Source organism: Aaosphaeria arxii (genome assembly GCF_010015735.1).
Source record: "Aaosphaeria arxii CBS 175.79 unplaced genomic scaffold BU24scaffold_1, whole genome shotgun sequence".
Classification (NCBI taxonomy): Eukaryota; Fungi; Ascomycota; class Dothideomycetes; order Pleosporales; genus Aaosphaeria; species Aaosphaeria arxii.
The window spans coordinates 913,263-1,017,962 of NW_022983474.1; the positions used below are offsets into that span (position 1 = coordinate 913,263).

General features: G+C 50.0%; 36 protein-coding genes across 36 annotated transcripts in view; 19 read left to right on the forward strand and 17 right to left on the reverse strand.

Moving 5' to 3' along the window:
• The window catches only part of BU24DRAFT_403768 (uncharacterized protein), a gene marked incomplete at both ends in the record, with an annotated part of 1,493 nt that extends 101 nt beyond the window's left edge, over positions 1–1,392 (forward strand). The window contains 3 exons of the mRNA XM_033525599.1: positions 1–326; positions 389–528; positions 583–1,392. The exon at positions 1–326 is cut by the window's left edge and continues 101 nt beyond it. Of these exons, the coding sequence (XP_033389015.1) occupies positions 1–326; positions 389–528; positions 583–1,392 (1,276 nt within the window). The remainder of the gene's footprint in view (positions 327–388; positions 529–582) is intronic.
• Positions 1,393–3,012: 1,620 nt separating this feature from the next.
• Positions 3,013–4,952, forward strand: BU24DRAFT_339156 (ENTH-domain-containing protein; the record flags this gene model as incomplete). The annotated part of the gene is made up of 4 exons (XM_033523166.1): positions 3,013–3,085; positions 3,136–3,205; positions 3,267–3,487; positions 3,535–4,952. The coding sequence occupies 4 exons, from the start codon at positions 3,013–3,015 to the stop codon at positions 4,950–4,952; spliced, it is 1,782 nt and encodes a 593-aa protein (XP_033389016.1).
• Positions 4,953–8,085: 3,133 nt separating this feature from the next.
• On the reverse strand, positions 8,086–8,444 carry BU24DRAFT_456726 (uncharacterized protein; the record flags this gene model as incomplete). The annotated part of the gene is made up of 2 exons (XM_033531469.1): positions 8,086–8,359; positions 8,434–8,444. The coding sequence occupies 2 exons, from the start codon at positions 8,442–8,444 to the stop codon at positions 8,086–8,088; spliced, it is 285 nt and encodes a 94-aa protein (XP_033389017.1).
• A 1,447-nt stretch (positions 8,445–9,891) lies between these two features.
• BU24DRAFT_429713 (uncharacterized protein) lies at positions 9,892–12,035 on the forward strand (the record flags this gene model as incomplete). The annotated part of the gene is made up of 3 exons (XM_033529762.1): positions 9,892–10,089; positions 10,194–10,794; positions 10,825–12,035. 3 exons carry the CDS (start codon positions 9,892–9,894, stop codon positions 12,033–12,035), a joined length of 2,010 nt encoding a protein of 669 aa, XP_033389018.1.
• A 923-nt stretch (positions 12,036–12,958) lies between these two features.
• Positions 12,959–14,904, forward strand: BU24DRAFT_6490 (uncharacterized protein). Its single transcript, XM_033534498.1, has 3 exons — positions 12,959–13,037; positions 13,095–13,280; positions 13,361–14,904. The coding sequence occupies exons 2-3, from the start codon at positions 13,127–13,129 to the stop codon at positions 14,725–14,727; spliced, it is 1,521 nt and encodes a 506-aa protein (XP_033389019.1). The 5' UTR covers positions 12,959–13,037; positions 13,095–13,126; the 3' UTR covers positions 14,728–14,904.
• Positions 14,905–16,648, reverse strand: BU24DRAFT_6486 (uncharacterized protein). The gene has a single exon (XM_033534497.1). The coding sequence runs from the start codon at positions 16,452–16,454 to the stop codon at positions 15,081–15,083; it is 1,374 nt and encodes a 457-aa protein (XP_033389020.1). The 5' UTR covers positions 16,455–16,648; the 3' UTR covers positions 14,905–15,080.
• Positions 16,649–17,503: 855 nt separating this feature from the next.
• Positions 17,504–19,412, reverse strand: BU24DRAFT_416371 (mannose-1-phosphate guanyltransferase). Its single transcript, XM_033526436.1, has 4 exons — positions 19,325–19,412; positions 18,956–19,272; positions 18,020–18,896; positions 17,504–17,964 (listed from the first exon to the last, which is right to left on the reverse strand). The coding sequence occupies exons 2-4, from the start codon at positions 19,055–19,057 to the stop codon at positions 17,945–17,947; spliced, it is 999 nt and encodes a 332-aa protein (XP_033389021.1). The 5' UTR covers positions 19,058–19,272; positions 19,325–19,412; the 3' UTR covers positions 17,504–17,944.
• A 4,292-nt stretch (positions 19,413–23,704) lies between these two features.
• On the reverse strand, positions 23,705–24,544 carry BU24DRAFT_456731 (uncharacterized protein; the record flags this gene model as incomplete). The annotated part of the gene is made up of 1 exon (XM_033531470.1): positions 23,705–24,544. The coding sequence occupies one exon, from the start codon at positions 24,542–24,544 to the stop codon at positions 23,705–23,707; it is 840 nt and encodes a 279-aa protein (XP_033389022.1).
• Positions 24,545–26,237: 1,693 nt separating this feature from the next.
• BU24DRAFT_6522 (uncharacterized protein) lies at positions 26,238–27,446 on the reverse strand. Its single transcript, XM_033534500.1, has 2 exons — positions 27,066–27,446; positions 26,238–26,809 (listed from the first exon to the last, which is right to left on the reverse strand). Exons 1-2 carry the CDS (start codon positions 27,088–27,090, stop codon positions 26,328–26,330), a joined length of 507 nt encoding a protein of 168 aa, XP_033389023.1. The 5' UTR covers positions 27,091–27,446; the 3' UTR covers positions 26,238–26,327.
• Positions 27,447–30,178: 2,732 nt separating this feature from the next.
• BU24DRAFT_416374 (uncharacterized protein) lies at positions 30,179–30,986 on the reverse strand. The gene has a single exon (XM_033526437.1). It carries the CDS (start codon positions 30,747–30,749, stop codon positions 30,504–30,506), a length of 246 nt encoding a protein of 81 aa, XP_033389024.1. The 5' UTR covers positions 30,750–30,986; the 3' UTR covers positions 30,179–30,503.
• An 80-nt stretch (positions 30,987–31,066) lies between these two features.
• Positions 31,067–32,288, forward strand: BU24DRAFT_416375 (uncharacterized protein). Its single transcript, XM_033526438.1, has 2 exons — positions 31,067–31,476; positions 31,976–32,288. Exons 1-2 carry the CDS (start codon positions 31,375–31,377, stop codon positions 32,186–32,188), a joined length of 315 nt encoding a protein of 104 aa, XP_033389025.1. The 5' UTR covers positions 31,067–31,374; the 3' UTR covers positions 32,189–32,288.
• Position 32,289: 1 nt separating this feature from the next.
• On the reverse strand, positions 32,290–34,191 carry BU24DRAFT_6653 (terpenoid cyclases/Protein prenyltransferase). Its single transcript, XM_033534513.1, has 2 exons — positions 33,474–34,191; positions 32,290–33,372 (listed from the first exon to the last, which is right to left on the reverse strand). The coding sequence occupies exons 1-2, from the start codon at positions 33,920–33,922 to the stop codon at positions 32,391–32,393; spliced, it is 1,431 nt and encodes a 476-aa protein (XP_033389026.1). The 5' UTR covers positions 33,923–34,191; the 3' UTR covers positions 32,290–32,390.
• A 1-nt stretch (position 34,192) lies between these two features.
• On the reverse strand, positions 34,193–35,142 carry BU24DRAFT_6690 (uncharacterized protein). The gene has a single exon (XM_033534516.1). The coding sequence runs from the start codon at positions 34,921–34,923 to the stop codon at positions 34,375–34,377; it is 549 nt and encodes a 182-aa protein (XP_033389027.1). The 5' UTR covers positions 34,924–35,142; the 3' UTR covers positions 34,193–34,374.
• A 4,946-nt stretch (positions 35,143–40,088) lies between these two features.
• Positions 40,089–40,489, forward strand: BU24DRAFT_416380 (uncharacterized protein). The gene has a single exon (XM_033526439.1). It carries the CDS (start codon positions 40,191–40,193, stop codon positions 40,416–40,418), a length of 228 nt encoding a protein of 75 aa, XP_033389028.1. The 5' UTR covers positions 40,089–40,190; the 3' UTR covers positions 40,419–40,489.
• A 2,060-nt stretch (positions 40,490–42,549) lies between these two features.
• BU24DRAFT_6719 (uncharacterized protein) lies at positions 42,550–45,528 on the forward strand. Its single transcript, XM_033534520.1, has 2 exons — positions 42,550–45,172; positions 45,228–45,528. Exons 1-2 carry the CDS (start codon positions 42,775–42,777, stop codon positions 45,326–45,328), a joined length of 2,499 nt encoding a protein of 832 aa, XP_033389029.1. The 5' UTR covers positions 42,550–42,774; the 3' UTR covers positions 45,329–45,528.
• A 642-nt stretch (positions 45,529–46,170) lies between these two features.
• On the forward strand, positions 46,171–47,103 carry BU24DRAFT_6721 (uncharacterized protein). Its single transcript, XM_033534521.1, has one exon. The coding sequence runs from the start codon at positions 46,428–46,430 to the stop codon at positions 46,911–46,913; it is 486 nt and encodes a 161-aa protein (XP_033389030.1). The 5' UTR covers positions 46,171–46,427; the 3' UTR covers positions 46,914–47,103.
• A 773-nt stretch (positions 47,104–47,876) lies between these two features.
• BU24DRAFT_416384 (uncharacterized protein) lies at positions 47,877–49,103 on the reverse strand. The gene is made up of 4 exons (XM_033526440.1): positions 49,063–49,103; positions 48,918–49,006; positions 48,473–48,805; positions 47,877–48,419 (listed from the first exon to the last, which is right to left on the reverse strand). The coding sequence occupies exons 2-4, from the start codon at positions 48,975–48,977 to the stop codon at positions 48,267–48,269; spliced, it is 546 nt and encodes a 181-aa protein (XP_033389031.1). The 5' UTR covers positions 48,978–49,006; positions 49,063–49,103; the 3' UTR covers positions 47,877–48,266.
• A 522-nt stretch (positions 49,104–49,625) lies between these two features.
• BU24DRAFT_469464 (heme peroxidase) lies at positions 49,626–53,633 on the forward strand. The gene is made up of 8 exons (XM_033532608.1): positions 49,626–49,998; positions 50,054–50,186; positions 50,234–50,634; positions 50,683–51,451; positions 51,499–51,792; positions 51,843–52,687; positions 52,760–53,279; positions 53,335–53,633. Exons 1-8 carry the CDS (start codon positions 49,807–49,809, stop codon positions 53,400–53,402), a joined length of 3,222 nt encoding a protein of 1,073 aa, XP_033389032.1. The 5' UTR covers positions 49,626–49,806; the 3' UTR covers positions 53,403–53,633.
• A 1,669-nt stretch (positions 53,634–55,302) lies between these two features.
• Positions 55,303–58,200, forward strand: BU24DRAFT_416387 (nucleoside transporter). The gene is made up of 6 exons (XM_033526441.1): positions 55,303–55,779; positions 55,844–55,934; positions 55,996–56,230; positions 56,307–56,409; positions 56,530–57,037; positions 57,089–58,200. The coding sequence occupies exons 1-6, from the start codon at positions 55,699–55,701 to the stop codon at positions 57,814–57,816; spliced, it is 1,746 nt and encodes a 581-aa protein (XP_033389033.1). The 5' UTR covers positions 55,303–55,698; the 3' UTR covers positions 57,817–58,200.
• A 2,030-nt stretch (positions 58,201–60,230) lies between these two features.
• BU24DRAFT_403781 (3,4-dihydroxy-2-butanone 4-phosphate synthase) lies at positions 60,231–61,099 on the forward strand (the record flags this gene model as incomplete). Its single annotated transcript, XM_033525600.1, has 2 exons — positions 60,231–60,354; positions 60,462–61,099. The coding sequence occupies 2 exons, from the start codon at positions 60,231–60,233 to the stop codon at positions 61,097–61,099; spliced, it is 762 nt and encodes a 253-aa protein (XP_033389034.1).
• A 94-nt stretch (positions 61,100–61,193) lies between these two features.
• Positions 61,194–61,733, forward strand: BU24DRAFT_6840 (uncharacterized protein). The gene has a single exon (XM_033534535.1). It carries the CDS (start codon positions 61,289–61,291, stop codon positions 61,595–61,597), a length of 309 nt encoding a protein of 102 aa, XP_033389035.1. The 5' UTR covers positions 61,194–61,288; the 3' UTR covers positions 61,598–61,733.
• Positions 61,734–64,535, reverse strand: BU24DRAFT_6858 (multicopper oxidase). The gene is made up of 3 exons (XM_033534536.1): positions 63,468–64,535; positions 62,161–63,409; positions 61,734–62,068 (listed from the first exon to the last, which is right to left on the reverse strand). Exons 1-3 carry the CDS (start codon positions 64,045–64,047, stop codon positions 61,870–61,872), a joined length of 2,028 nt encoding a protein of 675 aa, XP_033389036.1. The 5' UTR covers positions 64,048–64,535; the 3' UTR covers positions 61,734–61,869.
• Positions 64,536–66,803: 2,268 nt separating this feature from the next.
• On the forward strand, positions 66,804–68,322 carry BU24DRAFT_445873 (uncharacterized protein). The gene is made up of 5 exons (XM_033530731.1): positions 66,804–67,019; positions 67,068–67,176; positions 67,227–67,864; positions 67,928–68,087; positions 68,138–68,322. The coding sequence occupies exons 1-5, from the start codon at positions 66,854–66,856 to the stop codon at positions 68,211–68,213; spliced, it is 1,149 nt and encodes a 382-aa protein (XP_033389037.1). The 5' UTR covers positions 66,804–66,853; the 3' UTR covers positions 68,214–68,322.
• A 168-nt stretch (positions 68,323–68,490) lies between these two features.
• BU24DRAFT_382653 (ARM repeat-containing protein) lies at positions 68,491–72,279 on the reverse strand. The gene is made up of 4 exons (XM_033524775.1): positions 72,118–72,279; positions 71,623–71,932; positions 69,197–71,561; positions 68,491–68,998 (listed from the first exon to the last, which is right to left on the reverse strand). Exons 2-4 carry the CDS (start codon positions 71,889–71,891, stop codon positions 68,966–68,968), a joined length of 2,667 nt encoding a protein of 888 aa, XP_033389038.1. The 5' UTR covers positions 71,892–71,932; positions 72,118–72,279; the 3' UTR covers positions 68,491–68,965.
• An 85-nt stretch (positions 72,280–72,364) lies between these two features.
• BU24DRAFT_361218 (nuclear distribution protein PAC1) lies at positions 72,365–74,505 on the forward strand. Its single transcript, XM_033524136.1, has 3 exons — positions 72,365–72,767; positions 72,829–72,994; positions 73,045–74,505. Exons 1-3 carry the CDS (start codon positions 72,730–72,732, stop codon positions 74,227–74,229), a joined length of 1,389 nt encoding a protein of 462 aa, XP_033389039.1. The 5' UTR covers positions 72,365–72,729; the 3' UTR covers positions 74,230–74,505.
• A 284-nt stretch (positions 74,506–74,789) lies between these two features.
• On the forward strand, positions 74,790–76,469 carry BU24DRAFT_416395 (uncharacterized protein). The gene is made up of 2 exons (XM_033526442.1): positions 74,790–75,995; positions 76,048–76,469. The coding sequence occupies exons 1-2, from the start codon at positions 75,060–75,062 to the stop codon at positions 76,090–76,092; spliced, it is 981 nt and encodes a 326-aa protein (XP_033389040.1). The 5' UTR covers positions 74,790–75,059; the 3' UTR covers positions 76,093–76,469.
• A 642-nt stretch (positions 76,470–77,111) lies between these two features.
• BU24DRAFT_487266 (uncharacterized protein) lies at positions 77,112–80,065 on the reverse strand (the record flags this gene model as incomplete). The annotated part of the gene is made up of 2 exons (XM_033533440.1): positions 77,112–77,814; positions 77,866–80,065. 2 exons carry the CDS (start codon positions 80,063–80,065, stop codon positions 77,282–77,284), a joined length of 2,733 nt encoding a protein of 910 aa, XP_033389041.1. The 3' UTR covers positions 77,112–77,281.
• Positions 80,066–80,655: 590 nt separating this feature from the next.
• BU24DRAFT_469468 (uncharacterized protein) lies at positions 80,656–83,218 on the forward strand (the record flags this gene model as incomplete). The annotated part of the gene is made up of 8 exons (XM_033532609.1): positions 80,656–81,396; positions 81,457–81,650; positions 81,705–81,819; positions 81,867–82,131; positions 82,178–82,271; positions 82,323–82,697; positions 82,752–82,905; positions 82,959–83,218. The coding sequence occupies exons 1-8, from the start codon at positions 80,697–80,699 to the stop codon at positions 83,216–83,218; spliced, it is 2,157 nt and encodes a 718-aa protein (XP_033389042.1). The 5' UTR covers positions 80,656–80,696.
• A 245-nt stretch (positions 83,219–83,463) lies between these two features.
• BU24DRAFT_487268 (guanine nucleotide-binding protein-like protein alpha-3 subunit) lies at positions 83,464–86,019 on the reverse strand. The gene is made up of 2 exons (XM_033533441.1): positions 85,417–86,019; positions 83,464–85,365 (listed from the first exon to the last, which is right to left on the reverse strand). The coding sequence occupies exons 1-2, from the start codon at positions 85,848–85,850 to the stop codon at positions 83,964–83,966; spliced, it is 1,836 nt and encodes a 611-aa protein (XP_033389043.1). The 5' UTR covers positions 85,851–86,019; the 3' UTR covers positions 83,464–83,963.
• A 967-nt stretch (positions 86,020–86,986) lies between these two features.
• BU24DRAFT_416397 (uncharacterized protein) lies at positions 86,987–89,367 on the forward strand. Its single transcript, XM_033526443.1, has one exon. It carries the CDS (start codon positions 87,158–87,160, stop codon positions 89,174–89,176), a length of 2,019 nt encoding a protein of 672 aa, XP_033389044.1. The 5' UTR covers positions 86,987–87,157; the 3' UTR covers positions 89,177–89,367.
• A 940-nt stretch (positions 89,368–90,307) lies between these two features.
• Positions 90,308–91,590, reverse strand: BU24DRAFT_7094 (uncharacterized protein). Its single transcript, XM_033534553.1, has 3 exons — positions 91,106–91,590; positions 90,489–91,051; positions 90,308–90,404 (listed from the first exon to the last, which is right to left on the reverse strand). The coding sequence occupies exons 1-3, from the start codon at positions 91,236–91,238 to the stop codon at positions 90,363–90,365; spliced, it is 738 nt and encodes a 245-aa protein (XP_033389045.1). The 5' UTR covers positions 91,239–91,590; the 3' UTR covers positions 90,308–90,362.
• Positions 91,591–94,921: 3,331 nt separating this feature from the next.
• Positions 94,922–95,611, reverse strand: BU24DRAFT_456751 (uncharacterized protein; the record flags this gene model as incomplete). Its single annotated transcript, XM_033531471.1, has 1 exon — positions 94,922–95,611. One exon carries the CDS (start codon positions 95,609–95,611, stop codon positions 94,922–94,924), a length of 690 nt encoding a protein of 229 aa, XP_033389046.1.
• A 612-nt stretch (positions 95,612–96,223) lies between these two features.
• BU24DRAFT_7105 (carbonic anhydrase) lies at positions 96,224–97,629 on the forward strand. The gene is made up of 3 exons (XM_033534554.1): positions 96,224–96,340; positions 96,684–97,056; positions 97,149–97,629. Exons 1-3 carry the CDS (start codon positions 96,328–96,330, stop codon positions 97,396–97,398), a joined length of 636 nt encoding a protein of 211 aa, XP_033389047.1. The 5' UTR covers positions 96,224–96,327; the 3' UTR covers positions 97,399–97,629.
• Positions 97,630–98,018: 389 nt separating this feature from the next.
• On the reverse strand, positions 98,019–98,862 carry BU24DRAFT_7114 (uncharacterized protein). The gene has a single exon (XM_033534555.1). The coding sequence runs from the start codon at positions 98,684–98,686 to the stop codon at positions 98,186–98,188; it is 501 nt and encodes a 166-aa protein (XP_033389048.1). The 5' UTR covers positions 98,687–98,862; the 3' UTR covers positions 98,019–98,185.
• Position 98,863: 1 nt separating this feature from the next.
• Positions 98,864–99,861, forward strand: BU24DRAFT_7135 (uncharacterized protein). The gene has a single exon (XM_033534559.1). The coding sequence runs from the start codon at positions 98,972–98,974 to the stop codon at positions 99,494–99,496; it is 525 nt and encodes a 174-aa protein (XP_033389049.1). The 5' UTR covers positions 98,864–98,971; the 3' UTR covers positions 99,497–99,861.
• On the reverse strand, positions 99,862–103,863 carry BU24DRAFT_7134 (uncharacterized protein). The gene is made up of 5 exons (XM_033534558.1): positions 102,866–103,863; positions 102,262–102,816; positions 101,955–102,212; positions 101,720–101,897; positions 99,862–101,663 (listed from the first exon to the last, which is right to left on the reverse strand). The coding sequence occupies exons 1-5, from the start codon at positions 103,514–103,516 to the stop codon at positions 100,228–100,230; spliced, it is 3,078 nt and encodes a 1,025-aa protein (XP_033389050.1). The 5' UTR covers positions 103,517–103,863; the 3' UTR covers positions 99,862–100,227.
• Positions 103,864–104,700: the final 837 nt, after the last annotated feature.

A 104,700-nucleotide genomic window follows, 5' to 3' on the forward strand; every position in this document is an offset into this window, starting at 1 on the left:
CTCCCCTCATCCCTCGGATTCGTCGCGTTACTCGTCCCAGCAGCCTCAACAACTCCCCTCGTACCCTCCCATGCCAGGTCACAACATGAACGGTGCCAACATGCGATACCCTTCTCCGACGCAGATGCAGACCCCGATGCCCCTGCTCAACAACAACAACTACATCCCCAACCCGCCAGACCACACATACGGACAACAGCAGATGCCCGACCAGCAGACCCAACAGCCTGGTGGTCGCCCCACGTCCGACACGGGCCCGCCCAAGGCATTTGCGTGCTCAACTTGTGGGAAGGGCTTCGCGCGCCGCAGTGACCTCGCGCGTCACGGTAAGGAGCTTGGGCCCTCGACCCCAAATGTTCCCCCAACATCTCACTAACATCATCGACAGAGCGTATCCACAGTGGCATTCGTCCTCACGTCTGCGAGTACCCCAACTGCGGCAAGCAGTTCATCCAGCGTTCAGCCCTGACCGTGCATCAACGTGTCCACACTGGCGAGAAGCCTCACATGTGTGAGCGTTGCGGAAAGGTATGTGCTCTCGACATAAACTCGTTGCAATCATCGACCTAACCCAGACTCCAGCCTTTCAGCGATTCAAGCTCTCTCGCTCGTCACCGTCGTATCCATTCTGGAAAGCGTCCATACAAGTGCCCTTATGCCGATTGCCAAAAGACTTTCACGCGTCGCACTACCCTCACCCGCCATCAAAATCACCACACCGGCACCGTCGAGGAGGCTGCTGCTGCCACTGCCGCTGCTTTGGCTTCCCGCGCTGCTGCTCCTGGAAGGCCACCCCGATCTGATGCTGATGAATTCTCTGAGACAGCCTCCCCCTTGGGCACACCTTCTCCCAATGAGCGACCATTGTCACTGTCTCCCGCTGCCGGCATGCCCGCTGGTGTCGTCCCCGGCATGCATCGCCAGAACTCCGATTATGCGTACATGGGTGGCATGAACGTCCCCCCTCACCTTCGCAACGAGATGCCACAGCCCAGCCCGCGTGCTTCCCCCTCCTTGACCACACAGTCCTACCAGCCCGTTGGCAACCAGCGCCCCACGATCACTTCTCACCCCACCGGCTATGGCCCGCCTCAGATCCTTGAGCCCCCAGCATCTGCCAATCACAACCAGTCTGGTGGCACCACCAGTGCCAATGGAAGCCCTCACATGGGCGCCATGGGCTGGCAATCTCCCTCGCAACATGCTCTGCCCTCCCCCGGTTCTGGTGACAATGGCTATGTCTACCCTGAGCCTCAGTACGGACAGCCCAACAACAGCATCTACTATTCCAACCCCAACATCCGCCGCCCTCACAGCACCGAGCCCGAGCAATACAACCCCAACCAGCAGAGAATGGGAAATGAGCCGATGTGGGCCCCCGCTGTGCAGTAGGCGTGTTGCTCACCATCTGTATCACTACTTCATAAGTTACAAGTCTCCGGGTCTTTACATTGGTGTTTGGTCGGCAGTGGTTATACCCCTGTTTTTCACAGAAAAATTTCCTTCCTGTAAGCTCGGTTCTAGTCTGTTTTGCCGGAGGGCTTTGTATGGGGTTGAAAAGGCACCCTGTAACATGACACCCTCTGCTCTCTTTTTCTTTCTCTCCCTATCTCCCTGTTTCCTTGTGGTTTTATTAGATTCAGTCACTACTGAAGGGTTTCCTTTGTCACTTTTGGATGGGCACATTTCGATGTCGCATTCCTTCCTCATCTATCTTCCCTTTTGGTTCGGGATGGTCAGCATGTGCTATTAAGGGTTTGTTTGGTTTGATGTTTGTTCCCTATTCCCCTCACACTGTCACACACACATATCTGGGTGGATCGGAGTCGGGCGTCCCGAAGAGGACCAAAGGGCGTCCATGACTTTTTAGATCTGAACTATTGCTGTCTTCTTTGCTTTCCGTGCGGACAGAATACCTAGACTGGAAACTTAATCAAGGATGATCATCATCCGTCCCTAGACTATACAAATAATGTGCAAACAATGCAAAATCTCATTAGAAAAAATTCACATAAAAGCTACCAATCTATTGGAGTGTTCGTGCCACTGAGACGAAGGGTTCTGCTGTGCTAAATGCGTAGGGAGCATGAGCAGTGGTTGGTGATGTAGGATGATTATTTCAGGCCGAATTGTCACATAATAATCATGACATTGTTTAGCGATGTATAAGCAGGAAAATCACAGGGAAGATGACTTCTCGATGCTGTGGATATGCTGGCTGCAGGCAAAGAATTTTGACGTATGTGCACCTGCAGTGAACTTCTCCATCCCATCCGTATTGGTTTCTTCTAAGAATGCGATCATATATGCAAACAACAACGAGAGTATGAACGAATAGATATATTATTGATCGTGGAGAGACAGGAAGATAACTCGAAGAAGATAGCCTGAGAGAGTGCATGGGCCTCCGGCGTGTCGGTTCGTTCGTATGTGGTGGTGGTGGGTGGTGGTGCCGAGCTCTCCCAGCCTCGTTCGCTGGGGTTGGTGACGAAGCCAGCCAAGTTCCTGACCACTGACCAGTACCAGCGTTAGGTACCAGTTACCACTGCCAGTCTCAGTGCCAGTGCCAGTACCTGTTACTACCAGTACCGAGATCCATCCATACCTGCTAATCACCTGCGCCCTCAACACCCTTTCTCTACCCTACTTACTATCTACTAATTGACCCAACCGCCACATCCTCTCACTTTTTTTTCCATCATTACGACCGTGGCTGACGCTTATCCCAACGTTGCGCCGTGAAGATCCATCATCCGGCGCGCCCGCCGACTCTGAAGACTACGTACCTCGTACCTTATAACCAGTGGCTCCCGCCTCTCCACCACTGCCAAGCGGGTATTCGTGGACGACTGCTTGCATCATACCTCAACGCCCGCCACTACGGAAAAGCTCGACACCTCCGCACACCTGCGCGCATCTGCTCTGCGACCTCTCGCGCCCAGTTAGCCATCACGTAGACGCCTGTGCGCTACACCATCGAAGCTCCCTGTTTCGACCTTCCTCGTATACATCATGTCTAAGGTCGTTCGAAGCGTCAAGAACGTCACCAAGGGGTACTCCGCCGTGGAGGTCAAGGTCCGCAATGGTGAGCATCGTCCTTGCATCTCTCTACCGCCCCGTCACTGACCATATCAGCGACCAGCAACGATCCATGGGGCCCTGTAGGTTCCGATATGGCCGAAATCGCCCAAATCACCTTCAACAAGTACGCAGACACCGCCATTCCCCTCCCCGCAAGCCTCCTCGCATCTACTTATACAATATAGCTCTACCGATTTTTACCAGGTCATGGACATGCTGGACAAGCGCCTGAATGACAAGGGAAGGAATTGGCGTCACGTTCTCAAATCCTTAAAGGTGCTGGACTACTGCCTGCACGAGGGTTCAGAATTGGTCGTGACCTGGGCCCGGAAAAACATCTACATCATCAAGACGCTCCGCGAGTTCCAGCATATTGACGAGGATGGCCGTGACGTTGGGCAGAATGGTAAGTTTTGCCGACTGGTGCACAGAAAGCCCACTCACATGATGCAGTGCGTATCTCCGCGAAGGAGCTTACTTCGTTGATCCTTGACGAGGAGCGATTGCGCGCCGAGCGAGCGGACCGGAAGTCCTGGAAGTCGCGAGTCACCGGCATCGAAGAGTACGGCGGTGGCCAGGCTGGCGGCAGCCATGCTGGCGGTAGTGGCGGAGAACACTCAAGTAGGCGCCAACGTGAGCATCGCGGTAACAAGAGGAACGAAGAGGAGGACCTTGAGTTCCGACTCGCCCTCGAAGCAAGCAAGAACGAGGCCGAAGAGGACCGCAAACGCCGTGAGCGCAACTCTGGGGTTGGAGCCGCGGGCGGAGACGATGATGATGATCTTGCAAAAGCAATCAAGTTGAGCAAAGAGGAAGAAGAACTCAGGCGCAAAGAGCTGGAACAGAGCAATGCAGACCTTCTGTTCGGCGACGCCCCTGCCCAGTCAGCCGCATACCAACCGACCGGCAATAACCAGGGCTACCAGCAGCAAGGCGCGGTGGACTGGTTTGGAAATCTAGTCGATCAGCAGCAACCGCAGAGTACAGGATTCCTAAACAATGCGTACTCCCAGCCAACAGGAATGCAGACACAGCAGACAGGGTTCCAGAACGGCTATGGTGGATACAATGGTTTCCCACAGCAGCAGCAACAGCAACAGCCACAAGCAACCGGTTTTGACCAATTCGGCGGGCAACAAGCATCATACCTGCAGCCACAGCAGACGTCTTTCAATGTCAACAACCCTTACGGCCAACAGATGGGCGGATTTGATAACCTAGGCCAGCAGCAGCAGCAACAGCAGCCCCTGCAAGCGCAAAGCACATTGCAGCCCGGAAGTCATAACCCTTGGGCGGCGAACAAACCCCAGGAGTCTATTATGCCCCAGCCTACTGGCTCGAACAATCCGTTCGCGTCTTCATTCAACAGGTCACAGACCGCACCTACGAATACCCAGCCAACCTTGAATACCCTACACGAGCAGAAGACTCAAACACAATTCAACAACACCAGCTTCAATCCTCCCGTTTCATTCAACCCGCAACAATCTTTCCAGCCCCAGCAAACAGCACAACCGGCAAAGGAGATGGACCCCAACGCGGCAAAGCTCAACGCTCTGCTCGCGGCCGGCGAGGGCCAAGATACTTTTGGAAACACGGGCAATCTACGCATTCCCGCTCAGCATACGGCACCTGGTACTTTTGTCAACTCGGCAGGAGCTGGTGCCCAAAGAATCACTGCCAACGCTACTGGCAACAACCCCTTCTTGAACTCTCAGTTCACCGGCTTGCCGCAGCAAAACCGCATGGTCCCAGCACAAACTGGACCCGCGGGAGGATTTGGTGCAAACCCATACGCCAGTGGAAACCCATTCGGCGGAGCCCAGAACAACCGACAGCAGTCCGGTGGCAATAATTTGATAGACCTATAGTCGAGGGGACGAAGGATGTAGGGGCGTTTCTTTTGTCTGAGTTCAGAGCGCACTGCTGCTGTGACGATTTGCCTTTCCCCCCGTTTTTTCCAGTGACATCCCTTCACCAAGGTCAGAGTTCCGGGAAGTCCAGCAAAGAAGAAGAAGAAGAAGCGCAGGACTTGTCTCCAGAAGCTCGGCTTGTCTATATAGGTAAAGGGCTCATTACTTTTTGTTCGTCCGCAAAGATTCCCTCATGGCTCGGCTGGAATTTACTCGCGTGTGCATTGGTTGGTAGGGGGGTGATTTAGGAGGTAGTGATTATATTTCCGTCTAAAAATCTTATACTTCTTTAAATGCTGTTTGGAATCGTGTGTCTGCATATCACTCATGGGAGCTTGAGTGGTCCTGTGTAGTTTATTTCAAGGGGCTGTATCCTTTCAACTATAGAATATCTTAATTTTGATTTATGGTCCATTGGATGATATGAATTTTGACACCTGAACTCGGACGCAACAGATTTTTGTTCAAACCAAAATGTCATCTTTTCAAATGCGCACGCGTCGCGTCAACGTCTTTGGAAGCTCGTGGCTGTCGCTGGCTGTTGTTAGGGTTAGTCATCGCCAAGACCCACTTCCCGGAAAAATAGCTCCATGCTCCGACCTCCAACTTTTCTTCAGTTCTCTGCTCAACCGTTCTTCCTTCCCTTTCTTTCTTACAACAACATTCCCAACTCCCCAAGTAGCAATGGTGTGAACAATTTTCCACTGCTGAGGCAACTCACGTTCGCCGTCCAGCATGACTACCAAATCCATGCGATGAAAAGCTCAGTCTCAGGTATGCGATGATTTTTTCCACTTTGCACATCATCCTATGTGATGACAAACAACGCTTTTTACAAACTAGAGTCTTTGACCTCAAGGGGAATGAAACTTCAGCTTTGCACGTCAGTCTGAAACGACTATGTTCCTATCAATGTTTTCTGTCGACGCATTGTGACCTGTTGACTGACTTGGAACTAGGTTTTCATCATGAAGCTTGACGCTTGATCATCCGCCAACTTAGATGCTGCAGCATGCGTGTCGCATTCGCTTGAATAGGTAAGCTACTCTCGACACTCCCCAATGGCATCCAATGATGAACACTTTGTGCTTCGGCACGCTGGAAATTACCGACTGAGATACCGTCAATGTCGATAAAAACTAGGCTGTTTTCTGATCTGCCAATCTTCACCGAACTCATGTTTCGATCTTCCTGTGTTGAACATTGTCGCTAATGAAGACCTAGTATCAAGCTTCTGCCACTCGTTGACACGGACGCTCTTGTAAACTCCGGTATGCCTTGGATCTCGTTCCACTACCTCGAATACTTTCATGATGAATGGCACTGGGCTCCGACAATTACATGACGGATATGCCCCATTGCGGCAGGCCTAGAAAACCTCGCCCACTGATCGCCTCTTATATTCATGTGTTCTCTCATGGCGCTGTCAAAGAATTGCGCTGACGGAAAACACTTCCAGAAAGGATCACTAGGTTGACCTTGGATTGGTATGTACATGATTCCCTTTGAAGTTTCCTTTCTTCACTCAATCCACCCTTGGAAATGATGTAACTAGATGACGAGTCTTATTCGGGTTACCCGATGACGAAACATAAATCTTTTATTCCATTCATGCTTCACTGATCCACCTCATTATCATTAGCTTGCTGAACGTGTTTGGAAGTTCCTTGCTAATTGAAATCACAGACTTATCTCTCTCTAAGAGGTTTAGCCATCCTGGCCACTGTGTACGATCGCTCTAATGGTAAGCACAGTCTGTTCTTCTTTCCCCAAACCCCATCGAGTGATGATACGACATACAAATAGACAAGCATATGTCCAAGCTGCTTTTGTAGCGAAGACGAGAACAGTCATGTCTGATCGTTGCATCTGCATTAAGGATTTTTTTCTACCTGCAAGACGCTAACTAATCTCCTGAACAGACATTAACTTGAATCTTTGCTCGTACACTCATCAACCATCTTCCTTCACCCAATGACCTTGCTGTAAGTTATCTCTACTTTTTTCTTCTACTCCCCTGCACCTTGAAAGATGAACATTTAATTTTATCACGACGGTCTTCCGAGCTTCGGCAATGGTGATAAACGCCAGTGACATGGCAAGTGTCTGACACCCTCAACTACATTCGATGTTTTAATCGTACTTCATTGTGTTGCTTAAGCTGACATCAAATAAGATTATAGATACAATGTGACAACCCCATCATGACTGCACTTGCAGTCTTCTTATCGGTGGTTCCCTCATTCTATATATATGGTTGCAGTCGTCTACCACGGGCAGGCTGATGTATGGAAGACACGCCATGACCTCCTCCAGGAGGAAAAAAAATTCTTCTGCTGGCCGCGCGAGGCTTGCTATTCAAATGGGGAAGGAGGTCTAATAATAGCCAAATTAAAATCATTGTGACACTTCCACACTTGAGATCCTTCGTGTTGCCTCTTCCTCTGTGATTACTTCTTCGCTTCTAGACATGTCGTCCTCTCGTAGTCCTTGTGCACCTTGAACACTGCAATGATCGAAGTAATAGGGATGTGGTTCGTACATGAGATATACATTGTATATCTTGTGTTGACTACTCACCGCTCATGTACCAACAACCTATTGAACATCATTACAAGACCCTGCCTTGCATCACATCGCCTCGCCTTACCACCACGTTGTCATCCGTCTCACAAGAAACCCAAAGACATAACCATAAGCACAAGAGAAGAACAATGAGTAATAGCAGACGGGAAACACGTATATTCAATAGCTTTGCCTATGTATCCGGCCGGGAAAATATCGCCGCCATCATACATATATATATACTCTGTGATCACAATGTGTCCCCCCCTCACTCTTTCTAAGCTTCAACCCACATGATTTGTCTTTCTAACCCCCACCACAGGGAGTCGTTTTTGCTTTTCAAAAACTGACCTTTGTCCTCCTGTTCCCTCGTATCTACATCCTCTTCCCCGCCCCAAGCCCTATCCTTCGCAATGCGAGGAAGGGAAGAGGGGAAAGAGGGGGTATTTCATTTCGTACATTCCCACCCCCCCATACATAAGACCAAACACAAACAAAACAAAAAACGCTCAAATGCCCGGTCTAACTAGTACAGTCCGATGGTGATGTCACCGCGGATCCTCGCCGTGAGGTGGATCTCGGCCTCGAGGTCGAGCTTGATGCCCAGCAGGAGCGCGGCGTCTTTCAGCTTGCCGTCGTCGTCGACGGGGCCCTTGACGATGTTGCCCGCGGGCCGGTTGAGGTTGGCGGACGAGGGCGGGAGGTTCGAGCCAGCGGTGCTGGTGACTTTGCGGCCGCCTGTGGACTGGTGGCCGTCGTCAGAGTCGGACATGTAGCCGGTGGGGCGTTTGGCGGTGTCGCTGGGGGAAAGTGTTAGTTGGTTGTTTAAAGGGATGAAGTCGTTCGTGATGTTGGTGGTGGGGATTAGACGTACACAGCAGACATATTTGGAAGATTGGGTTGTTGGTTTTGGTTTGGTGTGTTTGAAGGGATTGAGAGATCTCTCGGAAATGGATTAATGAATAGTAGATAGTAGAATAGTAGGACTGGAGAGGCTAGCTCGTCGAGTCGGTTTTTGGTGTTGGAAGGTCGGTGGTGGTGGTTGCAAGTGGATGAAGGAGAATCAGCTCAGCTGTCTGGCCTTTCTAGACATGTCGAATGTCTGCCTTATATACCATTGTGCATTCTTCATGGCCTGTGGTCCCTTCGTTTTCGAGCATCTAGGTTTATCGAAAGACCCGCATTGTCACCCAAAGCGGTCGTCGTTTGTGGTCGGTCGTCGTCCTCCTACAGGCGACTGGGCGAGTCGAGCATGTTCCTCCGAAACGCATGCAGTAGCGATGACAACCCCCGACTCAAGCGGTGTCGAGGCACATGGAAGTGATGGTTCGATACTCGCACTATCAATCCCATTCTCTCTGCCAAAACCGCTTCCCCCGTCGATCGCTTAGTGTGTTCTAGATGCGAGATTCCCGAATGTTGTTGCCGTTATGGTCAATGGGTGATGGGCAGTGGTCAATGCGTTCGTCACATATATGCCGGGACTATCTTAACGGGTACCTACATAGGCAGCATTTTGAAACGCCCAAGGGGGTGTCCACCACGAGTATTACCAATGATACCATGTTCGTCGAGGACGTTTTGGGTGTTAGGCCTGTCTTTCTCTCTTCCCTTTCCTCCCTTCAAGGGATCGAATGATCATCAGCCCATGCAACCAAAACCCCCTTCTTGCGAATCTGGGGGTTTCTTTACTATTGGGATCGCCTCGGGGCTCACTGTACTTACTACTCAGGGTCCAATATTCCAATTCAACATTCACCGACACTAAGTGGCTATCATCAATATGGGCACAGATACCATAGCGCGTGCGTGCTGCATGTTGGGAATCCTTTCAGTTTCTTCGACACAATCCGTTGCATTTCCCTCTGATATCGAACGATAATCCATCTGTCCATCTTGAATCAGACCCCATCTTCGAGTCTCAGGTTTTTGTGGATCCACGACAATGGATATTCTCTTCCTTTCCTTGCTGGCTATGGCTGCAGGGAACGACGATGCATATCAACATTTGGCTTGAAAGAATCCCGTTGACGTCGGTTTCAAAGCCCTGCTTTTTTGGGAGAATCTTTGTGTTTCCCCGTCTAGCATCTTACTCGTGAACTGCGCAACGTTGTCCGAAAAGTGTAATCTTCGAATTAGGACATATCTCTCGCCATCGTCATCATATCCCTGACTCTGCGTTTCCCTTACCTAGAGCCGAAGACACTGTAACAGGCAAGTTGTCGTATCCTGGTTGCTCAATGTAGCTCTCGTCGACGGTGCTTCCCTGTTTGCTCTGAAATGACCATCTCTCACCGCCTCACCATATTGGACCTTGGACTGGATAGAAACAATGGTACTCTCCGTCCTCGTTGCAATCATCTCAGCACCCGCTCTTCTCGGAACACAAGAGGCAATCCGACAATCGCAGGCCAAAGAGAAGAGAGAGGAACATCGAGCCCGGCGATGCAATCTCATCGCAACTTGCGTCAAGTCGTCACTGCGAAGTCGCGAAATCAATGGTCGTCCGCTTGTCCTGCGGAACGGTAAGGTACGTATGTACGGCTGAGTAAATGTATTGGCCTGGCTTCATTATGCATGATTTTTGCCTTCATTGCCTTCCTTTGAACCGCTTTTACTCATTTCGATAACCAGATCTACATCGACACCGGCACCAGCGATGGCAGTCCGTTCGGCCATGCCTACGCGGGATACTACCTTCCCTACCCGGACACCAAATACGAAGGCCTGGTGACGACGATAACCGACGAAGCACCCATAATGAACTGGGTGTACGTCGACCGGGAGACGTGCGAGCTCAAGTACGGCGTGCGCGCGAATGCGCAACCCAACCTTACTGGGCCCTTTGATTGCACTCGACAGGACAGGCGCCTGACGTTCGATGGCTGGGAAGGTTTCTGCGCAGTGGAAGAGTTCCCAACGTTGTGGGCCGTTTACTTCGACTTGGACGATGATGGGCTGCGTGGGAAGGTGCCAGAGGGGACTCGCGTTCTCGACATCGAACTCTCGCGAAAAGAGAAGAGATGGAAGAAGGAATCGGAGAGTAGACAGCAGGACCAGACGACAAAAAGGGAGGTCGATACGAAGACTGACGCACCTCACGATAAACCTATTACAGTAACGCCGCAGTTGAATCCCCCTGGTGCAGGTGCAGAAGTCAATGTAGAACCTCCAGCGCCTTTCCCATTGCCAAAGACCATATTTCCGGATTCTGCTCCGCTGCCCATGCCAGTGCGTCCGGACACGCCGCCGCCAGCATATACAGCAGACTCGGAGGATGCTGCACAAGCTCGGCCCGTAGCTCGAACCCCTTCGCCAGGTGCAACCAAACAGCAATCGCCTCCCTCTGCGGAAAGAAAAAGCAGATCTTCTTCCACCACCACCACCCCAAAGCTGAATCGAAGCAGTGGCTCGAGAGCCCTCGCGCAAGCCCAGAAATTTGAAGCCATGAGCCAGGCAGAGCCGCCTCCGCTCCTCCGGACCGCGAAATCATTCAACAGGCGCGAGAGCAGCAACAACTCTGACTCTGCGTCCAACTACTCAGAAAGCGGGACGACAGACATCATCGGTGCGTATGCTCGACCTTACTCTGCCGTCGTACCCGCAGCAGCGGCAACGCTGGACAAACCGATCAAAGCGTCGGACCCAGCGATATTTGGAGCATCGACAGGCAAATCTCCTCCGAGAGCTTCGGTGGCAAAGGAGGTGTCATCATCTACAAGAGACAAGAAGGCCGTGGTGGCGGATGAGACGATGCGAAAACGGCCCACTCCCTCTGTTCAGACCTCCAGACCGCGAAAAGAGTCGCTGCCACCAGTACCCAACCCTACCAGCAGAAGTTCGTCCCGAAACACGTCATCGCCCGTTGACCGTCGAACAGCATCCATGGACCGTACCCGTCCCCTAGAAAGACGCCCCACAGTCTCGAGAGAAGCACTTGCTCGCAGTTCGCCCAGGCCAGTACGCGATACATCGAGTTCAAGAAGGGTTCCTCCAGCATCGTCATCACCGTCACCGTCAGCATCGTTGACACGAGAACGAGGTGCCTCGACCTCTTCAACAAGAAGCAATGATGCGAGATCGTTGCCAAAGCCTCTCAGTCGCACAAATACGACTCCTGTTCCAGGAAAGAGATCCATGGCAGGTATGACAATGACGTCGGGATCTATGACATCCATGTCTAGACAGATGGCCCCGCCGATAGTGCCAGGTCGTGATCGCACCAACTCGAGTTTGTACCGCGAGATTGATGATATTTTGAAGCCTGGATCTATTGGCGATGGAGGTAGCAGGAGTTCACAGCGCGAGGAGCGGAAGGATAGCAGAGGAAACGAGCGGGATCGGCCGCAACCTTTGCTACGTAGGGCACAGACTTCGAAGGCGCTGCCGCCAACGACGAGAGGGAGGGGGAGTGTGGGTGAAAGGGACGGGAGGTCTAGAAGGTCGGTGGAGAAGAAACCACCGGGGGTGTTTTGATCAGAACAGATAGGAGGTTGCTGATGCTGTTATGTGGAGATTGTGGTGTCGTTCCTACCTAGTTTTGCTGGTAAGGAGAAAGGATGGTCTGCTACGATGTTGATTATGATACCCGTCTATAGTTCTTTCAGCTTAAAAATACAGTACAATGATAAGTGGATTATTGCAATATTCTGCAACTGGGCAAGAGGTAGTAGTCTCTCGTATATGCTTCATTCCATCTATTCACAGAATGATAACCACATCTCGAACTCGTACACTAAACTACACTACACCCATCTTGCTCTTGAAAACAAGCCCATAGAAGGGCAAGAAGAGCTTCGGATCTAGATCCGAAAGTGTCTTTGTTCTTTCGCCCGTCCAAGGTCTTGCCTGTTGCCTCCCCACACTGTCTGTAGGGCAGGCACGAGCCAACCAGGAAGACCTTCCCCTGATCTGAAACTCGAACCACCACGCACTGCACCACACAACACTTTACTACACGGAGATGCGACCAACACGCTAACTTCTGTAACAAGCCTCAGCGAGGTATCAAGTTGTTTCCCTCGGTGGACGAGATGGCTCGCTCACGCGATCATTTCATATCGAGGGCGCATTGTTTTCCAATCCTAGCCTGTCATGTCTGCCCCTAAGCCTTTTCGTCCTCCCTTCTGTCGCAGTTTGCGTGTTCGTCATAGCAGGTGCGCTGATAATACCTATTCATTCTCGTGGCATTTCTCTTTAAGCGAACTTGAGATCGTTCCTTCCTACCCGCTGTGATGTTGCGTTGGAACGACGCAATGACCTGCTGAATCAAGGACGATTCATCCATTGCTGTCCTTGGCTTCTGATTCCCCTTTCTCTTTGCATTCTTTCTTTTTCTCCCCTTCTCTCGTTCTATTTTATTTTTACAAGTGTCGTTGAAGCTGGGCTTCTTGTTGTGTCAATCTTTATATCTTCATAATTTCAAATTTCTTGAACCTTCTTTGACTGATGACCATACGTACACAATCTCGAAATCTAGTACGGACTCGACATATTCTCCATATGCTCTCGTTCCCTCGCTCACTATCCCCGCAGATATCACTAGTGGTCGATAGAATAACAAGCCCATGGACTCTACAAGCCGGCTCTACGAGCGCCTCGGCCAGATCCCCCAGGACCCCTCCGACCCCGAGAGCCTAGAAGACCTCATCGTATGTGCATTCGGAGCTTTCGAGCGGTACTACGTATGTTGGAAGACTCGGGGCGGTGAATTCAGACAAGGTATGTTCTTCAAAATCCCACTCCGTAAAATCGTGCCCCCCTGGATGACATGTACGTTGCTTGATAGCTGACATTATCAGATGGGTACGATCTACCAATTCAATTGCAGCAATGGCTCTACCCAGAAGATGGAACGACAAGGGACTTCCCATCGTTGCAGGTGGTGTTCGGTCGGGGTAATGAGTACTTCGCATCTGATAAGAACGGGAAGATGGAGTACAAGGAGCCGCCGGAGGCAGCTAAGAAATCTTCTACTTCAATCAATTCTTCTACTTTGGGTGACGTCGAGAAACCGATGCCGCTGAGGAGATCCCGCACAATATCGTATGTGCGTCCGTTGTCGATATCAGAGTCCATTACTCGGCCGTTCGATTACGATACTGCTGGAATGGATACACCAACCGGCACCAGAGACTCATCGAATAAACGTACATCCTCAGCTACGTCTTCGGCTTCGTCATCGCGACCACCAAGTCAGGTGTTCTCAAGACCGACGTCGGATCCCATTTCCCGGCCGTATAGCCCTTCCCTCGCCGATACGAACAGTACCCAGGCATCGAGTCGCCGATCGTCGTATATATCGCTTTCGACACCATCAGCGACCAATACGTCCTTCTCATCACGCCCAAGAGCAGAGTCAAGTCCCACCACTACTATGGCTGCCATTGAAACAGCATCACCAAAGGACTACACCCCTACCACCATAACGACAACAACTTCAGACCCGTCTTTTCCATCATCCTTGTCATCTCAGAGCCGTCTAGTACGCAGAGCGCGCCCCTTAAGCATATCCTTCAACCCGAGTCCCTTCCCCAAAATCGTCGAGGGCAAAAGACTCTCAGCTGCCCGTTCCACCGCTGATGGAGGCCAACCACAAGACCAAAAGCAAGATAAAGACCACATCCCCTGTCATTGTGATAGCTGCATTACACACAGGAAATCACCAAATAATAATGAAAGTGACTTCAATGACCAGACCACGGCCATGAATGTAAGGAAAGTTGCTTACGCTTCCACGGGCACACAGACGGATCCAGAACCACCCCGTCGCTACGTCAACACTTCGGTATCGACAGCTTCTTTCTCCGGTTCGCCATCGTTGTGGAACGACGACAGCAACAGCACTAACCACTCAAATGCACCTCCATACTACGACGAAGACAACTACTCTGACATGAGCACACTTCACCCACAGCCACCACCACCAAACCCAGTATTCATGGGTCGCATGTTCGATTACTTCAGTAGGCCCGGATATCAGCTTGGTGACTCGCTTGTCTCTAGTTATGAATACCACCCCGAGCCTGAATATCAGCAGGAGCCCGTTATCTACTATAACGAAGAAGACGTCATCGAATACCAGCGAAGAGACGAGAATGATTGGACGACGATGACGATGATAGATGGGAGCGGCCAGCAGGGAAAGGGGGGATATGTCGAGTCTTGAAAAACAAACAAGGAAGAATACAAGAGACGAAAAGAGGCTGTACTTATCATCAAGGTTTGTTGTCATTTTTAATGATTCGAAACTGATAGGCCAAAGGGAGAAGAGAAGAAGAAGATCTCCTTCTCTTCCGGACCCTGAAACCTTCTTCAGTACTATGGAATTGTACAATTGCGCTCGCCCGCGCACATAAAACCCCGTCAATACAACCAACAACGCCGCAGACATATATGAACAGCCAAAGTTAACAAGGACAATACCTACCCACCTATCGCCATATTATACAGAATTCAAAGCAGCAGGGAAACAAGGAAGTCGATGAAGCAATGGAAAACCGCCTGACAGCGCCATCGCCTTCAGCGCCTTCCAAACTGGTCACGTTTGGCGTGCCATCCGGACGTCAACTCGCCCAAAGACGCAGCATACGTCTCCAAACCTTTTACCTCGAACTGGTCCAAGGATGAAAATGGCAGCGAAGTCGGCGGGCGTTGGAATTGGCCCATAATCTCCCTCCGCAACGCCAACCTCCTCGCCTCCGCGTTTGACATTTCGCGATTGGGCGGGGCCCTGTTTCCACCCTCATGCCCGCCCATGATATCCCTCCGCACCGCCATCCTCTTCGAAAGACTCTCGACGGCACGGAAGAATGGCATGAACTCATCCACTAGATCAGTCCATTCCTCCGCGGTGCCCACTCTTACATCCGCGTCTTGGCCATTATACGGGTGGTCGTAGTGGCGTGCCGCCAGTCCGAGTAGAAATCTCGTGAGGCCGCTCTCAAAATACCGATGCAATTCCTTGCCCGGGAGGAGCGAGGAAGAGAAGTCATAGCGATGTTGTTCGAGGACGTAACGCATAGAGGCAGCGGACATACAATGGGGAATAGGCAACGCGTGCTGGTCGGCGTAGATGTGGCGCATGCAGATGTCTCGCAGGACGGTCGTGGGACCTCCAAGGCGGTCGGCGAGAGCCCAAATCTTGATGATGATCGGAACAGCGTAGGGGTCTTTCGAGTGCATTGCCTGGCTACCCGGGAAGCCGTCATCGTAACGATGACACAATTCAGGGCGGAGGCGGTGATGCTGCCAGAAGTAGAGGACATGCCTGAAGGCGTCGTCGTCGGTGTGCAGGACGTTGATCGAGGCGACGTCCGTGAAGTCGCCGTCATGGTCCATCATGGCGTCCATCTGCTCCTCCATCATGTTTCGCAGTGGCGGTGCCCAGAAGTCCACCGTCGCCTTGGAGATTCGATATCTCTTGGGAGGAAACGCGTCCCTGAGCACGAGGATCACGGTGGGGGCAGCAAGACCGTGATGGTCTAAGTCTAGAGGGTTAGGAGGCGAAATTACAACGGGATTGTGTATAGGGGTGGCAGTGGTGATGGCAGTGGCAGTGGTGATGGCAGTGGCAGTGGTGGTGAGGTTTGGCTGGCAAGGCCCTCTATCTTCGTCTATTTCTTCATTCTTACCTCGAACTTCCTCAATTTCATCCTCGTAATTCATGGGAGGCTGAAGTGCAGGTGCATGAAGCACCGGCGGGAGATTTTGACCTCGATAACCCTCCATGGTTCGTTGCGTTGTTGGTAGTAGTGGTGGTTGTGGAGGTCGAAGTGATTGTGGGTGTGGGTGTGGGTGTGGTGGTTGTGTTTTGGGTGAGAGTAAGAGGGTGACGATGGAGGTGATTTTGTTGACGAAGGAAATCATCGTGTTGTTGTTGTCATTGTCTTCCATTTTTCTCTCTCTCGCGCGCGCTCTCTCTCCTTCACCTGCTAGCCAGCCAGCCAACAAAACAATCCAACCAGCCAGCTGCCTAGAGACGGTCGCGTAGGAGGCAGACGTCAACACAGAAGCGAAATACGTGAATTCGAAACTCCTTTTTCTTTTCTAAAAGTGATTGCGATGGCTTGTGTGTATCGTAGTGTGGAGTTATAAGTCACTGTTCTCAATGTCTTGTAGTGCCGTACTCAAGTGAAGTGATGAACAAAGTAAGAGATAGATAGAGTATCTTGTAGGAATTTTACGGTTTGCCAGCGCACAAACGCACGCACACGGATTACTTGTACATTTATATATTATATATACACCCCACTTACAGGATTCACCTTACTCCATTGTTGGTCTAGCAAGCTCTTTCAGTGTTAGATCGACGACCCTCGTTCACAATGACGGAGTGGGAAAGGTCCGGGGGAGTCGGAGTGAGAGTCTCGTTGCACTGTCTGTCTGTCTATCGTGCGTGTACAATGAATGCCAGTAAGTATCGGGTTGGATGTTGGATGTTGGATGTATGCGCGATTTTGGACATCTTTTCACAGCCTCCTCTGCAGTGTTTTGGAAAATGGCTCACCGAGGACCAGTGATCGGCACTGCAAGAGAGAGAGAGAGAGAGAGAGATAGTCTTATCTGGGGTTTCCTGCTTGTGATAATCACCGAGGGTGAGGGCTTGACGGATTCGAAGACTAGATGGAGTGTATAGTTGCACAAGGTGTTTCTCGAGTATACAATGTGTTTGTTGTTAGGTACCTAGGTGGGTATATGGATGAGAAGTGGTAGGGCTCCGCCAATGGCAATGGAGGGTGGTGATGCGAGCTAGGCTGTCTTGGAATGTCATTGTGCAGATTCCAGCCACAGGCAATCAGGGTCTGCTAGGAAAGTATCAAATTCGGCTTCAAGTGATCGTCATTCTCAAACCCCCCAATAAGAGGAGGGGAGAGATGATTATCACGCACCAGGGATATTCCGTACGAATTGAAATGTTAAACGTGCAATAGATTCTACCCTTCCTGTGTGGTATATCTACGATGAATGATTTTGTCTTCCCCATGCAAAGCCAAAAGACCAGCCAAAACCATCTGAAAACCCAAAGCAGAGAGCTAGACCCCTCGGGGTACGCTTGCAAACATGTAAACCATAAACACACCAGCCTACAAGGCCACTCGTGGAAGCATACTCGCCCACTCGATAGCCCATCCGTTGACCGAGAGACGGGCCTTTGCCGCCACAATCCCCAACAGATTTTCATGAACCCAATAATCAGAGCTGAGAGGTAAAGAAGACTCCGTGATAAACTCCAGAATTCACACAAACGCATCATGCGTTGTAGAGATGCAAGACCGCAATGCAGAACGTACGAACAAAGAGCAAGAAGATTACAATGTCTAATGAACCGGCTCTTCTGCAGTTCGGAGAGTCTGAACGTAAGGTCTAGGGGAGAATTCGAACGATTACATGATAATGGAGGGAGCTAAGTGGTGTCAGATTTGAAATTCTTAAAATGCATAGAATACGGAGGAACTTACTGTCGACATTCTGCTTGATCGACTTGTGGGGGAGGACGGAACCACCGTTGACGTAGACCTCGTCACCGACGGAGACATCGTCACCCAAGACGGTGATGTTCTCGAGGCGAGCCCACTTTCCTATGCTGCTGTTCCAGCCAACAATGGAAGACTTGACCCAAGCGTGGTCCTTGACCTTGCTGTTCTTGAGGATGACGCATCGCTGCAGCCTGACACCGTCGCCGATGACAACGTTGGGGCCAACGACGACGTTGGGGCCGATGCGGCAGCCCTTTCCGATCTTGGCGGAGGGGTCGATGAGAACGTTGCCCTGGTGGACGTAGGGTTCGGAGGCGGGGGTGAGCAACTTGGAGCCCTGGCGGGTCAACGAGGAGAGGTACAGACAGGTACCGGAGATGAAGTCCTTGGGCTGACCGACGTCCATCCAGAAGCCCTCGAGGTCGAAGGAGTGCAATTGACCATCCCTGACGAGGGCGGGGAAAGTCTCCTGCTCGATGGAGGTGGGGCGGAGCTCGATGCGGTCGAGGACGCTGGGGTTCAGGATGTAGATACCGGCGTTGATACGGTTGCCGACGAACTCGACGGGCTTCTCAACGAAGCGGTCGATCCTGGAGGCGTGGTTGGGCTTGTGGACAACGACACCGTACTTGGAAGGCTCCTCGACCTTTGTGACGACGATGGTTCCCTCCTCACCGTGCGACTTGTGGAACTCGGCGAGCTTCTTGAATGGGTATTCGCAGGTGACATCGGCGTTGAGGACGAAGAAGGGGCTGTCGTCCTTTCCGAGGATCTTCTCGGCGAGCTTGAGGGGGCCGGCGGTGCCCAGGGGTTCGGTCTCGACGGAGAACTCGATCTTGACGTTGTATTGTTGCTCGTACTGTGCGGGGCGGCGTTAGCTTGGAGGATTGGAGGGTGCCTTTGGAGCAAGGTACTCACGGTCTTCAAGGCTTCGGCCATGATCTCAGGCCTGTAGTTGACGGCGAGGACAATGTCGGTGACACCAGCCGAGGCGAGGGCCTCGATCTGGTGCTGGATCATGGGCTTGTTGGCGAACTCGACGAGAGGCTTGGGGAGAGTGAGGGTCTTTTTGTAGGGTCAGCGAGGATTGAGCAGAGGCGCTGTGGTATGCAGTGCATAGACCGCGGATTGCTGATTGCGGGGGTGGGAAAGCTCTGATGATTGAAATGAGCATGGATGAGGGGAGCGTACGAGAGGTCGTAGACGGGTTCCAAACCCTCCGACGAGAATGATGGCTGTGGCATTGTGAGACGAGGTCAATTGATTTGGGATGGTAAAGATGCGGACCTTTCATATTTGCAGTTGTGTGGTGGTGATGTAGGGGGGGAAAGTTGACGGTGGTAGGTAGTACGAGGGTAGCTACTCGGTGGGGATAGCTAGTGACAGTGGTGGTGGTGTTTGGTAGAAACAGTAAGAGCGAGAGTCGGGGAGTGAGCAGGTCGGGAGATTGGCGATAGATAAGACAAACCAAAGTCCGGGGTAATGTGGATTGGTAGGAATTGAAGAAGTGTGAGAGAGTCAAAGAGCAAAGAAAGAAAAAGGCAAAAAGATGAAGGAGAGGACAGGTTGTTATATAAGGTGTTCTTTTCCTACTTAGTTTACAAGAAAGGAGGGAGAGCAGGTGGTTAGTGGTTACTGGTTACTGGTTAGTTAGGGCAAAGCGCAAGGAGAAGGAGGGAAGGAGGGAAGGAGGGATGGGTGGATGGGTGGATGGGGTGGTGGTCCCTTCCTTCCCGCTCTAGTCCCAATAGCAATAGCTTAAGCCGATTGTGGTAGTGGCGGTGGACACTTGACACTTCTGACTTGGGGGACCTGCTGGCCCGCTGGATCATGGTCGGATGGTGGACAGACACACAAAACACCACAGTTACAGTATTAACAGTACAAGAGCAAGGACAAGGATTGGACACACATCATTAGATCACGGAATCACAGGTTACGAGACACTCCCATCTTCACTTCCCTCGACATTCGAGTACTGTACCATGCACTTGGGGCATGTACTCGTAATAGGACACTCGGAGGCGGACACGACGGACATTCAGCGACACTCCATCTCGTCTCATCCCAATTCTCCTATATTATTCATCTATGGGAATTCAACATTTCAAAACAAATGAAATGCTTCAAATAAAGTTAATAATCATGACTTGGGCGTACCTCTTTGTCCACACAGAACATGTAAGAGGGATGATACTTTTACACTATCAAGTGTACTCGTAATGAGCGACGACCTTCTACACGACCAATACCTGATACATGTAACAATGCTCCGAAGCTACAATTAATGAATGAATCATATTATGATTATTGTTTCCAACCAGTGATATCAAGAATGTATCTAGTCGTAGGAAATGGACTCCTCTCTCTATATCCCTACTCCGTACTCCGTACTACTACGAGGCTACTATTACCACTACTAAGAACTAACCTTGGATCGACCTCCCTATCCGATCCCGTTTCCATACCAAACATGAATTAATTAGTTCGGTTCATTTGGTTGCGTGTAATGCAAGAATAGAATCAAAGCCTACCACCCCGCCAAGTGTGTATTGTTCTTTTATTTCCTTAGATTTCGCCATCATCATAGTAAAGGAGTAGTATACGGTACTATAGTATGATCACCCACCGCCCTCCACGCAGTACATACACTCACAGGATGTACACCTGACCTCTTTCCCTTTCTTTTTTATCCTTCCTCTCAGGTACTCCGTACAAGAACGCGCAAATCATCATCCACGATTTCATCCATCCCTCGCCACCCCTAACATTGACATTACATTACATCCCACCTCCCCCTTGCGACTCTCCTCTCCGACATCCTAATTTTAAAAACGATCTCGCCTCTGTTCTGTCTCTTCGATCCTGCACTGCTGGCCTGTCCTTCCAGCCCTGGGGTGACATCGTATTGCCATCCGTTCATCCACCCACCTCTACTTCACTCCCTCATTGGCCAATGTCCCATATCCTCTTAGTATTTCTCCGAACATCACGCGCTGTATCGTCCATAATATCCCGCATTACATTGCTTGTACACGGTAACTACTTGCTACTTGCTACTGTGGTCACGGATCTCGGTTTCACCAAGTCCATAATTCTAAATTTCCTTCCTCTTCTCCCTTCAAGCATTAAACCCCGCGACTCGATTCACCGCCTCGTCTCGCCTACCATATTAACTACCCTGCCATACCTGTATACACCCTGGCCTCGTCGCCTTTCCCGTCCACGTGGGGATGCAATTCTGCATGGTACTCGTATACACCGGACTTGACTCCTCTCCTACCACCACCACCACCACTACTCCGTATGCCCTAGTTATTAATGATACTAATAATAATAATAATGATGCTACTCCATACTACATCTCTTTAGTCTTTACAGACAAAATACACACTTGCACTTGCACTTGCACTGAGAATCACAAGCGACCGAACAATTCGGTTCCCCCTTCCCGTAGCCGCATGCGCGTGCCCGTTCGGTAACGTGGGGGAACGCCGTCACATGATGGCCGCCTACCAAATCCCCATCACAGCGCACATGCAGTACAGCATTCACTAATGTTCACTATTCATCTCAAGTACAGCCTTATCTCATTTAACTTTTCTATATGGCAAGCAATGACGTGGCTGGTCGTGGCTTGCCCGTGGCTGTCTACTCACCCACAATTCTTTTTAATTTTTGTCTCTTCTACTTGATAGTTAGCTTTTTCTACCCACTATTTAGATCGAAGATTACCCCTTTTCGGAGAAGAAGACTATCAAGGAGAATCATCACTTCTATTCTCTCCTTAGCGATATGCCGAATCGCCCATCGAATGCTTAATGAATTAGAACTTTATGCCATCTCCTCCAGAAACAGACAATGCGATCCGCGATCTCATGTTCACGATACCACTGCTCGTGCTTGGTGTTTCACAATAGTCCTAGTCCTACCGCTTCTGCTAATTAGACGAACGACAAGAATAATGCCGGATCCACCCGGCGAATTGATTTAGACGGACGTCAACTCAGTATCCTCGCCTCGTTGTCGTAGTCGTATGTAACAGTGCCTCCATCAATGGTTTGTTCCAAATAAAGAACGCGCGTCACCTTTCCCTTCTCACTACGGTGGCGATCTTGCCATCCTTCCAGAAATCAATAATCAACTACAAGGTACATACATTTTACGGACCTGCGATACAGACAACACAATCATGCTACGGACTGGACCTGACCTGATCCTCATCCGACGTGATTTTTCAGCCTTACCAAATGCCCCGAAGAAGATTATCGGAACCGTAAATCCATCAATCGACTTGTCAGCGTACGTCTGCAATCCTGATGGAAGCTGGGAATTGATGGTACAGCGTCACCACCATCACCATCGGCCTTGTCTCATGCCACAGTTGCATTCGCGACACGTAGGAATTTACACATTTTGTGACCACCACCACAACCAACGTTAACACCCTCTTTCTCCAATATCTCTGACAATCAATGTACCTTCCACCTCTCGGACACAACCATCAACCCCGATAATCCTCACCTCTCTAACTTCTAAACCCCTACAACAACTCCCTCCAAGAACACCCCATCCCATCGTGCCATCCTCCGCCACCAAACCCAACACCATCGTATATCCAATCCGTCCACCATGTAACAACAACCACATCATCATCCCCACACCTCTCCCCAGCATCCCAGGTGCGTACCGCGCATCTGTCCTCCCGCCTCCGCCTCACCTCACCTCACCTCGCTTCGCCTCAGCCCTATAGCCTTAACTCCCATCCTCGTACGAAAACCCCAATAGTCGTAACACCCCATGACCCATGACCCATGACCCAAGCCCCATTAAACATCCTCAATGAGGCAACAAACACAGGCAGGGGAGAAAAAGTGTCGAAGGTAGTGGCGCTAAACCGTGTTCTGCACTGCTGCTGTTCTTCTTAATAGCCCCTTGTATGCTTTTGTACGTATTGTCCTCCCCTACCTCGGACTGTATAGTGGGGATTTTTTTGGGGAGTTGTAAGGAGAGGTGTGTGTGTGTGTCTTAGCGGAGTATGCGAATTTGTGCTTCTTTTCATGGGGGGAATTGAGATGTAGGGTAGGGTTTCGTGATGTTGGGTTACGTGGGTGTCTGGGTATGTACTTGACTGCGTGTGTTTAGGTTAGGGGAGGTGGAGGGGAGGGTGAGGTTCAGTACGAGGTTTTGATGTGATCAAGAGGGAGATGTATATAGCGGTCTACCGCTTGCTTATACTCTGATTTATTAATAGGGACATGCGTGTGAGAGGGTGTGTATGTATGTATGTATGTATGTATGTATGTATGTACACAACAACGCTCTTCTGGTTAAATTATCGATATCTATCATCTCTATATGTTCATTGTACTTCTTTCCTTCTATTTCCAGCTCCGTCCTTTTTTCTTAGAGATGATCTTCCTTTGAAGTTCGCTTTCTAAAACCAAACTCTCTCCCCCTCCCATGAGAGAATTGAGTAATTGAGGACGGAATACGAATTCAGGTATTGGTCTTGTCTTTTCGATAGTTGCTCTGCGGTATATGCTCCGTTATACAGCTCGTGATACTCTCATGTTTAGACGGATGTCTTATCATCCCTGCGATATGGAGACACTTTCGCGATCTTTGCACAAAGCAGACACTTTCCACCTCCTTCAACCCCATCACTTACTCCCCCCGAAACTCAAACTCCGCTCTCCAAACCCACCTTCCACGATCGTACCTCCAGACCTCCAACCCCGTCGCCATCCCCCTGACCTCCTCCCTCCCAAGAGCCTCCTTCGTCCCCTCCAACCCCTCCTGTACCCTCTCCTCCCCATCAACCTTATTCATGACCGTCCAATGCGGGACCCAACCCCCCCTATCCTGCTCGCTGAGCCAGCCCTCCCACTCGCGCTTCAACGCCCCGCGCAACGTCCTAGCCTGGCCTATCCCGTCGCCCAGCCTCACGCCCACGCCGCGGCGCATGCGGAACACTGCGCCGGCGGAGACGGGGAATGCGGGCGTGGAGTCGCCCACGGCGCGAAGCGTGGATTCTATTGAGTCGATGTGGGAGTCCGGGAGGGCGTGGAAGATGGTCAGGTGCGCTGGCGTGCGGTTCAGGTGGGCTGGGAAGTAGGTGGTGCGGAGGGAGGACATGGGGTCGGAGATGCTCGGGGTTAGGCGGAGGGTGAGGACGTAGACGTGGGGTTCTGGGTTGGCGGTGTTGGGCCTGTGGAAGGAATTGGTCGTTGAGGGTTTGTTCGTTTGGTCGGGGTGTTGTCGTGGTTGTGGGTTTTGGTGGTGGTGGTGGTGGTGGTGTTGGTTACGATGGTGATGGTGAGTTCGCGTTTTTGATGCGTGATTTGGTCCATCGCTACGTTGTCTGCTTGGGTAATTCGGTGCGTGGGTGCTCTTATAGTATCTTATTTTCTCCTTCTTCGTCGAAACGTTATGCTCATTCTCGTTTTCTCTTTGTGGTCCACTGCTCCCACTCGTATCACCAACAGCAGCAGAGGCATACGACATCCTCCCCCCGCTTGCCCCGTTCTTGACAACAGACGACGACCCCATATCGAAACACCACTTCCGGGCTCCTCTTATCATCTATCTCTTTCTCGTAATATGAATAAAATAATCAAGGCTTCAAGGTACTCGTCCAACGTGAGTGGAAGACCGCAATGCAGTTTTTCTTCGCACGCTCCCCTCGAATGCGTCCTGTTTTATCTTGTCTATCCTCGTATTTAGCAGATAGTGAAAAATGCGAGATGCCAGGTGGTGTTGAAAGGCAAGGTCAAGTATATTTCTTCGTTCGACAAAATATCAACGACGTCACTGAAGCTTCCCTCGGTGGGAAAGAGACTAGCGTCGATCGTAAAGTGCCCTTACACACCTCGTTCGACGCTAGCACTTTTCGCGACATATTCGAGGAAAGGATGTCAATGTTTGCACTGATATTTATGTTAAGGGTAATGGCCCTGTATTGGCCTCGAATGTAAGTGCAGAGGCATTTCCAAAGAAAGATCGACCGGACAATGTGTCTCATTGTATCCCTTTGGTTGATATTATTTGGCAAAAGTCATTCGGATACTCTGAGTGTAGTGAAGGCAGGTGAGCTTGTTATCGACTATAAGACTCTTGGTGCAACGAGGCCGTTCTGGAGAATCAAGCGAAGACAGACTGGGAGAAGGCTGCACGGCCATGATTTGTCATTCCGATAAAAGAGACGCACATATCAATTGAAAGCTGTCCATTTGTTTGAGTTGCTGAGACGAAGGAATCATGCGGAGGTAGTATGTTGTCGTTTGATGGAGCGGGTGTATCGTTCCTAGAATACCTAGTCGATTTGGACATCATGTATAATTGAACTAGTGAACTTCCGCAGATAATTACCAAGGATATACGATTCTGCTCCGTTATCCTCCGCAATCAATTGGCGATCATGAAGCCCATATATCTGGATGTGGTGTGGCACAGCTCGTGCTACAGCCATGCCCCATCGCCGCACTCTTGCAGGCGGTACAAGCCTCGTGCAATGCAAGAGGGTGTTCCCGCTGCCGCCCACGGCATTCATTGGTTGGACCTGCATGCGTTAACAACCACTCACGGTGTCACACGTCGGTCATCAGTGACGGCTTCTCAAGCCATTGTCAAGAGGATTTCATAGCAACAAATTCCAGCATTTGATTCAAGAGGATTCGTTAAACCGAAATATCCAGGCCGTATGATCTCAGGAAAACGAAGTAGGTTTCAAAAACGCAGTATAATAGAATCCAGTCTGTTGGATAGGGGAGCCGTGAAATATGCGCAAAAAGTTCGAGACGCATCATAATCATTATCTTCAATTCGTTCATCAATAGGAGAAGAAGAAAGAAGTTGGCAGGTCATGAGCCGTAAAAGCTTGCAGTCTGAGCAGGAAAAAGGACAGTTGTTCCACCCGATAATAAAGTCGCTAAACGCTTCAATGCCATCGCTATGCTTGTCACCCTGTGATGAAGAAGGCCTGAATGAGGGGCGTGAACGTTCATGTGCGTGCCACCGTCATTTGGAGGTAAATGAGAATAGAGCCGCGCCAAAGAAAGAAGGAGATGAAATAGAGAGCTCGGAAGTCGTTAAATGCGGGCTTTCGTAATATCGTTAAAAGCTAATCATAATGCAAATCGTAACAAATCGTGGTATCGCTGAGCCTGAGCCCGTCAAGTCTTTTGGTTCGTAAAGGTGTTCATGTCGTTTCCGCCTTTTTTGTTTTCCTGCAGTCCATTGAAGGAATCGTGCATAACGTTGTATGCGTTGGAAATCAGAATACCGCCATCTAGATTCTATAGCCGGCATCACGCAGGCATGATGTGCATCGCTCATATGCACGGACAGTCCCACGGCCGCAATAACAGGTCGTGGTCGACGCCGAGGCATTGCTGGTTCTACGGTCGGATCTCTCTGCATCGAGGCCGCAGTCACTACCCCTGGGGCTCGTATCCCCGCTGGAGGAGCTGACGCTATCGAAGTCGTTGGACGAACAGGTGTTCCTCCTACCCGTCCCAATGGCCACTGGAAGTCCCTGGACGAGGCCACCCTGTCCGGGGCGTTGGCCGGGATACATGCCGTCATTGACAGAGAAGTTCCTGCAGATCATGTAGGCACGGGTAGCGGCAGCGTTCTTCGCGAGCTCGTCGGTCTCGTACTCGACATCAGTTGAGTACTCCCGATTGTTCACCCGAACAGTGCAGCCATAGCCGTAACGAGTCCGGAACGTCTGGAAGAGAGGATCGGGCCAGTGACGACGCTGGCAAAGACCTGATGTCCGTCAGTGTATGAACAACGAAGATCAACACTCCCCGGTCCCCCCCTGGAACGTCCCAAGAACACTCGCAGTCAACATCCGGTAGGACGGTAACCGGTGTGCCAGCCTTACAGAAAGAGGCGGCAAACCGTTCCTGATTACGGTCCAACACCGATTGCTTCGACTACTAGCCCGTTGATGCTGAGATGAGCATGCAATCCAGGCTTAGGGCACTAGTTCCGTGGGGCATGGGATTGATTGAGGCCTTACCTGTAAGGTACATAACATAGAACATGGTGTTGTAGTTGTTGACGTGGACGAATGGAACCAATTGATGCAATTAAAGGCCCTTGGAATGCGAACAGGTAGATCTCAAGGGGAAGACGTAGGGGAGAATTTGGTTGCTGAACTGGCAAGTGCCTGTTGGTGGCGAGAATATCAGACCCGGTACGGTAATCGTGGCTGCTGTTGTACGACAGCGAGCACGTATGTAGACTTGACAGCTACCAATGTGAGAAGTGACAGCTGTCCTGGTGGTGAACAGCAACTATCGAAGTATGAACAACAGCAAGGGAGAGTGAGTTGGCCTGCAGAAAGAGGGTTGGGGGATGGGGGTGGACATATGGGCCCCTCTGCCGTGGGATGAAGTGTAATTTATTGCGGCAGCCGAGAGCAGCAAGCAATCTTAGGTTATGCACCCGCGTCAAAGTTCGCCCGGCGTTAGGATCCGAGGGCAATTGGACATCTAGAAATGAACACTATGCGGGACTCTCTTGCGGCTCTGTAGCAGAGACCCATAGTGATGTGTTGGCGTGCGTTTTCGCCAGTGGAAGATATGGTTCCAGGGTTTGGCTAGCAGAGAGATCCAAACTCCAAAAGGCACAGCTCACCGGTCTTCGCGAGAGTGCACATCATCTGGGTTCGCCACTTTACTGCAGCAGTAGCGTGATAGACGGCTGGAGGATCGGGATACCTTGTGGCCCGTTCATCAAAGGCTGTATCCGGCGTTTAGATCGGCACCTTTAGGCGCCTGAAGGGGAAGCATAACGGACGAGTGTAGCAGTACTGCGTCCTGGGCACGGCGATAGAGGGAGGATGCATTGAATCCAACAAGCAGTCCCGTACACTGGTTGAACGTAGGGCGGGGCCCACTAATGCACAGATTGGAAGCGGAGGGGGAGGAGGAACAGGAAGAGGAAGAAGAGGAGTAGCAAAGCAGCGCAACGTCAATTGCTGCAAGCCCTGTCGAGGATTCCGTGAACCCAGATTGCTATATAAGGGCCTTGGCAGGACGACTGGAAAGGTATACATATGGCCATTGTCCTGGACTACGAGCAAAGCGGGCAAGTGTGCTCCATCGAGGACGAAAGTAGAGAACAGGCTTTGCCCGCTGTTTGCCACCATGCATAAGAGAGAAGAACGGATTTTTCGAATTGGTCTGGTCTGGTAGCAAGTGAAGACAGCGCGGGAGTCGCGCGTGAAGGAGAAGGAATTTACTGGTGACACGCTATCGTGGGAAGAAAAAAGCGGGCGTAGAGCAAAGCATGGTGGCTTGAAAGTGGAAGAGCGTCACACCAGGAACAACAGGCGGATTCCTGGCGACAGGATCGAAGAGAACACAAGGCAAATTGATTTGATTGCTGGAATCGAGGGTTTAGGATAGAACGGGGTTGGTGTTACCCATCCGAATGTCGTTGCACCCTGGACAACCGAGCTCCTGTATGCATGGTGAGCTGGCGACGCTTGATACTTTACTATCTGCGCCAACCTCCAGAAGGGGTGAGGACCAACGGCTGTTAGCTGTAAGGCATGCTCGCAAGCATGAATCGCCGTTGTGGAGCACGTCTGAGCACATCTCTCGATGGCTCGATGGCTCCAGAATGTGTCGATTGCGTATCTGTGAGGTGAATAGGTGCGGGCAGGCACTGTGCCATATGAGGTGGAGTGTAGTGTGCAGTGGAGTGTAGTATAGTTTGCCTACCCTTACCCTGCAAAGATGCAAGAGCAGGAGTAAGAAAAGGAAGGGCCTTGGCGAACGGAGCTGGGACCAAGCGAGAAATGACGAGGGTCCCTGGAACGAACTTTTGGGATCTGGAGAAGAGAAGGGGGAAAGCGAAGTCGATCCTTGATAGATTGATTGTTCAAGGCCCGGGTCCAGCCAGGCGAACGAACGCGTTGCACATACCTGCATACTCCGTACATATACTACTCATACACATTGCCTACCTATCCTGTTCACTTGGCCCCCCTCGCTCCTCTCTGTGTAGACATACTCCGTACATACATACGACGTACATTAACCGCCACACACAGAGGCTTTACCGTTTACGTTTGCCGTAAGCAATTTGCATCTAGACACATTGACCATTGACAGTCGGCTTGAAGACGGTAGGGGAGTGTAAGGCGAATGACTTTGATTATGAATACGGGGGATGGCTCAGATCAAAGCAGAACACCACTGTATGTACAGGAAATGTACGATGAACGGCAGATGAAGACGAGGCATCAATTCAAGTTTCGAAGCATCGCTAGGGTTCCACATATGGCCATACAGCCTTGGTGCAACGGTACGATACGATGTAATAGATAGTTAGCGGACCTCGCATGACGAAGCCTTTAGCTGCTTTGAACTGCTTTACGGACTTGCTGAGAGTAGCTCGGCATAATGCACACAGTATTTACTGTAGTACATACATTCGTACCTATCAGAATTGGATGCGAGGCAGCTTATCGTAGCCTCAAGATCCGGCGACGGAGACCGTACACCCCAAACAGTAGGTCGCAGACCGTAGCAGACCGCCGACCGTTCGATATGGATCATTCCCTTTGAGTGTATGATTGATTATTGAGAATAGCTTCTTTGGATTCCACGGAGGGGACTGCATGGTGCAGTGGAGCAGTGGTCCGGATCGCGAAGGGACGATAGGCTCACGGCGAATTCTGACGAGGGTCGGTACATAAGGACTTATAGCATGTACGTACATGTACAAGGAGATGGGCCTTTGGCGTCGGTCCAATGTCTTGGGAGACGGCTAGCAAGACGCGGGGCATCAATGATTTGATGCATGCGGGAGCATAATAATTGCAGCGGGATGGCCACAGCATTGGGCAATCAGTCCCCCGCTGGATAAAGAGCGTGTCGACTGACGTACATCAGGATGCGATGGGATGGGATGGGGATGCAATGGGCGAAAAGTCGCGCCATGAGTAGACAATGTCTACGTTATTGCAAATGTGATACCCATAGAAGAATATAGATCACCAATGAAAGGTGAGGATTATCTCGTGATCGAGCGATGCCATTGGTACCGGGTGTCTCGAAAATGAAATATCTTCGAGCAACCTTGAACGACGCTGGGATTCAATCCTCACCATTCTCCATTTCCCATTTCCCATAATTCTCCACTACGGGATGCACGTTCTTTCCCCCTTCGACGCGCGACACAGGCGACTACCCACTGGCGGTATCCGCAATCGTTGCATTTTGCTGAGGAGAAAGGCGGTGAGCTGACGCCGGCGTGTCAATAGCTGGCCCCTCCTAAGACGAAGGACTATCCTCTTAAGAATCTTTCGTTGAGACCAGACAGAAAAAATCGAAAGCGGTGCAAGAAGGTAGTTTGTGTTTCGGCCGTCATGCCACTAGACTACTGTCAATTGCAGTGTCGCTGTTCTGGTTGCAAGGCCACAGAGAATGCCATGACCATATTCTCATATCTCGCCCAGCGCCCTCTTGACTGCTAGCCTCTCAAACCTAAGATTCGTTCGCCATCTTCGAATCGGCCTGATTCCGGCTATAGAGATGACAACAGAGACGGCCCACTGGTTCAGCTCTCCAACCACGAGCTCCCGCGACCTCCTCTTCAGCCTTGTGAGACGTGCTGCGGCAGACTGGCACGACTGGGCAAGGAATGGATGGATACACCAGGGTCGCGAGGGCCGGTGGTCCTCCATCATTTACCGTGTGTATACATGCAGTACGAGTTACGGAGTACTGCGTTCGTTCAGTCCGCTCGTGCCGTGGGCTCAACGTCTGCTGTGTGACCGAGGTCTTGATGTCGAGTCTCCACCTTTTGTAGTGTTGTTGTCCCGCCTCCGAACTCACGCCCAATCCGGAAAATACCTAGGCATGTACCTAGGTACCTAGATAGATGGAGGTACACCGTACTTGCTCAACCCCTACAAAGGTTGAGATGAGAATAACCCCCATTGAAATCCCCAATAGACATCGGATGATGACCGGTCTAAAACTGCCACATTTATCAACGTCTGTTTCTGTTCCTATGTGTTCAGATTCCCCCTTCCATACTGCCACTAATTCTCCGAGAAGCTTCATGGCAGTCCTTTGAATTGCCGACGTTGTGGCTCCCCTCACATCCGAAGCTACCCATTTCTCCAACTTATGACCCGCTGCCGTGAACATCCACATACAGCCATTAAACTTGAATAACAATCCCTCGTTCAGAATCTCATCTGAATCGAATCATTTCTTCACTTTTGATCTTTAGTCCTTTGCCTCTGGCGTTTGGTCAATTCATCCTCATCTGTCTGATCCCTCAAGCTGCAAGCCACAAACCTCACAATGCCAAAGATCGCCCGCCTGACCCTCTTCAAGATCCCTGACCCTGCAAACGTACAGGAAGCTATCAAGAAGTATTCGACATTGACTCAAGATGCATTGAAGGTGAGCTCGATCCATTACTGTCCTTTTCTTCGATTCCCGCGGGACTCTTGGGGGCCCCAGGCCGTTATGCATGGGGATTGAGGCGATATCACGATTGTAGTGGCAATCGCTCTGCAGCATATGCAGGTCGGGACTTTCCTATCACGCACCAGAAACCCTCACCATTCGCTCCGTCCCGTGTTAGGTCTTTATGTCGAGTCATCTAGATTTCTAATTCTGCTTCCCGTCATGTATTGCGTCGTAGTCGTCGATGATGGGAGGAGCGTATTGTGCACCTTGCGCGTCGTTTGTTGACGAAACTGCTGCCTTTGCGTTGCACGAATCCCCTCTCCATTTTTAGGCGACATGTCGAGGCTTTGCAGGTCCTTGTGGAGAAGAGCGGTATCCTCCACCATTGGCTAGGTTCTTGATACTCCAGACATGAAAAGAGACATGCCGCGAGACTAGCTGGTGCAGCTTGACCTCCAGAGGCGAACAACGTCCTAACGGGTGCATGCAGGATGGGAAACAATACATACAACAAGCTCAGGCCTCGCCCACACACGATGACCCGCGCCGCCAGGGCATTACGTTGGTGGCCCGCACGGTCTTCGAGTCGAAAGCGGACATGGACTTCTACGACAACGAGTGCACGGCACACGTAGAGATCAAGAAGCTCTTGAAGCAGATTATTGAGGCCCCGCCAATTATGCTTTACATGGACTTGCAATGAGCGTACGGTGCAAAATGTAATCAATGATTCTGGACCAACCGATTCTATAAAACCATGCGGGTACATAGTTTGAAAGAAATGCCAATTGGAATCATGAGAAATGGTATCATACGATTGTCGCATGTTATACGTGTTAAGTTCCTATCCTCAACATTGCGTTGCAATCAGACCCAATGTTGCTATCTCAAAAATGTAGATTCAATCAGAAACCCGGATTTGCCTCGAAGTATTTCCTGCAATCTGTAGCAGCCTGGCTGGGTATGACGAAGACGGGGTGGGTTTCTGCAACCACGTCCTCATCGCCCCAGACCTTTCCTTCTTCCACCTGCTTCTCTGCCTTCCAGTGGAAAGGTGCTCCCAAGTTATCCTGCCCTATATCGCTGTTCACATCCTCGTCGAAGACGTATTCGTGCTGAACAGCACTCAGTCCTGATAGGTTGTAGCATGTATGGTAACTATCTGGTCTCTTGCCTGGCTTGTCAATCAGGCCACCTTTCTTGAACTGTGCAGCTGAAAGGATATATCGGCCAAGTGCTCCACGATTCCAGAGACCTTTCCCGGCAGCTGCTTCGACAAGAGCCCAGCAGCCTCCAATCCAGTGTGAGTAGCAACCGTCGACTAATTTATTGGTACGACCATTGTACCCGCACTCTGGTGCGCAGTGTCGAGACGAAAGGCAGTGAATTAGGCTAGGGACATCCAAATACTTGTTCAGTGTCTCCTTTGGAGGACCCATGATTGACAAACATCCAAGTCCGCAGAATGCGTAGGCTCCATGTGCTTCGTTTCCAGGGGCTGCTGAAATTCCACCCTCATATGTCTGACACCTCGACACCCAGTCCCCTAGATTGTCAAGGAAATTAGTGAGTCCTTGTTGTCTCGCGGGTGCATCTGGGGGTAGTTCGAGTGGAAGGTTCAATAGTGACATGGCAACTAGTGCACAGAATGCGCCACGAATATCTTCCTCGCCACCAGGCGCCATCGTGAATCCACCATCGGCTTGCTTCATGCGGCCCAGGAAGTGCCACATAGCCTTGCGATTGATACACTCATACGCTGCTTCTCCACCAACCATAGCGATGCTGAGAGTTGCCGCATACGTTGCTGCCAGATGCGGAAGATGACCGTAGCCTCCACCAAATCCACCCTCGGGGTGTTGGCATTGTTTGAATGTAGCTATGACTCTATGGATTTTGGTCAGCTCATCCAATGTTTGCTCTATTCTAATTACTGCCCAAGAAATTCTGAGTACTAGAAATAGAGCCAAGAACTAAGTGGAACATACCGGTCTCTGTATGTGCTTACATCCTCGCCCAAGGCCGATAGTCCTTGCAAACTCCAATATGTGTACCATGGCCGTGCCGCATCAAGAGGTGCCATATGAGGTTCATAGTCGCCAATAGCTTTCTCCAGAAAGCTCTTGTGTTTGGCCCGTTGAAGTTGTGGGAGGCCGAAGTTGTTGAGGGGAAAGTCATTAGGATTGCCCTCTAGGAAGAGAAGCACTTCTCCCAGAGTGTCATCCTGGACCATAGACGTTTCGGTCTGAAACTTATCTCGTATAGGTACAGTTATGCTGTTGATGAACGCGATATTTGCGGACTCATGTTCGTTGGCGACTGTCCCCATTTCCTCGTACTCGTTTTCAGAATTTGATAACTCTTCGATCCGGTTCGAGATGGTAAGAACCTCTTCAAACCGAGCAGATGGCGGTGCCGAAGAGTCTTCGGCGGCCATGATTCTTTAAATCTGGTGTCTACTATGCTGACTTTCAAAGGAATCTGGATGGGTGTTTGTTCGTGAGTTTGTGAACAAGGCTTTCGTGAGGTGGGGATTGGCAAAATTCGCTACTATTGTTCTTCGGGAGGACAACGACTCAGCATTTACATTTTGGGACGGTCGTTTCTTCCCAGTACCAAGGCTAGGTTCGTCTCCAAGCCGAATTCAGCCACATGTAAATCTGTTCTTTGTTCATTCATGCAACATTATATTCGTGCCTGGTGAGATGACAGGCACTAGCTCGGTCTTGGCAAAGGAATCAACGCCAATTTCGTATTCATTTCTACGAGAAGTTCCCCGCGCTCGCACTCATGATATACCTGCCCAACGGCCATTTGTCTCGATATACGTTCGATACTCAATGATCATATCTGGAAAATTGCCATACTCCACTCACCCTTCCTCTAGGGTCAATCCGACGATCGCACACCTGCCATACCCGCCAAATGCTCTCCGAACGTCTCCCCCGCAACCTTGAGCGGCTTGCTCTCTTGCAGGACGAACAGCATTCTCGTCCACTCCGTTTCACTGTTGTTGATCCACTGATGCATCGTCCCGCGCTGAATAGCAACATCGCCTCTCTTCATGATACGCTTCTCCCCGCTGTCCAAGAGCAGCTCGACCTCTCCCTCTATCACCGCGCCGTAATCCAAGCTCACGGTCCGATGCATGGTACATGCAGTCTTGGGTGGGATATCGACGTGTCGAAGGACTGTGCCTCCTGAGACAACGAGGCCAGGGGCGCTGTTTAGATATTTATCGTAGACTTGGAGATCTTCGTCGTCGTCCATGCTGACGGGGAAGCCCTTCGTGGTGTAGCTCAGTGCGAACGCTATGCCGTCATCGTTTGGCTTCATGGTGCTTTCATCGTCGAACTTGTCACTAAAGATCGCTTTGCCTTCTTTGTTGTGTGCTGTCACGTAGCGCTTAATCTTGGGAAGAGCGCCGACGTGAGCCATGTTGACTGATTATCTTGTGATTGATTTCTAGCTGTCGTAGGAGCTTTCTAGATGAAGCAAAGCGTAGATGAAGTGCCGCTGCAAGATCTATCTAGATATCAAATGTGAAAACCAAACTTGCTACGTGTAATGGCTATCGCATGATATTATATATGGTCGCGACTTCTGCCGTGAAGGTTACACGAAAGCTTGGAAACTGCGAGGGGCTCGATCCCGAAGTCCGGTTGGGGAGCCCCTCGTGCATTCTCCCCCGCCTCCGAGATTGGCTGGTTGTTGGTGATATGCGGGGGGGCTTCCATTTTCTTCGGGAGTGGTGCAAAAGCAAATATAAAATCTTTGTTGCCTTTTCCAGATTGGATTACATGGGTCGTGTTGAACGGTGATGACTATGTGCTTCCATCTCTTGACAAATTGCCAGAGCCCGCGACCTCGAACCGATGGGAATTGAAAGTTGTCCTTGGAAAAAGTATGCGTATCTGTGTACGTATTCTATCCGATAATGCCCTATATCTACTCCTTGTTGCTATGCTTGTTGACTCTGACCATGTCCAGGTTATAAAGGACCGAATTTGGGTATCGTCGCAAAGATATCCGACCATGGACAAGACAGCCATGCACTTGTCCTGGTATATATCGTATCATTGAATTCAGCAGTGACATGCTAAATCTAATTGATCTCGAAGTACCTTAGTGGCTCCTCGAACATAATGTTGAACATGAAAAAAATGGGATATCAGGGATCTTCTATTTTGCAATCAAAGCTGTAGGTTCGAAAAAACAAGTGAAGTCGTACTTGATCATCACGATCAACATGAATGAACACCCCTAACCGAAATCAAGAGCATTACAACTTCTTACTTGGTGATCAAGTATATCTCCCTTTTCTAGGATGAGTCTTTTCATACGATTTTAAAACGAATTGTACTCAAAAGCTATTGTCAAAGTAGAGCCTAGATGTACGCGGTGGATTTGCTGCGAGCTCTTGATATATGATGAAATTAAGGTCTATGCTCCTAGTCACCCGAAATTGGTACATAACTGCTCTGATGTTGAGTTACGTACCTCTTTCTAACATATGAAGTAAGGTACGTGACGACTTAAATATGCTCAATGCTTCTTCACTCCATTCTTAAAATATTTCCTCTGAAGTCTAGATCTCTGATTAGCGAAACAATGTAACAGTTCAATGCTCCAGGTGCATTTTATGTTTGAAATCGATCAATATTGCATCCCATTAGCATTTGATAAAAAGTATAATGGGATATGTACACTCCGGTTCTCAATTGAAATGCTCATTCGATTGACCATCGGCAAATATACACGCTGAATGTGTTTGAAAGTGATTCGGTATCTTGAGATGTGATACAATCGCCCAATTGCGATCAATAAAGTCTCAATCATATTGCCTGTGTCTTCTCTAAACCTCTTCTGAGTATTGCAGCCGAGGAACAGAGGAGCTGAGCGACTCCGCTGTCTCGTCTCCATTGCTCCATCTCGCAACTGTCAAATAATACACTGGCTTTTTGCTAATTCTCAAACTACCTTCGAAGAAGAAGTCGCAAAGCATATCAGGATCAAGGAAGTGTGACAGTGTCATAATGATATACATCGACCAGTACTTCGCGCAACAGACCAATTTGACAAAGGTCCGATCCCTAAGGCAGAAATCATGTATTTCTACGAAGTTTTCTACGAACCTGATAAGTACGATCTGGATGTACGGGTATGAATCTTGGATTTACTTAATTTACCTGTTTATAGCACCAGTATTGGAAGTAAAAGGCGTCACGAATATAGGATCCCAACGGTGACGCGACGGGAGACAAAGATATTTGGTTTCAGCATCCAAATTCCAACAACAGGATTTGATCGCTGTCTTGGATCAAGGGAAACGTTGAAGAAGCATTACCTAGAGCGATATAAGTGGGATCAAAACAAAGTGATTTTAGTATGGTATCATCAAAACGATCAAGCTATTTTGGACACACTGTTGTAAGGTAATAGAATAACTCAAGATATCTCAACCAACTTGTCACCAAATATCAATCGTCCTAGAAAATAGTGATCAATTCTCTTAGATTCAAATCGCAATCGCTCGTACTTCCAAAGTAAATTCCTACCATACATCTCTCCTTTCATACGATCCCACCGGGTTTGCTCCTCAAAATGCCCCCGAACTTGCATCTCCATCGTCAGCATTCAAACCAGCATACCTAAAACCAGGCACCATCTAATGCCTCATCCTATGCGGAATCTCCCGCACAATCATTCGACATGAAGTCGGTGAACCTCCCCACATGAGCACTCATGATAATGAAGGTGTCCGCCCAGCTTTTCCCACAACAAGGACCCACTCGACCGCCCATTCTCCATATCAAGCTACATCACGCCAGGCATCAACATATCTCCAGTTCTGCCTCAAATCACGAAAAGACGACAAGGTCGCTTAACCCATTAGACAAATTCGGACGTAGGACCTCATAATTTCCTCCTTTTCGTCCTCATCCGATAGCATACATGCATGCAAGTACTTCACGATTGCTGCGCCACATTCACCGCACTGCCATACTCACCGGAAGCTCGACACAAGAACAAAACGAGCAAGCTAGCGATTGTAAATGATGGGCTAACTCACCGCCGATATTATGTCCTCGTAGATATCAATTGCTTCTTTGGCTTTTCGTTTGCTGCGCCGCATGGAAAGATGTCGTTGGATTTGTTGGAAGTGGGTTAGCAAGGGTGGGGGAGATGTGTGGCTGGTGCGGCGTATGTGATGTCTATCGGCATTTCTTCTGACCATTTCAATAGTTGATTCTTGACGTCTTTATTCTCCCGAAGCCGAAGGGACTAGTAGATTTTTTTTGAATTGAGGTAGGGGTGGACGGAGGATAAGAGCGGTGTCAGGATGTATGTGATATTCATGATCTACCGTGATCGGGCGTAAAAGACGGTTCAAGGGCGGTCTGAGGGTCGGAAGGAATGGAGGTGTGGATGTTAGTTCTTGTGGGGGAGGCTGTGTCTGATCGGCGGAGATGGGTTCGAATTGTTTTTCTTTTTCTTTCTTTTTTTTGTGGGTGGTGTTATTTGGTTGCTTTTGTTTATTTGTTTGTTTGTCTGGGGAATCGTTGAGTCGGAAGTATGGTAGTTGTTAGATCAATTTGTCTGCGTGGCTGTTGAGTAGTTACTTCAATTGAAGAGATTATTGAAAGTAGGCTTGCGTCAATTTTCGTCTTCGGATACTTCTGGCCTGAGATGACTTCCCCAGATCAGCATTGAGCATCCATGTGTGATTATGTCCTACTCGTGTGATGACAGGAAGTAGAGAGAAGCCTTCAAAATGGACGTCACAGCGATGTCTGACCGATTTGGCACATCGCTCTACGATTCCCTGCTCATTCGAAATTGAGACAAAAGAAGTAAAGGTTTCATCATGGTCGAACGTTCAAGCACTTGCATAGTCCGTGTTACAATCCTTCCCCGGGAGATTCGAATTCGAATGCAATGGCATGTCTCCGTATATGCTAATCTAACAAGAGCGTACGAACGACGCCTTCGAGTCTTGGTCTCATTGCCGATGGGCTTGCATAGTCGTTGCTTAACAACCCAATCGGGAACCACTGTGCTCAACCATGATAGTGATGTCTCAAGTGATTGATATCGCTAACGGCCCAATCAGACTCCCCAACCGAGCAAGTCCCGATGGTATATGCGTATGACGCGCATCTGTCACAGTCGACCTTTGTTACCCTCGATACCCCAACTTGTCAGAAAGGAGAGAGAATCAGCACGGGCGAACGAGGGATCAGAAAACGGTCGGAGGAAGGTCTCTGCAACACGCGGGGTATCGTTGGCTCTTGCTCTGGTTCTGGCTCTGGCTCCCAGGGTGAGAGGTTGTGTGTCAGACGTAGGCTGGCTCAATTAGGGAGATCGCTGAATTGGGCCGTCCACTCTCTATTTCATTTGCATGGGGCATATGCACAGCAAATCAGCTCGTCTTTCGGGTCAGCAATTCTCCCCCCTCCTTCCCCTCCACATGATTTTTGCTAGAATCTTCTGAAAGAGAAATCTTTCGAGTTTGTCACGATGATCCTATTCGGCACCTTGCGAGTCCGCAGGCCTTGCGTGTCACGACATTGAGGTACTACTCTGGCTTGCGCGAAGAGGCCAACTTTGACTCCGCGAGAACAGGTGCGACGAAGAACGCCACAGGATGCACAATTTATGGGCTCATTCTTCCAACCTTTGTAATGACTGGACGGCTGCCTTGCTAGTACTGTGTGGGCAAACGGCAACGCCGATGTGCTCCAGGGTCTTTCTTTGGTTTTGGGAACGAGCTGCTGCATGACAAGACGGCGAGCATGTAACGAGGCAAGGAGAATGAAAGAACAAGATGGAAAGATGGAAGCGGCCAGATAGACAAACAGAAAGGAACAACCACATCACGAGGAATGATAAAAGAGAAACATGTTCGTTACTCCTGGTGTTGCACCTGCGCGACCAATGTGAGGGTTAGGGTCTACAGAGCATTTCTTTTCCTGTCAAGTGTTAACAGTCTTTGGAAAACTGGCGAACGAGAGAGCAGAAACGAGGTTCAGGGCTAGGGAGGATGGTTCGACGGCAGGTGTACGGCACTTGAAACGCTTGGTCTGCTCTCTCTTTCGAGGTGGTCATTGATCAGAGAGTGGAGGCAAGGAAATGCTCAGTGTGTGACACGGCGCGTGAATGGTGGGTGATACAAACACACAGCAGACGCTTATGTGCATGCAGCTGGGCTCAATGGGGACAATGGCATGTTGCTGGTGGCTCAATCGTGGTAGAACGCTCTACGGCACGAGGATTTGCGCCGGACAAGACATGAGACGATCAATCTTGCGCGTGGAGTCGGAAGCAAGGCCAGCTCATGCTCGAGGCACAGGTCGCATATTGCAAGAAATGGGAATATGGAAAAGACTGTCACTGTTGACAAAGTAACTGTACAGTATTCCGTACTCGTTGGTGTAGGCACGATAAAAGCCCGGACGGTCTCTCTGCTAGGCGCTCCTACGCGTCCGGTGAGGGATGGACTGGTGGATAGGTTAGGCGGCGAATCGCGCCGTTACAAATAGGTAAATAGTGGGCGATGTAACAGCCAACCTCAACCAACTCTCCAAGTATTCGTAGCGTACCTAGAATACTCCTACGAGCAGGAAGGGAAAAGTACGGAGTAAGTGGAGTAAACAATGTGAGGCCAGCGGGTACTCACGCAGCTCTACCGTGGAAAGGACCTAATGGGCGTGGCATCTTGCGTCAATGGCATTTGGTTCTGGAGAGCAGTAGGAAGTGTACCAGCACTACCAGATAACGTTAGTGGCACATTGCCTGTTATTATTGGGAGTTCGGTATTATTAGATGCGACTCTAGCATATCACTGGGATGTGCTGGCAACGCTACTGTGTACTGCGCCGGACTCCGCGCGAGAGATGACGATGACGGTCATTACACGGATAGACGCATAAACGAGGACTGTGGAGGAGGAGACACCAGAAGGGAAGAAATATGGAGAACAGGATTGCGGCGCAATGCTCGACGGGCGTAGGTAATTGAGACGTACGAGGACGAGTAGGACGATGGAGGATTGATACGCTCAATACTTCGTAGAGACAGAAACTTGGCAGGAATTTGATAGGGAGCCTTGTCCCTGCCTACCTGCCTGCCTTGCCTTGTCTTTCTTTGCTGCAGGCGCATCTCATGCCCCAGAGTAGCGAATGCTGAGGGGTGGTCTGCCGATCGGTTTAATGGGATGAGGAGGATTGACAGGGTCTAAGTCTTTTTGGGAGGTTGCTATCGATTGTGATGAGGGGTTTGGAGGAATGTATGGATGATGCACAATGGTGTAGGTGCAGTTCAGGATATTGATCGATTGATTTGATTGATAGGCTCAGGGCCTCAGGCAAAGCGACCGCGAGATGCGCGATATTGCGACACAGTGCACACTTACGGGCGCCGCCGAATGGCCTGGCAGTGGCCAAGCCAGCCAGCCAGCCAGTTAACCAGTCAGTCAACCAGTCAATAAGCAAACAAGCTGCAGGCATCGATCCCCTCGCCAGAATAACGCAACACAGCAAGCCAAAGGCGCCGTGCCTATGCTAGACGGGGAACGGTGGTGGCCAGAATGGATCGTCCCCTTCCGAGTACATACTTGTCTAGGACTCGTCTCGTTTTGTCTCGTACTTTGACCTTGTCTTGTCTGGAGGTGGAGTCGAGGCGAGGCGAGGCGAGACACTACTTGAGGACTCGTACAAGGCCATCTACCCTATACAAGCAGGATAGTTCAAGTCTTTCGTATGTACAGACTACTCCGGAAAAGGTGCAGAGATTGAATGTTGAGGGTAGGGAGACCTTGTTAACATTTGACCTGATTTTCTCGCTACTGCACACTCAATTTGGCCGAAGAGTAATACTCCGTACACAATAACGGGTCCCTCCACAATTCACGGCCACTTTGCCGCAGTTGTAGAATAATAACTAATAGCAAGTCATGCTATTTGTGCTTGCTAGACCGTCCTAGCTACGAGTGCGAGTAGGGCGTTTGGACTAATTGATGATCGGACGCAGGGAGAAGGGGAGGAGGAGAAGATGGTCGTCAGAGAGAGAATCCAGACTTGTGCCGGATCCAGGTTTTCCTCTGTGTATCAAACAATTGAACATCCCACGACCTGGGAATCCTCACATGGAGAGGGTCTAAAAAAGTAGTCGTAGTACGGGCATGATCGTTCCAGTGTCGTTATTGTACTTCGTACTGCACGTCAATCAAGCAGTGTCTACTACTTTGGTAGACATCAGACTAGATAATCACGTACAGTACGGCATATCTGCACAACACCAACAATACCACCTATCCCAGAAATGGGCCCACCCCCATACCCTCGCATCCCTCGTTATGTAGTTCTCTTCCCACCTTTATTACTTTTTGTGCTGTAAGTGCGGTGCGGCGGTGCGGGCAGCGGGAGGGAAAAGCAGATCATAACCAGCAGCGCGTTCTCTCAATAGTCGCCAACCCTCAAGGAGTCTACTGAATGATCAATGTGAATCGCCGTCTATTCGTTTTCGGTCACCAGTTGCCCATCTTCATCGGGGTATCTTGAATCGGTCCAGTACATCCATATCGGACGTCTGGCTTCCGTCCATCCTGGTACTATCCTCGTCCACCCCGTACTGTGTATGATTGTCACTCAATCGACGAGGACGAGGACGACGATGAGGGTGACGACCAGCACGACGACGACGACGACCACCCACGCTCTCGCTCGGCCAGGCTCTCTCTTCCTCCCACGACGGAGGACAGATCCAATTGGCGGCGAGCCGGGGGGTGGATAGGTTAGTTACATCTGAAGCCTGCTGCATCGTCTGCATCGTCGGCATCGTCTTGTTAGTGTCCTGCAAAGCTAGTCCCGTGCTCTTACACCGCAAGTTCGTCGTGGGCAAGGTCCCAGGTTGTTAGTGGATGGTGGGCTGGGTGGTGGTGGGCGACTGTGACCGTGACTTGGGAGGGCAGCACGGGCCAAGTCTTACCCGCCTCCCGCCTCTCTCCATCCTTCTCATCCTCTCCCACTCCACTCGCTACTCGCTACCCTCTCGTCTACTCTCTCGTCTCTCGTCTAACTCTCACTCAACCTTCGAACTTCTCCTCCCTCTCCCTCTCCTCCTCCTCTCCTCCCCCTTCACACCGCTGCTCTGTTCAGCAGCACCCTCTCAGCAGCACAGAGCTTCGCCCAGCTGAGCTCACCCTCCAACCCTCAACCCACTCTTTCCTTTTCCACTTCCGCCTCTCACCTCACCTCACCTCCTCTTCTTCTCCACCACGCCGCAATCATGGATAATAATATCGATAACTTCGACGCCTTTTACGGCTTCGATCCCTCCTACGATCCCAACCGGCACCCGCTCTTCCTCAATCACCACCATCACCAGACCTGGCCGCTTCCACTCTCCCCATCACAACAAATGGCGTCCCACGACCCGAACGCGCAGCAATCGTCGCAACAGCAACATCACAATAACCAGCACCAACGCAGGATAAACACAGTGGCCGCCTCGACCGCTGCGACCTCGTTACCCACAACCACAAGTGCCATTGCTCCGCTTCAGACGAGCGGCCTCGGATTCTCCACCAGCCTGCAGACTGCGAATCCCATGCTCGCAGACTGGATGGGCATGCCACCGAACGCCTTCACTCACCAGGCGTACGGCCTCGACATGACCATGAACCCATCTGACTTCACACAGTTCGGTGGACAACTACAGACCTCTCCAGTCGAGTTCCCTATCAACACCACACAGGCCATGTTGACCTCGATGTCGATGGACGCCCCGGCCTTCTCCAATTTGATGACCTCCGCATCCATGGGACTCGCCAATATGGCTGCGATGACTTCGACACACTCATCTGGTCTGGGTATGGCCGACATCAACCAGGAGATCGATATCTTCCCAGGTAGTCACCAGGACTTCACCGGTACCACAAGCACTTCCTCCAACAGCGTCAATCTCGACTCCCCTGGTGAGCAGTGGCTCGAGGTCCGATCTCTCTCAAGCAGTGACAACGGCTGGACTGCTGTCGACTTTGGTGGCCACCGTAACTCATACGACTTCACCCCAGAATCGGCCATCATTTTCAACCCTGCACAGGCACTTCACATCCGCACGAACTCAGACTCGTCCAACTCGAACCAATCGGACGTTCCACGGTCAGCAGGATCTTTCAGCAGCTTCGAGGAGATCCATTTCCCCATGAACTCGCCCGGATCCGAGAACGATAACAGCCTCGAGCTTGTGCACTCCCACCACTCCCACTCGTCCAACTGCTATCACGGCCTTGCTCAACCCGATGCGGACCAGTATGGCAACCAAATCTCCCCGAATCAGTCCGTTAGCCCCCCTGCCGCTCGCGTTGAGCCTGTGGTGGTCAAGCAATCTACTTCCAACACCACTTCTCCTTCTTCTTCGGCTGTTAGCTCACCACCAACCCGCCGGAGGAAGAGCCCCACTACTGGTGCTAAGCCCGCGAAGACAATCGTCAAGAAGACTCCGGCTCATTCCACCAAGAAGGATGTTGTAGGCGAGAAGCGAATTGGCAGGAGACGAGGCCCTCTCCGACCCGACCAGCGACAGCAGGCTCACGAAATCCGCAAACTCCGTGCTTGCCTCCGTTGCAAATTCCTCAAGAAGACCTGTGACAAGGGCGATCCGTGCGGTGGTTGCCAGCCATCCCACGCGCGGCTGTGGCAGGTACCGTGCACGCGCATTGACATCAAGGACATCGCGTATTTCATGAAGGACTGGAAGGCCGACTACGAACGTCACGTTAGCCTAGGATTCTCCGTTGGCAACATCAAGGGCTTCTCCCCCCAGGAACGACCAATCTACGTTACCCACGGCTATGGTCACTACCTCCCAATCATGGCCCGCGAGGTTTACGTTCGTGATGAGAAGTGCTTTGGCGTTGACTGGGTCGAGACTCTCCACGGTCTCCACTTCGAGATGAACACTGCCAAACTCTCTGCCGGCATGGAGGGCATCTCCCACAGCATGCTCTCTGATTATCTCGACCGTCACATTGATGGTGGCTTTGAACAGTTTGTTGATGAGTACTTCGAGGGCACCTACTTCCTCACCGAATTGCTCAAGACTGCCTACCGCTTCTACTGCCGTGAGAAGCTTCCCGTCATCCGCAAGGCTTTGAAGCTGGTCCTTGCCTACAACCTGACCTTGCACGTCACCATGGTTGAGGGTCTTCCTGATGATGAGTGCAACCTCGGGAAGGTCGATGACCAACAGTCCAAGTTCTGCGGCAAGACCATCGCCCCTGTCATGATCAACTTCCAGGTCAAGTGTGCTCTTGCGGACATGTGGCGTGAGCTCCAGAAGGATGTCTTGGAGGAGCTTTCTGCACTCTACTCTTCTGTGTACAGCGGTGACAAGCTCAAGAACTGGCCAACTATCTTCATGCTTGCCGCTATCCTTCTTGCGGTCTGGGAATTGATCCAGTTCGACTGCAACTACCGAGTCCCTGACCAGGCGGCCGTCAACAAGTTTACTGGCGAGATGGAAGGCACGCCTGTCGGTGTCATCGTTGGCCTCTTCTCTGCCATCTCCCAGAAGCTCCCTGCTTTCACCGAGTGGGACACCCGAAAACACCACCATCTCCTTAACTCCAATCCAGCGGTGTGCGATGCCATGACTGAGGTCCGTGCACACGTCACCAAATACGGTAAGTCCTGAAGCAGCACCTGTTTTGAGCGCTTGAAAGCTGACCACCCTTGCAGAGTCCTATTTGAGGAGCAGGAGTGATTGCAAGTTCGACCGATCGGACTTCGATTCGCTCTCGAACAAGTTCTTGTCGAAACTCGTCATCCGTGCCAATTAGAGGCTTATTGCTCCTCTCCCATTCTATCTCTTTCTACTCTTCGATATAATGGCTGCTTCCTTCTACCTTCCTTCTCATGCCAGCATCATCGTCCGAAACGACAACCTGCAACCTTCCCCGGATTTACGATTCCACGGATTACGCGTCTTTCACTTGCAGACCACGACCACAACTTTACGGCTGACGACCCTTACACAAAAGTATGATGACACCTGGATGTCTTGTTCTTTCTGATTCGAATTTATTGACTCCTCCGATTCCCCGGCGTCTTGGATACGCCAAGTTACGGCCAGCGATCAAGTTTCCCATCTCTCCAACTATCTACACTCATTTCGGGACAATCTCGATCTTTTCTTTACGACTATATGGTTGATCTTTTACGCTCATGATGACGGCTCCATGACTATAGCCTCGAGTGTTTTCTCACTTCTAAAATGCAGGGACAAGTGTTGTCCTGCACCATTCTCTCTCACTTATTTCCCGAATAGTCTAACCTTGGAGGGCAACGTCGTATATGATGGCATCCCCGATCGATATCGATGTTGCCTTCCTCCTGGCTACTCAATTTTCATTTATTTCTTATGAATTTGTTTTATTGGCATAGCGAGCAAGTCACTTTTGAATATAAAGATCTCATGATCACGAGACCGATGATCATATTATCATCTCATGGGCAAAGATCTCTCACTTGACTATCCTTATGAGCACATCCTTATCCAGAAGTCATCCCTGGGCCTTGCGGACCTTGAGGCATGCCTTTTAGTAGCGATTGCATATCTCTGGATGAGCGGGAGGATGTTTGTTTATCTTGGATGAAGATTCTTATTCCATCTACGATTATGTATTTATTTAGTGCAAACATGGAATTACGGAAATGGTATCATATTTTTCCATATCGAGCATGACCAATTGAGTGACCAAACACTATTCTTATGCGTGAGTAATGGAGAGTCGATCATTTGGGAAATCACTTAATTATCGGGTGCTTTTTCCGCAAATGCTGATCCGATGGATTTGTAGCATCTGAAGCCGTTTCACGGCAAAGTGCATTTCCAGGGGACGAGGATCAAACCCTGTCGATCAACGCAAGAGCCTTCGCATGTACTTCTGCATATTTTTTGTAAGAACATATACAAAGTGGAAAAAACTTCAAAGATTTTCAAGAAAGCGAGGACTTGAATGTTCTGAGTCATCCGACCATGACGAGACACAACCACGCAAGTCTCACGTTCCTCAATGCCACGACAGAACACCGTACCCCACAGCAGACCAGCATCTACGTATATCCCAACTACCTAAATCGAACCAGCAAAACAACGAATTCATTACTACCAATTCATCATCACGAAATCCTGCTTGCCCCTCTCAACAAAGCAAAATCTTTTTTGGAATAGAGCAAAAATTCGCCGCTCCCTCCCTGCCCAGCCTGCCCTCGAACGCGCACTATTTTCCACGATCCCCGAAGTTCATCCCTCCCCCCACCGAGAGACCCCCCCTCCCCCTGCATTTTCCTACACCGCCAGACTGCTTATTGCCCCCCCTCCCTCTCCCGCTTCCATTTGCACCTGCAACTTCCGGTTCATAATCTATTTTATCTCTCAACTATCCCCTCGAGCGATCCTTTGTGAAAGACTCTATTATATGCTAGAGCCAGCTAGGACTGGGACTAGGGTTCGGCGGGTGGATTTGTGTACCTAGAATGGTAAATAAATATAGTTGATGTGTGATACGCCACACGATCGATCGCGTTACGTCCCGTCGTTGCTGAAGGAGTTCACCGTTTGTTTCGTCTATTCCTGACCTTCTTGCTTTCTTGGCCTCAATCACTTGAACACGTATTCGTCCTTGCAATCTCACTCGTTCCAAGTAATTAAATGCTGTTTCATCTGAGGGAGAGTGAAAGAGAGAGAGACGTAGTAATCGGATGTCCATCCATACTAGAGGGCAAGCTTACATAATCGGATTTATCGTGTTCGTACCTGGTTCGATTTGGCTGCGGGCGCAGTTAATAAATATTCAGGGTAAGCTATTCGTATGAACTGAGTTTTTGGTTGGTTTTGTGGTCTGTTGGTACTGTTGTTGGTGTGATGTGTCGTTTTTGATACCTCGGTTTGATATGTCGTGTTGGCGTGTTGTTTTGGTAATGATTCATAACCTTGTGATAGTTCCGTGAGTTGTACGGTAGGATTGAGAATATGGTCAAAGTTATAATCTGTAGAGGAAGGAATATATGTTGTCATGTGTATGGATAGATGGATAGATGGGTGGGAGGTTTCATTTTGATATCGATACCCGGCGGTCTCTCTGTTCATCTTTCTGAAGGAGAGCAGAGGCATTCTTTCTTTAAGATTTAGCATGGTAGATGATATAATATCCAAATGTATTTGCATGTATTGATTTTGATTAATGATGACATATATCGTGCGTGGAGAAATGTCGAGGCATAAAGCTTGGCCATGATAAAGGTGATGGGCAGATAGATAGGTACGTGAGGTGATACAGTCCACTGGAAGATGGCGATTGCTGATTGCGGTATATCAGCTAAGTGCAAGATGCCGTGATTGTGTATGCTATCGTTCTTTGTGAAGTAGGTCGATCGCTACGAATATATGTACATCCGTTCGGGCAACATCGTCGTTGTCGTGAAGGGCTCCTCCCATATGGCGGGACAAGCGGATACAAAAGCCATCAACATCACATCATGCTCGACGCCGCCGTAATATTTGAGTTTGTTTGAATATTTTTTCTTATTTTTTTGGAATCATACCGAGACCCTTATTGGGTGTCCGGTGATTGGGTATCATCTGTTCATATGATTCGCTGGAGAAAACGTATCTCCATTCTGTGTAGCTGCCATGCTGTCATAACTCTTCCCACTTATGCTGTCCTTATTCCCTTTCCGTATTTTCCGATCAATTGTCATCGTGTAGATAGCCATTTAGAAAACCATCTCGTGGGGCTTCTCGTGGCTTCGCAGGCTGAAGCTTGCAGCAAGGTATGCCTCCAAATCAGCAACCTTGCGGATGTTGGCCATGACTGCCTTATCAACCTTCTTCTGATCCTCTATCCTCTGGGGGTCGGTCTCCTTCTTCTATTCATTCGTTAGCTCCCGTCATATTTTCATTGGTTCATTTCACCACCAACCTGTGCCTCTCCCTCCTGGAAGAACGCATCCTCGCCCTTCTCTCCGTCCCTCTTCTCACGAGCCCAGTACTCGTCCTTGCTGACACGGTCCAAAACCTCGCTGTCTACGCCAGTAATGTCGACAGTGGTCTTGGTAGCGATCACATAGCGGTGGTTGACGCGGCGAAGGGGGACGCCGTTAGACTTGTAAGGGCCGGTGATGAGGAGGACTCCCTGGGAGAGCTGGCGAAGGAGCACGACGCGCTTGCCACGGAAACGGCCAGAGAGGAGAATGAGGACGGTACCCGGTGCGAGAGACTCGCGGTACTTTGTGGGATGCGCGGTCTTGCGTGCCTGTTCACCACCGTACGTTAGCCCCCATGTCTTCCCATCAAACTTCGCATGCATGCCCAGAAAAGGTCCTAGACTCTGATGTATGCCATTTCGGAGCTCCAGATGTCCATACCTTCTTCAATTGAGCATCATCCTCGGCGGGGTAGTACTTGGAAGCTTTCTGGTCGGACATTGTGGATTTTCGGGAGTCGGAGAGGAGGTCTTGAGTACGAGTTAGCTGAGGGAAAAGGTCCAGGTGGAATTGCAGCGTCACGCACCCTGAAAATGGCTGTAGGTAGTGAATTGTCGTACGTCGTGGTCTTGATCTCGAATTCGAGCTCTTGGTGATAGGCAAGTGCGAAGACTCGCTTGCAGCCCTAATCTCCGATCTATGCCCAATCAGGTCAAGCGGTCGATCAATGTTCATGAATTGCGACGTCACTTGCTTTCCACCTCTTAATCCCGAATGTAGTATCTTGGATATTGTGTAAGTCTGTGTAAACGATATATTCTCTTTGAAGTAATCTATTTGATTCTCGGTTGTTATCATTATGGCGGAGTCGGTCGTCCCAAATACAGTTCGGCCTTCCTAGTAGGTTGAATACAATTTAGCAATTTTCAACACGACTCATACGAACGTACATGTTACCGACTTACACAATTAGGGTCTCAAATAATTATAATGCGGGGTCAGAGAAGCCTCACCCAAACTTCAATCATCATAGTGAAACTGAAGCGTACTGTGGATAATGCCATGCTGTTCTGAAGTAGAAATCTAGAAGTCTTTGAGGCCGAATGTAGTCAAACTCCAACTGCCCGTTATGTTCCTTCCTGGCGATCTTGCTGTGGCGCAAGAGGTTTATTGGTGGAAGGGACGAATCTACTTTCCACCAAAGTCAACTTCGCAGTCGAGATTCTGTCCCTAAATTTTCCTCGTTTCCCTAATCAGGACTTCCCTGAGCCCGCGCCCTACTCGACCCTATCCGCCTTCTATTCGATTAAACCTAGATCTCCTGCTCGGGATGAATAGCCTGATTCCATTTAGAACCAACGCCTCTAAACCTGAGAACCCACATGAACGTCTCATACGGGATCTGATTCGCGATATCTCAAGTCAGCTCAAACCCGGCCGTGTCGAATCGAACAAAAAGCTAGTGAAAAGTCTACTTCAAGCGGCGCTTAATGGTGGACTGGTAGACGACAAGCAATATGTGGTATGTGGAGAGAGAAATATCGAACCCTTGCGGAGCAGCGACTGATATTGGCAAGCCCGAGAGATTCATCCAAATCCTTGCATCGCTTCCTGAGGACTCGAGGGCTAGAGATATTGGATCAGGCATTCTTTTGAAGAGTCTGTGGGATAATCTCCAACACCCCCCTCTGGGATATGTTGGTGAACCATGTAAGGAGAATCACCATGCTACAGAAGGCTTGCTCATCATGATAAAGTCAAATACCGTACCGCCGATGGCTCCAACAACAATGTATTATTCCCTCACATTGGCAAATCCGGCTCCTTCTATGCTCGCAGCGTCACCCCCAGGCATTTACCAACCGCGCTCCCTGACCCGAATGTGCTATTCGATACTCTGCTTGCACGGCGAGGACCTCCGAAACCACACCCGAGCGGCATCTCTGGGCTATTATTCGCTTTAGCTACCATCATTATCCATGATTTGTTTCGGACCGATGACAAGGATCCAAACATCGTCGCTGTCTCATCGTATCTGGATTTATCCCCGCTCTATGGAACCAATGAAGAAACGCAGTCCTTAGTAAGAACATTTGTAGGCGGAAAATTGAAAGCAGATGCCTTCTCGGAAGTTCGCATGCTTGGTCAACCACCAGAGGTATGATCGATTCTGTGCAGTAAGCGGCCAACACTGACAAATTGATAGTGCTCTGCCCTACTGATATCTTTCAATCGTTTCCACAATTTTATGGTAGAGGAACTGTCTATAATTAACGAAGGCGGGAAATTCAGTATGCCTTCTGATACGGTATTGCCCGGGACACCAGAATACGAACGATTGATGAAAAAGAGAGACAATGACCTCTTCCAAACGGCACGCTTGGTGACATGCAGCTTGTATATGCACATCATTGTCAACGACTATTTCCGCACGATAATAAATATTCACCGGACAGATTCCAAATGGAGTTTGAATCCAAGTAAGGACTATGAAGAGATATTTGGTCACGATGGGATCGAGAAGGGTATTGGTAATCAAGTCAGTGTTGAGTTCAACCTCATATACCGGTGGCACTCTGCAATATCGGCGAAGAACGAGAAATGGCTCAATGGCTTTTTCAGTCAGTTGTTTCCTGGAAAGAAGCCCAAGGACCTTACCCAAGCGGAGTTCAAGGCGGGAATGGGTGCGTGGGCGAGACAGCTGCCCAAGGATCCCGGTCAACGGACGTTTGGCGGCCTCCAGAGGAATGCCGATGGCCACTTTCAAGACGCAGACCTCGTGAGACTTTTGACTAATGCAACAGAGGATATTGCTGCTGCGTTCGGGCCGTGTCACGTCCCAGTAGCTTTAAAGGCTGTCGAGATTTTGAGCATACATCAAAGTAGAGGATGGGGCGTTGCCACTTTGAATGAACTCAGAATGCAATTCGGGATGATACCACATAAAAGGTTTCTTGACATCAATTCCGATCCTGGTAAGTACTTCTACAAACAGCTCTGAGTTTAATGCTGATAAATGTAGCTATTGCAAGCGCCCTGCAGTCGCTTTACGGCGACGTTGATAATGTTGAATTATACCCAGGTGTAGTAGTCGAAGAGGCTAAAGTGCCCATGCTACCAGGTTCTGGCCTATGTGCCGGCTTCACAACGACAAGAGCTATTTTGTCAGATGCCGTGACATTAGTTCGAGGAGATCGTTTCTATACCATTGATTACAACCCAGTGACATTGACAGCCTTCGGAATCAACGAGACTGCTAGTGATCCATCGGTCGCTGGTGGCGGAGTCCTTTACAGACTCTTGATGCGTTCATTCCGTGAGTAGCTATTGATACCGACCTGAAGGTCCTCTACTGACTTCCAAAAGCAAGATGGTATCGTGCCAACTCTATATACGCCTTCTTTCCTTTCACAATTCCTTCCGAGATGAGAGCAATCAAGGAGAATCTCGGCCAGGCTGCAGCATATGATTGGACCCGACCAACCCTAAATGACAAAGCTGTTATAGTCAATACTTGGAAGGCAGCGACAGACGTTCTCCTCAACCCTCATATTTTCAAGGTACCCTGGGGTAGAGCGCTCACACGGCTGAGTTCATACGGAGTGATGCTGGGCAGTGATGGAACGGAAAGCTCTCAACAGCGGGATTTCATTACTCATGCTATATTCGAACCACCAACAACCTTGAAAGAGATACGCTTTTTGTTTGAGAGGGTAACTATTGATTTATTAGAGGCCCATACTCTATCTCTTAGCGGTTCATGGGAGATAGATGTCGTACGAGATGTCGCAACTCTGAGCTGGAGTCGGTTTGCCGCACAATTTCTGGATATTCCAATCAAGAATGAGTTACATACCGACACGACATTGGATGATCGACAACTGTACGAACTACTTCAGACCCTGTTTCAATACGTCTTTCTCGATACTGAAGATGTCTCTTCTTTTGCGCTTCACAAGGCAGCAGCAAATGCATTTGAAACATTGCAATCAATCATCAAGCCTGTACTCGAACAAAGCATAGGGTCGAAGAAGGCCGATCTCAGGGATATATTCCACTGTGTTCCGGCAACTAGGAGCAGTGACAATCTTCTGCCTAGTCAAGGAGCTCAGTTGCTACAAAGGCTGAAAAGAAGTGGTAAAAGCGCTGACGAAATAACCTGGTGGATTGTTACGCTTGCATTTGGCATGACTCCACCAGGATCGCTGGCTGTAAGTATCTCCTAGTGATATTGAAACCCCGCATTCTTTTGGTATATTCTTGCTAACCACAACATGCCGTAGCTGTCTCGAGTCACTGACCTGTTCCTCCAAGGACCCTATGCTCACCACTGGGATGCTATCCAAATTATTGCGAGGGACTCGTCAGATGCCGCTTTTGAACAGATCCGTAGGTATACTCTTGAGGCTTTGCGCCTGACCACACCGGTAGGAGGTGTTTTGCGCGTGGCAGCTGCGGGACACACCTTTGCGGACGGTGCCGAGACGCACCAGATCCAGGCGAACGATCTAGTGGTTGTCAACGTAGCAAGTGCATCGAGAGATCCTCAGCACTTCGAGAAGCCGGATGAAATTCTTTTGAATAGACCCGAATCTGCCTACATGCATCTTGGATACGGAACACATACCTGTCTGGGTCAATCTATTGTTCCGGTGGCCGTCGCTTCACAACTCAAAGTGCTCGCACAATTACGAAACTTGAGGAGGGCACCAGGACTGCAAGGCAAGCTGACGTTAAGAATGGTTGATGGGTTGACACTGTTCTTGACAGATAAAAGGGACCGCTGGAGTCCATTTCCTGAGAGTAAGCATTTCAATTGAGTACTGGTCTGGGTGAACACTGCTGACAACGACCCAAGGCATGAAGCTACACTTTGATTCTAGCAATAATCATCGGGCCCGTCGACGAGGACTCTCATTCTACTAAGAATGCGTGTTCGTGGTCGATAGAATAACCAACCGACTCCTGTAACTGATCCATCGTGTTCTGCTGGTGTCTGGAAAAGGTTTGGTGGGCAACTCTAATGGTTATATTCTCTTCCAGAGCACATGAGACTTGCTTGGTTCTACAGCAAGCCTACCTTTATAACAATATACCTATAGGAAGCCAATGCAACTAAGGGTCTTCGCCCTGCAAATATCGCGCGAGAACCATGCAGTCCAAGAGTGAAATTCATCCGTGCGCCAAGCCCCATTTTAATCTACATTCGATGTGTTTACCCAATTTGGAAAGCATCCGAAGCAATATACGATGTCACGTGGATGCCTGGTCGCACTGGAGGAAGTAGGATCAGTAATAATAAATGGGTTATTGTTATTTGTGTTACTGTAACAGCACTGAGCAGTCATGCATTCTAAGTTGATTGTTGCATCTGTCATTATACGACTACGCTCGAAATTACTGATTTGTGAAATGGCTTGTAAGATCCCCTGGATACTTTGCCCAGATTAGAAATACAAGAATACAAGCAGTGCTGAGAGCATGCCTACGGATGGTACAGAGGCGCATTGTCGCTGCTCATTAGTACCCTGTACTCCTTAATGCTATTCCTGTCGTGAAAGTATATCCTCCCTAAGTTCTTGATGATAGTTATGAAAGTTGTATGACCTCGGAAAAGGGGTCTGCTAGCAATTTGACCAAACAAACACTCCTTTTCCTGACACCACGTGATGCTGCCAACCACTACCAGACTACCAGTTGATGATACCGGGGAAGGCGAGGGGTACGATAGGGCCATGATTGGCTGCGCTGGCCGTGGATCTACCGGCATGACACAGTCTACCAGTCAGTAGTAGAAATCCACTCGATGTTCGACCAGTCTACTGAGCGCTCAGTCAGATACAGGCACTCTACGGAGCACACTACTGCTAACATCAAATCCTACGAATACAAGGCTACGATCGGTTTGTCACACGTCCGTCAGAGCATTATCGTGTCCTAGCAGTCGGTCCATGTCAACGTCAATAATGCCTTTTGTGTATCATAGCACAACCTGGTATGCAAGATGGCGTTACACAACAGCTTCGTGCTGAGTATGAGTATGGATGGCTGCTCGACTGCTCACTTCCTCACAAAAAATGACTTGCCCTCTGCCCTGTGATTACGACTGATGACAGCTCGTTTGCTGCTGATTTCTACTTGTATTTGCATGAAGCGGAGCAATTGGGGGTGTTCGGCTCTGGAACTCTGTTCCATAAACCCCAATTTCCCTACTTGGTACTTGCGCCGCGCTTTCGGATCTTGACCAAATCGCATTTGCAAATCAGGCCCCCCTCTCCTGGGGGAAACATGGGCAGCATCACAATCCAAGATAGCAGATGTGCTGCTATCTCGATATCTCGATGATTGAAGGGTAGAGGCGAACTCCATGGAGGAGCTGGAGGAGATCAACTGGCGCACATCGGCCGCCTCCGCCTCTTCCCCTCTCTCTGACAGTACGCTTGCAGTTGTGGCTGCTCACAGTCGCGACGGGGTCAAAAGCAAAGTCTATGGAGCAGGCCGAAGGAGGACGCTCCACGGCGAGCTGCAGGTGGTGTGCCATATCGCCCTATGCTATGGCCCCTCAGTACGTTGTACACTCTCGAGTCTTGTTGTATGCTACGATTCCACACATCCTCGTCGGCGGCGCCATTTGAGACCAGGCGAGACATACCAATGAATGGGTTATGGGTATCTACGAGAGCATGGGGGGCAAGCCGCGAGGCCGCAAGAGAAAGGTCGCCACTATCCATCCAATCTTTAGCACCACTACGGTAACCGGGAGAGAGAGAAGTTCCCAGCCGAGGCGCTACACACGCAACCACAGGGTTCTGACATGCGGCAAGAAGCCATATGGCCCATGGCACACTTTCGCTACAGCTGGCTAGAAGCTCCGCTCTTGGTAGGGCGATCTTATTTTTTGGATTTGTTTCGCTGAGATTGGACAAAGGCCAAACGGCGAGGACGGCGCGCGACCAGCCACTAGGGCCTGTCCGAGCAAACCCTTATCTGTTGGTGCGGGATGCACCTGATACACTCGTCCACCACGATGACTTGACGATCCAACTTCGATCCATTTAAATGATCCTCCCCTCTGCTCTTCTGTTAGCCCTCAGCTAGCTAACGTGACAACTTCGCACGCGACCTCTGACGTCTCAAGGCCGGTTGCCTTTTGCGACGTCCCGTCAATCGAGCCCTTCCTCACAGGCGACGCGCCTCGAAGAAAAATAAATTTCTAGTCACCATGACTTGGATTCAAGCTACCAACGCAAGAGTTGCCCGCTCTGCGGTGGGCAAATACTTCCGCCTTGAAGGCAGTGGCCATGTAAGATCTGACTCTGACAATCTCAATCATGATGATGAACATCATGCTAACCACCAGACACCAGGCCAGGGAGCGACAGCAAAGTTATTTCTTCACAGAAATCCGCGCCGGTCTTGCCACCTTCTTTGCTATGGCGTACATCATCTCCGTCAACGGTATGCGCCCATCTATGCTCGCTCAGAAACGACCCTCGGGCTAATTGAACCTCCCTTGTAGCTTCCATCCTCTCTCAAAGTGGAGGCACCTGTGTTTGTCCTCCTACGAGTACAGATGCGTGCGACAGCGACCCTGAGTATATGCTGTGCGTCCAAGAAATCAACAGGGATCTTGTGACTGCCACCGCTGCCATCGCTGCATTGACTTCCTTCTGCATGGGACTTTTCGCCAACATGCCTATCGCCCTGGCTCCTGGAATGGGGCTGAACGCCTACTTCGCCTTTACTGTCGTCGGGTGAGTTTCGAGAATCTGCGATTGGGGATGTGGCTCGAATCTGTGGAACCATGGGCTGATCGATCGTGATATCTAGATACCACGGAACGGGAATGGTACCGTATTCGGTCGCACTGACGGCCGTTTTCGTGGAAGGCTTTGCATTTGTTGCCTTGACCCTTTTCGGAATCCGCCAATGGGTACGTCCTCGATGTTTGCTTCTGCTGCCGTCCATGTCCATTTCGTCTCTCTAGGGAGTGGATGTGAAAAGCAATGCGTCTCGCATCCCTTGCCGTGGTACAGGACTAATTAATACCCAGCTCGCCCGAGCCATTCCGGCATCCATCAAGCTTGCAACTGGAGTTGGAATTGGCCTCTACCTTACCATTATTGGTCTTACGTACAGCGCCGGTATTGGCTTGATCACAGGAGCAAAGGCTACGCCTCTGGAACTTGCAGGATGCGAGCCCCAATTTATCGATGAATTGACTGGCGCCTGCCCGGGAAGCCACAAGATGCGCAACCCTACCATGTGGATCGGCATCTTCTGTGGCGGTGTCTTCACTGTCATGCTCATGATGTACCGTGTCAAGGGCGCCATCATCGCGGGTATCTTGCTCGTTTCGATCATTTCGTGGCCTCGCTCGACCCCCGTCACCTACTTCCCTCACGACCAGCTCGGTGATTCCGCCTTCGACTTCTTCAAGAAGGTCGTCACCTTCCGCCCGATCGAGAAAGTCCTGGTTGCTCAAGAGTGGGATGTCTCAAAGTTTGGTGGACAGTTCGGTTTGGCGTTCATCACGTTCCTTTACGTCGATATTCTTGACTGTCAGTCCCCTTAGCCCAATGTCACCGTCACCACAAGCTAACATGTCACAGGCACGGGTACCATGTACTCCATGGCCCGATTCTGCGGCGCCATCGACGAGCGAACCCAGGATTTTGAGAACAGTTCCATCGCCTACATGATCGATGCCATGGGTGTCACGATCGGCAGTCTGTTCGGCACGTCGCCCGTCACCGCGTACATCGAATCCGGTGCTGGTATCTCCGAGGGCGGCAAGACAGGACTCACAGCCATGGTCACCGGACTCGCATTCTTCATCGCCGTCTTCTTCGCGCCCATCTTCGCCTCCATCCCGCCCTGGGCCACCGGCTGCACCCTGGTCATCGTCGGATCACTCATGGCCCAGGCCGCCAAGGACATCAACTGGAGGTACATGGGCGACGCGATCCCGGCCTTCCTCACCATCGCCGTCATGCCCTTCACATACAGCATCGCGTACGGCCTGATCGCAGGTATCATGTCCTACATCCTCATTAACACGCTCGTCTACATCGTCGAGAAGGCCTCCGGCGGCCGCATCGTGCCCCCCAACAAGGACGAGAAGGAGCCCTGGACCTGGCACATCCCCGGCGGCATCCTGCCACCCTGGATGCAGCGCATCCGCAAGGGCAAGCGCGACTTCTGGCGCTCCGACGAGTACGATGATGGCGTCCCCGAGAGGCAGCCCAGGAAGAGCGACAGCGAGAGCGCGGAGCAGGCTCCCACGTCGTATCCCGAAAAGACCCTCGATGAGACCAAGGGACCTCAAAAGCTTGCATAAGCGGGTGGAGGACGGATGGGTGGACCGGCGGGAAAGGGCCCGTTCGGTGTCACCGTAGGGAAGACTTTTTGATTTCGTTGTATAGTAAACATTCTGGGTAATTGGGATAAAAGGGGTGCATATGGGAAATGGGAGGTTTCGCTCGCATGGTTATTGTTGCTGTTGTTGCCCCTTGGTGGAAAGGGGCGCTATATCACTTGGTGCGGATGGATTGGAAGGTCGTCGTCGTCGTCGACGTCCCCGTTTAGACTCACAACTTCACTGTCGAGATTCGGATTCGGGACGCGGTGTGCGTGTGCAAGGTACATATATCCGTACATACACGTCGCTGTAGTACAGTAGTACATTCGCTATCTAATCGAAACAAGTAACTACATTTTACACATCACATACACATCTGATTCAAACCACCACCGCAGCCTCGCCTTCTGAATCGTCACAGTCAAGCCACACATCCAGCGGGTGGGACGTCGTCGTATACATGTATACTAAAAACCTAGGTACTTAACTAACTACCACATACTATGATACTAGCCACACGCAAAGGGCGGACCGCACCTTTAGGTAGAAGTCCCACTCCCCTCTCCTCTGTCCCTCAATCCACTGACTCGCAGAAAATCTGTGGCCATCTCCAACTTGAGGCAAAGCTGTGGTCCTTTCCCCTACGCTCGGACGAACCTGAGATTCCATAGGACCTACCTAGCTTCAGCGCATCAATGCGCACGCATCGTGCTTCAAGGCAGACAACCCCTTTTCGATATAAAACAAACGCCGGATTCCCCCCCCCCTCCTTGAAGACACGAACACTCATGCTTTATGGAAGGGGAGGGGAGTCGAGTCGGTGGGTAATGTCACATGTGATATAAGGATGAACCTAGGAAATGTGTCAAACAACATAACCACCGACGATACTGTCGGCGCTATGTTCTCCTCAGAACAAATGGACGAGTCGAGACGCAGCGACATCGGCGTTGTAGAGAGCGAGTACAAGTAGGCGCCCCGTCCAATCACGCTTGCATCGTTTTTGGCAGGTAAGCATGGAGTGGCACGCATAGTAAATCCACTTGGACCCTGAAATCTATAAAGTCCCTATCAGATAATTAGGTACGTGGTACCTTGCCGTGCGTGCGTGCCTACTCATAGTATTATGCCAAACGTCGAAAGTCGGGGAAACGCCAATGCGACACACACGAGTAGGCTGAAGATGATAGACGGTTTTGATCCGCATCATTACGACAAGTACGAGCGACCACCAAGGTTGCTCGGCGATTATCGTCCAAGTCGTGGGATTATGGTGTTGTGAGGGCGGCGACTCGGAGACCGGTAGGTGTTGGGCCCTTGGGTGTCTTGTGGGTGTGTGGTAGAACCCTTGAGGTGGGCCGCGTGATAATTGGTGATGGCAAGTTGCTTAGGGCTGATGCTGATTATGGATCGATTTGACGAGAAGAGGTGGTGCCTGGTTGGATCTATGGGTATGATGTTGTACAGCAGTTCTCGTGCTGTAAGATCGGAGGAAGGTGAGTAGATGAAGCGAGGTTGTCGGTCGGGCCGGCGATTGCTTATGCCGATGAAGGGTCATGGCTTCAATAGTCGACAATGATGGAGATGAGGGGCAATTATGACAGTATCCAGGTGTCTACACAATAGTTACTGTCTTATGGTTGACGTTAAGATGGTACGTATGGTAGCCGCCTAGATGAGGCGCAAGAAACGTGCCTCGGGACAAGGACCCTTTTCCCCTCCATATTTATCCAATTACGATCCCGCAAACAAAATCATTTTGCCCTGCTTGCAGTCATCCTCGTGGTGATTCCGACTATTTGACATCTGACATCTGACCTCTCTTCTTTCTGTATTCGAATACTCCTTCTTCTTCTACCTTCCTGTATAACCAGTTTTGATCAATTACTTCTGCAATCCCTCACCTCAATTGCACCACCACAAACCTGCATACCGTCTCACCGATTTCGCACCAATTTCCACGGCCTTCCATACAGAACACAGCATAGTTACAGTACGAGTAACTACTACTTAGCGGATGTTCCCGGCTTAAGGCTTACAAAGGAAACCCAACTTTTGCTAAGCAGCTCAGTGTCTCTGTTCTGTTCTGATTAATCAGTGCCTATTACTCGTACTGTTCCTTGACCTTTCCTTTCCGTTCCGGTCTTGCTCCGCTCCGAGTCGATCATATACATACATACACGATACATCCCACTTCCGATTTCCGATTCCCCTCATATTTCTCAACCACCACCACCACCACCACCACCACCAAAAGAAGCGATTAATCCAACGACTCCGTACCTAAACACACATACACACCTACGTATATACATACGCGCACGCACATACACCAAGGATACAGCACCTGTCGGAGTCAATTCACATCAAATCGCAAGAGAAGGACAGCAGACATGCCCGGCAACATCAACGGGGCTGACGCCGTCAATGGCAGCGCAAACGGAACCAATGGCCTCTCTACACACACTCCCTCACATCCAGCATTCGACTCGATACCAGATGTCATAAAAGCTGTCGGTACGCAACCTCTGCACACCCTCCATTCCTCGCTACTACTTCTGTCCTGTCCCTTCAATCGCAATCAATTCTTGTGTTTCCCAGACTAATCCCCACGTCCCCTCCAGCAAATGATGAATTCGTCATCGTCCTCGACAGCCCGTCCCGCGAAAACGAAGGCGACCTCATAATCGCGGCCTCGGCCCTCACCCCCTCAAAAGCCTCCTTCATGATCCGCTACTCCTCCGGCTACATCTGCGCACCCCTCCCCGCCTCTCGCGCCGCGGCGCTCCATCTCCCCCAGATGGTCGCCGACAGCGCGGACCCCAACCGCACCGCCTACACCGTCAGCATAGACGCAATCGACGAGTCCGTGTCGACGGGCATCAGCGCGCAGGACCGCAGCCTCACATGCCGCCTCCTCGCGGACCCCAACTCCACCTCCACAAACTTCAGACGGCCCGGCCACGTCCTGCCGCTGCAGGCGCGAGACGGCGGCGTGCGCGTCCGGAGGGGCCACACGGAGGCCGCCGTCGACCTGTGCAGGTTAGCGGGCAAGCCCGAGGTCGGCGTCATCTGCGAATTGATCCTCGACGGCGCGGAGGTCGAGGGGAAGGCAGAGTTCGTCGGCGGCGGCATGATGAGGAGGGACGACTGCTTGGCTTTCGGCAAGAAATTCGGTATCAAGGTCTGCACGATCGAGGACCTCGTTACGTATATCGAGGAGACGGAGGGCAAGCTCGGCGTCAAGGGCACTGATTACTGATTGTGCGGTGCTGCTCTGCCGTGCGATGACTCGAAAATGGTCGCATCGGATTCACTCTGATATTCTTGCGCTTCCTGTTCTACTTCTCCTTCTGCATGGAAAAAAGCAGTGTGTTGCATTTGAAGACATTGGAGGATGAGGATATATGCGTGGTTGGGGATGGAAAAGAGAGTTTGACACTGGGCGAACATGAGCATGGAACCAATTTTCTTCTGCACTGCATCATATGATTGTTCGTATTGTTGGTCGGCGATCTGCTCGGGTGTTTTTTTCCTACTCTTGCTATTTTCGTGTATGTATATCGCTGGGAATACCTTTCTTATACATAATTTTCTCCTCTATCCTGCCCTTTTCGATATGAACAGATTGATCTTGAATCAACAGGGTACACGACAGGTTGACATTGAAGCTGAAAGAAATACCGTACAGTACCGTACAATTCAATCACCAACAGATCACGCCCACCTAGGACCTACGGCGCAAAGACAAGCAGAGTAGGAATCGGGACTACAGGAGAAGAGACAAATGGATGCAAAATATACAATTGATAACCAACTGAGCTGAGACATACTTGAGGATTGATAACACACGGAAACCACCTCCCCCGAGACAAAACTATGGCCTATATCTATCGCATATACCGACCACCCATCCACTCTTCTATTCACCCATCTGAGCACAACACACTCACAAATGCCACCTCAAAACAAGACAAACCTCTGCCATCTTCCCCATTACCGTTCCCTCCCCCTCCATGGGGATACACTCGCTCATACCCCAGAATCCAGCTTTGGATACGGCGCGGTTAGCGCGTAGGTCCGCCAATTATCGCACTGCTGTTGCCACTGCTCGTCCCCGAGCGGCATCTGCTCGATTCCCTCTATGAACTGCACGGCCAGGCCGTCCGACACGTGGTACGCGATGTGGCAGTGCATGATCCAGGCGCCTGGGTTATCTGCCGGGAAGGCTCTGTTGAATTCGTTAGCATGTATTCTTGAGTTTAGAGTTGGGGGAAGGGGAAGGCAGGGAGAAGGGGAGAGAGAGGAAGGGAGAGGACTTACAAAACAAGCCACCCACCACCGGGCAGTATCGCCGTGTCCCTCCTTGTCGGATTATCGTACGTGAGCGTCTTCGGCGACTCCTTGATATCAAACACACCCTTCCCCCTACCCAGGACGTAGAAGTCATGGCCGTGCAGGTGAATCGGATGCGGGATGGGCACTTCGGTGCCGGGCGTCTCCTGGATGATCCAGTACGTCCAGGTGTCCGGGGCGGGGACGGCCACGACGTTGAGCTCGGGCGGGAAGTCGAGGTTGCCCTCTTGGATGTATTCCAGCGTGGGCTTCGACCAGTCGACGTTGATGGCAGACATGTTGACGCCCCATAGTACGACGTTCTCGCCGTTGGTGCTGACGCCCTCGCGCGTTAGGTCGAATTGTAGGTTGACGGCTTGCGAGGTGAATTGTTCTTCCCCGCCTTCGACGACGTTGGGAACCCAGGGGACGAGCGGGCTCTCTTCGTTGCAGCCCCAGTTCGGGATCTTGGAGGCGGAGGTCTTGGGGTCCTCGCCGCTCGCGCCGTCGTAGATGAAGATGGAGCGCCCGCCGGGGCCTTTGTTGAGGCAGTAGCAGTCGAAGGCGGCGTCGGCGCGGAACCAGTAGTTGTCGACGGTTTGGTTGGCTTCGATGATGACGTCGTAGCGTTGGCCTGGGGCGGTGAGTACCCAGTCGGTGTAGTAGGGGACGATAGGGATCAGGTCGGAGGTGATGACTTGGAGGGTGTGGCCGTCGAGGGAGACGCGGATGCTGTTGTCGGTGGAGCCGTTGATGATACGGAGGCGGTACTTCTTGCCTTTCTCGATTCGCACTTGGTTGTATTCGCCTTTGCCTTCCTTGTTCTTGTTCGTCCCGTTGATGATGATGTTGTCTGGGAAGGGGGGAGGTTTGTCGATCTGGAGGTTGTCGTGCGATTGAATGCCGACTTCGTACGCGGAGCCGTAGTAGAGGTCGCTGATCGTGTACGCACCGAGGTCTACGTCGTAGTCGGCCGATGCTGGGCCGTTGATGACAAGAGGTCCGAAGGTTCCATCGCCGTATTGGATGCTCCAGTGCGAATGGTACCAGGTCGAGCCGAATTGGGTCGCTTGGAACGTGTAGGTTTTGGTGTCACCGGGTGCGAGGGGGCATTCGGTGATTCCTGGGACTCCATCGGTGGGGCAATTGTTCAACATGCGCATGCCGTGGAAGTGGAGCGCTGTGCCATTGTCTGTTAGACTGTTCTTGACGTTTACTTGTATGTAGTCTCCCCAATCTACACCAACGTGTTAGCCATACTGTATTGTATTGACGGAGTGTGATGTAGAACTTACTCGCTTCAATGAGAGGCCCTGGATATTGGCCATTGAATACCTGGCAAGGTTGAGGCCCTGAGCCGTCCGGATCGCAGGTCCCGCCTGTGAGCTCGAGATCGTACGTTACTGTCACTCCGGTCGTAGGCCATTCGGCATCAAAGTCGGTATCAATGCTGAATCCAGGAGACCAACATCCACGAGTTCCCGGGCCATTGGTACACGACGGTCCGGCTCTTTCCGTTGGAGTTGCCTCGGATTCAAAGGTGGGGTCGGGATCTTGCTCTCCCTCCGCAATAGGCTCTTCGGCAGGCTTTTCCACAGGCTCTTCAGTAGGTTCTTCAGCAGGCTCTTGGGCGGGCTCCTCGTCAGGTTTGATATCCGCCTCCGGAGCTACTTCAGAAGAAGATTCAGGTGGAGGCTCGGGTGTGGATTCAACTGTATCTTCTGGATTTGCTTCAGGCGGGCCATTCTGCTGCCTCCCAACGGCGACCGGGGGCCCGGCCTTGCCCCAAAGTATATTTTCCGGCTTGATATGAGCACATACCTGCGAGGCGACTGCCAAGATGCATAAGCCGCGGAGTCCTCTCTCAAGGAGCATTGTGGGAAGCCGAAAATAGAATCAAGAGATGAGAAACCAAATCAGCAAATAAGAGCTACTCAAGAAGTTTGGAAATTGAGCAAGTTATGACATGAACAAGCCATGGGAATGTTGAATATCTAAATATGCGATTCATTGATCGAGAAAGGTCTTGCATGCCACGCTTAAGATCGCAGCGTCACTGAGAAAAACGAACATTCTGGGTCAATGGTCCGTCCGGAAACCATCACCATGAATAGGGCTCTCATTGGCTTTCTTCCAGACCTTTATCACTGTCCCAGCAATCGGTCTTGAGGCTGGGCTCCCCTTGTAGTCTGTTAGCCAAGACTGCGTTCCTCGAACGATATCCCGAAGGCAGGCAATACATAATGGACGAAGAGCCCCTGAAGGGATACTTGCGGTTCAAGCTCCTGATCCGGAGGCATTTGGTTCTTCAGGGATCGTCTGGACCATTGAAGACATAGTGCACATGACTTGTCAACCTGGGGACCTTGACTATGGATCGAGAAGTCCGAAGATGAGATGCGATATCCTTAGTTCTTTGGGTTGGGTCAGCATGACGGTGTACATGTACATTCCGACGGATATGAGGGGTGAACGCGGAACGCGACCAGACAATCACGCTGGCAAGGCCAAGACGTGGTAAGGTTCATAGAGGGCAATTTTCAGAACTTGTTGTTGACCTTGCATATAGATATAAGTTGAGAGTGGGCAAGCTCCTCTCACTACTCACAAACCTGCAACGTGATTGTGATTTCGTCGCTGGCTGTTTTCGCTACTTCCAGTCAGTGCGACATTGCGAACCTGCGAGCTCGATATCATTGAAATTGTTGACCTAAGCGTCGGTACTCCAGTCTCGATATGCCGTAGAAAGTGCATCGGGATAAAATGGAACAAAGAAAAAACATAATGGAAGTGGTATCCTGAAACAACGAAGCCTTAGTTCAACATTGATTGCTCGCCTCCGACGAAGCCGTATGATTGGTAAGGCCATTGATCGCTTAGCCCAGCGGTTCAGGAACCACCTCGAGTTCGGTAGTCAGGGCATAGGTTTAGTTGTAAATAGCTTCAGGAGAGAACACATCGAACCATGGGAAAGATTCCAAGAGGGTAGGCGACTCTGGTCGGAAGCACAAAGCAAGAAGCTGCGCCAGGGACCCGATTGGGGACCTAGCTAGTCCACTTGTGGATTAGTTACCTCTGTCAAGCTCAAGGTTTCCGACCTCACATCTCGGAATCAGCAGCCATCCATGGGGATGTGGAAGCACACATGCATCCTTTCCATTGATCATGCCACTAGTACGTCAGCGCCCTGCGGTGGAACTACTCGTACGAACGCCGGAATCGATGACATGTAGTCGAGCTGATCTGGCTGTGGAGCAGTTCCACCAGCCCGGAACACGGTTCTCGCCAATCCCACTGTCATTGCCGCCCATGCTTCACCAGGTGCTTGCCACGGTTGTGAGGAAACCAATGGCTTCTTTTCGCAAACTTGTGTATTTGAGCCCATCATTGACGTATAATATATCCACCTGTCAGACTGCACGGAGATCAACATGCACCCAAAGGATCGCAGATTGAGAAAAGTACACCGAAGTATCTACGCTCTACGCAGAACATAATATCAAAATATAGCTAACTATCCTATCCCTTTCATTTCAACAATTCCCTTCTAAGCAGTAGTATACATGATTTACATCTTAGTATGGCTCCCCACCAAGCTTCTCCGATATGCGACTTCACGCCCTTCCACGCTATCGAAATTGTACATGTACATATCACATACATGTGCTCGTACCCTCTTCATGTAGACTATATTCGTTAGGCGATCATGCTGAGCCTTGCTTAGCGGCGAACGGACTGGTTCAGGAGCGCAGGGTCTGCTCACTGCATGACGTTACGCAGCAGCTCGAAACCTTGTAGTATGACCACTATAAATCGATAGTGCTCAAGGCGAACCATGACTTCCAGCCCAGCATGGCATGGGCCCTGAGAAATCGTGAAAGGACTTCCAAATTTCCAATTCCTTCAACTCTTGAAGAGTATTGTCATCAGTCGAAATGTCACTTTCGATGGTGAGAATCTTCAATCTAGAGTTTCTGTCAGGCAGGCCCTATATAAGATTTTTCCGTGCGCATCTGCGTTACTAGGTGTCGTCAGCCTCAATCTCCGCCAGCAATAATTGTACAACACCAGCCGGTTGGTACACTCATCCAATACCCACGTGTTGATGTGCCTGTCGGCTCAGACTCGATCAGAGTACATGCAAAACCTCCGCCATTCCACCACGTGTTTGCGTTCAGGTAAATGCTCCAACAGATTCGAGTCTGCCTCTATAAACTTGCATGCTTGGCGTCTTTTGTAGGAGTATTGTACACAGCAAAGACGGCAAAGCGACATACCTACAAAGCAAAGTCCGGTTCTGTATCGGATAAATGTGACATCCCCTGCTGCCCTGCGTAGTGTTTCACAATAATGATCGGAGATCGTATTCAACCTCGGCCTCGCCTCATGTTGTTCAGATATCAGCTGTATGCAGATTATGTGGAACTTCTCGCCCAGTGCGCAAAATATGTCGCCGTCGCTTACTATTTACGAATTGATCGGTGCGCCGCAATATTAGCTGACAAGACTGCATATAGACTTTCCGATCATGACCATACTATCTTTACATAGTCTATTCTTAGGTTTGAGAATGGAATCATGAGAAAGTACACAAGTATTTATTTCCCTGCCGTATGAGGCCAGCGACTCACATTCCAGTTACGGTCGCACGTTTCTTTACCTTTTGACCAATCTCAGAATCATGCCCTCATTATTATGGCTGGTCGTTGCGGCCTTCAACATTGTATCAGTACTTGCTGTTGACTATCCAATATGCCGATCATTCGGAATGGACTTCCAGCATCGTGGGTCATACTTCCAGAACTCACTGTCCAGTGACAGCTTCACATTTGTCTCGCAATTCTTAGGTTCGTTTCGAACTCATCGAGAATATCGCATTGGCTAATTGAAAAAAGATTGCCAGGATGACACTGCGTACAATGTCTTGGTTGATCCCAATGGCGACCAATATCTCTGCACAGATACGCAGTTGAGACCAGACAATACAAACATGCTGTCGACATGGTAACTATTCGTCTGAACGATTAGCATACTACATACTCATTCCCTTACAGCCCAATCCTAAAGAATCAGCTCAGCTCTGGGCCCTGGTCAATTCTCATCGTCAGCAACAATGGAGATGCCAATCCAATTGCTTATGAGCGCGACTTTGAACTCTCCGTTGGACCCCAGTCCACAACCACAGAAACCCCTACGGCAACTGCAACTTTTGTATCAACACCCGTAATAACCGCGACATCAACAATCACAGACACCGTGACAACCGTTCTCAGCCCCTCAACCATAACCAGTCCCTCCGTGACCGTCACCCGCACCAAGACCTACACGCCCGCACGCGTGACCACCACGTCCACCAAAGCCCTCTTCACCCTTAGATTCACCTCCATCAAGCTCGAGATATCCAAAGTCACGCAGACCAAAACCGCAACCTGTCGACGACCCTTCCGCCAACCGACTCCGGATCCAGTCGCCAGGATTCGCCCGACCGTGGGTCCAGCAGCCCGAGTCATGAGCCCCAAGTTCCGCCGCGAGATCGAGGCTGAAAAGGCCCGCTTCGTCGAGGAGAGGAGGATCCGCTTCGTGGAGAGGGCTCCCGATCCGCAGCCTCTCACTGTCACGGAGACGGATACCGCGAAGTGGCAGACGGTTACGAGTACCAGTACCGCACCTGCAACTACGGCCTTCATTTCCTGTATGTCTCCACCCACCCGCCCATTCTACTTTGTAGATACAGAAGAAGACTAACTGCCTATAGCAACACTCCTCACGACGACGACTTCAACACCCCCACCTGTCGTCGTGCTCAGCGGCAAGACCACCGCCGCCATTGTCACCGTCACTGCGCCTACCCCTACGAGGACTATCACTAGATACAACATCGCCACGAGTATTACGACCAAGACGAAGACCTTTGTGTACGTATTGATCTATCCTTATGAACGAACAGACGCTGATTGAGTCGCAGATATACCGTTCGTACCACCATCACGCCATCATCTGTAGCGAGTGCGTGCAAGACGGCTGGAGGTATCATTTGGTAATTGTGCCCTTGAAGGAAATCATCAAGATAGACCGTACATGTCATAGGAAGTATGTTGTGTGACGCGCTCTATAGGCGGTATTCTTTTATAAACAGTAATTGAAATCATGGCTACTACTACTCGTACCCTGCAAGTGAAATATCGAATAATGTGCAATGTCAAACATATTCACCACCAGCGTGCAGCCGATACTTCATTCCGTTGCTTCCACGTAGTATCCCAGACTGCCCAATCACTTTAGTGGTGTTCGCAAATACAACTGGACTGCAGGATGAAGACGATGTGGAGTAAGATTGGTATTATGTTCGCATCATTGTCCACTCAAAGATTATGCGATATGGCTAAAAGCTCACCTACACAACGTTATGGTGGCTCATCTAGAAAGATGCTGGCCCATCAACCAAGGGCCAACGGGTGAGAAAAAGGTAATCTACTTGGTATCAAGCTCATCGTCATCATCCCACTTCCGTCCAGTTCCTTTTCCTGACCGGTCCACCCAGATCCAGAGTAAAGAAACCAACCCGAACGCCACATAAATGCCATCAAGAACGAGCGTACACAGATGTCCGCTTGAAAGGTATCGAAAGCAAATATACAGGAAAACCATGAAAGGCGGTGTTAAGCCGCACCGAAGGCCGATGCTGCGAATGTCGTGCATGTTGCCTCTGCATTGGGAATTCCCGATGTTACGTGCCACATGGCGCTGGCAATGTTGCGTTATGCGGCACAATGGAGAGTGCATTATTCAGGGTCTATTGTTGTAACCGGCCAAGCCCTTGTTTAGCCTATGAAAACAGTCAGTATTCTGATAGCGTAGTAAATGTTGTGCGTGTGCTCGTGGATGTGACATAACAAAACTTGCGGGAGGCGCTCGAGAACACGCGACATGATGCGCCACTTGAGAACTCTCTCACTCGTCCTGTACACCAAGCACAAAAGCCAGCAACACGTGTCACTGAAAGTATTGGAATGTCTCGACTTACCTTCATCATCTCGATTCTTTGCTTGAGGTTTTGTGTCACCTCAGCCGCACGCTTCCAGCTCTCTGCACCATTGTTTGCTTGCGAACCCCCCAGGCTTCCGAATCCGCTTATTCCACTCTCCGCAGGGCTTGCCCGACCACCTCGCGAGGAAATCGACGACTTCGAAGAGCCAGCTCCTACACGCAAAGGGCTCAGTTTTCCGCCCAAAGCGCTTCCAGAAAGGGAATCGAAGTTCTCCTTACCTTCGAGCCCAGGACTAGTCGGTTGGCTGACAATACTTCTGTTACGGGCCCCGTGAAGACCAGTGCTGCCGTAGCCAGAGTCGCCAAAGCGTCCGGGACCTCCGGTAGAGTCGGCATAAATCTGTTCAGAAAGATCCGTAGGCGGCGGGCTGGTGGCACGAACTTGACGGCTAAGCTCGCGTTTCAGTCGATCATTCTCGCGACGTTGGTTTTGTACAGTCTGCTCCGCAGCTTCGTAGTCGCTGCGCGCACGAACCAGTTGGGTTTCCTTAGCTTTTATAGAAAGCACATCACGCGTGTGATCTTCGATAAGCTGAGCATTCTGGTTCTGCAACTCGTGGATTTGGGAGGTCAGCTTTGTGCGTTCCGCTCGAACCTCCTCATTCTGCCTGCGAAGCCTCTCTACCTCCGCCCTCAACTCGTCCAGCTCAGCTCGCTCGACTAAACTGAGTCCCGTAGGCGCTGCGACAGGAGCAGGAGCGGGCTCCGCCATAGGTTTCCCTAATGGACGACCAGCGAGGCCTCGTCCGGGGGTCAATCCTAGTTTAGGCTGCGCGGGTGGGGGAGCAAACTCCTCCTCAGGAGGTGGAGATGCTACTGGGCGCCTTGGAGAGGGGGCAGCGAGACCAGACCCAGGTTTCTTGAGTCCCCCCAATCTTGATGGTGCCGCGAGACCAGTTTTTGGCGCGCCCAACTTAGATGCGCCTGGTCGAGAGGTCGGTTTCGGGGCCAAAGGTGCAGCAGGCTCTTCCTGCGGAGGCGGAGCAGCGGCAGCAACAGGCGCGGGCTTCTTTGCTGGCGGTCTCTTACCAGGCGCTGGTCGTTTTCCGGCCGGGGCTGCAGCTGGCTTGGGAGGTGGAGCAGCAGCCTTTGGTTTGAATTTAGCTTTGACCTCAGCCGCCTCATAGAACTCCTTGATCTTGCTCTTGCGAATCTCATCAAGACCATCCAGATGGGCATTCATGATGCGGTCACCCATGATTTTCCATAGAGTTCCCAAGACTTCTGCACCTGCCGATCGTTGCACCTCTTGTGATTCTGTCAATAGTTTGATCGCAGCATCGCTAATGGTTTTGACCTCAGCTGCAGACGGCGCTTCCCTTGTCGTCTTCAGGCATCTCACAAGGAACCGCGTGGACTCCAATTTGACTTGCGGGTTTTTGTGTTTCAGGAACTCCAGAATCTCCTCCAAGCATTCTTGTAGACTAGTAGATGCAAACACGGCATCCAAAGCGCCACCAATGGCATCGGTAACAGACTGCTTCTTTTCCTTGAGTCTTTCCATCATTGGGTTCATGATGACGGATCGGTACTTGGCGAAGCTTTTGCGGAGTCCCTTAGCAAGAAGTTCAACACAATTAGCCGCCGTCGAGACGACGGCAATGTTGGCGTCCTTCATACTCTTCGCAAATCCTCGTAGTAACTCGTCAAAAGGACCTTCGGCAATCCTGGGGTGGTTGAGGGCTTTCTGTACTTCTTCTAAGGCTTCTTTTCGATCTTTCCACTTGCTGGATGCGAGCCTCTCGTTATAGTCCTTCGGTATCTTCGGGAACACGTCGACTGCTTCATACTCAGGCTCAAGATCGATCGCGGCCTCTTCCTCCTCTTCGCCATATTCATCGCCATCGCCACCGGCTGCAGCGGCGGATTCTTTCGCGGCTTGCTGCGATCGTAGTAATCGCTCCTGCTTTGGAGGCGGCTCGTCTTTGACTTTCTCGAAAAGCTTGTCCAAGTCTTGTTGCTGAACAGGCTTGAGGTCGTTCCAAAACAATGGCTTCATGGCTTCCTTCAACCATCTGTAGAATTCGACCGTGAGTTCTTGTGCCTTTGCTCGCACGTTCTTGTCGGCGTGGCCGTAGACCTTGGGTAGAGCTTTGAGGACTGGCTTTGGCTCGACCGTCTTACAACCGTAGGCATGGTAGATTTGTGTTAACGCGTCTAGTGTTGCCGCAATGACCTTTGGTTGCTTGTGAGAGAGTATGGGAAGGAGTTCCTCGATTACAGGATCTGGCTTGTCCGTCTCAATGTAGAGCATCAACGCCTCTACTGCCTTTTGCTTGGCTGCTGGTCTCGTCGAGGGGAGTCCCTTCTCGGCAATCGTAGCAATGGTGACATTCCGTGTTCTGCAATGTTGTAAGCAAGTGTGCGCGACCAGCACAACCTTCTCATGCCAAACCTCCGTACCTTGTCGAACCTGCTGCTCCTGCAATGTCAAGGAACGCACAGAGTGCGCCCAACCCTTCTTGCTGTGCTGCCACATTTGAATCGCCTACCACACCCTTCCAGATACCTGAATCGTTGATAAATTGTCGAACAACAGGGTCTGATTCGCTAGCAGCGAGACTAAACTCCTTTGCAGCGGCCTCATAACCCTCTTTTCGCACCTTCCAGTTCTTATGAGCGAATCGGTCGGGAAGCGGGAGTGAGCTAAAGTCCTCCTCTTGGTCTCCCATGGTGAACGGTTCCGGTAGGTTTGGGCTTTTGGAGTATCAATCTGAGGTTGCTAGATGTTAGCTGTGTTGTCCATAATGATGTCTTTAGAATGGAAATATAGAATAATCTGAAAAGCATGTCCCAAAACGCGCTTCGGGTGGACGTGTTCTGCGCAACGCGAACGAGATTATGCAGGCAACGGGGGTGGCAGCGAGGGGCATGTATTGAGACGCAGGGTTTACTGACCAAACAGAGTTTCAGGTGCTGGCGATGCTAAAGTGCCGCATAAGCTCGAGCTTGAGGTAATGGAGGAAGAAAGACTGGCGTTTGTACAGGTTGGGAGGAATGGTGGTTTATGTGGTTGTGGTTGTGGTTGTCGTGTGTGTGTGGTGGGTGTGTGGGTGTTGGTGCAAGGTAGAAATGCGGTTGTTCCGTTGTCCCTCCATAGTTTCTGTGTTGGGCGCGCGTTCCCTGAGCAACATCACTCGCAGGGCAGGTCGCAGTCGCAGTTTCACCGGCCCTATGACATTTACCCACCCACCACAGTGCACGAGTAGTTTATCTAGCAACAAGGAGCCAACCCCGCCTGCGAACATTCACTCTTCACAATTATAACGGTCAACATACATCATCATTCACCATCTCCTGCTGTCGTGCCCTGTGCTTCCCGGCTTAAAGATCCTGCCCACCTCCGATACGCGACCACTTCACTCACCGCAACATCCCACCGCCAAGATTTCGAGCACCTCAAGTATCGCACATAGACCTCTCCCATAGGGCCACAACCGAGGTGATTCAGGACCTCGAGATCATGGTCGCCTCTATCGGCGATTTAACCACTACATATAAATCTTGGCCATGAGCGCCATTCTGACTGACCGACAAGCGGAAGAGCTGTAAGAAAAATGACCCCCCCTTTGTCCGCAATTGGACTTTCGCATTGACCAAGTATAATAGTCACAAAGCTATAGTAGCATATCTCGGGGTGATTGAGGCGCCCAAGGCTGCTGCTGCATTCCGGGAAGAAGTGAACATAGCCGCGAGCTTCGATGACGCTACAAAGAAGAAGTACGAGGGGCTGCTCGAGAAGAAATGGACAAGCGTCGTCAGGTTACAGAAGAAGGTAAATATGACCATCTCGAGACAAGACACTCGCGGACTGACACTTGCTAGGTGCTAGAGCTTGAACAACGGGCCCAATCCCTCCAGAACGAGCTTGACTCGACCACACCGACCTCTTTGCTTCGCAGAAATCAGGACCCTACAGCCTGGCTACCACGAGCGCCTGCACGGCATACTCTACAATCCCATCGAAAGGATGTGTTGTGCGTAGCCTTCCACCCGATTTTCTCGTCGTTGGCGTCCGGTTCCGAGGATACTACAATCAAGATTTGGGACTGGGAACTAGGCGAATTGGAACGTACTGTGAAAGGACATACTAAAGGAGTGCTGGACCTAGACTTTGGCGGACCACGAGGCGGTACTCTGCTCGCATCCTGTTCGAGTGATCTTACCATCAAGCTCTGGGATCCGTCGGATGAGTACAAGAACATTCGAACACTGCCAGGACATGACCACTCGGTTTCTGCCGTTCGTTTCGTTCCCAGCGGTGCGGCCGGTTCACCCTCCTCTGGGAATCTCCTCGTTTCCGCCTCAAGAGATAAGACATTACGGATTTGGGATGTCACAACGGGTTATTGCGTAAAGACAATTCAAGGCCACGCAGACTGGGTCCGCGATGTTGCGCCAAGCTTTGATGGCCGATGGCTATTATCCGGAGGTACTGATCAAACAGCCCGGTTATGGGACGCCACTACCGGAGAGGCAAAGTGCACGTTCTTGGGCCATGAAAATGCGATTGAATGCGTTGCCATTGCGCCTCCAGCTTCATATCCGCACCTCGCTTCACTGGCTGGACTGAGAAAGGCCCCACCACCCAGCAGTTCGTCTGAATTCGTCGCAACTGGCTCGAGAGATAAGTCAATCAAGATATGGGATGGGAGAGGGACATTGATCAAGACTCTGATTGGGCATGACAATTGGGTACGAGGCCTTGTTTTTCATCCCGGAGGAAAGTATCTCCTCTCTGTAAGTGACGATAAGACCATTCGATGCTGGGATTTTACACAAGAAGGACGGTGCGTGAAGACGGTAGATGATTCGCACGGGCATTTCATCACCTGTATTCGCTGGGCACCCAGTCTCGTCAAAGACGTGCCAATCAACGGAGACGCAGCGAATGGAACCGCATCGAATGGCCCGTCGAAAAAGAAGGAGGACGCCGCTAAAGCAGCAGGCATCAGATGTGTGATTGCTACGGGCAGCGTCGATTACTCAGTGCGGATATTTGCGTCCTGAAAGTAGCAGTTGATCCCTTTGGGGGTTCCAAGTCAAGCACGAATTGCTTGATAGATACGATGCTTCAAGATATGGAGTCGAGCCTTTACAATTCTTTTCACGACCTTGTAGCGAATTATCTGATTTCTCTAGAATCTTCTCTATTATCACTTGATGAGACCCATGTAGAAGTACAATGATCCTTTCTTTGTTTCTTCATATTTTCTTCGTTCGAATTATGTACATGCTTTGGGCAGGCCATACATCGGTATTACTGTTGTTTTAGGTACATTAGTCAAATCAGTCTGCGTCAAATCTGACATGATCATCTGCAAGCGACCTACCTACTCGTAGCACCAGTAGGACTGTTGTGTAACTAAGGTCGGGTGAGCACTGCGAGTGAAGGCGAATAGGTGAAGCAGATGTCTTCAACTGGTGCACGTGACGTTGCTCTCGGTCGCCGAACAAAGACGTGCAAGCCTTCCTATTGGTCGATTCGCGGTGTGATTGTTTTGTTTTTGAATAAGGGCGGAGGAAGGCGGGACGTTTGCCCGCCATTCAACGTCACTCGCTCTACACAAGCGCTGAACAGTGAAGGAGGATCCCCCGCCGCACTGGTATCCTGCCTACATACTATTGTAACAGGACATAGCCTTATACAACACAATACTCCCCACCCTCCCACTCCCTTTGGCCTCATCCAGTAAAACCCGCTGGTGTTATTGTATTCCTGTACAATAGGGTTCAAACTCGTATATCCATCTCGTATATATTTGTCGTCCTCTCCTACCAAGACTATCTTTCCATCCGTACATCAATCACATTGGTACCTTCAGTACATTACTTTGAATATGGACAACCAACCACCGCAGCCTCGCCGCTCCTCTAGGAAGAGAAGCCGACCAGCTCTTTCTGATGAACCTTCTGTTCTTCCAGCAACTCAAAAGCGCCGCCGATCATCCTATCATCATATATCCGCCTCTGGCCGCGTCTCAACCGCATCACCCAAGCGCAGCTCTTCCAGCCAGCCTCGTCCGTCCTTCGGTTCAGCCAACGACCAGCCATGCACTGCGGAGGAGGAGGAGGAGGAGGAAACGGATGAATCGGAGGTATTTCGTTTCATGGATCTTCCTGCCGAACTACGCGTACACATCTACCGCATGGCCCTACAACGCGCGGAGCCGCTCTACATCCACCTCCCTCAGAAACAAACTATAACCGACGACGAAGAACGATACTGCGCTCCCGTACGAAGGCCTGCAAGAGCTGGACCTTGCAGGCACAGACCCAGCCGGGTGCGTCTAGAGCGTCACGATCCCCACGCAGAACCGATCCGTCGCCCAAAAGACAGCATTAACCCGGCCCTACTACGAACATGCTCTTTGGTTTACAAGGAAGCGCGTCAGGTGCTCTACTCTGACAACGAATTCGTTCTGAACCTCGACACTGGAATTCACTCTCTTGAGAGCCTCCGCCAGCGCAATCGGTCGCTGATCAAGTCTGTCGCTTTGACCATACCTTCTCACCACGACATTTTGGATGGATTTGCGGATGTTGTTCGTCTTGGTTTGAGGTATTGCTGGGGCTTGAAGAGCCTTACTATCACACTACCGCGTTCATTTCCTGATGATCGCCATCTGGCTGGAACCACAAATGTGTACGCCAACGCGTTTCACATCCTCAGGTGGTTGCCAAAGGGCTGCCGCGTCAAGATGGACGGCATAGTCAGCGAGTCCATCATGAGAGTCGTCGCAGACGAAGGAAGATTGATGGACGTACTTGACGATGTAATTTACATGCTCCACCTTCACCCACGAACTTTACTGACACAATCAACAGAAAGAATATCTCAAGAGACAGCACCAGATGCCTGAGCGCCATTGATCCGGTCTACTAAAGACACGAACGTTACTTTCGGTTATTTCCCTCTTGTACCTGGACTCTTTTGCATTATAATTTCGGCTTTGTTTGGGACAAACACTCTTGATATTTTCCTTCGTATTGAATAGCTCCAGAGAGATGCAAATTCGCTTCGAGGACTGACTGTTTGTGTCAGCTTCCATTACAGAAGCGCTTTATCCTTGAAACTGTATACATATACCCAACGTATCCTAAGGGATCAATTTTCGGTTTTCAATTTCATATTTCAATTTTCAAGACCTGAAAAGATTTTGTACGTAACCACCGTGATCGTGACTGTTGACTTTGCACCAAAGAGAAACGGAAAACATTACCTGCCTTGCGATCTAGTTTATACAGTGATATACTCACGTCTCCCTTGGGATCACATCTCAATCTCAACCCCCCAAATCATGTGAGCCCACCTAGAAGGTCGCGTTAGTTAACTCCACAGCTTTACCCTCTCGAAGTGAATGAGAGTGGTACCTTATCTAGCACAACTACCAGCATTGTGATCGATCGCCACGCACCAGACCAAGAAAAGGGAATACGCGATGAAACCGCACTTTAATGGAGTTGACATTCTAGAAATGTAGTAAGACACCCGGTTGTCGAAGAGTACTCAATGTATCTCCCTCGTTCAACACCGATACATCCTTAGCCATCGCATCACAATTTCAGAAACTGAAAGTGCGTAAGCATGTCTAGTACCGAAAGTGATGATCCTGACTGTTTACCATACAACGAGGGGACTTGAGAGCACTATGAAACCAAACAAAACCGAGATACAATTTCAAATAAGGTACCCAATATATTCCCAAGATCGCGTTGAAACTCTAGAATCCGAAAGTTCATGAACATACGTAGCACAGATACCGTGACTGTGACCGCGTACCCTGCAACAAAGCAAAACTTGAAAGCTCTATGAAACTGAAGATAATCGAAATGAACCTTCAGAGAAGGTACCCAATATATTCCCAAGATCGCATTTAAAATTTCAGGATCCGAAAGTTCATAAGGCTACCTAGCGCAAATACCATGATCGTGACCGTGTACCAAACCCGAAAGTGTGCAAGCATGTGTGGAGCAAATACCGTAATGTTGACCGTTTACCATACACTGAAAGAAAAAGAAAGAAAACAGAATGAAATCCCATTTCAACGTGATCCACATCTTAGTCTAGAACGACAACCGCCTTCGACACCAGTGCCGTCGAGTCCACAGGCACAGTGTCATGTAAGTGCAGCCCAAACGTTTTATTGCAAGCCAGAACGGATGGTATATCATTCGCAGTAACTTCGTCAAGTTGAAACTCCTGCTGGGCGATAGCCGGGAAGAGACAGATTCTTACGGTCTTCCCAACGCAGTGATCAGGTTCTAACTCTGTGCATGTGTTGGTTTCCCCAGTCATCCAGTGTGGATCAAAGGTGGTGCGCGGCTGGAAGAAGATGAACTGGTAGTTTGGCGAACTGACCGTGAGATCCAACCTCAATTTCAAGGCCAGTTTGCACACTTGAGAGAGGTCTGACCTGGCGTAGCGTTCCTGAGAAACCTGTCCGAAAGCGATGTTCAGGCTTCTAGTGAGTGTTTTGGTGAGCGATATTTCAATTTTGGGAAGTTGGTTTGATTTGAAGTCATCCTCCTCTATGAGAAGCTTGGTGGCACACATATTTGCATTTCTCACGGCTCTTAGACCTCCTAAACCTCCTAAGATCTTGTTAGCGGACGCTGCAAGATATGTCTTGATAGTGTACTTACCCTTGACGTTAATCATCTCGTATAACTTCATTGCATCATCGGATGATTCCAGCTGACCGATGATCTGGTCTTTAAACGCATAATAGCAAAACAGAGTGCTCAGAAGAGACTGCTCAACGCAATCATTTAGCAGCTTGCTGCCTCCATATTGTGCCAACCAATCCGGAAAATAGCTCGCCGAGGATTCGCCGTCAAACCAGCGTGTAATCACATCTGAGATCGGTTTAAGCCTTTCAGTGTTTGGGATGTCTGATGGCTGTGTATGATTGATGATGATTCGTAGCTGACGCCGTATATACGTCCAATCATCATCAATGTGTTCTGCATACCAGCAGGAGGCCGAAGCTATGTCGTCTGGGCCTATATCAAAGCACATTCCTCCAGTCAATCTACTGACCATTTTCTGGGCACTTTTGACTTGTTTGTCTGCTGAGATCAAATCACCCGTCAGCTTTTTTCGGCATTGCGACAGATCAAAACCATCGATCGTTCGTTCAATGCTCCTTAGCCGTCCAAGTTCTGCCAGAGAGCATTGTTGATGTGATTGTAGACGCCTCAGAAGAAATTCAGCATGACTGGCGAGCAACCAGTACTTGTCTTGCATCTCTTGCAACTCTTTCTCCTGATCACCTTGCCTGCCACAATCTGTGTTAGGCATATTCGAAGATATCGCCTGCGCAACGACAGCTCCTTTACTACTGGGCGACGATGTGCCATTGAGGAGTTTGTTGGTCGTAAAGTCGGCACTTGTTACATGAGGGCTAGACTTCAGTAGCTGCGTTACCTGAGGACTAGACTTCATTAACTGCGTTACATGAGGGCTCGACTTCATTAACTGCGTTACATGAGGGCTCGACTTCATTAACTGCGTTACATGAGGGCTCGACTTAAGTAGCTGGGTGCTGGAATGGGGACGTTTACGCTTCTTCGAAGGTGGGAGGATCTGTCCCAACGCAGGCGTGGCATAGGGCATGCAATGAAGGCCTGCATCCATACAGCCCTTACAGCTCAGACCCTGCTGTAAACACTTCACCTTTCTCTTTTTGCACCGACAGCAAGGTGGGCGTGATCTCACTGTTGATTCGTTGGCCAATGTCCCTTCACCAGGCGCCACTTCACGGATCGCAGCCTTGAGCTTCTTCTTCTGAGTTGTTACAAGTCCTTTGTCATCATCATAACATGAGGATTCATTGTCTGGACTTGAAAGCTCGTCTGAGTCAGATCCGTCACTGACATGAGCTTCGAAGTTTCCTGCGTGCTCCACGAAGCTGTTTACGGAACGATGGCCACAGTAGGGTATTCCATCGCAGGCAAGGACGCTAGGGCGACTTTCCTTGGATTGGTGTTCAGGGCTGATAATTGGATTCGTCTCAACGACTTGATCTTCCAAGGTACTAGTAGTTGTTGGAAGACTATCGACGGGAGCCTTCATGAAATTTAGCGTAAATCTCCACTGCTTGGGCGCATATCTCACCTGATCATTCTCTGGACGCAAGCCTTTGCCATTATCATTGTCGGGCTGTGTGCTCTGGTGATGACAAAATTCGTAAAGAGGAAGACCAAATTCTAGACGATCTTTGTTCATTATTGGGATGAGCTCTTGGAGATGAACATTGTTGATGAGGTGCTCGGAACCCTTCTCTTTCACAATAGGAAACTCTTCAACGGACAGTTCAAAACGCCTTAGCAGATTGTTCAAAGAAACTTCCCAGTTCTTCTTTTTGTTGAACTTTTGGGTCATGCGCTGATGCAGTTCTGCTCGCCAATCGCCATGATTTGCGATGCAGTGATCGAGGACGGTGAGCGCAAAGGCCAATTTCCTATTGCTCTCTTCTTTGGACTCTTTGGGCTCCTTCATCAGGAAGACGTTGTCAAGTGCTTTGCAGTTTGCAGGAAGATTCGAGGATAGGAGGGGAGTCCGGGAAGTATCCAACGAGGCTGATACTCGGGAGACAAGACCAGATAGGCAGGAATCGTAGGTCAGGGCGATGGCAATAATGACTATCCTGGATACTTTCACCAAGTCTCTCACACTTTGCTTAACATTTATTAATGTCTGCAGTCTCTTCATTTCCCTCCATGTCGGGGATCTCGGAACGTCTGTGTTGTTGACGATAAGACCTGTCACTTTTTCCACCCTGTGTAGGACAAGCAGGGGTTTCACCCTACGACATTGGTCAATCGGCGCCACCAGCGACATGACTTCATTTATATCTTGGCTAACTGTCCCTCTTCATTCTTTGGCGCAGCTCGCAGCCTCAAGTGCTCAATAGGATTGAACGGATTGAAGCGCCGTCGTTTCACCTACGGGCGAGGCAGTGGTCACGGCGTCGGTGAATGCATATTGTGACTCATGAACTCAGATTCTTGGCCCTGGCGGATCACTGTAGACCTTTTGGCGTAGATCTGGGTTCATTTTGTTTCGATTCTTGCACAAATGTGGAGCCTTGCATGGGTTTGTGCGTTATTCCAGAGTTACGGTATTCATCTCGAGTACATATCGTCAAGCTGCAAGCGGCACCAACAAAGGTTAGGCTATATGTCTATCGTCATATGGAGTAGAAAGCCACCCGATCTGCGTCCGCGGAAGCGGGATGGCTGAAGGGTATGGGGAGCCATGCACCTCGGGTGTACATTGTGTAACGTTCGAGTACGATTCTATGAGACGGCCTTGATAAAGAAAGTTTTGAAAGTATACACCGACAGGGTTTAGCGAACGGTCTCTAATTCTCGAACAACTCTTTCTCATCTAAAGTAGACCCAGGTGTTGATCTCTACTTCAAGATTCATCTTCAAACTGGTCTCATCACTCGTTCTATTGGCAGACAGTCATGTCTAAAAGAAGGCGCAATTATCCATTGAGCTCAGATGACGAGGCTACACTCTCTTCCAGACAAAAGCAGAGAGTATCTCGTCGTTTGAGAGAAAGGGATATGCTTACACCTCCAGAAACAGATGCTTCGTCGACAAACCCGACAGCCGCTGACTTCGAAGAAGATTACAAGATATCGGTAGATTGGGGTACTACGTTCACTACCGTTGCTTATGTCAAACGAGGAGTTGACATAGAGACATGCGGAATATCTACTTTACCAAGTCTCACCAGTTTTTCAATGACAACAGATCCAGCAAGACAAATCCCGACAGAGAGCTACTACCCACCAACCATACTGGATAGTGAATTACAGCCTGAGCATGAGAGCCACGGCCCAAATGATCAAGATACTGTCCCTTGCCCAGGTTATCTTCATGGATGGGAGGTCCAGGAAACCTTGGGCACCGAATACACCGAAGAAGAAGAAGAAAATCACAACATATCGGACGGGCGTTTGTCGCGAATGAAGCTTCTATTGGACAATACTGAGTTTACGAGGGAGATACGCGATACGTTGGAGACAAAAATCGGCGGACTCAAGAAGCGTAACATTGTCCGTTCAAGTTTTGATGTCATTACGCATTACCTCACTGTGCTTTTATGCCAACTAAAAGAGTTCCTGCAAACCCACGAAGGTTTCCACGATAGGAGTACAGGTACAAATACCTATTTTTTTCTCCTTGCTCTCGTTTCCATGCTAACTCTTTGCCAATCAGCTGAGCTTATCATATCTGTACCAGTCTCGTGGACGCCTAAAGCCAACAACACCATGTGCCAATGCATGATAGAAGCCATGCGGCGGTCCGGCGTAGGTCTGAATGAGCACAATTCTGTTCCCAAGCTATTCATGGTAAATGAATCAGAAGCTGCTGCTACATATGCACTGCAAAGGAGTATCTATACTTTAAGAGTACGTTGTTGTCCAATACTCCATGTCGGGCACTCACTAATACAATGGCTCTAGCGTTCCGAGGTCTTCGTCCTTGTCGATGCCGGTGGTGGCACGGTGGATGTTGGTTGTTACCGTGTTAGGGACACAGAACCACTGAGACTAGACAAAGAGATCAATCCGACTGAAGGTATGATATTGTTGATTGAGTTACAAAGTCACAATCTAATGTTGCAGGCGCACTCTGTGGGTCTTCAAACGTCAATCAACGCTTTTTGGCCATGCTGTTGCAGGACCTTCGTGAAGCTGGTTACTTTGAAGACGAATCCAAAGCCGAGCTCCTTCGCAATAGAATCGATACAATCACGATGCCGCGATTCGAGAGCTCAGTAAAGCGAATGGCAGAATTCAGCACAGAACGTTCATATGTCTGCTCCGTACCTGGACTTAAACCCAACGAAAAATTTGCGCGTTTCAAAAGAGAAAACTACGTTTTGAGCCAGTAAGACTTATTATGATATACCACTTTCAATTTCTGACGGGCCCAGCAACGACATGAAGAGACTCTTCGAGAGATCCTTTATCGAGATTGAGCGGTTGATACGCTCTCAAATAGGGAAGTCTATTGTCAATATCGACAAAGTAAGTAATTTGTAGTAGCTATAGATGAATCTTACCAACGTACATTTAAAGGTTCTCATTGTTGGAGGATTTTCGGACTCTGTAGCCTTGCGCGGCTTCCTGGAAAGTCTGAAAGACAGGATCAATGATGAGCGCAGTGGACAGGGTCTTTCGCTTATTGAGTTTATCCTTCCACAATATAACAATCTCACACATGGTTTTGAGTGTGCGACTGGTGTCGCAAAAGGTGCTTTACTCAGAGCATTGGACAAGGAAAATGGCCCGTCTCGCACAATAGCATGCAGTTTTGGCTTCTTGCGGCATATTCCGCACGAATCTAAGCTATACAGATTGAAAGATTTCCGAGAGCCAATCAAGCAAGGGATCATGTCTCTACATGACGGTGAAGAGTATCTTGCAGATACTATTACTTGGGCAATCAAAGTCGTAAGTAGGCTGCAAATTGACACCAAGTAGAAATAATTCGCTAAGGTTCTATAGGGAGATGGACCATTGGCCCCCATACATCGGAAGACTTATATTGGAGAATACATATGGCGCAATAAAACTGAAGACTGGACCAAGTTTGAAGCACTGTATGCATCGCAAGTGTGCAATAAAGACCACTTCCAAGTCGACAGTCTCTACAACAGAGGTACGTGTTTCGGTCTCAAAAGTCAGTAATGAAACTAATGTCTCTCTGTGCAGGCAAGGTTGAGAAAATTGGCAGCATTCGGCTCGATCTGAACTGGCTGAAGCGCAAGCCTCAAATTCGACCCAGACGAATACAAATAGGGAATAGAACAGTAAAACGGATCGTTTTGAACGTCTTGGTGGAATTCGTTTTGATTGATCGGAATCTAACATTCAACGTTCGTTGGCTTCCTCATAATGGTGCCAATGTCATGGAGGCCTCTGAAACTACCACTGTCAGTGTCGTTGGGGCGTTTGAGCCAGGGACTAACTAGGCCAGCACACAAGGGACTGCAAGTTCCCAGCTTTGATTCAAGAACTTTTTTGTTTTTTTTAGTTTCCTTTTTCTTTGATTTATTTGTGGTAAGGACGTACGGCCATGTATTGCTTTTCATGACGAGTGATGAACTTCTAGGAGCTGAGGTAGTCAGCATGTTATACAAGCATCAAGATACTTGATTTGTTGCATGTCACCTTCGCATGAGTCTTGATAACAATTGTTAATGGAATCATTAAGGTGATTATATATTTGGAGGAACCTGTCCTGGTAACTAAAACATCCACATTATTAGACTCATTGTAGTATCAACAACGACCCACCACCCCAGCGTCTTTAGGTGCATCCCGTGCACCACCAGCACGTATAAAGTGCATAATTACAAAGGAAAATACATAGGAACAAGGGAGAGACGTTTGTGTCATGTATGTAGCCAACCATCGACATCAAGGCAGTAAGTGTATATGCGATCGTAAGGGGGTAGATATGATAAAAATGCAGCAAGGAAGAAATGTCGTTCAGTACCACCACACAACAAATATGCCTCCGAAACCAAAAGACATTTTTGGGCCGTCATGATGCTGAACGCTGGATTATGAATTGGATAGCAAGGGAAAAAGCAAAAAGAAAAAGGCGTTAGGCCAACGACAAATCCTGGTATCTCATGAAGTGAAAAAGAGTTTGGATATGAAGGGAAATTGCGAAATAAGGAAGATAAAATGAAATGTAAAAAGAAGGGAGAATCATCCTCTCGTCGAACTGTTCCTCGTAGTCACGGTGTTGCTTCGCCTGGGACTACTTGGACTCGCAAGACCTCCACTATTACGCGCAGATCTGCTGAGCGTCGAGCGGCTTTTCAAGCCTTGTGAATTCGCTTCCCAGACTTCGCTCCTCGCTTTTCGCGTTTGGATGTGGCTCAACGTCTTCTTCAGTGCGGCGTATAGATGCTGGTTGTCGCTCATGTCGAGGTCGACCCAGAAGGAGTACATGCTGAGGCGATTTCGGTTGAGTTCCTTGAAGCGCTTCAGGATGTATTGTCTAGCGGCGGTTTCTGGATCCTCGTCATCAGGTGTGTAGTCTTCGAAGAAGGTTTGCATGGGCGAGTGTTGGAGTTTCTCTCTGAAGCGTGTGAAGTTATTTAGTAGTAGAACGATAGAGGCGCCGAAGAACTTTGGCGAGTTCGCCCAGGACTCGAAAGTTGCGAAGTCGGATAGGAGTTGTGATTCAGCAGATTGACCTAGGTAAGGGCGATCGTAGGTTGATATGTCGACTGTGAAGATCAGCGCTGAGGCCCCCTCGAGCTGATGGAACCATCGTTTCCGGAATTGATCGGGGATGTAGCCGCTGATGTTGAAAAGGTGCACGCTCATGTCATCCCATGTGAAGCGTAGTTCTTTGATGCCACCCATAGAGTGATTGAGACGTATGATGTCTGCCTCAGAAGGAATGTAGTCGACATCTGCGATTCGTTCGATATCCTGAGCGAAGTATGGCGTGTATTGGGGGAAGTCGATCTCGAAGTTTTTGACATAGAGGGTTGAGAACTCATTGCTATTCCATATCCGCGTTACTGCACGAACGGCATCTGGTGTGATGGTACCGATATCTGTGTTCTCGACTTCATCCAGGAGTACCGCAAAGTTTCGATGAAGTTCCTTGGGCAACGAGATTCCAGTGTCTCGAAGAAGGTCGATCATGGCATGAATAAGGAGTCGAATGGTAGAGCGGACAGCATAACGATACCCCATCCGCTCTTCTCTAGGATAGCCGTCTGCATAGAGAACTTTCATTTGCCTCATGATTAGCTCTTTGCCGCTGTTGACGCTTCCCATCAGCACAAGCTTCGTCTCGCGGCGAAGTGACGCAGCATCCTCTTCGAGACTTCGATCAATAGCTTCGGAACGCATAGCTGCTGCTGCGTCGAGGTAATCTTCTTCTGTCGGTGGTGGCTTCTCCTCTTTCCCAGTAATCTTGACAAAGAATAAGAATCTAAACCACTGGATCATGGATGAGATTGATGTCAATGTCTTGATGCATTGGCTGTTAAGCTTCGACGTCCGCGCCAATGTTGACATGGATGAGGCATCCTCTTTTCTGATCTGTCTACTCTTGTGTAACAAGATCTTACGCTGTGCTGTTGTGTGACTGCCCTGCTGTTATTGAACTGTAGAAGATCGAGTAGATTGTAATGCTCACCATTTACAAGCAGCCAGAAGTAATGCGACAGCATCTGCCTGCCGTTTGGCGGCATTGCGGAGTCGCTCCATGGATCTGGTACTGACTGAATACCTTAATTTGAGCGCCCAGTCTACGTTGTCATGGGCAGGTTGTTTCAAAGTTGCCATCAAAGCTTCCAAGTGTCGCACGAGGATACCGCACGAATTCATTAGCACATCCAGATCTTGCAAGAGCTGGGGATGCATTTCATTGATGCTATAATTCATCCAATCTTGCATTTCACCAAGATTCGTTTTCAAGGACGTGATCTGCGCAATTAGATTGATGGAAGTGCCGTTCTCGTCTTTCCAACGGTCGTGGAGCTGACGTAGTTCGTTGATGGACGCGCGCAGTCGGTCCATGTTGGTCGCGACGGCGCTGGTCAGCGCGTACACGCTCTTCTCGTCGGCCATGGCTTCAGACCTACGGAATCGCGCGTCGCTGGAGAGGACAAAGACAGGACTTCGTATGTACAGCGAAGAGGAAGCAGATAACAGAGTCTGGAAGACGCTGAAGTTGTCAAAGTCACGAGTGGGGAGATGGGGAGTAATGGCGCTTAGACGTTTCTGGCCGTGACCCGGGAATTCTCAGCGAAGGACCAGGGCCAGGGGAATAATGAACACCGACGTGCAGCGGGATCCGACTTTAGGCAGTTCAGTTGCTACTGCATTCGAGCCTATCACTGTCGTTGCAGGCTTTCGACCTATACGAACAGTTTGGTCCTGAAGGCAACCAGTGAATGCAGGCTGTAAGATGGCAAAAGCAGTCTCTCCAGCCTTCCTGAAAGATGCATCGTTGCCGGACAATTAAGTTGCGCAATAACCTACGTACCACACCATGGTCGATCTGGAGGTCTAGGTAATTTCATTGTAGAGAATTTAGCTGCTTTCGAAGTCAATGGCACTTTTGTTTTCACCATCCCTTTGCTGTGGGCACGTCCGAATCGGAACAAGGCGAAGCCATAAAAGGGGGTGGATACTATCATTGGACACAGGCTGGTACATGCTCATGACGTTGGTTCCGAGCTACATGCAAGCGTGCAGCGGAAACTAGAGATTGACAGACCGGGTGTACCTATCTAAAGACTACGTGCAGGTGGACGCGTCGCTTTTAAAAGAACTGAAATTCATTACATGAGCATCAAGATAGAGTTCATCTTAGTTGTGACATCCCTATCCCCAAGTCGGGACTAACTAACAACTGCCACGTGCTAATCGAGATGAGCTAAATTCTAACTTCTTGTCCGCGGTAGTCAGCAATGGGCCAAAAGGAAGCATGCATGCTTGAGTATGAAAACCATTTGCAAGATATCTCATCAATCAAGTTGGCACGGTGACTCACGCTCATATCGCGCGCTTTACAGTTGTTACACCAGTCTGTGGGCTTTCGCAATGTCATATCTGACATATCAGCGGTGCTAAGATGTGGCGCAGACAGAGAGCTAGGAAGGGAAACCAGCCTAACCGAAAGGGGATGGATGGTGTCAACGCGGTGGCGGCCGTAGTCGAATCTTCTGTCGTCACACTCAAAGACTAGGAGTCACTCTATGGGTTCAGTCATACTCCAGTCATACTCGCAGATACCCACTCTGTGGATTTAGCTCTTACTGGGCGCAAGGTACAAACAACACTTAACCAGACAGATTGTAACTGTGTTTGATTCATAGAACAATCAAGTCTTATGAGAATCTCAAATTTTCACTACCAAAAGGTACTTCGTTATGGTTGGTCTTAATGGTCTACCTAATGAACTTCTATCACTTGTAACGAGTCATCTGGAACGTACGCAGGACGTGTTGAATCTGTCGCTTGCAAGCCGGAGATTGAATAGCTTCGTCAAGCTTGATGGTTGGAAGGCTTTCCTGAAGGGTCGCTTTGGTCTGCAAGGGCTTGATTCCGATGCACAAAATGCTGTCCATGGATTGACAAGATTGTACCGGAGCTGGGATCGCAAAGCTTTGACAGCCCGGTATATTGCACCGAGAGGCAATGTAATCAGTCTAAACACTTGGTCAGAAGCAGCATGGACAGGGCCACGGGGCCAGACCATGGGCTACAGGCCTAGCATTGATAGCTACGAAGACACAAGGAGCAGCTGGTCGGATAGAAAAGAAGTCATTGCATGGTCAGCTGGGACGAATATTCTAGTGAGGTACAGGGATACAGTTCCCGTAGACCAAGATCTGAAAGAGAAGGGCCAGGAAGAGGAGGTGCCCAAGTCACCATTTGTGTGGTATTCACATCGACTCCCGGATAGTCGCGAAGGTAGAGACGACATCTCTGCACTGAAGCTTCTTCGACCCCATCAGCAACATGCCAACTATAAGAGTATAGTGTTCGGCACCTCCGGAGGAGATTTGTCATTATTGCAGTTCGACCCCGAGCAAAAGGAAGATCGGCTACAATCCTACCGCACTGATCTCGATGCATCTCAACCTGGAAAACTTGCTGTTGGATCAGTAGCAGTGTCAGATGCTCAGGATCCCTTGCTTGCAGCAACGTTGGGCGATACTACTTTAGCGCTGTACTCAATATCTACCAAGGACACCACCGACAGTCCCATCGATCCTACCAGCCATGTTATACCCACGATATCTACGAATCTTAGCGGTCGCATATGGTCTACCAACTTCATCTCAGAAGACCTCCTCTCAATAGGAACAGGACCATCAACTGAGCCAATACAAGTATTTGCAATTACACCGGGTGGATTATCCACTGGACCTCTACGCAAGTTCAGTCTAGATCCCAAGGTGGACGCAGTTGACGGAGACCAAACCATCTCGAGACACACCACCTCGGTGTATCCGATAATCCCAGTGCCTGCAGAGAGCCAAGGTGGATCTGAACGAGGGCAGACATTCCTATCTGGAGGTTACGATGGTATCATTCGATTGCACGATATGCGCTCCCCCCATCAGTTCGAAACGATGTACTACGATGTAACGAACGACTCATCCATATATTCGCTCGCCACTCAAGGCATGGAGCGCGTCATAGCAGGCACCTCTATGCACAGCATGCTCAAGGTCTTCGATCTACGCCTATCCGGATCCCACGCATATTCCACAATCCCCCTCCCTACATCCACCACGAAGAAACCCATCCACCGATCCGGAGACTACACCGTTAATAAGATCGTCAACGACGCCGTCGCCTACACCGGAAAGCGCCCTATAACCGGCGGCTGGAACCTCTTCCTCAACCCCCGCAACGACACCCGCAATAACAACAGCAATCACAACGACCCCCACCACCGCAACCGACGCATGCTCCAGACCGCAGATTCCCCCATCTACAGCCTCTCCATCCCGTCCGCGACATCTCCCAACCTCTATGCTGGCGTCGAGGGCGCCGTCCTCAGTCTCACGTTCAATTCAATCGCCGACCGACACCCCGACCCTTTCTTCGCAGACTGTGTGAAGCGGTTTCCAGACACGGGGAGGATTGACGTCAAGAAGAGTTACAACCCGTCGGGTGATGCGCTGAATCTAGGCATGTATGAACAAGGCGACGAGAATGCGGTGATCATGCGCTTGATGGTCCAGGATGGCATTTACATGGGTGTTGCGAAGAACGCGCAAGCGAGAGACCCTACGAGGTTTGCCACTCTAGACGAGAGGTGGGGCGATCCTGGGAATGAGCGTGATCGATGGAGTCGAGGGCAAGATCCGGGGAATAGGAGAGGTGGTCATGGTGGGAGGGGGAGAGGTAGAGGGAGGGGACGTAGACCGTCGTAAAAGACTTGAAGGTCCTGCCACTGCTCTCATTTCTTTCGTGCGTAGATTTCATCTTGCATTTTGTCTTCACGCTTTTCGACATAGAAGCGGAGCTGAAAAGATGGTGGTCTATAAACTTTTAAAAGTATTCAAGATGGATATACATACATGCTATGAAAAACACAGGATAGAGAAATAGAACCCTAACTTGACTTTTGAATAACGGTTTGCAACCCTGACGGAAATGATTCAGTCTTAGCTTAAACAGAAATCACAACGTAACCTCTCAAGTTCTACTTGTGGTCTACCTGAACTGCGGCAACGTTGACTAGGCCTCCACGGTAGTCGTCAGGGATCGAGTAGTATCAAGGTATCATCGACAGGGCACCTAATATCCAGGCCTGAGATTCGACGGTGACTTGTGTCCAGGCATAGCTTCGGTTGTATACGGAAGTAAGTCTAGCGTAGCGACTGTATTGGCGAAGAGGTTAAAAGAACGTATATGATGACATTGCGTAGGAGGTATTGACCAGTGAAAAAGGAAGTGAAACATAGTGATACAAGGACATAATATACAAGATGTTTCAACTTCTACACCTAGACAACGAACCTCCCCTACTAATTGTCAGGTCCAACGAAGTGGCATCGCACCAGTTTTCCCCAGTGAAGTATTCCTTACTCCACATGATGACGAATCTGAAATGTAAATCGAATATGTAATGCGATGTGATGTGTATCAAGAGGCGAATTATCGGTGTACCAGAGCTGAGTACGGAACACTTCGAGGTAGTAAGCGGCGATTGGCCTCAGTGGAAGAACCCATGTATCCTTGGCATAAGCAGGTGAATGCCTCGCCCCTGCTTTCAGGCGGATAACGCCTTCCGGCTGCAGACTCCCGCTGTGCTCTCGCAGGTTGTCTATTTGCTTTGGGGGAGGGGAATCCGGAGGCCAGGGCCAGACCAATCAAAATATGGGGTTGTTATACTGCATGTCGCGTGGGACTGGCAAGGGTTCTTTTTGTATGTACTTGTACCTGTGCGGAGTACGTTTACTTCTGATGTGGATATCTCGATCTTTCGCATAGTTTGGCCTTTTTAGGCCTAGTCGTCATCGCTCGTACTTTTGGCCAGTCTGGTCATCCGTCATTCCAAATATCATATCGCCGGCTGTGTCTTTAGTCCGACGATGCGGAATTCGTAAGCCAATCTCAGATGAAGACTGAATTGGTAGAGACGTAATCCTGGCCGTACTGTTCGTTGATTAGTGATTGCACATTATGTGGCCTCAGTTGGTCATGGACTGACGATTGAGAAACCCTAGAGTGCAAACTTACATCTTGTGCAGAGAGTGACTGGCCAGAAATGCGGTCCCCGTGGGTATAGTAGCTTTTGAAGTGCACATTTGTGTCAAGAGTGGTTCCTTGGTGTTGAAGTGACGGTATTGAGGACGACCCATATCCGTGTACGAGTTGCCCCATGGGATATTGATATTCTTGCGTCACCATCGTTGGTTCAAGTGGTACCGTGTATGTCGTGTTCGGTGCCCAGTGTGGCGATGTCCACGCTGGATTGAAGTGAACTTCAGTATCATAAGAGGGCTCGTACCAGGAGCTTTCTGAGTATTGATAGGACTGCGTTTCCGAGAGGTGGTTGCTGTAAGAGTGATTCGAAGTAGGTATTGTAGGATTGATGTTGATTGTATCGTGATAATCGTAGTCGCTTCCATCCGGTAAAGATGTTGGAGTACCAGCCGCCGAAGATGCTAGACATTCTACTGATAATGATCTCGAACGCTCCTCGTCATTTGATTCCGACGATATTGACAGATTTTGTCGTGCTCTGGGGCCGTCCTCTAGAAGCTGTTGGAGGTACTGCAGCTTCTGCTTTCGTTTTTCTCCTGAGAAGACATTTCAGCCCACGGTTCCACACGACCAGCAGTTCAATAGCTTACGGTAATTTCTCGAAGCTATTCTGTTCTGCTTCTTCCGAGTCTCACTGTAGACCTTCTTCGGTTTCGTTGCCGGCTCCATGTCCACTGACGCATTCGCTTTCCGCTTCGGCTTCGAGGTAGAAGTTGTCTCCATGAGAGCGTATGTTTGTTGATGTCGAATTGTTTGGTGTCTTTAATGGAAATGATAGACTGGTATAAGTATGCCTCGGGGCCAAGTCGGCTTGGAGTGGCTGATTAGTAGAATACTGTAGATTGAAAGTCCATGGATTAGGTGGGGACAGTTCAGCCCTGAGAAGCTTGGGCGGGCTAGTACCCCAGCCTTCTACAGCATAGTAGGATCACACACACGTTAATTAATACAAATCCATTTTCAGATTCGCTGAATAATAAAAGACAAGAATAGAGGCAGGTTGTTGGAACCGCCTGTGTGGTCAACCTTAGTCCATTTCCAGTCATTCCTCATTCCGTTTCTAGGCAGCCCTTGAGCTTAACTTCACTGCAGGGTGACACTCGTGATGTGGCGCGGCAAGACTGCATGTTTCATTTGCGAACACCATGCGTCCATGGGCCGGCGGGGATGTCAACAAACTTCGGTGAGTCGGTCGGCCATGGTGACTCGGTCGATCGATTGCATTGTTAACAATATCTGTAATGGGATATCCGGGGCCCCGATGAATCCTTGACTTCTAGCAGTGATTCACCAGTAGGTTAGGGTTTCCTCCGAATCTGGTGCGTGGGTAGTCATGGAGGACAGCATGAGTGTTGAACAAGCGGTGTCATCGAGAATGAACGGCGACCGCTGCAGTACGGGTATGCCGCAGTCATCGTGGCTTCTAGAAGTTGTTATGACACGATCCTTGGGGAAACGAAGAGTCAAAGCTACATGCCGCGATTGACATCCGAGGACAGGAGCAGGCTTACGCATCATGAAACCATGCATGATTGGTTCGCATACAGTTATCCCGGAACCTGGTTTACATAAACCTAAACATCGCAGGAAGTTCAACGGAGAAGTTGATACTGCAGCTCCAATATCAGCATTGCCACTGTTGCTTGGAAACAAAAAACCATGCTACACCGCGTCACTCATAAAATTATTCGTCTGCCTGGAGTATACACATACTGTAGACATGTGCATACATGAAGTGGCGATGGGATCATGTGCTCCGTCTGAGAATTTTCTAGCAAGCATCGTTGCGTTGGGTTGGGTAAGCGAAAGATTGTGGCTTGTATCACAACAATGTTTAGCTGTGCAACCTGTCAGATCAGCTATCATACCTGGACAAGTGAGAAAGCAGCGACATCACCCTATTGTTCCGAGTGTATTAGCCCGCACATGATACCATGCCAAGTGAAAAATATCGTCTTTCGCTCCTAGGAGTATTAGATTCTGATCTTGACAAGATTTATCAGGTGGATGCTTACTTTGTCATTATGCGAACGGTGAGGTAGTTGGACTATTTCTCCACCATCGTCCTCCGGAATAATCATTCCTGAATTTCTTGCCACAACTACTGCATTAAATTGTAGCTAGCTCCGCAGTAAGTGAAATTTGACCTGTCAGCCTAAGATTACGCAACTATGTATATATGTAACAAGCACCGCGGGGTCGCAATTGACTACGACCAATTCCGTATGTTTTACGAGAACGCATCATGATTCGATTCTCCCAATGTTAGCATTGGCGCATAGACAGTTCACCCTGAGCTGATCGTCAACCCTGAAGCCACTTGTCAATATGCTTTGGGCAGGTCGCTACCAGGTTATCTTTCAGCTACGACATGATACCAGGTACGATACCCCAAACAGAGCATCATGCGGACCGTACGCTTCTGGTTATAACTCCATCCAGCATTGCGCGCGACTGGGGTAATGAGCAGTTCCAAGAACACACAATCTATCTAAAAGTGCCACAGAAGTGGGAGCTCAGGAACAAGCGGCATAGTTGTCGAGGCTGTTCACTGCTCCGTCAAAAGAAATTCACACATCCAAGCCATTTAACTATGACCAAGAGACGATCGTCACAGTGATTACTTGACTATATGTTCGCAACAATGGGACTGAATTTGTGAAAGCTGGCAATTCATAATAGATGGTTTACTTAGCTATCAGTAGCCTCCAGGGTCCGCGCTTCTCCAGGCTTGAGCAACTTGATCAGCAGCAATTGAGACGCTTACAGCACCTATTGTGCGCATCATGGTATACTCGTGGTCTTGATTCATTGAACTACAAGGGGAAGCTCCTCCGATTAGTGGCCATGTCCGACCTTAGTGGATAATAGCCCAATTCATTTTTTCCTCTTTGCAGTTCGTTAACTTGTACATCAACTTAGAGACTCTACTGTTCGATTTGCACTGCGCACTACGGAACAACCCTATTATTCTTCAACCTCATTAATTAGTTGGCTTGTTGAGCACACTCTCAAGTACAGCTATTGTACTTTTCGAATACTTGGTCTTGCTTCATCAAATACTCTACTATCCATTCCCTCAACTTACACCCACTTGTCCGCTCCATTGAAGCGAACCAGATACCAAAGCACCGAAGCAATACTACCTTTGTAATTCAAACCAAGAATTACCGCAAACACCATACACAACTTCATTGAACATACCAAGGAGAAAATGATCGAGTTGCAAGGACGTAGAGGGAACTCCTTCGACCAGAGTACTCACGTTCGCGTTTCTCAATCCAGCCACCGAGTTCGAGGATGGCGATTTCGTCGCCCGCAACGATATGAAGGCTATTTTCTCAGGGAGCTTAACATGAGAGCCCGGTCCGGTTCAAGGAGGAAGAGAGACCCCAGGACTCGGCCCGAGCTACAGAGACCGAAATCGAAGAGACCCTTGAGGAATCTAAGTGGACGCGCGATACCGACGACGACGACGATGACGAGAGCACCGACACCGTCGGCACCCTCACCAGCTCCTCCGAGCCCGCGACCCCATGTCATCAAAAGGGGCCACAACACCGCCTGAGCGCACTCAGTCTCGGAGACACTGCTTACAGTGCAATCACCCGAGGCGTTGTGACTTGAAGCGAACCGCACGTCGATACTATGTTTTGTCTGGTTTCACGACACTTTCCCTTCTCTCAGTTCGAAGGACTTAGGTACTTTAGATGACTTCAAGACTCTTTCGCCTTCTCCTTTTCCACAGAGACCAGGAGCAGCAGACGCCAGAAGGTGCTTGTATGTGATCTCATTCTCAAAACAATTTTCTATGTGGCATTCTTTTGTACACGTATAGAATTAATGATAAATCTAGGCTTAGATTCATTGTTGCCTTGTCTTTTCATATTATGCTACCACAATGTTCGATCCTTGACGATACGATGAATCGCAAAACGGTATGCTGGATCGAAGGGTGGACGGAAGATACGTACACGTCGAGGGAGTTGGTATGTGGTCCGCAACCCTAGGCCTCGAGGATAAGACAAGACCTTGGCCAGTCTGTAATCGTCGATGTACATGTGATAGGCCAAGGACCGGCAGTGAAGTACGAAGGTTTGAGGGGATATCAGAGCGTTGGAGGGACGAGGGACTGTTCAGCTGCCGGCGGAGAGATGGAGATTTGCATGAGGTATGCCCTTTGACATGAGGCAATTTGTGGACGGCCATAGCACTGGGGCGATCAAAGTTCGAGGTGACAACCGGATGGCGGTATAGTAATTGGCTTGGGACGTGAGGCGTCAGGCTTGAAGGAGGGTTTCATGGTCGCACAGATTGAAGCACATCACTTGGATTACCAGAGGCACAAGATAACGCGTAATGACTTTCATAGAATAAGCAGGCAGGACATGAATAAAGAGCTCTATCTACGGTTTCGAAAGCTTGTCAACTAGGGGCGGACTTGTGGGGGAACTGCTGCCAATATCCAAGCTCCCGCGAAGCTTTGTGACCGCGTCTGATTGTGGAGGGGCGCGGCGAACATTACATATCTTGGTAGACACTCCGTACTTGGCGTACTCTTCTGTCTGGATGAGCACTTTGGATGCTCCATATACTTTTACCTTGGTAGAATACGGAGCAGAACTCAGCGCTACGAAGAGCGGATGCTGGTGGTACAACATCTCTTGTCGATCTACGTGTCTATTTTCTTTAGTGAATTTGTGCATGCCACCCGGCTCAAGACCCAGATCCGTGGAACGTGAAGCATTGTCGGAGGCTTGGCCGGGGGAGACTTGGATACCTCGCCCAGAAGTTTCGACCAGGCGTAGATGGCTCGAGCTGAAACTGATCTGCCGTCTATCAAGATGGAGATAAAAAGCCGCATGGATAGATTCGGTACGATACGATACGTAGATAGATCTGCTAGCATCTGTCTGGTATGGCTGTTTGATTTTATCGGTGCCGTGCTTGGAATATTGAGGGGTGATATCAGAGTTGCTAAGCCGAAAGTACCCCAAGACGGTGTAATGTACACCGCATGACCAGACTCTCGGCGCTGTTTCGCTACGATTGCCAGGCTGCACAATCACCCAAAGGGATTCCTGCGGGTCGACCATTCGATTCCGAGTCCCACATGCTGTTTACGCTGGTGTGAATACTGTCAACATTGAAGTTCAGGAAAAAGGAATACTTTGCAGTAGTATGACCTGATGTTGAAATAATTATTTCTCTTTGCTCCGTTTCTTTACCGTGGCGTGAGGTCAGGAATTGAGGACGATAGATGAATGAAGGCGGAGCTGGCCGGGCTCCGGACCGTGAGCGAGAGGGAAGGGAAGAAAAAAAAGTGACAAGCCAAATGGATGGGGTTGGTTGAGGGGGGATGCAACAGTTGGAGTTTGGTATGGTGTTGCGTTGCGTTGCCTTTGCGTGCCCACCAGTAGGATGGATCATGGGGATGAGGGGATGGGGATGGGATGCACATCGACCATCCCCTGGCCCAGAGTGACCATCGTCCCAAAGCAGGTGCAGAAGTGCGCGGTCGCGAAGCAGCCACTTCCAATTCCTACCCCCGACCCATAAGCCCGATGGATAAGAGAGACCTTGTCTCTTGCGGACGGCGACATTCATTCATTCATTTCTCCCTTCCGCCCTCGACTTCCCAGCTCTTTCAGCGACAACCGACATTTCATCTCTTCAACAGTAGCAGCAGCAACAGCAGCAGCGCGGTGGCCAGTCCCTTCTCCATCCTCAACCAATCCTTCCTCCATATTACTGGGACCTAGCATCAATAGACACCTACCCGTACATATACGCCCTACACGCCATCTCCGAGATGGCCTTCGCCGGTAAGTACTTTTGTGCATCTGCGGACCAGTGTTAGTGGCAGTGACAGTGGGCGTCGTCATCCCCTCCCGAGGATGATAAAGTCTTCGAAGTATCCCCCCAAGTCTCTTGAAGGTCACATTTGTCGAAAAGAAGACATTGGCAAGTCTTCGACGCACCATTCGCGGGCCATGAACTACTCTTATATGTAGCGATCAACGGCCCGCTGTCAAAAAAGGGCCCGCTGGGGCGTCCCCACCAAAGAAAAGGCGCCCACTCGTCCCCAAACCCGTCTTACAACCCCCGGCCAAGCAGCCGAGTTCAAGGATGGCCTGTAGCTAACTGCAAACCTCACCTGATCTTTAGACGCTGTCGACCGCATCATCGCCGGAAACCGAGTCTACTCCAAGCTCGCTGCCGAGCAAGATCCGAATCACTTCGTTGAACTCAGCAAAGGTCAGGCACCTGAGGTTCTGTGGATTGGCTGCGCCGATAGCAGAATCCCAGAGACGACCGTCTGCCATAGCAAGCCTGGCGAGCTGTTCGTCCATCGCAACATCGCCAACTGCGTGCACGCAGACGACATCAACGCCGCGTCTGTCGTCGAATATGCTGTCGCGCATCTCAAGGTGCAGAAGGTAGTCGTCTGTGGACACACCAAGTGTGGAGGTGCCAATGCAGCCCTGGGTGACGCAGATCTGGGAACCACGCTGAACACATGGCTGCATCCTGTCCGAGAGTATGTTTCCGTTTCCCTCTCCAATCCTCCCTTATATAATCGTACGATTTCGCTTCCTGCATTAGACTTCCGACTGACCCATGCACCTATAGGCTGCGCCGAAAGCACAAAGCTGAGCTCGAGAAGCTTCCTGACGACGACGCACGCGCTGTGCGCGTCGCAGAACTCAACGTCCATCAGTCCATCGATGTTCTCAAACATCATCCAGCCATCAAGAAGGCCATGAACGATCGTGGCCTCTCCATCCACGGCTTGATCTACGACCTCGGTGCTGGAGAACTTAGACTTTTGGAGGAGGCGGGTGGCAGGAAGTCCAATGGTCTGTGGAGCCCCGCACTCTAGCCATTCATACTAGAAAGAAACACGTGAGGTTTATCTGCTTGCCATGGGAGGACCATTGTTACCGAGCTGGGGTTTCTGTGATACTAAAGGCGTTTTGGGGTTTTGGGGTTTTGGAGTTGCATACACAGGGTGAAGGTACTGTCCAGTCCGTCTGATCGGACAAGCGTGGAGTCTTGAGGCGAGAACACAATTGCGAATAAACCGCGCAATAGGCTATGGGGCGTCGATGCTTTTCAGTCCTCAATCTTCAAAGAACTTCTTTTCCGTGCAGTTCCTGTTCTAACTCTTCCTTCCTCTTTTTTTTGTGGTCCCTGGATTTCCAATATGACGTATTTTCGAGCTTGCTAACAAATAGGTAGCTTACCTGATACTACTAGCCAGACCAGCCATAACATCAACAGTCCATACGGACCATACCACTAACCTCGGACTTAACAAATCGCCCTCTCGTGGCGCCGGGTCATGCGGATAGGAACAAAAAGTATCAGAGACCACGAGGACCTTTCTTCTCCTAACTCCATCATGAGGCAATTTGGCCCCAGTGTAATTCTGACTCCGCACTATGACTCCGGAGCCTTCTCCGCTATTGTCGTTGGGTATATCAATGGCGAGTGTCCGCTTGGAATTGAAGTATCACCATTGAGATTGTTACTCACTATCAGACACCCATATCACTAGCCTCAAGCACCTGTGTTGAACTTTCTTCGAAACTTCACCAATTCTATCAATACAATCAATCAGGCTCTCAAGAATAAAACTTCTATATCGTTCCTCCACGAAAAGTACATCAATCCATCAAAACATTCACAAGACTAAACCATCCATTACATCTGTTTTTATAACCACACTTCCGATACAACTTCACCCTTAAGAACCAAGCCAACAACCACCCAAACAACCAAACAAGCATACAAACAATGCCCCTAGCTCTATCCCCAACGCTTTCACCAAGCGTCCCCCTCCCGATCCGGAGCTCCAACCTCACAACCCAGCTCTCACACTCGACATCACCATCATCCCCACCGCGGCAGTACTTCCTTGGCAGCCCGGACAAGATGACGCCGAAGGAGATGCTTCGGACGCCGTTGATGTCGCCGCTTCCTCTAGCCGCTGAGGCGCGGCCGAGGAGCTCGTCTGAGTTGTCACGATGATGGGGGAGGGGGTGGATGTGTAGAGTATGTCCATGATGGGGAGTTGAGGGCTGTTTAGCAGGCGGTTGATAGTACGTTGGTTTTGACAGAGGGCTTGGTTGTTTGCTTACCGGGTTTTCTCTGCTGTTATGATACATGGATTCTTGAAACCTTTGTTCTGGCAAGTTTATGTGCAGATGAGGATGGAATAACTTGCGTACTAGGACGGTTCTTCCTCTGTACTATCAAAATAATAATGATTTAAATTTACCACTATTGATGATATCTTGTTCCCAACTCAATATACTTGATCATTCAAGTCCTTATGGAAAACAGATCAATTCGTTCAATTAATCATTCATTGATTGGGAGATGTTAACCACAAACCATGCAGCAACATCACATTTCATCCATTCTCTCTCTTCCCCACACAAGCAAACGCAATGACTTATTTTTCCCTCATCGATAATAGACCCATTGACTCATCCTACAAAGCTGGCATGTCTCTTGACCATGTACGTCGAATATCGAAAATATCAAATGATGAAGTGCTATTAGATCACCACACCAATACTCCATCCACATCCCCATCCCCATCCGCGGCCGCACAATTCCCCCAAGACAACCAAACAGCGCCGAAAAGCCACGCTCCTTCCCAGCCGCAAGCAAATTATTTTATTTTCTTTGGCTTTATCACGTTGATGGCAGAAAGATCCACACACGACGGGAATCACGGCAAGCTTGCATTTCGAGGGCCAGCTTGGCGAGGCGAGCGTGGGGTCTGTCTGGCCCTGCATGACGCACCCCGGACCAACGTGCATCGAGCGTGCATGGTGCGAAAAGATTGGCGTCTCTTATCGGGCGCGAAACACGCTGACAGGAGTTTCGATGTGGGGAATTGGGCATTGGCTGCCTCGGGGGGACGAAGCGTTAAACATTTGCATGCACGGGTGGAGAACGTGAGGTAAAGAGTTGAAGGCAATCCGGAATTTCAGTACGCATATATCTGGTCTATCGGAGGGGAAGGAGGAGAGAAGCAAGTTTGACGCCTGAAGAAGAGAAAAAGGGAAGAAGTTCTTGCTATCCAAAGATAAAAAAAAGTTTAAAAGACGAAAAAGGCCCTCCATACATTCCTATGAGCAGAGTGTGCCTTTCTCTCTTCGGGCGGGGGAGAAACAACCGATGTGGTAAAAACACTTCTCGCTCCTCATGTAAAATTCTTCAACTAGGTTAATGCTGTTGATCTGCTGTATGCCAGCTGTTGAATGCGTCATCACCCCCTTTCATGTGCCGAATAAGAAAAGTAGAAAAAAAAAGATACAACAGTTTCATTCCATCATCATTCATGCGGGCGCCTGTCCGCCGTATGGTTTCCAGAAATATCCATGGAAAGAGTGTGAGAAAAGTGAGACCAGCCTGGAACCTCTAACCACATCCGATCCGAAAAGAAACACCCAAGGGAGCCGCGCGGTCATCGTGGATCAACAGAATATCGTGACTCCTTATGCCTTGGGTGTGACGTTTGGTTGGAAGCATTTGCCCAAACCATTGGTTACAAAATCTAGCAATTGACTGACTCCTTGCGCCAGTAAATGCTGGACAATGATCCGTCTTGTTAAGTCGAGAAGAGAAGAACGATGATGCCAGCCATAAACGCCGTATATATGCTCGTCATACACAATGCCACATATCGAGGTGGCTACCGCTGACAGAAAAGCTCAATCTCTCCGAGCTGCTGTCCACCGGGATTCATGTCTCGCTGCTGTTCCTTCCATGTTTCGAAGGCTGTTTGCACGTCCTCGTCGGAAAGAATGCTAACGTAATCGTCGTCATCCAAATATTTTAGCTTCACTTGACCTGCTCCCAGTGATACACTTGTTGATCGCTGAAGCTTCGCATCAATGCGATCTTTGAGTGATTGAAAGCTAATCGTTGTGCTAACGACCAATGTCATGGTGCTGCCGGCTGAAGGGCAATGCACCTTAACCTTCAGCTGTGTTGGAAGGTTTGGGTTGATCATATCAGGACCAGGGGTCTGAGAGAGAGGTGGTGACATATTGCGTGAATCCATTGATGCCGGGGTTAAAGTTCTTTCGAATGAGGAAGCAGGTGTCATGGTTCGTGACATTGGGTGGCTGGGTTCACGGCGGGCTGCGCTTCCGTTGAATTCAACGTTGGCCAACTCGGCAGCAGTTCGCTGCTGTACCAATCGATCGCGTTGGATTGCTGGCGACTGCGTGGCTGCTCGCGGGGGAACAGCACTTGGTGAATTGCTCTGACTTCGGTTCACGATTGCAGCGTTGTAGGCATAATGCGTAGGAAATGGCGGGACATCTGGCACTGAAGTTTGCGTCCGTCGACCTCCAAGATTGGGATTGTGGATATCCGGGCTACTGGCAGCTCGCAACCGTCCTTGAGCCAATGAACCCGTATTAGGGGGCAATGACGGGCGTTGGGCAGCGCGACTATTTGGATATGATGGACCGCTAACAGATCCGTCTCGAGACATGTGGCCGCGTGCTGGTGGAGGAGCAGTATATCGGTTATTCTCATCATGGAATCCGTTGGGTGGTGCTTGCCTGGGAAACGGGAATGTGCCAGCCGAGGAAGAGCTCGTGCGGGCATTTGAATGTGTCGACATCGGTGACTCAAGAGTTGGGGAGAAATAAGAATCTGCGTTGCCAGAGTTTTGCAACTGTTGGGTTCGCAGGGTTAGCGGGGCCTGAGCGGGATAGCCGCCCATGGGGAAACGAGGAGGCGGTACCCTTGAATCACCGTCGCTGTCGCCTGTGGTAGATCGTGATCGAGGCGGAACACTGCCACTGTTTTGCCTGACACCATAACCATCTTGGGGTCCTGGATAACCGGGTGTGACTGTATCTGCATCCTCCTCTTCAACATCTTCTTCTTCTTGGTAAGGATTCTCCAAGACCTGATCTCGCATGTAATTAAATTGAGTATCCGAAGGTTTGGGTTGCCCTGCGCTGCTGCTCGTCCTTGAATGCTCTTTCCAAACGCGTCGTTGGGTGTCGACTTGGGTAGCCCATTTCTTCATAGTCTCCTCAGAATTGAATCGGATGATGAAATTTTCGATGCCAGGATCTCCTTTCCAGAAGATTTGGCAGGTGTATGATCCTGGTGGAATATCGTTAGTCCAAAATACATTATATGATGGTTACCACTGTCCTTACCAGGCTTTTGAAGGGATATGGTCTCGGTAACGTTCTGCATAAAGATACGACCCTTTAGCTGCAACTTCGGTTTCCCGTTCTTGTTAACGAGTGGTTTATTCATCATGCGATTCTTCTGCTTGTTGGGGTTTATTTCCTTGCAGCAAAGTAGAATCATCTCGAAGAGGTAGATCCTGTACTGAGGCACAGTTAGCGAAACTTCATATCACGGATATCAATGGCTGCTGTAACATACGTCGCGTTCTTCATTCTTCGCATTAATCCCTTCGCCTTTCAAGACGGTGTACTGTCCGTAGAGAAGGAGTTCGCCGAAACCTTCAATTCGGTGGCCTTTCCAATCTTCGACCAGGGTCTTCAGCTCTTCAACGGCTTCAATTCGCTCTTCTCGGTCAATGGCTGCATTCGTTCGATGTAACACGGCAGAGGCAGCCTCTATGCCGGCCGAAATATCGCCTTTGCGTTCTTCGTCTAGGTCGCCTTTGTCGCGAAGTTCCTGTCCTCGTATTAGTCAAGTCCAATGCGTTCCGATGAAGATGTCTTACCTTAAGAAGTAGCGGGTATTTAGCCAACCGCTGGAAAGGTTTCAACAGGAACGAGGTAAGATGAGTAGGCGATTCTACCATCTGCTGCATCTCTGGAGAGCCACCAGTCTCCCTTAGCTTATCAAATTCCCGCATGGCAACCTCTTCGCATTTCTTTTGATTGGCAATGTAAGGCTCGTAGACCTTGAATGCGTCCTTGTACAAGACAAAAAGCTGGCCCCAATTTTGCTCTAATGCTGATTGCGCATTTGTTTGCTCCACACGGATAAGGAATCGGCGCTGGAAATCGAGAAGGGCATTCAGATTCAGGAAGATGTCATGGACACTGTCACCAGTGATAACACCCTTCTCCTCAACGAGCTTCTTGAATGCCTGGAGAAGCTCCAGATGCTGAACGTATGTACGTTCTGTCTTAACCAATTCATCGATGATGTGCTCTCTTTGCGTGCGCTTGACGGTGGAGGTAACGGAGCCGCTGTCCGTTGCCTCACTCTCGGTTATGATGATTCCCATCTGCACGAGAATATCAAGAACACGATTGACGACGTTGGTGACCTATGGACAGTGAGCGTATGATTCGGATTTGTTAGTTACGTGAACCTACCTTCACAAAACCGGTCGTATCATCGCCGTAGAGATCACTGATGATAAAGCACTCCTCGGAAGGAAATTTAAGTTCTCCAACGCATGCCTGGATGAACTTGTAGGCCGCAGTCTTCGGCCTGTTCTTCTCCGGTATCCTACCCTCATCGACAACGAGAGGTTTCTGGGGTCCCAGCGCGTTGTAAACATCCATCAGCGGGTAGCCCCTCCTGAACGTCCTCCAGAGTAGAGTGACTGGGTCAGCGTCATCGTCTGCATTATTCTCTTCCTCAACCATCCACCGCTCGAAGCCCGGAATAGCACGTAGGCGCTGTTGCAGATTCAAACATCGCTGGAAGAGGGAAGTGTCCTTGTCGGCCCGCTTGTTAAGAACATTGTTCGAGGCTTCGATCGGCCCGCCGTTCATGGGGGTGGAGCTGGGGAATATAGGAGGCGGCTGTCCAAAGAGTGTAGAAGTGGATGTGGCCGAGGATGACTGGGTATCGCGGGCGCTGCTGTGCGAGTAGCTGCTGTATTGGCTTTGGAAGCTCTGGTGGCTCGTGAGGGCGGGCGGTCCGCCGCTCGAATTCATCCGGGAATGTGTCGCTGGAGGAGGAAAGTTCTGGGGGTTTGATGGAACTCGTGCAAGACCGGCGTGAAAGGCAACCTCCATACTAGACGTTCATCGCCTCGATCGCAGGTTGCGGCGTGGGTGGCGCCAGAGCGCTTGGACGGAGCTGCGACACAGACAGGGTCCGGAAAGAGAAGCTGGGGCGGGTTGCGTCGAGGCCGAGCAGGGAGGCAGAAGGAGTCGGGAGAGAGTGCCGTCGGGTGTTGGTGGTGTGTTGTGGTGTAATATCTCGCGGGATACAAGCACTGGTAGGAAACAGCAGCAGCTTGTGGAGGAGAGGTTTGTCGTGTCTTAGATTGTAAGAGGGGGAGAGAGGAGAAGAGATCGGTGTCGGTGTGAGGGTGAGTGCTGAGTCTGAGGTGGTAGGTGTAAGTTGGGTGTAGTGGGATGGATGGGACGCACGATAGGGGATTCTGAGACGACCAAGGCCAAGCTTCGGCCCCACGTGAGCGACGAATGGGGAAAGGCGGCTAGCTGCTGTTTAGCCGCATCACACTGCACACTGCGCTACAACTTAAAGTTACAAGAGGAACGACACTTTGGGCTCGAGCAGGAGGAGGAGACGACTCATCAACGATTCACAAGCCGTCGGAACTTTTCTTCTCCCAATCGTCAAAGCGTTTGACGGCAATCGGCACCCATGATCCATCACTTGACGGGCTGCACCACAAATTCTGGAGACGCAACCTATCCCCGTTTCGAAGATCAACTAGGTTCCTTGAACTACATCATTCTGGTACATCCCCCAAGCATATCACACACGCCGCACGCCGCATACTTCGACGCCTCGACGCCTCATATTTCCCTTTCACAACATTCCTTCTCTAGCACGATGGATCTTGCATCCTGCATAAATTGGTCACTTGATCTCCACGAACATGACTTCCGCGCACTCGGCTAACCCGTCCCACTCGCCCTGCGCGTTGGGTTCAGAACGGCCAGGTGCTGTGCTTTTCGTGGAGCTCCTCTGCCGGCATAGTTGACGGAGATCCTCACCTCCTCCGATCCATACTGCGCCTAGTATACGGTGGACGGTGGACATGCTGGTCGTGCAGCAAAGCACGTTGTTGATTTGAGGCCCGCCCGTGACAAATCTTTTGTATCGTTCCATCGGCGACACTGGAGCTGCGTCGTGCGACTGCTTATGCCAACAATCCAAATCGTGATGCCGCCATACAATGATACAACACGGGTCGCTATCTATTGAAGACTGTCTAACTAGACTT

Excerpts from the sequence above, each read along its gene's own strand:
- BU24DRAFT_6858 (XM_033534536.1), bottom strand. The coding sequence starts at position 64,047 with ATGCTCCTTGAGAGAGGACTCCGCGGCTTATGCATCTTGGCAGTCGCC. Across the intron at positions 63,410-63,467 it reads AGGGCCTCTCATTGAAGCGA|ATTGGGGAGACTACATACAA; the intron begins GTAAGTTCTACA and ends ACGTTGGTGTAG. Across the intron at positions 62,069-62,160 it reads GGTGGTGGGTGGCTTGTTTT|AGCCTTCCCGGCAGATAACC; the intron begins GTAAGTCCTCTC and ends CGAATTCAACAG.
- BU24DRAFT_445873 (XM_033530731.1), top strand. The coding sequence starts at position 66,854 with ATGCCCTCATTATTATGGCTGGTCGTTGCGGCCTTCAACATTGTATCA. Across the intron at positions 67,020-67,067 it reads ATTTGTCTCGCAATTCTTAG|ATTGCCAGGATGACACTGCG; the intron begins GTTCGTTTCGAA and ends AATTGAAAAAAG. Across the intron at positions 68,088-68,137 it reads ACCAAGACGAAGACCTTTGT|ATATACCGTTCGTACCACCA; the intron begins GTACGTATTGAT and ends ATTGAGTCGCAG.
- BU24DRAFT_416387 (XM_033526441.1), top strand. The coding sequence starts at position 55,699 with ATGACTTGGATTCAAGCTACCAACGCAAGAGTTGCCCGCTCTGCGGTG. Across the intron at positions 55,780-55,843 it reads GCCTTGAAGGCAGTGGCCAT|GCCAGGGAGCGACAGCAAAG; the intron begins GTAAGATCTGAC and ends ACCAGACACCAG. Across the intron at positions 55,935-55,995 it reads GTACATCATCTCCGTCAACG|CTTCCATCCTCTCTCAAAGT; the intron begins GTATGCGCCCAT and ends CCTCCCTTGTAG.
- BU24DRAFT_7114 (XM_033534555.1), bottom strand. The coding sequence starts at position 98,686 with ATGTATCATAACAGCAGAGAAAACCCGGTAAGCAAACAACCAAGCCCT.
- BU24DRAFT_7135 (XM_033534559.1), top strand. The coding sequence starts at position 98,972 with ATGACTTATTTTTCCCTCATCGATAATAGACCCATTGACTCATCCTAC.
- BU24DRAFT_6522 (XM_033534500.1), bottom strand. The coding sequence starts at position 27,090 with ATGTTCTATGTTATGTACCTTACAG. Across the intron at positions 26,810-27,065 it reads CTATGTTATGTACCTTACAG|GTCTTTGCCAGCGTCGTCAC; the intron begins GTAAGGCCTCAA and ends GACGGACATCAG.
- BU24DRAFT_7094 (XM_033534553.1), bottom strand. The coding sequence starts at position 91,238 with ATGGAGACAACTTCTACCTCGAAGCCGAAGCGGAAAGCGAATGCGTCA. Across the intron at positions 91,052-91,105 it reads AATAGCTTCGAGAAATTACC|GAGAAAAACGAAAGCAGAAG; the intron begins GTAAGCTATTGA and ends ATGTCTTCTCAG. Across the intron at positions 90,405-90,488 it reads AGTCACTCTCTGCACAAGAT|TACGGCCAGGATTACGTCTC; the intron begins GTAAGTTTGCAC and ends ATCAACGAACAG.
- BU24DRAFT_6490 (XM_033534498.1), top strand. The coding sequence starts at position 13,127 with ATGGACTCTACAAGCCGGCTCTACGAGCGCCTCGGCCAGATCCCCCAG. Across the intron at positions 13,281-13,360 it reads GGGCGGTGAATTCAGACAAG|ATGGGTACGATCTACCAATT; the intron begins GTATGTTCTTCA and ends TGACATTATCAG.
- BU24DRAFT_416374 (XM_033526437.1), bottom strand. The coding sequence starts at position 30,749 with ATGATGGAGGACCACCGGCCCTCGCGACCCTGGTGTATCCATCCATTC.
- BU24DRAFT_416380 (XM_033526439.1), top strand. The coding sequence starts at position 40,191 with ATGGGCGTGGCATCTTGCGTCAATGGCATTTGGTTCTGGAGAGCAGTA.
- BU24DRAFT_6840 (XM_033534535.1), top strand. The coding sequence starts at position 61,289 with ATGAGCATGGAACCAATTTTCTTCTGCACTGCATCATATGATTGTTCG.
- BU24DRAFT_6653 (XM_033534513.1), bottom strand. The coding sequence starts at position 33,922 with ATGGCCGCCGAAGACTCTTCGGCACCGCCATCTGCTCGGTTTGAAGAG. Across the intron at positions 33,373-33,473 it reads GTAAGCACATACAGAGACCG|AGTCATAGCTACATTCAAAC; the intron begins GTATGTTCCACT and ends CAAAATCCATAG.
- BU24DRAFT_416371 (XM_033526436.1), bottom strand. The coding sequence starts at position 19,057 with ATGATCCAGCACCAGATCGAGGCCCTCGCCTCGGCTGGTGTCACCGAC. Across the intron at positions 18,897-18,955 it reads TGGCCGAAGCCTTGAAGACC|TACGAGCAACAATACAACGT; the intron begins GTGAGTACCTTG and ends CGCCCCGCACAG. Across the intron at positions 17,965-18,019 it reads GATCAAGCAGAATGTCGACA|CTCCCTCCATTATCATGTAA; the intron begins GTAAGTTCCTCC and ends GACACCACTTAG.
- BU24DRAFT_416397 (XM_033526443.1), top strand. The coding sequence starts at position 87,158 with ATGGTTGGTCTTAATGGTCTACCTAATGAACTTCTATCACTTGTAACG.
- BU24DRAFT_6719 (XM_033534520.1), top strand. The coding sequence starts at position 42,775 with ATGGATAATAATATCGATAACTTCGACGCCTTTTACGGCTTCGATCCC. Across the intron at positions 45,173-45,227 it reads TGCACACGTCACCAAATACG|AGTCCTATTTGAGGAGCAGG; the intron begins GTAAGTCCTGAA and ends CCACCCTTGCAG.
- BU24DRAFT_382653 (XM_033524775.1), bottom strand. The coding sequence starts at position 71,891 with ATGGGAGACCAAGAGGAGGACTTTAGCTCACTCCCGCTTCCCGACCGA. Across the intron at positions 71,562-71,622 it reads GGAGCAGCAGGTTCGACAAG|AACACGGAATGTCACCATTG; the intron begins GTACGGAGGTTT and ends ACAACATTGCAG. Across the intron at positions 68,999-69,196 it reads AAAGAATCGAGATGATGAAG|GCTAAACAAGGGCTTGGCCG; the intron begins GTAAGTCGAGAC and ends CTGTTTTCATAG.
- BU24DRAFT_6690 (XM_033534516.1), bottom strand. The coding sequence starts at position 34,923 with ATGGCTCACGTCGGCGCTCTTCCCAAGATTAAGCGCTACGTGACAGCA.
- BU24DRAFT_361218 (XM_033524136.1), top strand. The coding sequence starts at position 72,730 with ATGAGCGCCATTCTGACTGACCGACAAGCGGAAGAGCT. Across the intron at positions 72,768-72,828 it reads GACCGACAAGCGGAAGAGCT|TCACAAAGCTATAGTAGCAT; the intron begins GTAAGAAAAATG and ends CAAGTATAATAG. Across the intron at positions 72,995-73,044 it reads TCGTCAGGTTACAGAAGAAG|GTGCTAGAGCTTGAACAACG; the intron begins GTAAATATGACC and ends GACACTTGCTAG.
- BU24DRAFT_7134 (XM_033534558.1), bottom strand. The coding sequence starts at position 103,516 with ATGGAGGTTGCCTTTCACGCCGGTCTTGCACGAGTTCCATCAAACCCC. Across the intron at positions 101,898-101,954 it reads CGAAGAATGAAGAACGCGAC|TACAGGATCTACCTCTTCGA; the intron begins GTATGTTACAGC and ends ACTGTGCCTCAG. Across the intron at positions 101,664-101,719 it reads CATATCCCTTCAAAAGCCTG|GATCATACACCTGCCAAATC; the intron begins GTAAGGACAGTG and ends ATATTCCACCAG.
- BU24DRAFT_6486 (XM_033534497.1), bottom strand. The coding sequence starts at position 16,454 with ATGGAAGACAATGACAACAACAACACGATGATTTCCTTCGTCAACAAA.
- BU24DRAFT_416375 (XM_033526438.1), top strand. The coding sequence starts at position 31,375 with ATGCCAAAGATCGCCCGCCTGACCCTCTTCAAGATCCCTGACCCTGCA. Across the intron at positions 31,477-31,975 it reads TGACTCAAGATGCATTGAAG|GATGGGAAACAATACATACA; the intron begins GTGAGCTCGATC and ends GGGTGCATGCAG.
- BU24DRAFT_416395 (XM_033526442.1), top strand. The coding sequence starts at position 75,060 with ATGGACAACCAACCACCGCAGCCTCGCCGCTCCTCTAGGAAGAGAAGC. Across the intron at positions 75,996-76,047 it reads TGATGGACGTACTTGACGAT|AAAGAATATCTCAAGAGACA; the intron begins GTAATTTACATG and ends CACAATCAACAG.
- BU24DRAFT_6721 (XM_033534521.1), top strand. The coding sequence starts at position 46,428 with ATGTACTTCTGCATATTTTTTGTAAGAACATATACAAAGTGGAAAAAA.
- BU24DRAFT_7105 (XM_033534554.1), top strand. Across the intron at positions 97,057-97,148 it reads TGGCTGCATCCTGTCCGAGA|GCTGCGCCGAAAGCACAAAG; the intron begins GTATGTTTCCGT and ends ATGCACCTATAG.
- BU24DRAFT_416384 (XM_033526440.1), bottom strand. The coding sequence starts at position 48,977 with ATGTCCGACCAGAAAGCTTCCAAGTACTACCCCGCCGAGGATGATGCT. Across the intron at positions 48,806-48,917 it reads ATGATGCTCAATTGAAGAAG|GCACGCAAGACCGCGCATCC; the intron begins GTATGGACATCT and ends GGTGGTGAACAG. Across the intron at positions 48,420-48,472 it reads TCCAGGAGGGAGAGGCACAG|AAGAAGGAGACCGACCCCCA; the intron begins GTTGGTGGTGAA and ends ACGAATGAATAG.
- BU24DRAFT_469464 (XM_033532608.1), top strand. The coding sequence starts at position 49,807 with ATGAATAGCCTGATTCCATTTAGAACCAACGCCTCTAAACCTGAGAAC. Across the intron at positions 50,187-50,233 it reads GGGATATGTTGGTGAACCAT|TCAAATACCGTACCGCCGAT; the intron begins GTAAGGAGAATC and ends ATCATGATAAAG. Across the intron at positions 51,452-51,498 it reads TGACATCAATTCCGATCCTG|CTATTGCAAGCGCCCTGCAG; the intron begins GTAAGTACTTCT and ends TGATAAATGTAG.
- BU24DRAFT_487268 (XM_033533441.1), bottom strand. The coding sequence starts at position 85,850 with ATGGCCGACGAGAAGAGCGTGTACGCGCTGACCAGCGCCGTCGCGACC. Across the intron at positions 85,366-85,416 it reads CTTCTGGCTGCTTGTAAATG|TCACACAACAGCACAGCGTA; the intron begins GTGAGCATTACA and ends ACAGCAGGGCAG.